General features: G+C 37.5%; 6 protein-coding genes across 8 annotated transcripts; 5 read left to right on the top strand and 1 right to left on the bottom strand.

The window, feature by feature from the left end:
- Positions 1–36,396: 36,396 nt before the first annotated feature.
- On the top strand, positions 36,397–42,361 carry LOC107788958 (uncharacterized). Its single transcript, XM_016610704.2, has 7 exons — positions 36,397–36,816; positions 36,936–37,346; positions 37,436–37,488; positions 38,777–38,814; positions 39,352–39,670; positions 39,976–40,292; positions 41,416–42,361. Exons 1-7 carry the CDS (start codon positions 36,804–36,806, stop codon positions 42,044–42,046), a joined length of 1,782 nt encoding a protein of 593 aa, XP_016466190.1. The 5' UTR covers positions 36,397–36,803; the 3' UTR covers positions 42,047–42,361.
- A 1,361-nt stretch (positions 42,362–43,722) lies between these two features.
- On the top strand, positions 43,723–47,805 carry LOC107788959 (O-fucosyltransferase 36). Its single transcript, XM_016610706.2, has 3 exons — positions 43,723–45,196; positions 45,294–45,543; positions 47,239–47,805. Exons 1-3 carry the CDS (start codon positions 43,965–43,967, stop codon positions 47,413–47,415), a joined length of 1,659 nt encoding a protein of 552 aa, XP_016466192.1. The 5' UTR covers positions 43,723–43,964; the 3' UTR covers positions 47,416–47,805.
- Positions 47,806–49,451: 1,646 nt separating this feature from the next.
- On the top strand, positions 49,452–55,923 carry LOC107788960 (26S proteasome regulatory subunit 7 homolog A). The gene is made up of 10 exons (XM_016610707.2): positions 49,452–49,646; positions 51,440–51,521; positions 51,778–51,869; positions 51,947–52,024; positions 52,464–52,525; positions 52,687–52,831; positions 52,958–53,176; positions 53,493–53,674; positions 54,061–54,236; positions 55,446–55,923. The coding sequence occupies exons 1-10, from the start codon at positions 49,458–49,460 to the stop codon at positions 55,601–55,603; spliced, it is 1,383 nt and encodes a 460-aa protein (XP_016466193.2). The 5' UTR covers positions 49,452–49,457; the 3' UTR covers positions 55,604–55,923.
- Positions 55,924–56,979: 1,056 nt separating this feature from the next.
- LOC107788961 (protein STRUBBELIG-RECEPTOR FAMILY 6-like) lies at positions 56,980–64,296 on the bottom strand. The gene is given in 17 exon segments (XM_075251214.1): positions 56,980–57,303; positions 57,414–57,570; positions 57,679–57,815; positions 58,391–58,523; positions 59,090–59,355; positions 59,876–60,162; positions 61,005–61,122; positions 61,124–61,340; positions 61,436–61,495; positions 61,610–61,675; positions 61,760–61,831; positions 62,176–62,247; positions 62,354–62,425; positions 62,503–62,568; positions 62,661–62,732; positions 62,882–63,017; positions 63,749–64,296. Coding segments are annotated over 17 exon segments (2,178 nt in total). The 5' UTR covers positions 63,849–64,296; the 3' UTR covers positions 56,980–57,156.
- Positions 64,297–82,708: 18,412 nt separating this feature from the next.
- OBL1 (triacylglycerol lipase OBL1) lies at positions 82,709–86,566 on the top strand. The gene is made up of 5 exons (NM_001425860.1): positions 82,709–83,370; positions 84,295–84,530; positions 84,636–84,669; positions 84,961–85,745; positions 86,192–86,566. Exons 1-5 carry the CDS (start codon positions 82,965–82,967, stop codon positions 86,447–86,449), a joined length of 1,719 nt encoding a protein of 572 aa, NP_001412789.1. The 5' UTR covers positions 82,709–82,964; the 3' UTR covers positions 86,450–86,566.
- A 660-nt stretch (positions 86,567–87,226) lies between these two features.
- Positions 87,227–94,893, top strand: LOC107788963 (15-cis-phytoene desaturase, chloroplastic/chromoplastic). 3 transcript variants are annotated; one of them, XM_075251213.1, is made up of 16 exons: positions 87,245–87,466; positions 87,633–87,676; positions 88,043–88,294; positions 88,383–88,515; positions 89,308–89,396; positions 90,033–90,090; positions 90,315–90,470; positions 90,773–90,921; positions 91,086–91,205; positions 91,370–91,583; positions 91,678–91,780; positions 92,051–92,098; positions 93,001–93,046; positions 93,807–93,994; positions 94,099–94,261; positions 94,703–94,893. In XM_075251213.1, exons 3-16 carry the CDS (start codon positions 88,073–88,075, stop codon positions 94,760–94,762), a joined length of 1,749 nt encoding a protein of 582 aa, XP_075107314.1. In that variant the 5' UTR covers positions 87,245–87,466; positions 87,633–87,676; positions 88,043–88,072; the 3' UTR covers positions 94,763–94,893. The 3 variants fall into 3 exon arrangements, 2 of the variants coding, with proteins under 2 accessions (XP_075107313.1, XP_075107314.1); XR_012708425.1 differs by having other exon boundaries at positions 87,227–87,676; positions 93,209–93,994; XM_075251212.1 differs by having other exon boundaries at positions 87,227–87,676.
- The last annotated feature ends 23,507 nt before the right edge of the window (positions 94,894–118,400 follow it).

Below are 118,400 nucleotides of genomic sequence, written 5' to 3'. Positions count from 1 at the left end.
GGTAATGTACGATTTCTCTTGGTTTTAACTAATTATCTTTCTAAATAGGTTAAAGCAGGAGCATTTGCCCAGATACGCGAACAAGAAGTAATAGCCTTCATATGGAAAAACATCATATGCCGCTTCGGTCTCCCCAAAGAAATTAGTTGCGACAACGGACCTCAATTTGCAGGAAAAAAAGTCGCCGAATTTTTTGAAAAATGGCACATCAAAAGAATACTGTCAATGCCTTACCACCCCGCAGGTAACGGGCAAGCAGAATCCTCCAACAATTCAATACTGGACATCATGAAAAAGAAACTCAAAGACGTCAAGGGACTGTGGCCGGAGATATTACCAGAAGTACTCTGGGCCTACCGAACAACGCCAAAAGCGAGCACCGGGGAAAGGCCATACTCATTAATTTATGGGACTGATGCAGTAATACCAATCGAGGTCGGGGAGCCTAGTTTAAGGTACTTCCACGAAAGCGGATCCCAGAACGATGACAGTAGAAGGCAAGAACTCGAGTCAAGGAACTAAGAGATATGGTTTACGTAAGAATGGTCGCCCAAAGCAACAAGAAGAACACTACTATAACAAGAGGGCAAATATCAAGCCACTTAATGTCGGGGACTACGTGCTTAAAGCCAAAACACAAGCAAGCAAAGACCCGCGAGAAGGCAAAGTGGGAACAAACTGGGACGGTCCCTATAAAATCACGGCAACAGCAAGCAAAAGGTCATTCACATTATAAATAATGGAAGGAAAGCGACTACCAAACAACTGGAACATTACGCACCTCAAGTACTTCAACTTTTAAATGGACGAGGTCCCCAAAGTCGCACCCTTTTTCCCTCACTCGGGTTTTGTCCCAATTGGGTTTTCTCGAGGAGGTTTTTAACGAGGCGATGACGGGGATACTTCAGAATTGAAGTGCACAGATGAAAAGCACCGGGGGGATCAGTTCATTGCTCAATCTCTCACTATCTCTCCAGCTCGACCAATGAAGGGACTAGATAGACCGGGACTAGGACTGAACTACCAGCTATCACCCGAAAAATATGTAAATCTCTCCAAAAGTATGAATAAAGCACGAGTACATGAAAGTTTATCTCTACTTTCCAAGTAAAGGTTACATTCGACGTCGTTCGAATTAACACCTATTCGGCCCACGACCTCAATTAATTAAAGGTTATATTTGATCTCGTTCGAATTAACACATATTCGGCCCACGACCTCAATTAATTAAAGGTTACATTCGACCTCATTCGAATTACCACCTATTCGGCCCACTAGCTCAATTAATTAAAGGTTACATTCGACCTCATTCGAATTAGCACTTATTCAGCCCACGACCTCAATTAATTAAAGGTTACGTTCGACTTCATTCGAATTAACACCTATTCGGCCCACGACCTCAATTAATTAAAGGTTATATTCGATGTCGTTCGAATTAACACCTATTCGGCCCACGACCTAAATTAATTAAAGGTTACATTCGACCTCGTTCGAATTAACACATATTCAGCCCACTGCCCCAATTAATTAAAGGTTACATTCGACCTTGTTCGAGTTAACACCTATTCGGCACACGGCCTCTATTAACTAAAGGTTACATTCGACCTCGTTCGAATTAACACATATTCGGCCCACGGCCTCAATTAATTAAAGTACATTTGACCTCTTTTCGAATTACTACCTACTCGGACCACGGCCTTAACCAAATAAAGGCTACTTTCAACACCGTTCAACCCACTCAAGTCTGTTACAACAAAGACAATCAAGTAATAAAATCAGAAAAGCGCACAAATCCGAACAAAGAAAAGAAGTCAGGTACGTACAACAAAACTAACACTTCATTAAGAATATTTTTTACAAAGGTTGCACGCCTACAAAAAGTTCACATGTCTGCGGCTAAGACAAAAAAAGAACTAATCACCACCCGGCTTAGCAGCATCACCCGCTTGATCATTAAGACCGTCTTCACCCACCTCATCGCCACCACCAACGGGATATTCATCCTCGTACCAGGCATCCTGGTCAATCCGGTCCACGCTCGCACCCTTCTCGTCATCGCCAACTTCCGGTGTAGCGGGGTCATAACCACAAGCAAACCGAGCTTTACGTGCCTTAGCACGTGCATTCTCAAAGTCAGCTTCTAAAACAGCCCCCGCCCCCATCAAATCCCTGAATATATCCAGCTGGTCCTCAGCATGAATCCATTCCTTGTATAGATCCCGAGGAACATCAGGAAAAGCAAAAGTGCGGGATGAGGACGACTAAGCCAATAACTGTGCCTTTTCGACCTCGAAGGCAGAAACTCGATCACTAAGGCCCGCCGCCTCATTTTATAACTCCCCTATCCGCTCATCAAGCCTCTCCTCTATGAGCCTAGCCGTCTCCAAAGCGCAATCCTGCTCTGAACGGAGAATGCGGATCGTGTCCTCTAATGCGAACTCGGTCCCATCTATCGTGCACCTTTATGCTTAGTATCTAGAGTCATTATCCTTAACTAGATTTGACCTCTCATTATATAAATTTAATAGTTTAACCGGAGATTATATTTCTTAGTCAAACAGTAGCAAACTAGAATTTTGGGTTCCGCTATTTAGCTAAGGGTTAGTCCACACGCACTGTCTTGGTAAACAGTGAACATAGTCGGCTATTTGCGTAAAATATCATATTTCCTACATTCACGTCCGGACTAAAATTTTCAAGTAGGCCAGCCCTGACTAAGATTATCCCGCTCTAAATCTGGCCCTTAGTATATGTTCTGAGCCGGTACCCTTCATAGGGAGTGGTACTGGGCCAGGTAATTTACCAGGAGGGAGTCCCCGACCTAATCTACACATCTACGGTGGGCATACTGTTAGGTTTTATATAATAAGAGGTGTGAATGGAAAATAGAGGGAAAAGATTTGGAGGGAAACAAAAAGTTTGAAGTTGTTTCCTTTACTAATGCACTTTGTCCCTCATCGAAAAAAAGGAAAGAAAATCTGTGTGCCTATATAGAGAAGCACATCTTCTAACTCTTAAAAAGTTGAGAAGAAGTAGTGCCTCGCGCTGTCGTCATCGTCGTCGTCGTCGCTCGCTCGGCTTCGGCTTCAATTTTTGGACCAAATTTATTTCCTGTTTTCCGTTATCTATTTTTCTTTTTCATGATATTTTCACGGATAATTTTCTAACGCCTAACGGTCATTTTTGAAATTGAAATTTGCCTCCAAACAGAAAGGTTTTCTGCCGAAACAGTACCTTATGTGAACAGGTACTTTCACACCTATTCAACTGTCATGCCCCAACCTCGGGGAGCTCGACCGGTCAAGCCTATTAAACCTTTCCTACCCGACTAATTCATAATCCAAAAAGGGAATGCATCACCATTTATTAAACATGGGAGAGATCAGTTATATAAATATATAAACGTTGCTAGTTCATTTTTCCTTATATACATTATGTCATAGTTAAGTTTCCAAAAGCACATACGGTTTACAATTTAGTGGAAAAGAGTTTCAAAATACAACTTGATTCAATGACCACCCCGACATTCATACATGACCCTAATAAATGTCTACGGAGCCTCTAAAGGTACAAGAGACCAACATGACAATGCCGGTAACATGGCCTCAGCTATACCTCAAAATGTGATAACTTATACAAAAGAAGAACTGCATGACCCCTGAAAGAAATGGGGCTCACCAAGACTGCTGTGAGGAGAGAAGGAGAGCACCACTATCTGCGATCGGCGCTATCTGTGATGGAACCACCTACATCCATTCAAAGATGTAGCGTCCCTCGGCAAAAAGGGACGTTAGCACTATCGAATAGTACTAGTATGTAAGGCAAATACCAATCTTAGTAGAATGAACAGTGAAACAAAGAGAAGACAGTCATAATAATCAAAAAGTGCTTCGCAAAATACAAAGAAAACACCAAGTAAGGATCACATACTTTCCGAGTTAATCTTTCCGTCTTTTTAGGTTAATAATCTTTAGTGCCAAGTGCCACAACTCACAATGCCACCGTGTTTTACATGGAGTCCGGTCTCGGCCTGACCGGCTAAGCTATCTCAAGTGAGACATATCCATATCCACAATGTAAATCAATAATTCCAACACAAATGCCATCATGTGTACAGCATGGCATCCGATCTCGGCCCGATCGGCTAAGCCATCTGACTTGAGACATAACCTCTTTCAATTGTTTACTCAATTCACATTCTTTCTCATCTTTCATTACATGGCACAAACAACCTCATTTATTAAGTAGTTCTTGGCACTTGGGCACATTTTACAATTCAAGTCTTTCCCTTTTTATTCGTTCAAATAACATCATCATTCATGTCGATAAGTACCATCACATAAGGCATTGCACACATAAGGGAAGGAGCTTGAAAAATCATAATTACGTTCTCAAATAGCATGATGACATGGTAAACATCTAGAACAATTAAGAAGTATGAATCTTTCAACCCAACATACTAAGGCAAACAATTCTAGTATGATCAAATCGGAACTTACACCAATTATTCGGACACCAGGAGTTCGATTCTAAGAAGAAGAGAGTTAGCCATGCATACCTCAATCGAGCTTCTTTGATTCTACAATTATTCGTAACTCTTAGCAACCTCAATTTATTTTTTAGCAATATAACAAGTTGAACTAATTAGGAAGACATTCATGGTTTTAGCCCACTTGAACATTTTATCAAATACTAAGTGTGTATTAAGGTTTCAAGGTTCTTTTCATGGGAGGTTTCATCTTTCATAACCCATTCATCTCCATTCTTAGCTTACATTCTCTATACACCATTTTATCTTACATGCATGCAATGTAATCAGCCCCCATCCCCATGAAGTATCACACTAGTACCTCATTATAGCTATGTTTGGAATTAAGAGCTGGGTGATGAAGTCTTACCTTTTAGGATGAAGAATTTGGTGCCCAACTTGAATATTTCCAAAGCTTTAAGTGATGATTGAAGATCAATTTGATGAAAATTAGGCCCTCCCTCTAGAACTCTCTCTCTCTCTCTCTCTCTCTCTCTCTCTCTCTCTCTCTCTCTCTCTCACTCACTCTAGAAAATATCAGAAAATGGGCTCAAACTGGTCTAAAGGGATGTTTTAACGGAATGGGGGTCAGGTTTTAAATTAAGAAAATGGGTGCTCCGACACAGGTCTGCGGTCGCATATGCGACCGCATAATGGTTATGCGGTCCGCAAAGTGACCGCAAAAATAACCCTCAGGGGCTTGAATTTTCTGACTGTGTATGCGACCAGTATGTGGTCCGCATACCTGTTCTGCGGTCGCATAATGCACTACAGAACTCCCCTTCGCAAAGGTTCATGGCAGATATACGATCAGTATGCGGCCCGCAAAGCGATTATGTGATCGCACAATTGGGCCGCATAACTGACCTCAAAATTGGCTAATTTTCTGCTTCACTCTGCGGCCATTATGCGGTCCACAGAGTGGTTATGCGGCCACATAATGGGCCGCAGAAACGCGTTCTTCTATGAAATATTTTCCTCCAAGTCCGTAAGGTACCGTTCTACTATGATAAATTCAGAGGTTTGGTCTCACTTTCAGACTACCGAAATTTGCATATTCCCCCCTCTCTTCTGCATTTCTGCATTGTTTTTCAAAAGTAAAAACATAAGCATCAATGTAGTTTACTGTCGTTTGTTGAGTTCGACGAAGTTCTGTAATTTCTATTAGCGGTATTACAGAATAGTTCTTTCGTTCTATCCTGGGAGGAATTAATCCAACAACCTTGGGCAACAACGAGGGGATTAAATTTCTTAAGGAAACACAGTTTTCTATTGGGCTCGGAACGTTATTCATCTAATTCTATTTCTGTCTTTTGTTTCTGGTTTCGTTTTATTTTGCAGAAATTATATTTTTGAATACAGAGACTAATAAGCTTAAGGAATTTAATTTTTTATATTCTGTATCCATCTTACTTTCTGCTTTGGGAGACTAAAATCCAAGCAATTTTCTACTCCCGTTTTGGAGATTAAAATCTTCGAATTTTCTATTCCAGTGAGATTAAAGTCTTTGTGGCATTCTACTCAATCCGAGATTAAAATCCTAGTGATTTTCTACTCCGTTGTTTGTATTAGATTTGAAGATATAAAAACTTCACCGACTTACTAATTCTGGTTATATCAATTTCTTTTACAAAAATATGACAACAAGTACGGAACAACGGATTGCTGCAATGGATGCGTCTTCAAGTCGCACAACGTCTGCACCTGCGATGGCACCGACAAAAAATCTCGGAAAGTTTATCGGTGTGGACTTCAAGCGCTGGCAGCAGAAAATGTTCTTTTACCTGACCACACTCAGTTTGCAGCGCTTTATCAGCGAGGACGTTCTAGTTTTAGGAGAAGAAACTCCCGAAAATGAACGATTTGTGGTCACGGAGGCATGAAAGCATTCTGACTTCTTATGCAAAAACTATATTTTAAGTTGCTTGGAAGACGGCTTGTACAATATTTATAGCGTCATGAAAACATCAAGAAAGTTGTGGAATGCTCTTGAAAAGAAGTACAAAACTGAAGATGCTGGACTTAAGAAGTTTGTGGCTGCCAAATTTCTGGATTTCAAAATGATTGACGGAAAATCTGTCATAACGCAAGTCCAAGAATTGCAAGTTATTGTTCATGACCTCCTTGCTAAAGGTATAAATTGAGTCAATATTTTTATTCAAGATATTGATTATTTTACTAATTATAAATTTATGATTAAAGGTATGGTCATAAATGAAGCGTTTCAAGTTGTGGCATTTATTGAAAAGATGTCTCCGCTGTGGAAGGACTTTAAGAATTACTTGAAACATAAGCGCAAGGAGATGACACTTGAAGACCTTATTGTTCATCTACGGATTGAAGAGGACAACAAGGCTGCTGAAAAGAAGTCCCGTGGTAACTCAACATTAATGAGAGCAAATATTGTTGAGGAAGCTTCTACAAGAAACAGAAAGAGAAAAAAGTCATCTGGTCCAAAGAATTACCCGAGCAAGAAGAAGTTCAAAGGTAATTTCCACAACTGTGGAAAGGTTTAGACATAAAGATGTGGACTGTCGTGCACCGAAGAAGGACAAGAAGAAGAGTCAAGCAAACATAGTTGAAAAGAATGATGAAATTGAGGACTTATGTGCCATGCTATCTGAATACAGCTTGGTAGGAAATCCCAAGGAGTGGTGGATTGATTTTGGAGCCACTCGCCATGTTTGTGCTAACAAAGAGATATTTGCCTATTATGTTCCCGCAGGGCCCGACGAGACTATTTGTATGGGAAACTCCGCAACATCAAAAATTGAAGGAGTTGGGAAGATAGCTTTGAAGATGACTACGGGCAAAGTTGTGACTCTAAACAATGTTCTCATGTTCCTAAATTTCGCAAGAATTTGGTCTCTGTTGGACTTCTTATCAAAAATAGATTTAAGTGTGTGTTTGTTTCTGAAAAAGTTGTAATAAGTAAGAATGATGTGTATGTAGGAAAATGTTACCTAACTGAATGCATTTTCAAGTTGAATGTAATAACTATTGATATCAATAAAGTTCAAGCTTCTTCTTACTTACTTGAGTCTATGGCATGCATGTTTAGGTCACGTCAACTTCAAAACTATACAAAAAATGATTAACTTGGAAGTATTGCCTAAATTTGAATGCGATAATTTGAAATGTCAAATATATGTGGAATCTAAGTTTGTTAAACATCCTTATAAGTCGGTTGAACGAAATTCAAATCCTTTAGACTCAATTCACACAGATATTTGCGACATGAAGTCAATACCATCTCGCGGTGAAAAAAGGTATTTCATAACTTTTATTGACGACAGTACTAGATATTGCTATATTTATTTACTTAATAGTAAAGATGAAGCAATTGAGGCATTCAAGCAATACAAAAATAAAATTGAAACGCAACTAAACCAAAAGATTAAAATAATAAGAAGTGATAGGGGTGGCGAATATGAATCTCCTTTTGAAGAAATATGTTTGGAATATGGCATTATTCACCAAACAACTGCCCCTTACTCACCGCAATCTAATGGAATTGCGGAAAGAAAAAATTGAACATTAAAAGAGATGATAAATGCCTCGTTGATAAATTCGGGTTTACCCCAAAACGGGGGGGGGGGGAGCTATTCTTACAGCTAATCAAATACTCAATCGAGTTCCCCATAGCAAAACATAATCTATTCCATATAAAAAATATAAAGGTAGGAAACCCAACTTAAAATATTTTAAAGTGTGGGGGTGTTTGGCTAAAGTGAAAGTTCCTAAACCCAAAAGGGTGAAGATTGGACCAAAAATGGTTGATTGCGTTTTCATAGGATATGCAAGAAATAATAAGGCATATCGTTTTCTGGTTCATAAATCAGAAAATCCAGACATTCATATTAATACGGTAATCGAATTTGATAATGCTGAATTCTTTGAGAATATTTATCCGTATAAAAATGAATGCGAGTCGTCTAGTGAAAATTCTAAGTGACCTCGAGAAAAAGCAAAGTAAAGTACGTTTAATGAGGAAAATCCAAGACGTAGTAAACGTCAAAGGAAAACTACTTTCTTTGGACTATACTTTCTGACATTTTTGTTGGAAAATGAGCCTCAAACATTTAAAGAAGCAATATCTTCCTCAGAAGCACAATATTGGAAAGAGGCAGTCAATAGTGAGATAGAATCCATATTAAGTAATCATACTTGGAAACTGGTTGATTTTCCTCGAGGAAATAAACCTTTGGGTTCTAAGTAGATTTTCAAAAGGAAAATGAAAGCTGATGGTACTATTGACAAATATAAGGCAAGATTAGTTGTCAAAGGGTTTAGACAACGAGAAAGTATTGATTATTTTGATACATCCTCACCGGTAACGAGGATTACATCTATTCGGGTGTTAATAGCGCTAGCCGCCATGTATGGTCTTGAAATCCATCAGATGGATGTGAAGACAACCTTCTTAAATGGAGATTTGGAGGAAGAAATTTATATGGAACAACCTGAAGGGTTCATGGTTCCCGGAAAAGAAAAGAAGGTGTGCTGACTTGTTAAGTCACTTTACGGTTTGAAACAAGCACCCAAACAATGGCATGCAAAATTTGACCAAACAATGTTGGCAAATAGATTTAAGATTAATGAGTTTGATAAATGTGTTTACATTAAAAACAGTCCAAATCATATAGTCATTGTATGTTTATATGTTGATGATATGTTAATAATGAGCAAAGACATTGCGGATATAAATGCTACTAAGCGTATGCTTGCTAGCAAGTTTGATATGAAAGACTAAGGAGTTACTGATTTAATTCTAGGAATTAAAATCTATAGGACTCCTCAAGGACTAGCATTGTCTCAATCTCATTACATTAGAATAGTACTGGAAAAATTCATGTATTTGGATTTCAAAGTCGCAAAGACCCCGATTGATGTAAATATGGCTCTTACAAAAAATCTAGGTTAAAGCAAATCTCAATTGGATTATGCTCGAGTGTTGAGAAGTTTAATGTATATCATGAATTGTACACGACCTGATATAGCTTGTACAGTAAGTAAACTGAGTTGTTACACAAGTAATGCAACCAAACTCATTGGATGGCAATAAAATGAATTTTGGGGTATCTAAAGCATACCCAAGAATATGCTTTGCATTACAGTAAGTATCATGCGGTAATTGAAGGATATAGTGATGCAAATTGGATCACGAGGTCATCAGAAATAAAGTCCACAAGTGGATATGTTCTTACAATTGGTGGACGAGCAGTTTTTTGGAAATCATCCAAACAAACATGTATCGCTCGCTCTACAATGGAGTATGAGTTTATAACTTTAGATAAGGCTAGAGAAGAAGCTGAATGGCTCCGGAATTTCTTGGAAGATATTCCGTTTTGGCCCAAACCAGTGGCTCCTATATACATACATTGCGATAGTCAAGCGGCAATAGGAAGGGCTGGAAGCGTTATGTATAACGGAAAATCTTGTCACATACGATGAAGACATAATACCGTTAGACAACTATCTAATGGAATTATCATAATTGACTATGTAAAGTCAAAAGATAATGTGTCGGATCCACTTACAAAAGGCCTAAATAGAGAGGCGGTTGATAAATCATCGAATGGAATAAGACTATAGCCGAGTACAAGTCACTGTGCTGGTAACTCTACCTAGAAGACTGGAGATCCCAAGATCTAGGTTCAAGAAGATCAAACAAAGTCATTAGTGATGGTTCAACATTGTCAAATAAAATTTTAGTCTATTCTCAAGATGAGACAATGTTCAGTACCAAGGATAAAGCGTTAAGATTTTTCAATGGTTTCTAAGTTTGATACGGAGTATATCAAATAATGTATCTATGGGATAACACGTTTAGGAATCATCTATATAAGTGTGAAATGTAAGCCGCTTCAAGGAGAATTCTGTAATGCCAGTTCTCTATGCACTTATGAACCAGGCGGTGTTTATGGCTGAAACGAACACAACAATGAGAACCAAAGGCGGTTAAAGGGTTGATTGTGTGACTTATAGCTGTCTAGGTATACACCAAAGTTCAACGGTTCAAAGATATCAAATCTACCGATTGACCGAGTATATCTCACATAAGTTCACTATGAAAAGTTCAAAGGGAAACCTACTTATCCAAATGCAATTAATCTTTGCTTGTAAATCACACAGTTTTTCATGCATGCATATTTTTAGATAGACATTCCCCATTCATGTGAGAGATTGTTGGATTTTATATAATAAGAGGTGTGAATGGAAAATGGAGGAAAAAGATTTGGAGGAAAACAGAAAGTTTGAAGTTGTTTCCTTTACTAATGCACTTTGTCCCTCATCGGAAAAAAGAAAGAAAATCTTTGTGCTTATATAGAGAAGCACATCTTCTAGCTCTTAAAGTGTTGAGAAGAAGTGGTGCCTCGCGCCGTCGTTGTCGTCGCTCGACTTCGGCTTCGGCTTCGGTTTTTGGACCAAATTTATTTCCCGTTTTCTGTTATCTATTTTTCTTTTTCCTGATATTTTCGCGGATAATTTCCTAACGCCTACATTCGTTTTTGAAATTAAAATTCGCGACCAAACAGAAAAGTTTTATACCGAAACAGTACCTCATGTGAATATGTACTTTCACACCTATTCAACCCAAACTGTTTGGTTATAAATTCAGAGGTTTGGTCTCACTTTCAGACTACCGAAATTTGCATATTCTCCCCCCTCTTCTGCATTTCTGCACTATTTTTCAAAAGCAAAAACGTAAGCATCAGTGTGGTTTACTGTCGTTTGTTGAGTTCGACAAAATTCTGTAATTTTCATTGTTGGTATTACATAATAGTTGTTCCGTTCTATCCTGGGAGGAACTAATCCAACAACATTGGGCAACAGTGAGGGGATTAAATTCCTTAAGGAAACATAGTTTTCTGTTGGGCTCAGAACGTTATTCATCTGATTCTATTTCTGTCTTTTGTTTCTAGTTTCGTTTTATTTTGCAAAAATTATATTTTCGAATACAGAGACTAACACATACAAATGGGTCGGTCTTATTCGTGTATAATCTATATATACCGATTAAGAAAAGTAAACAGTGAACCCAACCGGTTATTTACGTAAAGTATCATGTTTCCTACACTCACACTAAACTTTTCAAGTAGGCCAAACCTGACTAAGATCAGCCCGCTCTAAATCTGGCCGTTAGCACATGTTCTGAGCCGGTCCCCTTCATAGGGAGCGGTACTGGGCCGGGTAATTTACCAGGAGGGAGGCCCCGGCCCAATCTACACAACGGCGGTGGGCATACAAATGGGTCGGTCTTTATCATCTTCAATAAACTTGCAAATATATACGAACTATAATTTCAAATTGTATTGACATTCGAAACCTACATAAAGGTCAAGTGAGTTGATTAAATTTTGGTGGGTGAGAATGAAGTGAAGCAGTAAATGGATGGATAGTTCCTGCAATTACCTTTCAAATGATGTGATAGAGGTAAAAAAAAAAAGTTGCATCATTTAAAAATAGCATACATCAGCTTAAGACATTAGTAGAGTATTTCTTAGTAAGGTAGTTCCAACTTCCAACCAATATCAAGATTCAAACATCATATGTTAAACCTTCATAGTAACAATTAAGAAAGCAGAATATCTTTGTGTAAAGATAGCAGCAGTCCAAATTCATAACAAAAACTGTATATACACATTCTGGTAAATAAAATTAAAACTACTGGAAAAACAATTGTGGTTCTCTAATTTCCTCTGTTCCGCCTTAGTGATCCCTTCTTGGTTCTTCTCGTTTCTAGCAGTGCTCAGACTGCAAGGAAACACTATTGGCTCAACGAAAATCGCATTCCTCGTTAGAAAGGGAAGCTATGACCCCAGAGCTAAGCGGATCGAGAAACCAAGTCCAGATGTTATTTATAGCAGATATCAAAGACGAAACGAAGCGGTTGTTGGTACAACGTACAGAAATGGCAATAGGCACATGACTTCTGCAAAGAGGGCACATGGAATTGATCTTTAGCCAAGTTTCAATGCAGTGAGTATGAAACCCATGTCCACATTTGGGAAGCACCCGCCGCGACTCATCACCCAAAGAATCATCCTCGCCAAGACATATTACACAGACCGAGTCCACACATTTATCTTCTGTTTGTTTTTTTGCCGCGGTAAACTTAGACCAGCAAAACGTTAGCACAAGCGACCACAATGCTACAATTACTGCAACGGCAATCATTTCACTGCTGCGACATACTATTTCCTTCAATCTATTCACTTCTTGGAATATAACCTGGGAGATATTCTGGTCTAGGCCTGCCATTTGTTCAGTGTTAAATGGTGATAGCTGATGTCTTCAGTGTTTGCCCTTCACAGTTCTATATAAATATTGCATGGGTATAGGTTTGGTTTACCTGTAAAAAGGTTGTTGAACTAAATGACTGCTAATTAAACACAAAGGTAATCTCGTAATTAAAAAAAAAATTGAACTGAAGTCGCCCTTATTTCGACTTTCGTAAAGTCACTGTTACCATTAGCATTCAAATGAAGTGGTGGCTTTGAACCGATGGACGTGCATTGCTGGTCAAACAGAAGGAAAAAGGGAAAGATAACCACGAGACAAACTAGTGGTTGTCAATTCCTTCTAAAAATGCATAGGACCTAAAAATTGTTATAAATATATTATATTATGGATGTTCATTTAGTACTCCGTTATAAATAAGCTTCCTGAAGAAGCTTATCTATATGAGACTCCGCCGTAAATATGTTTATTTATTTAATACTCTATTGGAAATAAACTTCCTCGAGAAGTTTATCCTTTCGGCACCCCGTTATGGATAAACATCACCCCCGGTAGAAGACTATCTATATCTGGTACAATGAGCTTATCCTTTCGGTACTCCGTTATGGATAAACATCACCCACGGTAGAAGATTATCTATATCTGGTACAATGCACTTATCCTTTCGGTACTCCGTTATGGATAAACATCACCCCCGGTAGAAGATTATCTATATCTAGTACAGTAGCAGCTTACGCAACAGCTTCCTTTCTTCTATAAATAGAGGAGATTTCACTTCATTGTGCACATAAGTTTGAAGTTTGAATAATATATCAGTTTCTCTCTATACTTGTCTTTACTTTATAGTCTTTATTTCATAACACGTTATCAGCACGAGACTCTACCATCTCGAGCAAATACTTTGAAAGTATCAGAGGTACGAACTTTCTTTTTCTAAATAATGTCAAATCTTTCTAAACTTGAATTTGTAGCCCTGGATATATCGAGCAAAAACTACATGTCTTGGGTAATTGATGCTGAAATTTATCTTAATGCGATGGGTCTCGCAAACACCATCAAGGACAAAAATCAAGTATCAAACCAAGACTGTGCCAAAGCAATGATATTCATACGCCATCACCTTGATGAAGGCTTGAAACTGGAATATCTCACTATCAAAGATCCAGTCATACTGTGAAATAATTTGAAAGATAGATATGACCATCTGAAAATGGTCGTTCTTCCACATGCACATTATGATTGGACTCATCTAATCTATCAGTGAGTATAATTCTGCTATGTTCAGAATTATTTCCCAATTGAAGTTATGTGGTGATAATATTGCTGATCATGATATGTTGGAGAAAACTTTCACCACTTTTCATGCCTCGAATATGCTCCTGCAGCAGCAATATCGAGAGATGGGATTTAAAAAATATTCTGAACTTATCTCACATCTTCTTATAGCCGAGCAACATAATGAGCTATTAATGAAAAATCATGAAAGCCGACCTACTAGTTCTTGTCCATTCCCTGAAGTGAATGAGACGAACTTGCACCAAGCTAAGCGTGAAAGAGGACGTGGCCCCAGTCGTGGTCATGGCCGTGGTCGGGGAAGAAACTCTAATCATGGTAATAATAATTCACCAAAGAACCATCCTCACCACCAGTAGTGGAAAAGGAAGGAACAAAAGCATGAATCGGTGCAAGCAACAAAGGCGGAAAATGCATGATATAGATATGGAGGAAAAAGGCACTGGTCACGTACATGTCATACGCCAAAGCACCTGGTTGAGCTTTATCAAGCCTCCCTGAAGAATACAGAAAAATATTGAAGCAAATTTTAATTCTGAAGATAATTTAGACTTCATGCATTTGGATGTAGTTGATTACTTTGCACTCCGAGAAGGAGAAACAAGTCATGTGATCAGTGATGAATCTGTAGAAATATAAATATTTTAATTTTTGTTGTTTGTAGTAGATAGTATGGTTATGTAATTGTTGTACATAAATAAAAAGTTATGTTTTGATAATGATGTTTACTATCATATTTGTTTATGTCATTTTGAGGAATATGGATAATTCTCAAATTATGTTTGGATCAAAGACCAATCATGAAGATATTTGTGTAATTGATAGTGAAATAACTCATGTCATATTCAAATATCAGAAATACTTTTCTTATTTGCATAAGGAAAAAGCAAATGTTTCAACAATTTCTGATAATATAAGTTTGATTGAAGGCTCCGGAAGAGCTACTATATTTATGTCTAAGGGAACAAAATTGATAATAGACAATGCATTATTCTCCTCCAAGTTCCGAAGAAACTTGTTGAGTTTTATAGATATCCGCCGAAATGAATATCATGTTGAGACGATAGATGAAATGATTATGGAATATCTTTGTATTACAAAGAATGTTTCTCACCAGAAGTGCATTGTAGAAAAGTTACCAACTTTATCTTCTGGCTTATACTATTCAAAGATTAGTACAGTTGAAGCACACTCTATCGTAAACCAGAAGTTTACTGATTCAAATATTTTTGTGCTTTGGCATGGCCGTTTGGGCCATCCTGGATCAATAATGATGAGACGAATTACTGAAAATTCGAGTGGGCATCCATTAAAGAACCTGAAGATTCTTACAAATAATGAATTTTCTTGTGATGCTTGTTATCAAGGCAAAATGATCACTAGACCATCACCAATGAAGGTTGGCATTGAGTCCCCTACCTTTTTAGAACGTATACATGGGGATATATGTGGACCTATTCACCCACCAAGTGGGTTGTTTAGATATTTTATGGTCCTAATAGATGCATCTTCAAGATGGTCTCATGTATGCCTATTATCATCTCGCAACGTGGTGTTTGCAAAGCTATTAGCCCAAATAATTCGATTAAGGGCACAATTCCCAGATTATCCTATAAAGGTTATTCGCCTTGATAATGCTAGAGAATTCTCATCTCAAGCTTTTGATGATTATTGTCTATCAGTTATGATAAAAGTTGAATATCATGTAGCTTATGTTCATACTCAAAATGGTCTTGAAGAGTCATTTATTAAACGCCTGTAATTGATAGCAAGACCACTACTTATGCAAACAAAATTACCCACTACTGTTTGGGGCCATGCTATCTTGCATGCAACACCACTTATCCGTGTCAGACCGACATATTATAATAAATATTCTCTGTCATAATTAGTTTTTGGTCATGAACCAGATATTACCCATTTACAAATTTTTGGATGTGCTGTATATGTGCCACTAGCACCACCACAACGCAGTAAGATGGGCCCATAGATAAGATTAGGAATATATGTTGGGTATGAATCACCCTCTATTATTCGCTATCTTGAACCATTGACAGGAGATTTATTTACTTCTCGATTTGCAAATTTTCGGTTTGATGAAACGAATTTTCCACTATTAGGGGGGAGAGAAAAAGGAAATCAAAAGAGAAATTGTGTGAAAAGTTTCATCATTATCTCATTTTGATCCACGCACCCCTATATGTAATCAGGAGGTCCAGAAGATCATCCATTTATAAAATATAGCAAATCAAATGCCAGACGCTTTTACTGATTTGAAAAGGATAACTAAGTGACATATCCCTGTGGAGAATGTGCCTATCCGAATTGATGTCTCAACAGGACCATCTATTAGCATGGGAGCTAGTGAACCTAAAGCACGCCTGAAGCATGGTAGGCCTTTGGGTTCTAAGGATCGAAATCCTCGCAAAAGAAAATTGACAAATGATCAAAACGATACTATGAAGGGATCCCATGAAGAGACCCAAGATGTGATTAGTTCTGAGATTCCTGAAGAAATCAATGAACCCGAGACTCAAGTGAGTGAGAAGCTTTTTAATAAGTTCTACTGGTGAAGGGATTAATTTAAATCGATCTGAAATAGTGGTGGGTAATATTTTTGCATATAATGTTTCATTTAACATTATGCAAGATAGTGAGGATCTTGAACCCCGATCTGTCTAAGAATATCGACGATTGGCCAAAATGGAAATAGGCAATTCAATTAGAATTAAACACACTTGCTAAAAGAGAGGTCTTTAGACCAGTAGTTCAAACACCTGCTGGTATAAAACCAGTTGGTCATAAATAAGTTTTTGTGCGAAAAAGGAATGATAAAAATGAAATTGAAAGATACAAAGCTCGCCTTGTCGCACAAGGATTCTCACAACGACATGGATTCGATTTTGATGAGACATATTCACATGTTATGTATGCCATAACATTTCGATATCTCATCAGTTTAGCACTACATGAAAAGCTAGAAATACATCAAATAAATGTAGTTACAGCTTATCTGTACGGTTCACTTGATAATGAAATTTATATGAAAATCCTCGAAGGACTTAAAATGCCTGAAGCAAATCCAAAATCTCGAAAAATGTATTCAATTAGATTACAAAGATTTTTGTATGGTTTAAAGCAATTTGGGCGTATGTGGTATAATCGCCTTAGTGAATATTTGCTGAAAGAGGGTTACATAAATGATGTTATTTGTCCATGTATTTTCATAAAGAAAAATGGCATCAGAATTTGTTATACTTGCTGTTTATGTTGATGACATAAATCTTGTTGGAACTCCAGAAGAGCTCCAAAAGGCAATTGAATATCTTAAGAAAAAATTTGAGATGAAAGATCTTGGAAAGACAAAACTTTGTCTTGGTCTGCAAATTGAACATTTAGCAGACGGGATCTTTATCCATCAATCTGCCTATACAAAAAGGGTCTTAAAACGCTTTTACATAGACAAAGCGCACCCATTGAGTACATCAATGGTTGTTCGATCACTTGAAGTGAATAAGGATTTGTTCCGACCTCTAGAAGAGGATGAGGAACTCATTGGTCCCGAAATACCTTATCTTAGTGCAATTAGTACACTTATGTATCTTGCTAATGCTACAAGGCATGACATAGCATTTTCTCTTAATTTACTAGCAAGATATAGATCTTCCCCTACACAAACACATTGGAATGGGATTAAGCATGTATTGTGATATTTAAATGGAATACTTGATATGGATTTATTTTATTTTAACAAAGGTAGTGCAGATCTTATTGGTTATGCAGATGCAAGTTATTTATCTGATCCACATAAAGCTCGATCTCAAATCGGGTACGTGTTTATATGTAGAGGTACTGTCATATTATGGCGCTCCACAAAGCAATCTATTGTTACTACTTCTTCAAATCATGCTGAGATAATAGTTATTCATTAAGCAAGTAGGGAATGTGTATGGTTGAGATCAGTGATTCATTTTATTCAAGGAAAATATAGTTTGGAATGTGATAAAAGATCCATAATTTTATACGAAGACAATGCTGCATGCATAGCCCAATTAAAGGGAGGATTTATAAAAAGAGATAGAATGAAGCACATTTCACCAAAATTATTCTACATACATGATCTTCAGAAAAATGGTGACAATAATGTGCAACAAATCCGTTCAAGTGACAATCCGGTAGATTTATTCATTAATCTTTGCCAACTTCAACTTTTGAGAAGATGGTATACAAGATTGGAATGCGAAGACTCAAATATTTGAAACAAGGTTTTTATCAGGGAGAGTAAAATACGCAATATACTCTTTTTCCCTTACTAAGGTTTTTTCCATAGGATTTTTCTTATAAGATTTTTAATGAGACAACTAGTTATGCGTATTACTAAATATGTGTATTCTTTTTCCTTCACTAGGATTTTTCCCCATCAATCTCAAAATCAATCTCTCTGAACAGTGGTGTCCGTAATAAATGGTACAGATTCAAGGATAGGCACCTCAGCAGTGGTGTCCGTAACTCGGACCAAATAATAAATATACCCCTTCCTGATCATCTTTGTGGCCTTAAAATAAGAAATAAACATACCTTTTGGCATAATATTATTCCCTTCCCACTCAATAGCTGGCTCATTAGGGAACTCAAGCCTCATGATTCTGGCTCGACAATCGAGTTTGGCAAAACATGAATAGAGCCAGTCCATTCCCATTATTATATCAAAATCAATCATCCCCAGCCCAATGAGATCAGCCATGGTATCCCGACCACGCACCGTGACAACATAATCTCTATAAACCCGCACGGCCGTAATAGACTCGCCAACTGGGGTAGATGCAGAGAACGACTTATGAAGTTGTTCCGGTTCTATCCCGAAGCTCGTAGCAACATAAGGAGCAACATAGGACAAAGAAGATCCAGGATCAATAAGGGCATACACATCATGAGATTGAACATTCAATATACCTGTAACGACATCTGGGGAAGCCTCTGCACTCTGTCGACCACTCATAGCATAGAATCAGTTGGGTCCTCCCGAACTTTGTGCACCACCCCTAGTTGTACCATGCCCTACGGGTGCTGAAGAGTCTCGAGTTGGAGGGTGTGCTGAAGATGTGACAGCTGTAGGACTGGATGACCGAGTTGTGCCCCTGCCTGCACCCTGACGGGATGCACGACACTCCCTCTGAATATGACCTCTCATTCCGCATCCGTAACATATTGGCATGTCCAGGTAGCAGACTCCCGAATGTATCCTCCCACACTTAGGGCATGGGGCCCTCTGCTGCTGCTGTAATCTCCCTCCTGATCGGCCCTGATGGTGGGACCCCCTGCTGCCCTGACCGGGTCTAAAGCGACTCCCATGCTGCTGACCGTGCCCTGATGGTGGGGCACTAGCTGAAGACTGAGCATAAGACTGGGACGGCCCTGATGATCCTCCCCAAAAAGCTTATCTCCTACCTTCGAATGAATCCCTAAGGTTGCCTGCTGATTGGGCCCTACTACTACCTTCTCGTTCCATACTGAACTTTAATTTTCGAGCTTCTGTAGCTTGGGCAAATGCCACTATCTTTTCATAGTTCATGTCAGAATTTAGAGCAGTTGTGGCAGCCTCATTAATAACCAAAGGGCTAAGGCCCTGCACAAATCGAAGCACCCTAGCCTCCATAGTCGGCATCATATGAACAACATACTTTGACAGGCGCACGAACTCCATGTGATACTCCCACACATTCTTACTACCCTGTTTAAGTGTTTCAAACTCTACGGCACGGGTTGCCTTAGTCTCAGCAGGCAAGAAATGGTCTATGAAGGCATCCACGAACTCACTCCATCTCGCCGGAGGGCTCCCTTCCTCACGGGAATCCTCTTACATTTCAAACCAGGAATATGCCACCCCTTTTAGACGATAGGAGGCCAACTCTACTCCCTCCGTCTCAGTAGCACGCATAACTCGGAGGGTCTTATGCATCTCATCAATGAAATCCTGAGGGTCTGCCCCGAGATGAGTACATGTGAACACTGGAGGGTCTAACTGAAGGAACTTGTTTACCCTGGAACCAGAAGAATTCCCTTGCAAGCTAAATGAGGTGGGTGCAACTTTTGACCTATGGGCCTGAGAAGCTACTAACTGAGTCAGCATCTGAATAGCTCCCCTAAGATCCCCATCAGAAATACTGGGACCTGGAGCTGAGGCTGGAAGTGGAACATGTATATCGACGGGAGGGATTGCGGCACCCTCCGCGGGCGTAAGAACTGGGGTAGTCTGTTCTGGAGTAGACGAATCAGGCAGTGTGACAGTAGGAGGATTATCCTCACCCGCATTATCAAGTAAGGGATCAACAGCCACTCCTGGTGTGGCATTGGCTTCTTGGCCAATTCTAGCTCTCTTCTTAGTTTCCATTTACTGAAAGTTAGAACAATGCACGAGTTAGAGGAGAACAACCTCACATTCCGCTCTATCGCACGATATAGAACAACAATGAAGGGTATTATTCCTAAATGTCCAAGTATCCCCCTAATTATAGATGTGCTCGACAACACACCGATAAGAAGGGCTCTACTAGACACGGCTCCGAGACATCCTAGGACACTTTAAAATCTTAGGCTCTGATACCAAGTTTGTCACGCCCCAACCTCGGGGAGCGCGACCGGCGCTCGACCGAGTTCAAGCCTATTAGACCTTCCCTACCCGACTCATTCATAATCCAAAAAAGGAACGCATCACCATTTGTTAAACAGGGGAGAGATCAGTTATATAAATAAATAAACGTTGCTAGTCCATTTTTCATTATATACATTATGCCATAGTTAAGTTTCCAAAATACAACTTAGTCCATTGACCACTCCTATACCCATACACGACCCACATAAACGTATACGGAGTCAATAAGGATATAAAAGAGCAACATGACGATGCCGGTAACAAGGCACCGGCTATACCTCAAAATATTAAAACTTATACAAAAGAAGGACTACATAACCCCTGGGAGAAATGGGGCTCACCAAGACTGCTGTGAGGAGAGAAAGTGAGCACCACTATCTGCGAGCAGCATTATCTGTGATGGAACCACCTACATCCATTCAAAGATGTAGCGCCCCCGATAAAAGGGACGTTAGTACTGTCAAATAGTACTAGTATGTAAGGCAAACACCAATCTTAGTAGAATGAACAGTGAAACCAAGAGAATGCAGTCATAATAATCAATAAGTACTTCACATAAATACAACACCAAGCAAGGATCACATAGTTTCCAATTCAATTCTCCATCTTTTTAGGTTAATAATCTTTAGTGCCAAAGCCACAACTCACAATGCCACCGTATTTTTACACGGAGTCCGGTTTCGGCCCGACCGGCTAAGCCATCCCAAGTGAGACATATCCATATCCACAATGTAAATCAATAATTCCAACACAAATGCCACCATGTGTACAACATGGCATCCGATCTCGGTCCGATCGGCTAAGCCATCTCACTTGAGACATAACCTCTTTCAATTGCTCACTCTATTCACATTTCTTTCCCATCTTTTGTTACATGGCACAAACAGCCTCATTTATTAAGTAGTTCTTGTCACTTGGGAACATTTTACAATTCGAGTCTTTCCCTTTTTATCCGTTCAAATAACATCATCATTCATGTCGATAAGTATCATCACATAAGGCATTACACATATAAGGGAAGGAACTTGGAAAATCATACTAACGTTCTCAAGTAGCATGATGATATGGTAAACATCTAAAACAATTAGGGAACATGAATCTTCCAACCCAACACACTAAGGCAAACAATTCTGGTATGATCAACTTATACCAATTATTCGGATACCAGGAGTTCGATTCTAGGAAGAAGAGAGTTAGCCATACATACCTCAATTTTGCTTCTTTAGACTCTACAATTATCTGGAACCCTTAGCAACCTCAATCTATTTTAGCAATATACAAATTGAACCCAGAATTAGGAAAACGTTCATGGTTCTAACTCACTTTTTTCCCACACTCTTTATCACACATGCATGCAAGATAAACCACCCTCATACCCATGAAGTATCACACTAGTACCCCATTATAGCTATGTTTGAAATTAAGAGCTGGGGTGATGAAGCCTTACCTTTTAGGGTGAAGAATTTTGGTGCTCTACTTGAATATTTCTAAGGCTTTGAGTGATGGGTGAAGATCAAATTGATGAAAAATTAGGCCCTCCCTCTAGAATCCTCTCTCTCTCTCACTCTAGAAATATCAAAAATGAGCTTCAAAATAGACTAAATGGGTGTTTTAACAGAATGAGGGTCGGGTTTTAAATTAATAAAATGGCTGCCCCGACACAGGTCTGCGGTCGCATATGCGACCGCATAATGGTTATACGGTCCGCAAAGTGACCGCAGAAATGGCCCTCAGGGGCCTGAACTTTCGGCCCAAGTATGCGACCAGTATGCGGTCTGCATACTTGTTCAGCGGTAGCATAATGCACCGCAGAACTCCCTCCGCAAAAACCCAAGAGGGATTGTGCGACCGATATGCGATCCGCATATCAATTATGCGGTCGTATAATCGATCACAAAACTGACCTCAAATTGGCCAAACTTTCTGCTTCACTCTGTGGCCATTATGCGGTCCGCAGAGTGATTATGCGGCCGCATAATGGGCCGCAGAAACGCTTTCTTCTGCGAAACATTTTCCTCTAAGACCAAAACCCCGAGTTTTTGGTTAAAAATTTTACGGGTCCTTACATAAACGTGGATCTTCAAAATACGGATAATATGGGGCTGATCCAGTGGGGGATTAATAATATCGTGCATTAAATATTCCAAAAGTATGAGCAATAATAGAGGAGTAACTAGCAATAAATAACAATAAATGATATTTATGTAAATAAAAGGAATGATTCACCCAATAATGAATGAGTTAGATGATTGTTCCTCCTAACAATGATACGTGACAGATAAATCCTAGAATGTTCGAACTATTCTCGGATCTCATGGAAAAGTATGGAATAATATGAGCAAGAATGTTGATAAAAAGGTAATATTTGTATCTTTGTTAGAGAGAGAGAGAGAGAGAGAGAGAGAGAGAGAGAGAGAGAGAGAGAGAGAGAGAATCTTCTTCTGAAAAGTGTTCTTATCAAGTGAATATCGCCTGCCTCAATTCCTTATCTTTTTTCCAATTTATTTGGGACATACCCCCCAATAAACCCTAATAGTACAAGTACCAAGAATATCTAACGGAATATTCTCATTAATATCCTGCCCTAATAAACTAGTCGTTACATCTCTTTCTGTAATGCACAATATCGACCATCTTTTGCTTCTCGCCCACGGGCTTTTCCATCTCCTGGTCGACCTCGGCTGACTCTTTTCTCGATGTTAGTCCCAAGTAATGAGACAAATTTCGACCTATACAAATCCCACGAAAACAATAAGGCGAACCTTGAAGTACTAGGATCAATACACCTTGTTCAGGTGTTCTTGGGAGATAAAAAACTAGTTGGATCCCCAAGTACACACAAGTATACGTGGCCGTCAAGTAATAAAGTGACTCGAAAGTCAGATGTCGAACCCACAAAGACTTAGATTAATCGTTAACTAAGCAAAATAAAATCAATTAATTGTCCAAGATAATCAAAAGTTTGGTTTCCTATTACAACTACTATTGCAAATTTTAAACACGTGACCAAGGGAGATATAGATTTCAGGGTTGTGGTTGGTTTGTCAATCCTATTGGGTTCGTAATTACATATGTTAATCCACATTATCTATGATTGCTAGTTGACCGGATCGTTTATATAAATAGCATGTTACTACAATACTATCTGTCTATCCATAATATATAAACCATATATTCCTATGGTCTTGAATCTATCATGAACGAATATAATATGTTATTCAACTAAGCAAGACTATTAGGTATATTCCTATCCTAACCGCGAAATCTTTCCCCGTGCCACGGGTTCAGAAACAAGCTCTCTCTAATTCTAGTCTAATCTAAATACAACTTTCCCAAGTATAGCTATAGATAGTAAATAGAACTCAACTGCTCGCAAAAAAATTAAGCAATTATGCACATAATTAGAGAAACAACCAAAGACGATAACTCGAATTAACGGTAATGTAATTAATAAACTTCAATATTCATGACAACCACAATCCTAGAACGCGAAGTTTAGCTCCACATAGACATGGTAGCAAAACAATAATTCATCCAAAGAAACGTAAAGATTACTAAGTGAGCGTTTGGACATAAGAATTGTAAAATTCCAAAATAGGGGGGAAAATTTTTTTAAGTGAAAATGGTATTTGAAATTTAATTTTGTGTTTGGACATGAATATAATTTTGGGTTATTTTTGAAATTTTGTAAGTGATTTGAGTGAAAATTTTGAAAAACAGCTTTTGGAGTTTTTAAAATTTTCGAAAATTTTCAAAATGCATCTTCAAGTGAAAATTGAAAATTTTATAAACAAACGCAGATTTCGAAAAAAAGTAAATTTTTTTTGGAAAAAAGGAAAAAATTTCTTATGTCCAAATGGGCTCTAAGTTTGATAGAAGAAAGATGGAATCTGATGAATTCCGGCCTCCACGGCTGCTCCGTACTCTCCCTTTCATCTAATAAATTCCGTAAAATAGTGTTTAAAGACTATTTATAGGTGTAGGAAAAATGCCTAGACGAAATAACCAAGTCCAAAACTAAAAAAGAGACAAAATATGCTTGAAATTCGGACCACGCGTCGCCTCGCGGAACGCGTGAAGCACCTCACGTCAAACCGCGTCTCGCGAGCTCAAACGCGATAAGAAAGTCTCGCTTCGCATGCTTATCCAATTTGTTGTTGCCTAACATTTTCTCTCGAAGCTCGTTGCTTTTGAGTGCTGCCAGGTAATCTCCAAACCTTCATTCTTTAATTCTTGTGTCTACAATTGCATGCAATCATTTAAATACATATAATATACTTCCAGAATATTTGCTTTGCTCACAATTTTTACCCCAAAATACCTACACATAAAATAAACTCAATTAAACACAAATATAATACACTTTAGTATTAAAGCACCAAAATGTAAGGTAGGTAACGCACTAAAAATATATAATTATAGCCAAACATCAATAACTTATTGATGTTTTATACTTCAATGTCATATAAGAGGGGGTGATTTATGTGGTGTCCAATTTTCGCGTGCACTGATTATAAAAGGACCTGGTTCTTCTAAGTGTTCCTCATACTACTGTTGCGGAAATAGTAAATGCGGAAAGTAAAAAAATAAGTATTTTTACGTGAAAAATACCTGGCTCAAGAGGTGAAAAAATTACGACCTACTACTCAGTAGAATTTTTCCCAACACTTCACTAAATCAATGAGCTAAACCAGCATTTACAAAACTCTTTGTAAACCTAAGGATTAACTCTAATCCCGTTGTACCAACCAGCCTCTAACTGTTGCGACAACTTCAAATTAAATCTAACTTGAATACTCAGAGTACCTAATACAATTGCTTCTAGAAAAAGCTGAAAGGTACAACTTGAAAACACCTACTACAATTGAACTAGAATAAAAGACAGACGCTTGGAATTGGTTCTTCTATTTAGTCCATGTAGCTTCAGGTTCGCACACTTGAATCACACAGGAATTGTTTGCAAAATGCCTTGCTATTTTGCTCTCAACTCATATTTAACTTCAGCTTTTGTGTGTGCCTGTAGAATGAGAACATCCTACAATTTATAAAGTAAAATAAGAAATAACTAGAATTCTAATGCTACTCTTCCTTGGTGGAAGAGTTCTAGTTATCCTCAACTTCTAACTCCTCCGTTATCTTGAATAGTGTTATCTTTGAGTAAGGAGTCCTTCTCCTTATCAATTATGTAACCTTTTCGACCAGGAGATATCAGATATAACAAGTTAAGCTTGTCTCTTTCACGTGCATCCCTTATGCTCGAATCTGCCCGTGTCTGTGTACACATGGGATGGACCTGATTCATGCCTGAGTTTTTTTGACAATCTTCAAAACAAACTTCACTTGGGCCAACACTTATCCTAACTAGGGGTGATTAGATACAAAGACGAGCAACACCATTTTTCAATCCGAAGGGGAGTAATGAACATGAATGATATTGTGTAATCCAGTGCTCGAGGGAAAAGCATACGTCCAGCTAAGATATTAGCATGTTGGTAGTGTAAAAATTGTTTACCACAGTAGATATAAGGCTGAATATACATATGTAGCCCTTTAAACTTGCTCATTATTTTCATTTAGACACTTCAAAAGATGTATCTATTGGGTACTTGAACTCAAATTATATTGTCAATTGAACACAGTTTTTGCAGCAAGCCAAAATACTTCATGCATGAGGTTCAAATGCTGCTGACATGGCTGTGTTACGAATGAGAAAATGACAAATCAACAAAAAAGATACCCTTTTCTTCCACCTTCCCTTTGGCCTCCTTTATTAAACGCCACCTGAAAATACCGTGCCACAGTGACACCACCAGCAACAAACCACTCCATTTTTTGATTAAACAACTACCCCGTTGCAGTCCAACTTCATCATTCCAATATACTCTATTTCAAATTCTTTTATACATTTTACATTGTTATTTTAAGCTTAATTTCTAAAAAATTTATACCATAAAATTTCAGTAAAATGAGATATATGAATCTTGTTGATTCATGGGATCAAACTTGTTCAACTTTTACTCATTCCATACCCAATAAAAGCTTCAAAGGATTCATGAATAGGTATGTCAATGGCTATAGAAGTAGGTTATCTGAAAGAAATGGGTTTTATATATATGAGGAAGAAAGAAGAAGTCAGATGCTGGTGTTTTTAGGGAGATGTGAGGAGATGGTGTCGACAATGACGGTGGGCGTAACGGCAGCGTCACAAATTTAAAAACAAGATGTACGGGAAGTAATGGATGGTTTTTGAGTTAATTAGAAGGACAGAACAATTTGTCAGGTGCCTAGCTTTTTTCGTTTTCATGTATGAAATTAATTAGCTTTATCTAATGCAATGTTGATAAAAGGGAGTGAGACGAATTTTATATGATGAAGAGGAGAAGTAACCGTGGAACCAAAAAAAAAAAAAAAAAAAACTAAAACAATTTAAGGAAAAAATAATTTTTTTGGAGGTGGTGGAGATGGTGGTGGATGAATTGGAGATGGTGGTGGCAAATAAAGGTTGAAGAAGACAAAAGAAAAAAATATATTAAAAAAAAGCTTAGGGCTTTTCTCTCTCTGAAAGGAGAGTGTATTACACGCCATATCAGCAATATGTGTTTAATTGCCCAATATAATTTGAGTTGAGGTGTCCAATAGGGACGCCTTTTAGTTCAAATGTAAAAAATGGACAAGTTTAAGGGGGTGGAGATGCATTCAGCCTAGATATAACTTAAACTCTACTATGTCTTTTGGTTAATTCAATAATCTGAACATTATCTTTGGCGAACTCAAAATTGTAAATACACAGCTTTTCCTGCTAAAGAAATTTAAAACTACAGTGAATTAAAGCAAATAATTCTTTAATATCTCCTGTTCTATTTCTATTTTGTTAATTTGGGTTGATCCTCTTCTTGGTTCTTTTCGTTTTTAAGGGACTGCAGGGGAACTCTGTCTCAAAGAAAATCGCATTCCTCATTGGAAAGAGAAGCTATGACCCCAGAGCTAAGCGGATCTAGAAACCAAGTCCAGATGTTATCCAGAGCAGATATCAAAGACGAAACAAAGCGATTGCTGGTACAGCACACAGAAATGGTAGTAGGCACAGGATTTCTGCAAAGAGGGCAAATGGAATTCATCTTTAGCCAAGGCTCAATGCATTTAGTATGAAATCCATGTCCACATATAGGAAGAAATCGCCGTGGCTCGCCTAAAGAAACGTCGCCAAGACAAATTACGCAGACCGTGTCCACGCATTTGTCTTCTTGTTTTCTTGCCTTGCTATATTTAGAGCTGCAAAAGGCAAACAAAAGCGACCACAATGACTTGATTGCACCTGCATATGTATTTAGTATGGACATCACAGGAAATGCTACAATCACTGCAATGGCTATCATCTCACTATTTGATGTGATTTTTTGTACTAGGCCTGCCATTTGCTCTCCTGATGTTAATCAAAATGGTGATGTCTCAATTCCCTCTTTCCCCTGCATGTTTATATATATAGTGCATGGTTTGGGATTTTTCTTTAGATGGTTTATTGAAGTAATTGACTGATAATTAAGCACCAACCTAGCTATAAGAAGAGAAAAGAAATTTCTTAAGGAACTGAATTGGCTCTTATTTAGTAGTAGTAATCAATTTTACAATTGACAGTCAAAAGAAAATGGTGGGTTTGAATCAATAGACGTAAAGGGCACGTGAACTTACCTACTAAGGTGGATAAGGTTTGGAAAAAGCGAAACAAAACATGGTTCATGTTCCAGCGGGCAGTCAGCACTCTGGTCAAAGACTCAAATAGCAGGAAAAGGAGGGGGAAAAAACACGAGACAAAATAGAGGTTGTGGAATGCCCTTTAACATTGATATGTTGCAAAAACTGTTGGGCAGTATGATTTGAATTTTATGAATTTCTACACTAACCTAAAGTTAATACAATATATATTTAATAATTTTTTTTATACAAATAATATAAAATAGGGATAAAAATTATTGAATTCACAAATTACATGTTAGCTCCGCCTTCGCTGCTGGTATTACTATTACTAAGTCCTATGTCAGTGACTCAGTGGCATACTTCACCGTTTGGGTCTTAGGACCTGTTTGGCCATTATGAAAAAATAAACTTGGGTTTTATTTGGCAAACACATGTTTGGTCATAGATTTTGCCTACATTTTGGCCAAATCTCAAATCCCAAAATCAGCTCAATAGTTGGTTGAGCTGATTTTGGGCCAAAATACCACTATTATATTTTTTTAAAATTACCTCAAACTTTTGTATTTTATAAAAGAGCTCACTATTTATTATTTTGTAACGATGTTGCTTCGTTTTCTCGGTCATCTGATGGTGTATCATGTAGTTCATTATAAAAATGATAATTTTGTATCAAATTTATTTATGTTCAGGACTATGGTTTGCGATTATATAATGAATGTTATTGATAATGGTACTGTTGGGTATTTGTGATAGTTTTTAGAGCTTGTGGGTATAAGTCATGTTTCATATTTTTTCAAACCAAACTTCACCCAAAATAGATGTCCAAACGCATTTTCATCTTCAAACCAAACTTCACCCAAATCAAATTTTTAGAATAAATTTGAGAATCTATGGCCAAACGCTAACTAAATTATCATCTTGTTGGTTTGTTTTCAACCTAAGGCTCTTGTAGGCCGGACGAACATCTTCTTAAGGTTATAGTATCATTTAATTAGTTTTTGGAAGTACAACAAATAATTAGGGGTCTTACAAATAAACTAATTTTCAAATTTGAATGGTTACACATTTGAAAGGTGATATGTTTGCAAAGTACAAAGAAAAAAAAGGAACTTATACTAACCAAAGGCTACTTAACAATAGGAAGATCATAACTAAATAATGAATTTAAGGTATACTGACTAAAAATATAAAGGTTTTCTCTCTCTAAATTATCGGTAAATTTTAACCTATGATAAAAATATCAATTAATATTTATCAAGAGATTATTTGTAATCACCTAATGTATAAAGTGATTGTGTTTTTTTTTCTTCATAGGTGCATAAAACTTAAACTCTTAATTCTTAAATAATATGATCAAATTAAGAAATTGATTTTTTCTTAAATAATATGATCAAATTAAGAAATTGATTTTTCGTCATAGTGTCAAGAATATTGTTCATACCATCGAGCTACCAAAATTTATTGAAGGAAAATAGCGTGACATCTCAAAAGTTATTGTTGGTACGTTGATATGATATAAGAGAATGCTCCCTCGTATTATTTTATTCTTGATATGCACTAAGTTTAGAAATAAAAACAAATATTTAAAATCAGTGATTTTATCCATTAACCTTAGAATCTTTTCAAGAGCCGATGTTTAAAGTTTAAACCGACATAACTTGTAAACAATTTGTATAAGTTATGCTTGTAGTTATAACAAGTTTTGTCCGTCCGTCAAAACTTTATAAATATTATAAAATAAAGACCGTAAAGTAAAGACAAGTATAGAGAGAAACTGATATATTATTCAAACTTTAAATTTATGTACATAATGAACTGAAATTTCTTCTATTTATAGAAGAAAGCAAGCCGATGTGTAAGTTGCTTCTGCAAGCTCATGTGTAAGCTGCTACTGTACCAGATATAGATAATCTTCTAGCGGGGGTAATATTTATTCATAACGGGGTACCGAAAGGATAAGCTCATTATACCAGATATAGATAATCTTCTACTAGGGGTAATGTTTATCCATAACGGGGTATCGAAAGGATAAGCTCATTATAACATATATGGATAATCTTCTACCGGGGGTAATGTTTATCCATAACGGGGTACCGAAAGGATAAGCTCATTATACCAGATATGGATAATCTTCTACCGGAGGTTATATCGGATATGGATAATCTTCTACCGGGAGTAATGTTTATCCACAACGGGGTACCGAAAGGATAAGCTCATTATACCAGATATAGATAATCTTCTACTAGGGGTAATGTTTATCCATAACGGAGTACCGAAAGGATAAGCTCATTGTACCATATATAGATAATCTTCTACCGGGTGTGATGTTTATCCATAATTGGGTACTGAAATGATAAGCATATTCAGGAGACTTATTTCCAATAAAGTACTAAATAGATAAACATATTTACAGCAGAGTCTCATATAGATAATCTTCTTCAGGAAGCTTATTTACAACATAGTACTAAATGAACATCCATAATATAATATATTTATAACACTCCCCATTGGATGTTCATTAAAAGATAATGTGCCTCATTAAAACCTTACTAGAAAAAAGCTCGTGGAAAAAATCCTAGTGAAGGAAAAAGAGTACACATATTTAGTAATATGCATAACTAGTTATCTAAAAAAAAATTTATAAGGAAAACCATGTGGAAAAAACCTTAGTAAGGGAAAAAGAGTATAGCGCGTATTTTACTCCCCCTAATAAAAACCTTATTTCAAATATTTGAGTACCCGCATTCTAATCTTGTATACCATCTTCTCAAAAGTTGAAGTTGGCAAAGATTTAGTGAATAAATCTGCCGGATTGTCACTTGAACAGATTTGTTGCACATCAATATCACCATTTATCTCCTTTTATAACTCCCCCATTTAATTGGGCTATGTATGCAGCATTGTCTTCGTATAAAATTGTGGATCTTTTATCACATTCCAAACCATATTTTCCTTGAATAAAATGAATCATTGATCCCGACCATATGCATTCCCTACTTGCTTTATGAATAGCTATTATCTCATCATGATTTGAAGAAGTAGCAATAACAGATTATTTTATACAGCGCCATGATATGACAGTACCTTCACATGTAAACATGTACCTGGTTTGAGATCGAGCTTTATGTGGATCAGATAAATAACCTGCATCTGCATAACCAACAAGATCTACACTACCTTTGTTAGAATAAAATAAACCCATATCAAGTGTTCCCTTTAAATATCGCAATATATACTTAATCCCGTTCCAATGTCTTAGTGTAGGGGAATAATTATATCTTGCTAGTAAATTAACATAAAATGCTATGTCAAGTCTTGTAGCAATAGCAAGATACATAAGTGCACCAATTGCACTAAGATAAGGTATTTCAGGATCAAGGAGTTCCTCATCCTCTTTTGGAGGTCGGAACAAATCCTTATTCACTTCAAGTGATCGAACAAATATTGGTGTACTCAACGGGTGCGCTTTGTCCATATAAAAGCGTTTTAAGACCCTTTATGTATAGGCAGATTGATGGATAAAGATCCCGTCTGCTAAATGTTCAATTTGGAGACCAAGACAAAGTTTTGTCTTTCTAAGATCTTTCTTCTCAAATTATTTCTTAAGATATTCATTTGCCTTTTGGAGCTCTTCTAGAGTTCCCGCAAGATTTATGTCATCAACATAAACAACAAGTCTAACAAATTCTGATGTCATTTTCTTTATAAAAATGCATGGACAAACAACATCATTTATGTAACCCTCTTTCAGCAAATATTCACTAAGGCGATTATACCACATACGCCCAGGTTGCTTTAAACCATACAAAGATCTTTGTAATCTGATTGAATACATTTCTCGAGATTTTGGATTTTCTTCAGGCATTTTAAATCCTTCTGGGATTTTCATATAGACTTAATCAAATGAGGCATATAGGTTATGACTTGCATTTAGATGGCATGACTTCTTTAGGTGTCTGGACTACAGGTTTGATCCTCACAATCTTTTACAATATTGTGAACTATATTGTATCAAATATATCGTCGACGATCATTTTGTATCGGTTCCTAAGCGACATAACTTGTTAAGATCTCATCACTTTCTTTATTTTCAGGTACATGAACTTCTTCTCGAGTTTCATGAAATGTTATACCGTGGGCTCTTCTAGAGCTCATTTCATCCTCATTATGATCATTTTGATCATTTGCTCCTATTATTTTTCAAGGATTGTTACCTTTGGAACCGATCGGTTTACTACGCTTCATGCGTGCAATAATCTTTATCCTTAAAGAACTTTAATTTTAATAGGAGCATTTGCAGCTGAAATATGATATTTGATTTTGGATCAGCAAATGCTTCTGGCATTTGACTTGAATTATATTCTAAGTGAGGATCATATTAATGATAATTCGATTCATATAGCATATTTTTCAGCTGTTTATTCCACCCCCCCAAATGTTAGAAAAACTAACATATGTCTCTAATTTTCTTTGGGAAACCTATCTTTGTGCATTGTGGTATAGAACTTAATCATATACCACACATCAAAAGTTATTAGATAGTAAAAAAAATTGGTTTCTGATCCTAAACCAATTGTGAGGGGAGGACTTATCATATATTGTTGGTCTAATGCATACAAGTGTTATTGTATGCAATTTAGAAAATCTTAGACCAATACATGAGGCCTTGTTCTCATAAGCAATAGTTTAGCCATTAATTGGAGGTATTCAATGCTAAACTAGCTTGGATATAAACCAGCATCATCAAAATGAACTATCTTGATTTCATAATCTTAAAATTATGCTCTTAATTGAGAAAAGCAATTTCAAATGCCAAACTGTAGGTTGACAATAAACACACATGTAACCATCTCATATATGCATCTATAAGTGGTTCACATGATAGGTGAATGGACCCATATTCACCTTTTATATATTCCATAATTCAGGGGTCTTAATCTCAACTTTAGCTGGTATAATCAATTTATTATGAGAATAAGCAACACAAGAGAATTCTTGAAGAATATTCTAGTTCTTCAGTATATGCTTATCTGAATTCTCAAATAGCTCATTTAAAAATGGCAAATAAAAATCTCAAGTTTATCATGGCATGTGCTATCTCTTAGTAAGCTTCTGGTTTACTATGGCATAAACTTTTGCATTAGTAAACTTCTGATTTACTGTGATTGCTTTTGCATTAGTAAACTTCTGGTTTACTGTGATACATGATATAGTACAAATTGAATAATAAGACGGGTAACTTCTCACATACATATTATTTTACCCCCTATGATTGTGGAAACATGAAGATTTTCAATCTTCCAATTATTTAGTCTCAGTATGATAAATATTCGTATTAGTAAACTTCTGGTTTATTACAACATATGTTTTGACCACATTCATATAATATGAATTACAAATTTGCATATAAGCTCTTCGGGAGCCTTCAATTTATTGTCCACAATCAAATATTATTCAGGCACTACTTGTGTCATGTGTCTTCTAGACAAAAAGTTACCTCTTCGGGAGTTGTTGATACATTTTGTACTATCAAATATTGCCCACACACTTATGGTATCATGAGAGAAAATTTCTTCATAAACAAAATAAATATGATAGTAAACATCATTATCAAAGCATAACTTTTATTTATGTACAATAATTATATAACCATACTATCTACTATAAACAATAAAAATTAAAATAATTACATTTTTACAGATTTATCACCGATCACATGACTTGTTTCTCCTTCCGGGAGTGCAAAGTAATCAACTACATCCAAATGCACGAAGTCTAAATTATCTTCAGAAATAAAATTTGCTTCAGCATTTTTCTCTGTCTTCTTCAGGGAGGCTTGATATAGCTCAACCAGTTGCTTTGGCGTACGACAGGTACGTGACAAGTGCCTTTTTCCTCCACATCTATAACATGCATTTTCTGCCTTTGCTGTTTGCACCGTTTCATGCTTTTGTTCCTTTCTTTTTCACTGCTGGGGATGAGGAGGGTTCTTTGGTACATTATTATTATCATGATTAGTGTTTTTTCTCCGATCACGGCCATGACCATGACTAGGCCCACATCCTCTTCCACGCTTAGCTTGGTGGAAGTTCATTCATTCACTTCAGGGAATGCACAAGAACCCGTAGGTCGGCTTTCATGATTTTTCATTAATAACTCATTATGTTGCTCGACTACAAGAAGATGTGAGATAAGTTCAGAATACTTTTTGAATCGCATCTCTCGATATTGCTGCTGCAGGAGCATATTCGAGGCATGAAAAGTGGTAAAAAAAAAATCCAACATATCATGATCAATAATATTATCACCACATAGTTTTAATTGGGAATTAATTCTGAACATAACAGAATTATACTCACTGATAGATTTAAAATCTTGTAGCCTTAGATGAGTCCAATCATAATGTGCATGTGGAAGAACGACCATCTTTAGGTGGTCATATCTATCTTTCAAATCATCTCACAGTATGACTGGATCTTTAACAATAAGATATTCCATTTTCAGGCCCTCATCAAGGTGATGGCATAGGAATATCATTGCTTTTGCACGGTCTTGGTTTGATGCATGATTTTTGTCCTTGATGGTGTCTGCCAGACCCATCGCATCAAGATGAATTTCGGCATCAAGCACCCAAGACATGTAGCTTTTGCCCGATATATCTAGGGCTACAAATTCAAGTTTAGAAATATTTGACATTATTTAGAAAAAGAAAGTTCGTACCTGTGATACTTTCAAAGTATTTGCTCGAGATGGCAGAATCTCGTGCTGATAACATGTTATAAAATAAAAAATGTAAAGTAAAGACAAGTATAGAGAGAAACTGATATATTATTCAACTTTCAAACTTATGTACATAATGAACTGGAATTTCCTCTATTTATAGAAGAAAGCAAGTTGTTGTGTAAGCTGCTTCAGCAAGCTCCTGTGTAAAATATTACTGTACCAGATATAGATAATCTTCTATCGGGGGTAATGTTTATCCATAACGGAGTACCGAAAAGATAAGCTCATTATACCAGATATAGCTAATCTTCTACCGGGGGTAATGTTTTATCCATAATGGGGTACCAAAAGGATAAGCTCATTATACTAGATAAAGATAATCTTCTACCGGGGGTAATGTTTATCCATAACGGGGTACGGAAAGGATAAGCTCATTATATCAGATATGGATAATCTTTTATAGTGGTAATATTTATTCATAATGGGGTACCGAAAAGATAAGATTATTATACCAAATATGGATAATCTTCTACCGGGGGTAATGTTTATCCATAACAGGTACCGAAATGATAAGCTCATTATACCAGATATGGATAATCTTCTATCAGGTACCGAAAGGATAAGCTCATTGTACCAGATATAAATAATCTTCTACCGAGTGTGATGTTTATCCATAACGGGGTACTGAAAGGATAAACTTCTTTAGGAGACTTATTTCCAATAGAGTACTAAATAGATAAACATATTTACGGTAGAGTCTCATATAGATAATCTTTTTCAGGAACCTTATTTATAACATAATACTAAATGAACATCCATAATATAATATATTTATAATAGGAGTAACAAATTAGATACAATAACGAGGGTAATTTACTTCTCATTGAGAAAAGTAGGAAGAATATGAGATTGTTGACAAATATTTCAACTTCACTCCGAATTTATGTGTCAAATTTAAAATCCTCGAAAATATCATAGATAATCTTCTATCAGGTACCAAAAGGATAAGTTCATTATAATAGATATAGATAATCTTCTATCGGGTGTGATATTTATTCATAACGGGGTGCTGAAAGGATAAACTTATTCAGGACACTTATTAGATAAATATATTTACGGCAGAGTCTCATATAGATAATCTTTTTCAGAAAGCTTATTTATAACATAGTACTAAATGAACATCCATAATATAATATATTTATAATAGTAATAACAAATTAGATACAATAATAAGGGTAGTTTACTTCTCATTGAGAAAAGTAGGAAGAAGATGAAATTGTTGACAGATATTTCAACTTCACTCGGAATTTATGTGTCAAATTTAAAATCCTCGAAAATATCATAGCTATATTATCCAGCGCTTGTGACCCTTTTCGGACAAACTGAAAGTTGTGTGGCTATCGCTGTGTGACCAAAACCCAAACCTCCCGCTTCGTTCCTCACTTCCCCTAATCAACAGTCCCTTTGCCTTCCTGCAACCGCCTTTGTGTTTTTTCCCAGCATTATCTTCTTCACTCCAAGAACTAACCCCAAAATATATAAAAAGAGTATTTCAGTTCAATCCCTGGCATGTTAACAACTAGTCGGTGTATGGAATCTGAAAATTGTATTGCATTGGGTTTCTCTTCTTAATTTGTGCGACTTGGACTTAGACTGGATGAGCTCCCCATGCCTTTATTAGGTTAACGCCTTTAGTTTTCATTCTCTGTTTTCTGTTCAAAGGGTCAATCTCATAACCTGTCGCCTATTTGAGATATATGTACTGAATTAACTATATTTTCTTAATTCTTTATTGTGCAGATATTGCTACAGCACAGCCTTGTTTTCAGAACAATGTCTGTTCAGTTAGTTCTAGAACCTTCTTTAGTACTAGGTTTGTACACAACAAGGAGTATAGGTTGTGGAATTCTTTCTGCATACCACAAAAAGCTCCAAATTCAAAAATTAAGCTATTTCGGGGTGGATTGATGATAAGGGCAGTAGCCACCCTCGAAAAAGGACCCACCAAAAACACACACAGCAATGAGGAACAAAACAATTTTGGTGGTGTGAGGATGGGCAAATATTCAGGAAGCTCGAATTCTGCTGTTGCCGAGCAACCAAGTGAGGATGATATGGAGTTGAATGACAGAGAGAAATTGAGGAGGATGAGGATATCTAAAGCTAATAAAGGGAACATACCTTGGAATAAAGGCAGGAAACACAGTCCAGGTACTTATAAGCATGCCCCAGTAGTTCTTTTGAGCTGTTTGTTGTGGATAAGGTTTTAATATTTTCAAGCATGTTTGAACCATTTGCAGAAACTTTACAACTGATTCGAGAGCGTACCAGACTTGCAATGCAGGATCCTAAGGTGATGTCATGTAAGCATAATTTTATGAATAAAGGAACAACAGATGAGGATCTGATTAAGAAGAGGAGACCCTTAAATAGCTCCAGAAACAGTAGAAGATATAGCACAATGACTTTTATAAATTTGTTTAACATTTATCGGCATGTGAAGTTATACCGTCTTATGGTCGTTTGGTGAAGGTGTAATGCTAAATGTGGGGAACCAAAGAAAAGATTATAGAACAGAAGTTGGAACTAAAACTAAGTTGGATGTGAGCAGGATGTACAGATTAACGTTTACGACTAGGGAAAAAGTTCGATCTTACTTCAGCTGACAGATGTGTTTTGTGGTCATTATGTTAGGCTCAAACCTGTTTAAGAGTGCACGGTGTGGGACTAGAGAATCAATACTCCTGAATCCTGATTACATTGTAGGCACATGCTGCCCGGGTATCTTGGAGACGTTTGTGATAATCGCATTTTCTATTTTTCATACTCTCAGTATTTAGTGACTTTCTCTGGATGTTACTAATCTCAGTAAACTTCATTATGCATTTCTGGGAAAATAACTTAAGAGTCTCGGATATTGTGTCATCTGAGCATATGTGTTCATCTGAATATGCATGGCTTAGTCCTGCCCAGCAAAGCTATATATATACCTTTAGGTGGCTTATCTGTATAGGGACATGTAAAAGTGATTTGCAAAGTCCACAACGAGGAGCAGCATAGGAGATTCCAGCAATGTGGGACTGATATGTGCCATTCCAAATCTATGTCGGATAATCTTTGTGTTCCTTTGTGTGTTTTTGTATGAGTGTTTTGAATATCCTTATTGTATTTTTTTCTCTTTGTGAATTTGTCAAGTTTGAATTCGGTTGTGAACTAACCATTTTATACTTGAAGAGCTCAATTCGCATTCAAAATGTTCTGTATCGAGGTAGAGTTCCTCTCTCCTAAATAGGAAAGATGTGGTTAGGTGATGATTCAAGAAAAATCTTAAACTTGTATATTAGACAACTTTCTACTCATGCACAACAGGTAGTCTGATCTTCACTACCTATGTTGATGATCTTCCTGCAACATATTTGCCTAGGCAGGATGTAACTTTTTCTTTCCCTTCATTTTGGCATCTGAAATAACCATTGTTTGATTTAGTGAACATCATAAGATATTGTTCATTTCTTTTCAGATTGTGCTAACGATGTAGTGAAATCTGAGATAACCAATTTTTAGTCAGCTACATTATCCATTTAACTCCAGACTTAAGTGTTTTTGTTTGTCAATATCACTAATAAGCTCTGATTTCACAGGTCAAAATGAAGTTAGTTAATCTGGGGCACGCTCAAAGGTGTGTTTTGCAAAGTATTTTCGAAATTTTTGTTTTCCCTCTTTTGATAGCATTGTGGAGTCCAATAATCAAGCTGTGGGCGAAAAATGACCAGCCCACGACAAAATTCAGTACAAGTATATGGAGTTTGTCTATTCTAATACTGAAATAGCATAGCAATGATGTAAAAAAAAATAATAGACAGTATTGGACAAACCGGTGCTTCCTGTTTCATGTAACTTGTGCTTCAATATATGAACCTCAAGCTTCAGTAAAGTCACTGTGCCTAATGAGTGTGAAACAGAGATGTTGAGAGGCATTGCCTTTTGTTGATATGCATGGAATGTGCAAGTTTTAATTTCTTTATTACTTAATTCTTGCTTAGGAATTCAGTTGAACCTAGTAACTTCATACTAATTCATATCCTTGTGAAAAAGAAAAAAAAAATCTTATCCCTAGTTAATAAAATTACCACTTTACCTAGAACCTTAAAGTAAATGAAGATTTGGTGTTTCAAAGTTCAAACTACTAAAGCAGATCATTTTTTCTTAATTGCAGTGAGGAAACAAGGATCAAAATTGGTGTTGCTGTAAGGATGGGGTGGGAGAGGCGCCGTGGGAAGTTGATGCTCCAGGAAACTTGCCACTATGAGTGGCAAAATTTAATTGCAGAAGCTTCTAGGAGAGGCCTTCAAGGTGAGGAAGAGTTGCAGTGGGACTCTTACGAGATATTGAACGAACAGCTTGAGCAGGAGTGGATAAAGAGTGTTGAAGAAAGAAAAAATATGCCCAGGCAGAAGGGTAACAAGAGAGCTCCCAAATCTGCCGAACAGAGGAGGAAGATTTCAGAGGCCATTGCAGCCAAATGGGCTGATCCCGTAAGTGCTTATTTTTGTTGGACTAGACTTCTTTGTGTTTGGGAATAACTCAATCTTCTATAGATCTGCTGACATTTTTGTCATATATGCCAAGTATGAAAGTCCATGATCCGAGTTTACTTATAAAAGTACTGCTTCAGCTTGAAATTGACGTGCTATAATCATATCTGTCTTCCTCACCCCCCCCCCCCTTTTTTTTTTGTTATTTTAACTTAGGTCATAGTATAGTTTCATGGCTGTCAATTTGAACTTCCTCACATTTTTCCATACCCGAATTTTAACCAAATCTACCTTCTTCCAACTAGGAATACCGTACTCGGGTCCGTTCTGCTCTGAATAAATATCATGGCATAGCTGATGGGGTTGAAAGAAAACCAAGTCGAAGGCCTGTTAGTGATGGACAGACCAGAAAAAGAAGCCCTCCGAAAAAGAAAGCTGATGAAGTGGATAATTTAGTAAAGCTGGAGCCCAAGAGCCAAGTTCAACGTGTTCGATTGAGGAGAAAACACACACCAATGTATAAGGATCCTTTGGCTAGTTCCAAGTTAGAAATGTTAAAGAATATAAGGGCACAGAGAGCAGCTATTGACCAGAAGAAGATTGAAGCCATTTCGAGAGCAAAGTAAGTTATAAAATCTTTGCTCTTAAATGACTTATCAATTTGACTCCTTTAGTCTTATTTGCTTCTTTACTCTGCCTGGTTCCATATGAGGTCTGTTCGTCACCTTGTTTTCATGAACCTTAGCAAACCTGATAGAATTGCTTGCTAAATTGTGAATGTATATCCTGTCTGAATGAAGAAGTGTCTATTTTAATGCATAAGACTAATCTGACCCCAAAAATTCATTGACTAGAGTTATTAGTACATGATTAATAGGAGTTGGTCCATATGTTGACAGGAATCTTTATTTAGTACAATGTTCCATCTACTTTAATTAGATCTGCAAATGATACTCCTGTTTCCCTTTAGGAAGTTTGAGTTTCTTGTCCTGTTTATTTCTTACGAGTAATGTCATTATGCTTTGGTCTCTGTATTCAGTACAGGACGTGAGGGAAGAATAATTTCCTTCGTCCCAGCTCCTATCTCCCCTCTGGCCCTGAAAATGAAAATAGCTTACTGAGAGAAAAGTGCAACTGTTGGATATGATTGTAGTGTATACTCATGTAGGTTAAATGAGAGATTAACGATAAAAACTTTTGCTAGACTTGTGGTAAAATGAACAATTTATTCGCGGGGTTGGGGGGTTGTGAAGGGAGAGAAATGGCAAAGATGCTTTTTATCACTCTCAGTTGAAGTCCACGAAAGGTGTTCGAATAAATATTTTTTGACTGGTGACCCTTGTATTCATAAAAAATAATGAACAAACATGTCAAATTTGTTTCTGATCAGGGAATGCTAAAATGGAAATTGCCGCCTCTTCCAACTTTTTTCAATGTCGTTAACCAAATTAACGAGGAAATGTGGTTAGTGCAAACAACTTTATAACAAAGTGAATGATTTAAATGTTGTTACATCTGCTAGATGGATAGTTAGTATACTGTAAGAGCGAAGATGTCACTTGTCAGACATTACTTTTTTGGTCGGAGGTGAAATGTAATAGTGGAGGAAACCATAAGTTAAATGTCAACACGTCAAAACGGAGGTCTAAATTATTAGAACAATTTTGATCTCCACCCACTGCTATCTTTGGTATCAATCTGCTCGGTAGTACTTATAAGTTCTTGGTGTGTTGACAACGTTGCAGAGAATTGATAGCTGAGGCTGAGAAGGCTGCAGAGGCCCTGGAAATAGCTGCCCAGAAGAGCCCTGTTGCTCATGCATCGCTCATTGAAACACGGAAGCTCATTTCTGAAGCAATCCAGTCCATTGAATCTATAGAGAAAGAGGTGGCTTTTACAGATGGAAATCTTTCACCACCTTCAACTGAGCTGATAAGCCACACTGCAGCTGAGATTGGAGCTCTAGATGATGCTGGTGAAAGAATAAATGGTTGGCATGCTGTGATGCCTCTGGAAAGTGGTATCAATGATTTAGAAAATGGACAACATGCCTTGCAAGGTTTACTGAATGGTAAAAGCAGTGCTCTCTTGTCAAGCTCGGGTGAATATGACTCACTGGGTGACAGGGACGAAGTCTATCAATTGATTTCCAGTGTGATTTCTCCCGAAAAAGGAGCCAATATCACACAGCCCTCCACCTCCACTCAGAAACTTGACGGAGATGAAGCTAATGAAAGCCCAGGAGATGAAAAGAAACCACTTCCAAACGGATTGATATCTGAGTCAAAGATTGAGGAGGCGCCAAGTCTGCCCCCGACAACCACCACCAAGAAATGGGTACGTGGGAAGCTGGTTGAAGTAGGTGAAGGATCTTAGATTAGAAGAAGGAAAATATGGAGTATCTGATTTACACACTTGGATTGCATCTCATGGGTGCAATATAGAGTAATAATTTATGGTTACAACAAATTTTTGACGAACACTTTTCTCTGCAAATCGCAGTCGAAGCTTCGCGCTGCTTGATAGTTGCAATAGGCTTTTCGTTCTCTAGTTTCATGCTTAGATACATATTCTCTTGTAATATAAATATCTTTTCCATGACCATTTCTGTAAAGTTTCAGCATAGAACTGGCCGCATTGTAATTTTAATTTTTATTCCAATTTTGGTGACATTTGATTCGTTTCTATAAATCTTAAAGCAAAACATGAGCAACTTAGATAACATGACCGACAAATAGATATAGATAGATGTTTTGACTATTACATCCGAATGCAGCGAGTACAAAGTGATGGACATGTAACAGCTGCTAGCATCTGGATTTTGGGGGTTAAGGCTTTATGGGTTGCTCGAGTTGGAAATAACATTCCAGTTCTTGAGTTGAGAGTCGATAGCATTCTCCAATTCTCGTCTCTTCTTTTCTTTCTCTTCCCTGGCTGGATTGATCTCCGCCTCAACTTGTTCCTTCTGCAAAATAACATTCTGAATTACTACATGCTTCTCTAATTAAGCTTGCATTTTAGGCCTTAAAATTTCATTTGCAGCAATTGAGATTAGAAGAAAAATGCGGGCACTTACGTCGACAACGTCAGGGATAGGAAGCTTGGTGCCGTGGACGGCGGAGCGGTTCGCTGCTTTACCGACGAGCCGCAGTGTATTATGACGGAAAACGATTCCAGTAGTCCGCCACGTGTGTGGTACTTTCATCACTCCGTTCATTTCTTCTATTAACCCAACTTATTATTCTTCAGAGTAGCTCAACCTGTGAAATCAACGGCGATCTCAAATCACTTTTTTGCGCTTTGCATATGATCTGTAGCTATGTTCTTTTTAGTCAGAGCAAGTGAGAACAGGGAGAGTGTTCTGGACACTGACATTATGGTTATGCAGCCACGTGGCGTCTTCTTCTTATGTCTCGCTCTTTCTCGAGCTGTCGGTCCAGATGTCTCTAGCTGATTCTCACACGGTGGACACATTTGAAGAAGTCACAAGTTTAGTCGTAGTAATGGTTCCAATTAGACCTTATTTATTCCCCCTACTTAATAGTACTAAGTACCATCTTTTTTCTTTTACGTCATTTTTATCGATCATTATTTATTATTTATTTTTTCTAGTCGATATACAGAGATATATTATACATCAGCCGAGATTGGATGGACATCTATTCTAATTCTTCATTTAAATTAACGTCCTTCGAAATTAATTGATTTCTAACTTAAAAATAATATATATATATATATATATATATATATATATGCATTTAGAGGGCCCCGCACATTTATATTATATATATCACACATATATATATATATATACGAAAATATATACATTTAGTGGCTGTGGCCTTTTTCACTAGTTGGTCCGACCATGTTATCTTTTGGAGTGTGACCCTTCAAATAGCCCAGGCCCAACAATTGAATCTGGTTATGAAAAAAGAACTGGACTTAACCATTATACCAACCATGTAGCTATGCGCATCCCAAGACTTTTGAGGGGCCAGGCAGATTGATGGCGGGTCATTTTCTTCTACCGACAAACGATGATTTACTATTACTATGATTAATTTGGTAGTACTTCCTTCGGCCACACCCTTCCCTCTTAGAAATCCTTTACAAATCACAGGTAGCAGTTGTTAACTTTACGGGACCACGCACCAAACAGATCTTATCAGTGTTCTTAGCTCACTGTTAACAAAAACACGCACTCCCCTCTGTTTACAGTGACAGCGTAGAGTATAAGAAATAATCCACACTAGTCATCAAAATTACCAAATGCGTATTCGAAATCCGTAACAACATGATGAGGGACAGAGAATCCTCTGACGAAGAAGATGATCGAGAGAACTTGATCCAGCAAAACGAACGTGTAAATGACCATCCCAAATCTCCACTTCGCTCCACATTCCAAATCGACGATGTTAAGGACCGATTTGCCTTTAATCGTCGCTTTAATTTTACCTTCAGTAAGAGGTATTTCTTAGCAATTATTCTCCCAGTCTTAGTACTCATTCTTTATTTCACTACCGATATCAAAAACCTCTTCCAAACAACCGTTACTAACATCAAGTATGATGGTTCCATCAATTCCATGCGCGAGTCCGAATTGCGGGCTCTTTATTTGCTTAGACAACAGCAATTAGGGCTTTTTAAGCTGTGGAACCACACATTAGTTAATGATAGTTCTATTTCAAAGTCTTCTGCTGTTGAAGATTTCAAATCCGACTTGCTGAGTCAGATTTCACTAAATAAACAAATTCAACAGGCTCTTTTGTCCTCTCATCAATTAGGTAACTTGTTAATTACACCGGATAATTCTACAGATCCTAGCCTCGGTGGTTTAGGCAGGTGTAGGAAGGTGGATCACAACTTGTCACAGAGGAAAAATGTTGAGTGGAAACCGAGATCCGATAAGTACTTGTTTGCAATTTGTGTGTCCGGTCAAATGTCAAACCATTTGATTTGTTTGGAAAAGCATATGTTCTTCGCGGCTCTGCTCAACCGCATTTTGGTTATTCCGAGCTCAAAGGTTGACTATGAATTTAATCGAGTGTTAGATGTTGATCATATAAATAAATGCTTGGGGAGAGAAGTAGTTGTAACCTACGAGGAATTTGCAGAGAGGCGAAAGAGCCATGTGCACATAGATAAGTTCATTTGTTATTTCTCTCAGCCACAACCTTGTTTTTTGGACGATGAACGAGTTAAGAAGTTAAAGTCGTTAGGAGTTTCTATGAATAAGCTCGAAGTTGCTTGGAGTGAAGATGTTAAGAAGCCAAAGAAAAGGACTGTCCAAGATATAGAGGCAAAGTTTTCTACGGATGATGATGTTATTGCAATTGGTGATGTGTTCTTTGCTGATGTGGAGAAGGACTGGGTGATGCAGCCTGGTGGCCCCATTTCCCACAAATGCAAGACTCTCATTGAGCCAAGTCGTCTTATTATGCTTACAGCCCAGCGTTTCGTCCAAACATTCTTGGGAGATAATTTTGTCGCTCTACATTTCCGCAGACATGGTTTTCTGAAGTTCTGGTATGTTTTTGTTTGATGCTGCATCTAATGTTTAATATATTTTTCTTTTGCCTCTGGCATCTGCTGTATCTAATTTGTGTGTTTTTCTTCTTCTTAGCAATGCCAAGAAGCCAAGTTGCTTCTATCCCGTTCCTCAAGCTGCAGATTGTATCAATCGTGTGATTGAGAGGGCCAGTTCTCCAGTAATATATCTTTCCACAGATGCTGCAGATAGTGAAACTGGTTTACTTCAGTCACTTGTTGTATTCAATGGGAAGACTGTACCCCTTGTTAAAAGGCCTGCTCGAAACTCAGCTGAAAAATGGGATGCTTTATTGTACAGACATGGCCTTGAGGGAGATTCTCAGGTGAGTTGAAGTTTAAACCTTAGAGATGCATTTGCCCATATTCATGTGTAGAATATTAAGACCTGGTAGTTTGTCTATCACTACCATATTGGTCACTTCGGTACTGGAACTGGTAGGCACTATCATCCTGGACCCAGCCTCTGGTTTCTAATCATGGTCTATGGAATAGCAAATCTTGAATTCTTTGTATCTTGGTCTGTAGTGGAAGTAAAATTTGAATTTCAATTCTATTTGGGGAAAGGTAGACTGGTATAGTAGATCTGGTCTAGTTTTATCTTGGATAATTTTGATCATCACCCCATTTCACTTGCACTGTATTCAAGATTAACTACTCTAACATTGAGTTGATTCCAGCTGCAATTTAGTCTTAGCTAATAAGAATCAACTGAAAATAAGTGCAACAAAGTCATGTGTATCCAAATTAAATTTTTTGGAATAGACCTAATGTGATCTAGTTCTGTAGATTCCTTGACAAATCCATTTGTTAATGTGCACATGGCTCAGTACTGGAAAATGGGTTGTATTACATAATATCGTTATGAAATTCTGTGTCTTATGAAATTAGGAAATTCTTGGATTGAATTTCGGCAAGGACAATCGAAACATAAGGCATAAGAAACATTTTTAGTTTGTATTTACGTCCTATAGGTCCTCTAGACTGAGAGATCTAATATGTGATTGAAGGGTAGTAAAGTAGCCTGGTTGGTAGCCAGAGTGATGGCTGTTAGAATTGTGTTACTGGGTTGTGGCTATTGTGGCTTATAAGGAAAGGAAGAGGTGGCCTTGTTATGCATTTATAGGTGTTCATAGTGTTTGAGGATTGGGAGGGTGGTGGGGGTGTTTGAGTCAGGAGGGGAAGGAGGTTATGCAAAGCGGAGAAAGTTTGAGCCACTTTTCAGATGGATAACGTGTGTTGTAAAAGTCTTTTTGTGGTAAGCAGTTACTATTTGGTTCTTGGTTTGTTATAGATGTCCTTTAATTCTGCATTGGCTTAGGTCGGATTTTGAAATTCTATTCCATTTAGAGCGAGTGTGTTAAAATGCAATAAAAGGCATTGTTCATTGTTAAAAGAAAGTTCTTTTCCCCTCTTTTTTGAAGATGAACAGAATTTAAGGATGACAAAATAGGAAACTAGGATGCTTTTTGTCGGTCTCTCATGAAGCATTACATAAACAGGTAAAGTTATTTTTTGACTCAGATGTGTATTTTTGCCCTTACCTGAAATCTTTTTACTGGACCAAATGTGTGTAAAAAGGCTCGATGGTACCTCCAATTCTGGATTATTGGTAAAAAATACTATCTTCTCAAATCTGTGGATCCTACCGGAATTCTTATGTTCTATAGAAAATCATATATCCATACTGTCTCATGTTTCACATTTTAGATTGTACAGTTTTCACCATCGAGCAGTATGTAGGATCTTAGAGAACTTACTGATAGAAAAGCAAGGGTCGTGTAATGTATGCACAATCATTCTCTCGATAGCTCATGGGTTGAAGAAGCAGGGCAGTCTAATGTATGCATCTAGCTCATGTTATTATCACTCACATGGCACAGGCAGTGAGCATAACTCTTTCGTGAAGTCTGTGTTGCTTTCTCCTTCAGTTTTTCGTGCATTCTCTTTTTGAATTTTGTGTTTTTTTTTTCTCTTGGTCTTGCATACTCAGTTGTTGTCTGTTTATTTCCTTCATCAAGGTGGATGCTATGCTGGACAAGACAATTTGTGCTATGTCTAGTGTGTTCATTGGATCATCAGGGTCTACTTTTACCGATGATATTTTGCGGCTTCGGAAGGATTGGGGATCTGCATCGCTTTGTGATGAGTATCTATGTCAGGGTGAACTGCCAAATTTCATCGCCGATGATGAGTGAAACAGATAATGATTGATCATATTTCTTTTAGTACTCCGCAAGCACATTCTGCTACTGAAGCTGGTAGGAGCAAGAGACTTTGCTAAACAAGTTACTATGTCTGAAGCAATTGCTCTAATTATAGACAAATCAAAGATTGCGATGGTGTCAGACTGATATCTGTTGTTCTAATGTTTGTTCCATACTTCTTTTCTCGATTCTTTGGCACAGTTGGCCTATTGGGCCGATTCTTTTGGTCTGTATCCTATTGTATTATATTTGCTTAGCAGAGAGACTTGTCTTGTTCTGTGTACCTGTTTTGTCTCTTGCCACTAGTTTTAGCTTGTAGGCTTGCAAATACACATCTCAATAGTTGAGTATTTTCTGACTTCACTTTCTGTTCTGGTAGAACATAATCTTTCCCTTTTCTCTAGTTCGTTTTTCTTTTTTGGCTCTTTACGATTTTCTGTTTTACATACTGAGGAAAATCGTAAGTGCGTATATTCAGCTTAAGATAAAATGGACCGTTCAAATATTGATAATGGTTAAAACAAGCGGCTATGTTTGCAAATTTCATGCATCAACTCTTCATACATTATTTCATCCCTAATTAACAATTACGTCTATTTAAAGGGGATGCGTTACCTAACAAGATTTTTTCTATACCCACCTTATACATCAACTCGAAGGTGGACCTTGGTTCAACTTCTGCCCACCAAAATTTACTCTCCAGTATGTCATGCACTTGTAATTAAAATGAAAATATACTAGAAAATATTGAAATCTCTTATTTTATAATGAATAAATTTAAGCGATCATGAATAATACATGAGCTATTATGAGCGATCTCCGCATAATACATAGGCGATATGTGATTTTATTATATCTCTCATTTTATAAAATAAAAATAAAAAAACATTTAGGAGATCCACCGTATCAAATTTCAGAAAATCAAACCCTCATGTTCTTGTTTTTATCCATCGAAACAAAAAAAAAATCAACTAATCAAATGCTCTCACCCAATAAAGCAGCCATGAATCAATGTTAAGTTATATACAGTCAAATTTGGAAGGAATTTTGCTTGACCCAATTGTTGCAAGGTGCACCTAATTACTGCAAACACCAAAAGATATGTTGGCGAAAAGAATTACGGCAATCAAGCAGTTACACAACCATCGAACTCAAGAAATCAAAGATCAGTGTAATAATATTTTGAAAAATCTGCTCAAAGTTGGCAGCAAGTAACAACGCTGAAGAAGAGCAAACAACGATAGGTGATGCAAAGTAAAATTTGATTTTTGCAAAGTTACCCTTCTTTTCATCTTAATTTTTAAAAAAATCACATATGGAGATTCATAAGCTTGTAGTCATAAACTTCTATTACTCTTTGTGGGAGGCCATTTAACCAATTCTAAGTGCTATTAACTAACTACTACTTCAGAAGAATTGAATAAAAGTGCATCACTTATCAAATGCGTATATGTACGATAAGTTATCAACACAAAACCATTTAATGCCCTTAACTGTTATAAATATATTATATTGTGGATGTTCATTTAGTACTTTGTTATAAATAAACTTCCTTAAGAAGCATTACCATATTGGACTCTACCGTGAATATGTTTAGTACTCTATTGGAAATATCGACACTCCGTTGTGAATAAATATTACTCTTGTAGAAGACTATCTATAGCTGGTACAATAACAACTTACGAGAAGCTTACGCAACAACTTGCAGTAGGAGCAACTTACAAGCAGCTTACACAATAGCTTGCGGTAGCAGCTTACACAACTTCTTTTCTTCTATAAATAGAAGAGATTTCAGCTCATTATATACATTAGTTTGAAGTTGAATAATATATCACACACTCTCTATACTTGTCATTGATTTATTTACTTTACAGTTTTTATAACATATAACAAATTACCGTAACAATTTTTTTCTTTTCTTTTCAATTAGTAGTAGTTTTTAGTTGAAACCTTTAATTGTCGGACTGGGCTTAAAACATGACTCGGGTCTTATAGGCCGTAATGGGTCGTCAAAGTAAACCGCCCCGTTTTATATGAAGGACTATTCTTATTCGCAATTTTCTGATACTTCTTTTATTCTCTGCTTGTTTCTCAAGAAAACAAAGAAACTTTTGCTTCTGAACCAGAAGATGGCACCCGCAGCAGATATCGAGGATGAGATCAAGGACGAGAAGAACCCTCCGCCTCTTGATGAAGATGATATTGCTCTTCTCAAGACTTATGTACGGACTATTCTTCCTCTATATATAAAGCCTATTTTTATGTATCTTGAAATGTACTATCTTTTTTTAGTCATAATTATTGTCAGTCTGTTGTTACTGATTTGGAACCTCTAGAGAACTTGGAGATATATTAATACAATCATGTTTCTGAATTTAGGATTGGGCTTGTATATGAAGCTTCTGAAGGGCTTGGACCCCTTCACCTCTGAAAAGCTATTGAGCATCAGCAGAATATCTGTAGCTAGAAAGCGATTTTTTGGTCCTTGTTTGATGTTTTCAGATTTATAACAGTTCTGAGCCATTGTATTACTTCCTTCGTTCCATCAATTGTAGCTAATGTGGCACTTATTCTGCTTGTTTCTGGGAGCTGGGACAGGAAGGAAAGTGGAAAGTTTATGTATCTGTGATCTGTGTTAGCGGTCTTTTGTTGAGTGCAAATAAGTTTCGTTTTGACAGGAAGCTGGGGGTGAACTGTGGCGGATCTAAGTAGGGTCAAGGGGTACTGAACCCCCTTTGTCTAGAAATTACACTGTGCAAATGGGGTAAAAATGATTTTTTTTGGTTATCTGTGAGCCGTTGCATCCCCTTGACATGAAGAAAATTTCAAGTATAACATTTAAGGGGGTTCAAAAGTTGTTTTAGATCATATGTTTTAAATCCCAACTGCAACATCCTAGAATTTTTTCGAATCCCCTTGTATAAATTTTTGGTTATCCAGGATGACTGCCCATGCACCTCTTTTCAATGAATTTAACTTCTCAGAAATAATAGAGGTATCAGTCGCAACCGGTGGCAGTTAACTAAGTTGCCTTGGGTGAAATGATGCTTGTTAGAACTAGGAGGAACATTTTGACTGTCTCCGTCTTAATTTGTGATTACGGGTCATGTATGAATGCATACATTTTGGGACTTCGTTTTCCATTAGAGGATGTATTCTTGGTATAAGTAGAAAAGAGCTGGCAGTGGTGTATGATACACATATATTCGTAAAAGCTAGCCTATGTCCCTTATATGTTGGGGCTATCTTTGATTCTATGAATACTCCATTACCTAAACTAAATTATCTTACATCTTGGAGGGTTATTTACACGAGGATATGGCGTAATCAGGTGATAGGGTTATACAGTTCTTGCGGTAAAATGTCATTCGTTTGGATAGACATGTGCATGAAAGCTATTCATGTAATAAGTGTGTGATCTCATTTCTATATATATTTGTGTTATGCCAGAGTTGACTAATTTTTTTCCCATTCCAATTATAGTTTGGTGCCTTTTCTCTATAGGTTCACCTTTGATCTTGTAACAACAGTCTCACTACAATATTATATACACTCCATAAGAGAGTGGCACCTATCGTGGCTAATGAACCGGAAGTAAAAATCAAAAGTAATATTTGAGATCATATGAGTTGCATGAAATTCCAATAGGTGTGGGCACTAGGTTAAGCCAAGTATTCATGCAATAAGTGGTTGAACGACCAGGAGAAGTAATTGCGCACTTTTAAAGAAAACTGAGAAGGCACGAAAGGAATTATTAAATCAATGACCCAGAGTTAGTTATGTTATGACCACACTTAACATTTCAGAGTATTATCCATGCAGCATATATGTTGACATTCCTACAACTATAGGAGACGCCGATATAAAGTTAAAAGAAAGAATTGAGTCCACCTCACAGACAAAGGCTTGAATTGTTAGAATCCCCTTTATTCATTTAAAAAAAATACAATAGTTAGTTTCTGTTCATTTTATTAAGATCGTATCTTTTATTAAATTATTAAAATGATTTTTGTAGGGTTTGGGGCCTTATTCTACAAGCATAAAGAAGGCTGAGAAGGAAATCAAGGAAATGGCAAAAAAGATAAATGATTTATGTGGTATGTATGTCCTACTTTTGTTCTTTGTTGTTGAAATAATGGTACCTCTAATTGCATAATACTGCTCATTTGCCTCGAATTTGGTCTTCATTGTTTGGGGGCTAGCAAGAAGGAATAGGGAAAAAAGAGAACTTTTCTTATCCTTTGTTTTTGGGATTTTATTTGATTCTGTTAAAATGTGTGATGGGTTCTCCTACTTTTTCTTTTGCACATTTCCTATAAATGTATGGTGAATTCTAATTTAGAATATGTGCAGGTATTAAGGAATCTGACACTGGGCTAGCTGCACCAAGTCAATGGGATCTAGTTTCTGATAAACAGATGATGCAGGAGGAGCAACCTCTTCAGGTTTGTTCTCTGGGAAGGAAAAATGCATAATTTTTGTTAGTCAGATACGCTGAAGCTGTAACTATTCTTTGGAGCAGGTGGCGAGGTGTACAAAGATAATTAGCCCCAACACTGAAGATGCAAAATATGTTATAAATGTCAAGCAAATTGCGAAGGTCTGTTATCTTGTTTTTTAAATATTGTATTGGCTGTATTACCTTCATTTCTAACCGTAATTCAATTTGTGTTGGTGTTTGGAGACAGTTTGTCTAAGAAGCTCTTTGCAAACTGATCGTGAGATATAGAACTGTGCTTAAGCTGTAGTAAGCAGCATATTTTAGTTAGCAGCAAGGCTTATATAAGAAGTTTGATGCTTCATGATTGGATAACTCAGTCATCTTCCTATTCGTCTAAGAAACTGCACTGAATTTATTAACAGGATATTTCCCCTTGTTTTTGTCTTTAGCCTGAAGGCTTTGTGCTCTGTAGTTTCCTTTATTTTTTTGAGTATGTGATGTATTGCCATGAGAGAAGTGTTGCAGTACTGCTAGTTGGATCTATTTTTGCAATGAATCGTAATTACCTCGTTTGACTGTGCTTATTTCGTAACTGCAGTTTGTTGTTGGATTGGGTGATAAAGTTTCACCAACTGATATAGAAGAAGGCATGCGAGTCGGGTATTTCTTCTTCTTCTTTTGTTTAGATGTTCTTTAGCTCTTAGGTGGAACAAAGAACTTTAGGGGGAATATCTGTTTCTGTGTAACAATATTAAACTCGAGTCTTCTGCTCCTTTAAAAGTTAATTGACTCTTAGCTTGGCCATTTTGTTAATTTTGCAGTGTTGATCGGAATAAATATCAAATTCAGATTCCGTTGCCCCCCAAAATTGATCCTAGTGTCACAATGATGACTGTCGAGGAAAAACCTGATGTGACATATAATGATGTTGGAGGATGCAAGGAGCAAATTGAAAAGATGCGAGAGGTGATGATGATTGTACAGTATTTTGTTGTATTTCAGAGTGGTGTTCCTTTTCTTTTCCCTTTTTCCTCGTTGGTTGACGTTTGACAAAATGGTTTGTGTTCATTTGCTTGCTTAAATTAACAACAGGTTGTTGAGCTTCCCATGCTTCACCCTGAAAAATTTGTCAAACTTGGAATTGATCCCCCTAAGGGTGTTCTCTGCTATGGTCCTCCTGGTACTGGGAAGACACTGCTTGCCAGAGCAGTTGCCAATCGTACTGATGCATGCTTCATTCGCGTCATTGGTAGTGAGCTTGTTCAGAAATATGTTGGTGAGGGGGCTAGAATGGTTCGTGAATTGTTCCAGGTTAGATGCACTCTCATTATATTATTTTTTCGATAAATGGGGAATTCCTTGTTGAGTTAGCTGGACCAATCCAATTGGCCCACTGTGCAAAACTTGGGAGAGTAATGGCCTGCCACTCTGCCTTGTTCCCACTTAAATACCAAAAGTCGTGTCTCTGACAGCGTTCAAACTCGTGACATACACCCAATCCACACGACTTGGGCTACGTCTTCACCATTGAACCAAATCCTTCGGGCAAGATATACTTTTATTGTCGAACTCTTTTAAGCAATGTGTAATGTAGCATTGATTCTTGACTAGTGCTTTGATATGATAGATGGCACGCTCCAAGAAGGCCTGCATTGTGTTTTTCGATGAAGTAGATGCCATTGGAGGTGCACGATTTGATGATGGTGTGGGGGGAGACAATGAGGTTCAACGAACCATGCTCGAAATTGTGAACCAGCTTGATGGTTTTGATGCTCGAGGGAATATTAAAGTTCTCATGGCAACCAATAGGTAAGTTTGCCTATATGTTGCAATTGTATTTTCCAGTACATACATCTGCTTTTTCTCGTTGGTTTGTTTATGTTATTTCAAGTTTTGGTGATTAAATATTGCAGCTATTGGTCCAATAAGTGTTGCACAGAGACGTATGAATTGCTTTCCTCTGCATGTTTTTAAGTTGACTTCCTATATGTTTGCTACTGAAAAGGCACATCTGGCTGGAACATCTGAAGTCCCTTGTGGCCCTCCTGATGTATTTTTTTCATTGACTCTATGTTGTTCCTTCTCTTGTGCTCTATTGGTTGTCGGAATTATTTCATCTTTTAATATGATGATCTCTATGTTTCACAGCTTGCTATCATTGTGCTCAAGCTCTAACCCCGTCCTGTTGTTTGCAGACCTGATACACTTGATCCAGCTTTATTACGTCCTGGACGATTGGATCGCAAAGTTGAATTTGGTCTGCCTGATCTGGAGAGTAGGACACAGATATTTAAGATTCATACACGCACAATGAACTGTGAGCGGGATATTCGGTTTGAACTGTTGGCCCGTCTCTGTCCTAACTCTACAGGTAATGTCTCATAAATATGAGTAGTATGTTAGACTTCTTGTTTATACAATAATACAGCTGACATTTTGATTATGGGCCTTAACGTGTCTCTGATTGTAATGTCTGCCTCTCTTATTTTGCTAGCATAAAGACTATTCTATTAGAACGGATGTTTGTGTTATATCATACTATTGTCGTACTAGCTTATTCAAGCCAACTTTCTATTTTAGGTTTTGTCGGAAAATTTACAGGATTAACCATTAGAAGTTAAAAGAAATCAAATTCTCCTAATAATATACTTAAACCAGGTTGGATATTTGTTCCCTTTTCTCCCAAAGGTTGGATATTTTCTTTATTAGACCTAGTTATTAACTAGTATATTAATGTTCTTTTTTACCTCCACTACTATGATGTGTAATGAACTTCAAATTTTCTTGAACTCTTCAATATAATTTTTTGGAAGACACTCTTATTCTTCCTCATGTTTCTTTAATGAGCATCATAATACACGTGTGCAATGTTCATTGCCATTTTTCCCAGTATCATTTGGTCCTATAACTTTTAATATTCTCAATCCTAGTCTTCTGTCATTCTGTGACATGGCTGCCGTCTTTCTTGATAACTGATTCTGATATCTCTATTTGTTCTATGGCAATTAACTATTGTTATTCACAAATCAGATGTTCTCATTACTTTATTGTGAGTTTGAAGGGCTTTAATGTTGTGGGAGAACTTAGATTAATTGCCATGTAGGCACAATGTGGGATGCGTCATATCATCAGCCATCACATTGCGAGTAACATAGATCTCTGTGAGCTACTGATGCACTACTTAGTTGAGGTTGCAGCATCAAAGGGGAAATGTGCGGTAGGCAGTGATTTATTGGTTGAATATAGTGTATTTGAAGCATAAGGGTAACTTTGTCAGGCAAAAAACATCATTACTAACTTCATGGCTCTCTAATAATGCAAGGAATATGACACAATGACAAATGGAGGTCTGGATATCAATTACATTATTAGTGGAATTTCAAAAACAAGAGGGATTACTAACTTGTGGTATTACACTGGGTTTTTTTTTTTTTTTGGTTGTAAGAGGGATTGTTGATAACTTAGAGAAGAGGGGTTTACTTTAGTTATCACATTGGATAAAGTCTCTTATCAGTAAGCAGGTATACATGTATAGGCAGACGGAGATACACCGTAATATTCTATGGTTCTTTTGTTCCAGGAGCTGACATTAGAAGCGTGTGCACGGAGGCTGGAATGTATGCTATTCGAGCGAGAAGGAAAACTGTTACGGAGAAAGACTTTTTAGATGCTGTCAATAAGGTCATTAAAGGGTATCAGAAGTTCAGTGCAACACCGAAGTACATGGTCTATAATTGATTGAGCCTCGTTTTGGCTCTTGAAGAAGGAAACATGGGCAATGAACAGGAACAAGGAGCTTTCATTTGACCATGAAAATTATGAATTTCTGGCTGCTCGTTTTTTACTGCCTGGAAGATGCAGGATTTGCTGCTCTTGTGCAATGTAATGTCTGATGATCTGTTGTCGGTACCAAAACTAGTAACTCAATTTCTCTGTTAATTCTTTGTTTCAGCTTCTCAATTTCAGTTCCTGCTTGCATTCCTAGATTTGTAATGTGCTATATTCTGTTTCGGTTCCCGATTTTACACGTTTTAAAGAGGTCCATTCAGTTTTTGTTCTACGCATGCTTACTGGTAGATGTACCGGCAGATTGATTTTTTTGTTGAGTAGGTTATTCTGACAACCTTGTAGTATGACTCAGCGATAATATTGTATTTTAAAATTCTGTACTTAAAACTTTTTATATAGAGGATTAAACCCTCCACATATAATGAATGTAAAAGTATAAACAATACTCCTTATATTTCAAAATCCCAGTGCTTCTTATACTAATGGTAATCTTGTAAAATTTAAATTAGTGATTGTAAAATTTAAAGGGAATTCCACAGCTTAGCATTATTTCGATTAATTGCTCGTTGAATATTAGACGCTTGTTAGCGTGTTCCACACTTACATGACTTTAATAACACACCATATTATAGAAGTGTTTCAATCTATGAATGTACAAACTCAATTTGTACTGGCAGCAAACCGAAATAGAAACACAAGTGGGAGATTGACCGTTCTTGGGTGCCTCAGATCTCGCTTCACCAATGGGCCAATTTGTTCAGTCTCCATCAGGAGGAAGAGGCCGAAACCAATGTTTTCGGCTTACATTTGTTGGAGTTGATGTTGATTAGTACATTTTTATGACTTTTAAAGTTGAACACTACTAAACTGGGGATGCTAGTTCTGAGCGATAAAAGGCCCCAGTGGATTTGGAACCCGTCCTTATTTTTCTTCAGATCTCATAACCCTGACTACAATATAAAATAATTTAATGCAAGTCCTTAAGTGGAGCCATAATAGACGTGATCAATTGATTTAGAAGTATCAAGTTCACATGTTGAGGAAGCTGTGGACAATTATTGTTAGATTTTGTCAAGCAGGCAAAAGGAAAAAGTCATACTTGCTTGTCCTCCGTTTCTAGAGTGATACTGCTGCAATAAGTAACTCATTTCTTGATCAGCAAATAACCACTGATTACAGCTATTAACTTTGACAGTATGTCCGTGAATAAGCTATCAGATCATAGTTTCTAAAGTGATGATCAAAGTTATGAAAATGATATTATTTCTTTAATCTCGCTGTGGAACAATTAGAAGGAAGAAGAAGTTCAAGTAGAAGAAAAGAACTGAAAAAAATAAATTATGCACTATGAACAGATTTTAGCATCATGTATTGGTACAATGCACTCCGAGTCTGCAAAACAACAGTATCAGTTGTTTCTCATAAACGCAAAGAATAGAAAAAAGACACCTCCACGTGTGTTAGAATAGGCATCATGTTGAGTACTCAACGTTGCATGGAAACTATGGTTCATAGTCCTGAGCATCTGCTTCACCCCTTGGACTAGCCTGATCAACACCAAATGTCCTCTTGCTCATGTTTGCTCGTTGCACTAGCCTAACTAATGCTTCAACCACTTCCGACATAGGTGGCCTGAACTCAGGCTCGGGCTGCCACATAAAAAAGAGGTACATTGAGATAATGTGGAGTGACTCGACTAGATTAATGAAAACTAAAAGCAGATCTATGAAGCTCACTCACTTCCAGTTCGAAATAATACCTGGACACAGAGAGCTATTACATCAGCAAAGCGTGATAGGGATTTAACAGGATAGAGCCCCTCGAGTGCTGGATCAACCATCTTAGCCAGGGCATCAATGTCATGCAGCTGAGGTGTTGCCCATCTAACTAGAGATTGTTCAGATCTTGTTCTACCGCTGCATTAAAAGAACAAAACACATGATGAAAATTTTGAAAAGCTCTATATTTTCATCTTGCTTCTTCAAGAAATTTGGATAATACCATGGAGTGCTAAATAACATTACCCATCAAAAGGTTTTCGTCCGGTAAGAAGTTCTAACATAACCACTCCAAAGCTGTACACATCACTCTTTATGGTAAACTGCCCAGACATAGCAACCTCGGGTGCGCCATATCCAGATCCTGTATTATGGTTCAGTGCCTGCGAGAAGCGATCGATATAAGATTTCAGGAAACTGGTTTTATGATGAAAAATCTATTCCAACTGAAAGGATAGAGGCAGGAAATAAGACACCTGCTAAAGACTAGTGGATACTTATCAGCTTATGAATCAAATCTTATTTTTAACATGGTAAAGAGTATTCCTTATATTTTGATATTCGATAGTTCATTGTAAAGAGTATTCCTTCTATAGAAATGTTACCGTGGATAAATTATATTTAAGATCTGAATAGAATTTCTGTTTTCTTTTCTCCAAGGACAGATGAATATCCAAAGAGGATGCAAATACAGGCATAGAGGCATGTGCATGAGCTATGTTGCAGGGACTTTCCAAAATGTTGTCGTACCCGTCTCGAATCCTCCAAAAATGCACTACTTTTGGAGGATCCGATACGCACCCGACGATGTCTTCGGAGAGTCTGAGCAACATAGTGCATGAGTACCCTTATGCATGTGCATTAGTCAATCAGAATCCACATTCTTACATTAGAAGATATTGCAACATCCAACAAAAAACACCTAGCAAGGAATCCTAAAGCAAGGAGCTCAAGCTACCTGATCCACATCAGCGATAAGACTTGCCAATCCACAGTCTGATAGATGAGGATTGAGTTCTGCATCAAGTAAAATATTTGCAGATTTGATATTCTTGTGAACCACAGACGGTGAACAAACTTCATGCAGATACCTGCGAAGGATGCGTATTTTAGCTAGTCAAGAAACTTGAGAAGAAGAAGACAGAAAGATTAGCATATTCAACATGGTGGCTAAATAATGGCTGGCGACATACATTCTATTTTCTAATGTTCAGATGATGAATCTTCTTGATGCGATGTTCAGATGATGAATCTTCTTCATGCGCGCCTACTGATGTTTAAGATTTTTTATTTTTTTTTTGGTTGATAAATATCATGTTTAAGAAATATGAATTCTAGTGGCCTTCATAATAAGGCACCAAGTCTGATTAAAACCCAGGGACAATGGGTTGCTCTGTACATGTTTTCACATGCAACTCCCAACCCCCCAAAGAAAATAACTACGTTTTAATTAACATTTCATAACATGGTCTTTTCTATTTTATCTCCCCCCTCCACCAAAAAAGAAACTTCATAATTGTCGACTACACATACCAGAAGATCTATGATAGAGACTAACACTTCAACCAAAGATACAAGGAAAAATGAAACTTAGCTACAAGCTCCGTGAACATTATAAAATGGCATCAGATATTTTTTGTAGATCATGAAAACTCACTCTAATGCTCTTGCTGTGCCTAGTGCAATCTTGACTCGGCTATTCCACGTTAGTGGCTTGCTTTCCTCATCTGACAGATGCAGGAAATCATGGAGAGCACCATTTTTGTGGAATTCATAAACCAGCAGGTGCTGCCCATGCTCTGAACAATATCCGACCAGCTCAGTTACATTTGGATGATGCAGCCCGGATATCTCAGAAACTATATCGAGAAAATCTTCAGGATTCTGGAGTGCAGAAGAGTTGATTTTCTTGACAGCAAGAACCTGTGGCATTTCAAAATTAGAAAGGAACTTATGAAGATGGTTCAGTTACACAGGCATAGATGATAGTATCTTTAAAACAAAAGTTTTGAGCAAACATAACTCTTCAACTAAATATTTTTTTTTTGTTATCAAACTGCTCTTCTTTTTTTTCTATTCATAGGTATTTTTCTCTAATGGAGAGCACCCTCCACTTCCAACAAAGAGGTTGTGAGTTCGAGTCACCCCAAGAGTAAGGTGGGGAGTTCTTGGAGGGAGGGAGCCGAGGGTCTATCGGAAATAGCCTCTCTACCCCAGGGTAGGGGTAAGGTCTGCGTACACACTACCCTCCCCAGACCCCACTAGTGGGATTATACTGGGTTGTTGTTGTTGTATAGGTATTTTTCTAATCGAACATTTATCTGCCATTTCAACTGTCTTGCTTCATTACCAGCACAAAATCAATTCATGATATGACATCCATATTCTTTTAAAGACAACATTTTCTTTTCATAGGTAGTCAGTCATAAGGGAGAAAACATACCTTTCCATCATCGAATTGAGCCCGATAAACACGCCCAAAGGATCCCTCACCAATAAGGTTATCAACACTGAAGCTATCAGTAGCCATCTGTAGGTCCGCAATTGAATATTGTCTAGCATTTATTTTAGCTGTATTGACTTTCTTGGGTGGAACAATTGGTTTTGCTGCTATGTCATCTTCATCAAATGACTTGTGACGTTCAATAGGTGGAGGTCTTAGATTTACTACAGCAGGAGCTTCAAATGTTTTCACACTTGGTGCAGAGGAAGCTTGATTAGTTTTCATCTCTGCAGCCAAAGGAGGACAATGAACCAAAAATCCAGACAGCAAAGGAAACACTAGACTGTAAGTACTACAAACACGCAAATGCATGACCAGATTCAGATTAATGAGATACGGAAATGAGATGAGGCTTAAAAGACATAATTATGAACCCACCAACTGACTGATAAAATTGAGAAACGCAAAGAATTAGAATTTGCAAAGAGATGAATTTGGTTGTTGGCACACAATGGGTTAGAATGGGAAAAACGATTTTTCCAGCTATGCACATGAATATGATTCTTCAATTTGCTGAGAGTTGCATTTGAATCAATAGTTGTTCTATGAAGGTCAACTAGATTTCTGAAGAGTGTTAGTTTCATAGGAAGTCAAACCATCAAGGGGACTGACTTATAAATCTTGAGAACAGGCGTATGACCAGATCCACTGAAAGAGAACATAAAACTGAAGTTTTCTTTTTATCCCACTGTCAGCTTCAACAGGTAAAATCAGAATCTAAACATCAGTTTGGATTCTACAATTAAGTTCTTGGAATTTTTCAGTAACTACAAAGTTTTGTTTCCTCGGAAGATAGGACCTGCCACATCTGTGCAGTTTTACATTTTGATGGTAAAGTTTGTTCCTGTGTTTGGTTTTTTTCTTCTATATCAACAGCAGTAGCTGGCTAAGTTTCTTCTATGAACACTAAATAGGTAGTGATCAAGCACAATGTTAAGGTTGATTCCCCAAATTCACTACAGAAAGAGTTCTTTTTATGCAGCAGGTACACCTTCTCAAGCAGTTGAAAGAGGCTAATGATACTATGATTGATTGTTATGTTTCATGATTAAATAACAATCACAGAGACCATAACAGGGTCTAATAGGAGTGAGTTGTACTTCCTGTGAAGCAAGAGGAGCAAATGGCTGATTATCATGTTTTTCGATGTCCGCCGATGACCGTCTCGATCTCTTCTTGATAACAAAAGAATGCTACAATTGCCCCAACAACTAGAATGGATATCACTATGCCTGCAATGGCTCCACCCCCTATCCCTGATTTACCACCACCATCACCACTGCCACCACTACCAGAAGGACTATTGTTGTCTCCAGATTTGTGGTGCCGATCGGGCCTGCTCGCAGGGGGTGTGCCAGGTGGAGGAGGGGGTGCAGGTCCTGAGTTCCATGAATTACCATTTGATCTGTTACAAAAGTGATAAAGGCCTGAATAATCCAGAAACTACTTTCGAAATAAATTTGAAGAATAAAACCAATTACTCCAACATTAGATACTTACTTCACGAACCCTTTCAACTGATCAGGAACCCAGCCCGTAAAACGGTTGTTTTCGACATTCCTAAAGCATAAAGGAATAAGCATGACTGTCAACTGATGCTTTCAACTGAAACTCTATAAATAAGATAAAACATCAGAGATAATATCCAGAAAGAAGCACGGACTCAAAACTCACAGATCGTCAAGAGGAAGATTGGCTAGGACATCAATAGTTCCTGTGAACTGGTTGTTCTGCAAATACCTGCATAATTCAACATGTAAACTTCAATCATTGAAGGACTCAACCAATTGTCTACAAGGATGAAGCAGAAAAATATTATCTCACATTTTGTTCATACTAGTCAGTGCCTTGAAGCTTTGAGGAAGATTATCTGTCATCGCATTGAATGAGAAATCCCTGAAGCATAAAGATTAATCAATCAAAAACTATGCAACAAAGAATGATTAGCTAGTCATATTGGGTTTCTAATACTTGGCTTAATAATACATCAAAATGTATTCAGCCACATTGCTCAGCTCAATCCGTACAACCACATAACTTTACAGATCAGAACAAAGATCAGATACTATTTTCATGATATTGACTTTCTATAACTAGGCAACAAATAACTCAGATGGGGAAAAAGAGTTTGTGTTAATGAGCTAAGAATAGCATGTTTTACCCACGACACCTCATATAAGGCCCCAAAATGGTAATGTTAAAACACTCAAGAAATGGCATGAGAAGAAGATAGGCCTTACAATGTGTTGAGAGAAGACAGAGAGTCGAATGCAACAGTCACTTGTCCTTGAATTTGATTATGACTGACATTTCTACAGCCAGATGCAAATATTGCAGAAAGTCATTGACAAGCTTAACCTCAGATAAAAAGCTTACTGCTGGAAATAAATCGCACTCAAATTCAAACATTTTACATACAAGTATCGGAGGGAAGTCATCTGTGAAATTGAATATGGCAGGCCACCATTAAAACCATTGCCAGCAAGATTCCTGCATTGCACGGCACGTTTAAGAAAGATAAGTGGAAAAAACAGTCAGGAATGACAATAATATACTATAAGACATACAATCTTTGCACATTCGGAGGCAGCTGATAAGGTAACTGGTTTCCCAAATTGTTATTGCTTATGTCACTGCAAAATCCACAAAGAATAAACATGTGTAAGGATTAGATATAAATCGAAGAGACATCTACAAGAACATTATTGAAGGCCATTTATCTTACAAATTAGTCACAGATGTAAGACTTGCTAGCTGGTAACCCAGTGAACCAGAGAGTTGAAGACCTGATAACTTGCTGAAGGAAAACGAAAAGTAAGTAGCCATCAGAAATCACCAAGCAAACAATTCCAAGAGGCTGTAAAAACATGATGAAGAAGATAAAGAAGGAAAACAGAAACCACTTATCAAAAACAAAAAAAGGCAATAAGGAAGACAGAAACTCACATTTCAGTAACTCTATTATTGCCTGAGCAAGTAATGCCTTTCCAGGACTCTCCGCAAGGATCACCACCATTGGCTGTCCATTTTGTTAGCTGACCAGGTGAATTTAGGGCGCCATACATAACTCTCAGGGCAGAAGCTGAAAATCAAAGAGCTACCAGCAAAGTTAGACTGAAATACATGGCATATTTGTCTGTCAACAGAATTCTTATAATGATCAAAATAAATTGTATATTTTGATTAACGAAAGGAAACTGTTGGACAAACTGTTATGAATGGTGTATCTACAAAGACACATCAACAAGCATGGTAGAAAGCAGTATGTGCCTTAATCAAGCCGTTAAGAAGTGAAACATATTGTATTATCATCGGAACAACAGTCTTTTTAATGTTTCATTAAGTTCTCGATCAACTTTAATCTCCCTGTTTCGTTGCGGCCCACCCCCACTACCCTGTCCTTTCCAAGCAGCAGAAAGAAAATCTTCTGGAGTAATGCTTAGCCGAAAAAAGCAAGTCAGTCAATCCAGAATGAATGAAGGTAATAATGCAAATATTCAACAATATAACAAGTCCACCGACAAGACCACAATGCATACAATAAGGAAACACAATAAGAATCCAAGAAAGCTTCCTCTAACTGATTTAAGCCTTGATCGACAAGAAACTTTTCAGTTTTACGCATCTAAGACATTAGACAATATATTCAGGTTAAAAAAGTAACGACTTTGCAACGGTTGCTGATTTCAGTCTTAGCTATTACTTTCCAAATCAATCAGTCTTTATTACTGATGCATCAGCTGAGTAAGAATATACACAAACAGATAGAGATAATAAATAAAAATGATTAAAAGCAATGAGAGAATAGCTGACCGTCATTCGGATCTGTGTCGGCAATGGCATAGCTAGGACCATAGAACAGAATGCCGATGAGTAGCGGCAGCGCCACCACCGGCAGTAGCTGTAACCTCATATTTACGGCGGCGTTTTCTCCTCCTCCGCCTCCTCAGTCACAGTCCTCAAAGAGTCTCTCTACCACCACTACCAAGGCACCCAGTCACACAAAAACCCAAGTTTCAGCTCGGGAACAGAAAGGCTTGGCTTTGTCAGAACTTTCCTATTTTTCTTTCGGCTAATCTCCTTTATAATATTAGTAGTTAAGTAGTTTATAAATAAATAATAATAATAATAATAATAATAATAATAATTAAAAAAAAAAAAAAGAGTTTGTAAGAATAGGAAAAAAATATATAGTGAAAAAAGAGATGACGTGGTTGGGTGGGGAGAGGTCGTAGCCATTCAAGAGAAAGCTGGCAGGCACGATCTGCTAGAAGAATCCAAAGCCACAGAACTCTGCCTTTTCCTATTATTATTATTATTATTTCATTTTTAGAATTTAATTGGAATTTCTTTCTGTATACAGCTACAGACCTACAGTCAGAGATTAACATACCCATAGAGTTAACCAGGTGTTTTTGACTTTCTTCAAAAATCAGCTCTTTTGGATTTAATCTAACACTCGAATTAATCGATTTCAATTTAATTGTTTTTTAGACTATTAAATAATTTCAAAACACTAATCAATTTTGTTTTCCAAACCAATTTTATTTGAGAGTAATGCTATAGTTTCTATACTTGGCATTTATTTAAGGGTACCGCAGTAGCCAGTAAATAAAGACATATGATTGCTTCATAAAGTGAGCAGCTCTAACTTTCCATTAAATATTGGAGTGACAGTCTTTTTGTTTCAAGTATCGGTAAATAAATACTACAGTAGATTTTTATTAGATTTTTATAGACACATACATAACCTATTTGGCCGAGCTTATTTTTGGGCCAAAAGTATTTTTTTTATTTTTTGCCAAAATCATTTTTGACCAAAAATTGAGATGTTTGGCCAAACTTTTGGAAGGAAAAAAGTATTTTTGACGAGATGCAGAAGCAGTTTTTTAGAAACAGAAAAAAATAGTTTCTCTCCAAAAGCGCTTTTCTGAGAAGCACTTTTGAGAAAAATACACTTAGAAGCATTTTTTAAAAGTTTGGCCAAATACTAATTACTGTTCAAAAGTGCTTGTCAAATTAATTAGTCAAACACAAACTGTTTCTCACCAAAAATATTTTTTTAAAAGTACTTTTGAGAAAATCAATTCTCAAAATAAACTGATTTTAGAAGTTTGGCCAAACAGGCTAACAGTCGTAGTCCTTGGACATAAATTCCAAGAAATTTTTTTTCAAATTTGAAATTCCATTAAAATTTGATTTGAAGATGAATTTGTGTTTGTTTATAATTTTTGTAACATATTTGGATGTACTTTTTTCAAAACCTCAAACATGATTTATACCCCATAATTTGTAGAAAATATCAAAACCGCCCCGACTTGATTATCCTACTTGAAACAAACAATCGAACATGTTGATTGTTTAACTTGTACGAACAATCTTTAATAGAACTTGTAGTGACTTCTTCACGTAAAAGTAGGGCTGCTTATCGGGCGGATTGAGCGGGAGCGGTTAATTACTCTTAACGGTTTGGCTTAACGGTTATCAGCTTTTAAATATATTAATCTGCTAGCCACCTGATAAGATATCGGGTGGATTGGTATCGGTTTAGCTCTTATCGGGCGGTTATCGGCCTAATTCAATCTATATTGCGTGCATTAATTGTTTGCTGACCGCCTAGCATACAAATTCAGAATAGAAAATTACACATTGAGTCCATACATACATGTCTGTTAATACCTACAAAAGAATGAGGTAGTGTGTCATGTGTTGTAGAGTGAAAAAAATTGTAGCACAGCACTATTGTTCTTCTATTAAACATAGACAGCAGGCATTAGTTTTAAAAAATAAAAGCAGAGGTGAACCATAGACAGCAGCTTAAACAATCTTGATGTAAGGTGGGAGAATAAGCTAAGCTAAGCCAAGCCTCGGATCTTCTGATGCATAGTACATAAGGGTACTCATTATTTAGGAATTAGGCGTTAGAACTTAGAGATAGAGTACGGGAAGAAGTGGAAGGGTTTTTGATATTTAATATATATATATATATATATATATTCTTAACGGGTTAACGGATTATCATTATTTAGGAATTAGGCGTTAGAACTTAGAGATAGAGTACGGGAAGAAGTGGAAGGGTTTTTGATATTTAATATATATATATATATATATATATATATATTCTTAACGGGTTAACGGATTATCCATTACGAAAATTGAATAATTCGCCCCCAAATCGATAAGCCGTTAATAAAAAAATTTCAATCCGTTCCTCGTCCGTTAAACTGTTAACCCGATACCAATAAGCCATTAAGCTTCGGTTTCGGTTCGATTTTGAACACCCCTACGTAAAAGTATAAATTATAGATCTCAACAGTGGATATCAAAATATTGTCCAAGGCTACTCAATCAGATGGTGGGTAGTTGTAGGTGTTACATAAGTTTAATAACTGATTGGGGCCCTTTTATAAATTTTAAAATTATAGGGTAATTTTGTAAAACTTAAAAATACCAACTTTCCAATTTTTCAATTGAAAAACTAGTTCTCAGTAGTTTTTCAAATTCGAAAATGCATTTTCAAGTTTGATTTGAAAAAATATATAATATTCATAACAAACATTATTTTGAAAATTTTTGTTTGGAAAAAAGGAAAAATTTCTTATGTCCAAACGGGCTTATGATACTGTAGACATCGAAATTTTAACGGATCAGTCTAAATTCTAAACTCAAGATACTACAAAGACGACTCTTAATATTCTAGGAGTCTATTAGGGTTGCTTGGAGGCTACTCTACCAAAACCCTAGCTTGGAGGCTACTCCACCTCAACCCTAGGTCACTCCTATAAAATGGTTACATATTCCCTTAAAGAATATCTTGAAAAGGGGGATCATCTGAGCAATTTCATAAACTCCTGGAATATGCACGAAGAGATCAAACATTCGATCATGTCAAATATGTCTTGCTCAAAGTTTTAACAACATTTAAGATCCAAATGGAGTGATGTTATATGTTTTTTGATCATCAAATGCATCAAGAAGATGCATATCATCCTATGTTCAAGAAATACGCCGCTAAAGCCCTCGAATTACGGAATCAAGGGATAAACAGAGTTGTAACCTACAATGTTTATCAATAAAATCTTTTTTTCTTTATAGTTGTTTGTGATTGTAGATTTATTTTTCTGTATAATTTTATTGCAAATAAATTGGCACGCCCAGCGGGACTAGTTTTGCCCTTCATCTCTTGCTCATGCAAATCGAAAATTATAAATTTCAAAAATATTTGTTGCGATAATCGAGTACTTCAAGTTTCGGCAAGCCTACACCCCGACAAACCCTGAAGTAAGGGGCATTTGTAGACATCAAAATTTTAACAGATCAGCCTAAATCCTAAATTCAAGCTACTACAAGACGACTCTTAATATTCTAGGAGTCTATTAGGGTTGCTTGAAGGCTACTCTACCAAAATCCTAGATTGGAAGCTACTCTACCTCAACCCTAGGTCACTCCTATAAAAAGGGTTACATATTCCCTTAAAAAATATCTCGGAAAGGAATATCATCTCAGCAATTTCATAACTCTCGGAATATGTACAAGGAGATCAAATATGTATTGCTCAAAATTTTAGCAACATTCAAGATCCAAATGGAGTGCTACTACATGCTACTTGATCATAAAATACATCAAGAAGATGCATATCATCCTACGTTCGAGAAATACGCCGCTAAGGCCCTCGAATTACGGATAATAAATTAGAGGGAAGAATCAAGGGATAAATAGAATTGTAACCTGCAATGTTTATCAATAGAATCTTTTTTTCTTTATAGTTGTTTGTGATTGAAGATTTATTTTTCGGCACAAATTTATTGAAAGCATATACGAAGTGAAAAAAGAAAAAGGAAAAAAGGAAAAACAAAAGGGAGCAAGTCACGGGCAATCCGTTAAAGTAGGATTTGGTTGTATCTCTTTGAGCTTTCGTCTTTAGCAACTAGACATTCATCTTCAAGCTTTCGCTAGTTTCGAGTTTGTCCGAGTAAATTTTGCAGATGGTCAATAAATCTTAAATCGCATTATTTATATCAAATAAATAAATATATGTTATGTATTTATAATTTTGCATATATATTTTTTAATTTAGCTATAGTTAATTAATGCATATTTTTACCTCATTAAATTACTTAACTATAATAGGTTAATTGGTATAAACACTTAAAACGATTAAATTTTTACATATTCTAGTGTACAAGTATGCTAAAAATGGAGTATATCTTTTTTGAGAAGATGAAAGTAGAATATGACAAATAAAGTAGTGGTGTGGAGTATTATCTTTTTTGTCAAGAGAAACAATATTATTTTCTATTTTGTTCAAGAAACGCGTTCATCTGACTTAGTGATTTATTCAACGTTGAAAAATTCACTCTAAATTTGGTGAAATGGCAATTATATTGATTAGAGTACCAATAGATAACAGCTGATAGATGTGCTTGTTTTCCAACAAACAAAATCATACGACCGACTTACTATTTCCCCAAAATCATCTGTTGAATGTGACGTGTATTCATATCTATGTAGTCATTTTTCTTGTTGGGAGATAGACTGAATTGCAAGTTTTTCTCAAGTGAGTTTCAAGTTTAAAGCATTTGAAGTGAGGTTCTCGTTTTTTATCTTTTTAGCAAAGAAAAAAGAAACAATATAGCTAGAGTTGAAGTCAGGATTTGAAGTTTATGAATTCAAAATTTTAATTATTTTGAGTTATTGAGTTCTAGATCAATAATTTATAAATATTTAATTAATTTTTTTAAAACAAATACAAAGTTTGAACCAAAGTTATTGGGTTCGACCGAACTCATAACTTATACATTCGCTCCGCGCCCCATGAAATATGGCCGTTTGGCATTAAAAGGAGAACATTTTTCACATCAAATTAGGTAGACGTGATTCCTTCAAGAAATGGTCTCTTTGTTTGCAACCAAAAACCTGCAATCACTCATATATCCTCTTCTTCTTCTTTTTTTGTGTGCGCGTGTGTTTCTTTCAAGTTCAATGTTCAATCTCTGGCCAACATGATTTAATACTCCTTCCAATCCCAAATATTGGCCGTTTCGATAAGTTGAATTCGTACAAAAATATATTTGACATCTTAAAAAAACATTTTTTTTTTTTTTTGCGATTTCACTCTTATTATTTCAATTAGTGAAGTTTTTGTCACGACCCAAAATTCACTAGTCGTGATGGCACATAACCCCATTAGGTAAGCCAATTTACAATTATCTGATTAAAATAATATTTAACTAACTCTAATACACTTCCCAAAGACTGGTAGTACAAATCATGAGCTTCTAAGATTAGAAATTTACAAAGTTGTTATGAAATAAATACACCATCTGTTCGAAATGTACATAAACAGATTTTTATAAATCTAAGGCTACCATGAACAAGAGGCAGCTACGACCGGAACACAGGTACCTCTTCAAATCCAGCTTTCGTTGATCACAGCAACATCAACATCCAATATCTGCACGCAAGGTGCAGAAGTATAGTATGAATACAACCGACCCCATGTACGCAATAAGTAACAAACCTAACCTTAGGTTTAAAGTAGTGACGAGCTGGAACAAAGGTCGGGTCCAACACCAATAGCCAACAACAGTCCATAACAACGTAAAGCAAGTAATAAAAGAAGTAACTCAGAGATAAAATGCTCAACTTAATCAAGATTTCTGAAAATAGTTCTGCCTCTCAAGTGTATTAGTGAAAACTCAAGTCTTTTACCGAAGTTGCCAAAAATACAAGTAAGTTTGAAGACTGTAATTTTTTCAAGAATCCTTTCAACAATAAATAAGATGTTTCATTTTCTTTCCAGATAGCTAGTGAAAAATGCATCACTATTCCCATATGCCAATACGTGTGAGAAATCATGAATGACGCAACATCGTACATCATAAGGAAAAATGCACCTCTATGCTTGTATGTCAAGTGTGCATTCTAATGCGATGCAATTTAGAAATAAAACCATATGCATACTCTTAGAGTATCATTTCACTCAGTCCTCACAGTCACTCAATCCTCCCAATCGCTCGGCACGCACACTCAGTAGGTACCTGCGTTCATTGGGGGTGTGTACAGACTCCGGAGGGGCTCCTTTAGCCCAAGCTCTATAACAAGCCAATCATGGCATAAATCAGTCAACCATGATGCGGCGTGCAGCCCGATCCCATAAATAATAATAATAATAATAATAATAATAATAATAATAATAATAATAATAATAATAATAATAATAATAATAATAATAATAATAATAATAATATATATATATATATATATATATCCAATATGGCATGTTGCGGCGTGCAGCCCGATCCCATAATCATCCTCACAATCAGGCCCTCGGCCTCACTCAGTCATCAATCTCTCCAGTCTCTTGGGCTCTCAGTGTCATAAAAAGAATCAGCCCAAAAATAATGATGTGATGTATCAATAAATGGTAACAGAGACTAAGATATGATATGCATATGAATGCGTATGACTGAGTATGTAAATGCAATGTAAGCAGATAACTCGACAGTAGAAATGACCTCAGCGAGTCTCAACAGAATAGGCATGTCGTCTAGACATGATTTATAATATGGATCGCAGCTCAATAGCTCTAGTACGTAAATATTTCATGGTTACAGATAAGATCAGGTAATTACACAGTACTAAAGAAGTAATAGAGTTACAATTCACACGGTGTACGCCCCACACGCCCGTCACCTAGCAATTTTAAGATACCATTTATTTCTCTTTTAAATATCTTACATAATTAAAACTGTAACGATCCGGCCAGTCGTTTTGAGTATTACAATCATGTTTCCCCATTTACTGCTCAATTTAAGCTTTACAATTGTTATGTGACTCGCCGGGGTGATTGGTTCGGGTCCGATGAGGTTTTGGAATGAATTGGAACACTTAGTTCCAAGGTTTAAAGCTTAGGTTAAAATAGTGACTGGATATCGACTTATATGTAAACGACCCCGGAATAGAGTTTTGATGATTTCAATAGCTCTGTATGGTGATTTTGGACTTAGAAACGTGTCCGAAAAAATTATTTGGAAGCTCGTATCTAAATTATGCTTGAAATGGCTAAAATATAAATTTAAGTTGAAAGTTTAACCGGAGAGTTGAATAGCTTTGTTATCTCATTTATGACTTGTGTGCAAAATTTGAGGTCAATCAGACTTGATTTGATAGGTTTCGGCATTGAATGTAGAAGTTGAAAATTGTTAGTTTTCATTAGACATGAATTGGAGTGTGATTTGTGTTTTTGATATTGTTTGATGTGATTTGAGGGCTCGACTAAGTTTGTATCATGTTTTAGGACTTGTTGATATATTCGGACGGGGTCCCGAGTGGCTCGAATGAGTTCCGGGGTAAGTTTTGAGCGAGTTTGTGCATTTCGGCACACTCACGATGTTATGGAACAATTGAAGTATGGAGGGTACATTTTAGAGTGCAAAAGTGCGGCCGCAAACTCCCAAAGTACTGTAGCAGTAGGAATTGTGCGGACCGCACTTGAAGATGTGCGGACCGCAGTTGAAATTGTGTGATCCACATAATTCTTCTCGCGGCCGCAGAAAGGTGATTTTGCCGGTTCGCTGGTCCGACTTCAGAGGCTTATATCTTTTAATCTACAAGGCATTTGGAGAAGATTCAAAAATGAAAGTTGTAGTCTTTTGAATTTAGTTTTCAGAAAGGTAAAGTATTAATCATTTGAATATTTATACAGAAAGTTATGGGTATTTAATGAAGCCTAGTAGAGAAGTCAATGTGAAGTGCGGCCGCAGAGCTTGGAAATGTGCGGACATCACTTGAAAATGTGCGTACCGCACATTAGAAGATCAGACGTGGTACTATATAACTGAGGGTTAAGGTATTATTTCACATTTGTACGTTGGGAGCTCAGTTTGTGATAATTTTTCTTGGATTTTTCAAGAAATTCATCGGGGTAAGTGATTCTAACTCAAATTTGGTTAATATACATGAATATATCATTATTTTCATCATTCAATTAGTAGTTTGAGATGAAAATTTGGGAAAAATTGTAGAAATTTCATAAAATAAATTTTTGGGATATGAATATCGATTCGAAGTCGAATTTGAGTAAAACCAGTATGGTTGGACTCGTAATTGAATGGGTTATCGAATTTTGTGATTTCGTCGGATTCCGAGACGGGGCCCACAGGCGACTTTTGGGTATAATTTCAGATTTTTATTGGAAAATTAGTACTTTTATATGGAATTAATTCTTATAATTTGTATTGACTGAAACGAATTATTTGTAACTAGATTCGAGGCATTCAGAGGCCGATTTGCGAGGCAAAGACATAGCAGAGTAAATAATTTTACGGTTTGAGGTAAGTAACATCTCTAATCTTGGAGCTGAGTGTATGAACACTATTATACGTGTTATGTAAATTGTTTGGAGATGACGCACATGCTAGGTGACGGGCGTGTGGGCGTGCACCGTGTGAATTATAACTCTATTACTTCTGTGGTACTGTGTAATTACCTAATGTTATCTGTAACCATGAAATCTTTACGTACTAGAGCTATTGAGTTGCGATCCATATTAGAAATCATGTATAGACGACATGCTTATTCTGTTGAGACCCACTGAGGTCATTTCTACTGTTGAGTTATCTGCTTACATTGCATTTACATACTCAGTCATACACATTCATATGTATATCATATTTCAGTCTCTGTTACCATTTATTGATACATCACATCATTATTTTTGGGCTGATTTTTTTTATGACACTGAGAGCCTGAGAGACTGGAGAGATTGATGACTGAGTAAGGTCGAGAGCCTGATTGTGATGATGATTATGGGATCGGACTGCACGCCGCAACAAACAATATTGACTTTATATATATTATTATTTATTGGATATGGCTGCACGCCGCAGCATTGTTGACTGATTTATGTCATGATTGGCTTGTTATAGAGCTTGGGCTAAAGGAGCCCCTCCGAAGTTTGTACACACCCCCAATGAACGCAGGTACCTACTGAGTGTGAGTACCGAGCGATTGGGAGGATTGAGTGACTGTGAGGACTGAGTGAAATGATACTCTGAGAGTATGCATATGGTTTTATTTCTAAGTTGCATCGCATTGGAATGCACACTTGACATACAAGCATAGAGGTGCATTTTTCCTTATGATGTACGATGTTGCGTCATTCATGACTTCTCACACGTATTGGCATATGGGAATAGTGATGCATTTTTCACTAGCTATCTGGAAAGAAAATGAAACATCTTATTTATTGTTGAAAGGATTCTTGAAAAAATTACTGTCTTCAAACTTACTTGTATTTTTGGCAACTTCGGTAAAAGACTTGAGTTTTCACAAATACACTTGAGAGGCAGAACTATTTTCAGAAATCTTGATTAAGCCGAGCATTTTATCTCTGAGTTATTTCTTTTATTACTTGCTTTACATTGTTATGGACTGTTGTTGGCTATTGGTGTTGGACTCGACCTTTGTTCCAACTCGTCACTACTTTAAACCTAAGGTTAGGTTTGTTACTTATTGCGTACATAGGGTCGGTTGTATTCATACTATATTTCTGCACCTTACGTGCAGATATTGGATATTGATGTTGCTGTGATCGACGAGAGCTGGATTTGAAGACGTACATGTGTTCCGGTCGTAGCTGCCTCTTGTTCATGGTAGCCTTAGATTTATCAAAATCTATTTATGTACATTTCGAACAGATGATGTATTTATTTCATACCAGATTTATAAATTTTTAATCTTAGAAATTCATGATTTGTACTACTAGACCTTGGGAGTGTATTAGAGTCAGTTAAATATTATTTTAATCAGATATTTGTAAAGTGGATTACCTAATGGGTCGGGTTAGGTGCCATCACGACTGGTAAATTTTGGGTCGTGACAAGTTAGTATCAGAGCCCTAGATTCATAGGTTTTACAAGTTAGGAGCAAATGTCTAGTAGAGTCTTGCGGATTGGTATGATGACGTCCATACTTATCTTCGAGAGGCTACATGACATTTAGGATAAACTTCTCATCTTTCTTTCCTTTCGTGCGTTATTGATTCAGCTTGAAGCATAAATTTTTTTGAATTACTTCCACCAATTCGTGTGCGCATGTGAGCGCTCAATATCAGTTGTGCATCGCTGGCTTGTGATTCCATGAACGAGGTTTGAGATGTGTATTCCGTGTTTTGGCGATGAACCAGTCCAGAGGACTTGAGTCCAGGATTAGACCGCAACTTAGACTCGGCAGTTTCGGTTGTGAGAACTTGTACATTTGGACTCATATGTCCGATAATATCCCTACGAGAAGAATTTGTGGCTCGATGAGCGGTTAAATGGCTATAAGATCTGATTGCGGGATGTGTTAAGATGATTTGAATGTGACGAGAAGTATTTTCCTTTTTATGGGGAAAAAAGGGGTGCTTGGTGTTTGTTTTGATTTGACGTATAGTTTCGAGTATGGATGTGTTGAAGGATATTTCACGTTGTTAAATTGTGGGACAAATTAAATTCTCATGTCTTGTTAATGAGTTTGGACTGAGAAAGATTAAGTGATTGTGTAGTAATTGTGGCTACGAAAGGGTATAACAACATGTCAATAAGACTAAGCAGGTGGGTTATCTCGTACAGAGTAATCTACGTAGGTGTGTTCCTTATAATATTGAGTGGAGAGTTTCTTTTCTACCAGTGGAGGGTATACGTTAAGATTTGAATTCAAATCTGGGTGAGAAGTTGACTCGACTATCAAGAGAATAAATGTGAGCTTAGCAGATAATTTGAGGTATTTTATGGTTTGTGTTACTTGAGCTTGTGAAGATTTTTCGTTGAAATGACTGCATTATTATGGTAGTAATAGATTTTGGATATTGTGAGGTATGGACTGTTTTGTTCTATGGCTTTGAGACAAGTGGGGGAGCCTGTTGTTGACGATTTGATTTTATGGTTATGTGTTGTACTGGTTTCGGTTGGAGGCATACATGTGAATCGGTCATGACTTGCAGAGATTGAGATCAAGGATGACTCGAGTAAGAAAATTCCTGGATACAGGTTATATTGCACTTTATAAGTATATGAAAAATATGGGATGATCGAGTTGTTATTGTTGGATGTAGTACGCACGGAGTATGAATTGATTCTTGGTGTTAAGGTAGAGTTACCTCTTTGAGTGTTGTTAAGCTAAGGGAGCACGTGTCTTTCGACCCGTTTGGGTGGTGCAATTTAGATTTGAGCAGAGTGGATGACTATCTAGAAGGTTCTAATGGATTCGAGATTTATATATAGCAATCGAGATTTTTTTCGGATTTGTGTATAGATAGAATCTGAGATTTACATTTGATGGTGCCGGGACTTGCGGTAATTCTGTATGACTATGGATTCTACATTCTTGTTTAAGAAAGGTAAAAGAACAATTTTAAATTCACATAAGGTATTTTCAGAGTGGGCGTTTCAGTTGTGGTACTTATGGGGTGTTTAAGAAGAATACAATGGCTTATGGGTCTTAGGGTGGTGTAGTTTTATGTTAGGATGTCTTCTAGTGAGCTTTGGGTAAGGATAGTAGTGTTCTGACAAGGAGAAATGTCAACTTGAGGGTAATTCATAAGAAACTCGAAGAAAATAGGACAAATGGGTAACATGTTGGATCAGTATGGTAGTGGTATGCTCGGTTCTTTTGATTCTTATGATGATGTGGGGCTTTACGGGTATTTTGTGGCAGTACTCTCGGATTTGGCAACATGTGTGGCTTGGTCGAGTTAGAGGTATTCAGTTTTGATAGCTTGGTTATGTGCAAATTAGTTTCAAAGTGTTCTTGATGGTTTCTACCATGGTTTGTGCCAGATATTTTCTATCGGTGTGGTGAACGTGTTGTGTATTGTGATTTTCTCCTCGAAAGAAGCAAGAGAAAGGTTTCTAACTAATAGGGTATGTAATTTGCTGGTGACTAAGAGTTTATAATGAGATTGTCGTGCTTTTTACATGATGGATGTGGTGTGTTGTGCGGGATTTAGATTTACATATACAAGGTGGCAGTTCATTCTTGAAAGGAAGATCACGAATTTTGGACAGAATAGTCAGTTTCAGATATTTAGATGAATGTTATAACTGCTCGGTAATCCCTGAGAAGGGTGTGCATTTCAAAAGACGTATTGTGTTTTGACTTACAGATATTCATTGGTATTGCGGTACTCACCTGGTTGATAAACTGCTGATATTCAAATTATTGCTATGTGACACGAAAGAATTATGAAAGTATTCCTCGTGGGATGATCGTGCATGAAAGATGTGTTAGGTCATTCGAGTGCTGGAGTTGGGATCAGTTACGGTGGTTCATGTATTCTATGAATTTGGAGATTGGGAGTTCTCCGAAGCATATTGTTTCAGGGCTGCAGCCTGTTTGAGGTGAGTGTTTTATTTAAACTCAATGGAGGCACTAGTTGCGCTAATAATTTATGATAGCTACGCGCTATGAGTACGCATATATGTGAGGTTTGATCCCATGTGCGGGCATCAGAGCAAGTATTCATACTCGGAAGAATACTTAGGCCATGATATGCCTAGAGTTGACTATTAATCATAAAGTTATAGCGTTTCTCATGTTCGTACCTTTATGGAGAACTATTTGGGCTATACTTGAGGTTACAAAGAGGCTAATTCCCTCAGTAAACTGGGTAGTTACTATTTATGCGTTAAATTGCCGATTTGAGTTGTGATAGCACACTTTGCACATGCTTACTCTATGGTGTGTTAATTATACCAGTCCAGGAGCATGTGAATCTTATTTCATGTATCATATACATGTGTACTTAATTGATTGCTTTTGTATGATATGTTGGGACTGGAGGCCTGTGACCATGCTAGACGATTTTTATTATTGGCACGTGAGTTGTCTGTGCAGATCTACATATTGGTATCATTGACACGTGAGTTGTCCGTGTCGCACGTGAGTTGTCCGTACAGAGTGTGAGAATTTTATTTCTTTGATAATTTATCTTATTTCATTGCTTTTCTTCCTCTATGATAAAAAAATTACTTGAGCAACATATTTGAGAAATGGTGCACATGCGCCTACAGTTATCCTCTTCACGAAATTTGAGGAGTTGGTTGTAGATATTAGGTTGTGGTGGTGCTAACTGAACTTGCGAAACGGTTCTCTTCTTTGAGATATTTTCCATTTTGGGTGCACTGATTGCACAGTCTTTGGCTTGAGATATATTGGTGTGACATGTATGTGGAATAGTTGTGTTTGATAATATAAGGTCATCGTACCTAGAATGTGTACTATCTGATTTGATAATGGTATATTTGGGAGGATGATATTTAAAGTCGGCTTGGAAAGTGATTATGGTTCTGGCTGGGGCGAGAGAGCTCCATGACTAGTTGATATGATAAGTGGTTATGAGATTCCACACGTTTCTTTAATTATCAGCAGTGTACGAAGGATTTGGGAATTGGTTTTATTTGATATGAGGTTTAATACTAGTATCAGGTTGGTTTTGAATAGTTACTGTGATCGAAAATGGTGCTGCGAGTATGCGAGTTGTGTAGTATGTTATGTGATTATATATGGGGTACGGTTAAGGCCTAATACAACTTATTAAGACTCATACAGTGTGTAGATGTGAGATTCGGGCCTTAAAAAAAAAATTGGATGTTGAAAAATTGGATTCCAAGGTTAATGGGCTAAGGCTAAATTAGTGATTTTCAGTTATGTGGTGTTGTCAGGCCTATATGGTATAGGTTGATGTGGGATCACCCCCGGGGATATGCGTGGTAAGATGGAATAGTGATGTGATGGCTTGAAAACAACTCTTGGCACGTTCGAGGATGAACGTATGTTTAATTGGGGGAGAATGTAATGACCCGGCGGGTCGTTTTGAGTATTACAACCTTGTTTTCCCATTTACTGCTTAATTTATGCTTTACAATTATTATGTGACTCGCCGGGGTGATTAGTTCGAGTCCATTTACTCCATATAGTGATTTCGGACCTAGGAACATGTCCGAAAAAATTATTTGGAAGCCCGTATTTAAATTAGGCTTGAAATGGCTAAAATAGAAATTTAAGTTGAAAGTTTGACCGAGGAGTTGACTTTTTGATATCGGGATGGGAATCCAATTCTGAAAATTAGAATAGCTTCGTTATCTCATTTATGACTTGTGTGCAAAATTTGAGGTCAATCGGATTTGATTTGACAGGTTTCGGCATTGAATGTAGAAGTTGAAAATTATTAGCTTTCATTAGGCTTGAATTGGAGTGCGATTTGTATTTTTGATGTTGTTTGATGTGATTTGAGGGCTCGACTAAATTCGTATCATGTTTTAGGACTTGTTTGTATATTCGGACAGGGTCCCGAGTGGCTCGAATGACTTCTCGGTGAGTTTTGAGTGATCCCGTGCATTTCGGCACTCTAACGATATTATGAAACAGTTGAAGTGCGGATGGCACATTTTAGAGTGCAGAAGTGCGGCCGCAAATTCCCAAAGTGCTGTAGCAGTAGGAATTATGCGGACCGCACTTGAAGATGTGCGGACCGCAGTTGAAATTGTGCGGTCCGTATAATTCTTCTCACGGCAGCAGAAAGGTGATTTCGCTGGTTCGCTGGTCCGACTTCGGAGGCTTATATCTTTTAATATACAAGGCATTTGGAGATGATTCAAAAATAAAAATTGTAGCCCTTTGAATGTAGTTTCCATAAGGTGTAACATTAATCATTTGGACATTTGTACAGAAAGTTATGGACATTTTACTGAAGCCTAGTAGAGAAGTCATTGTGAAGTGCGGACGCAGAGATTGGAAATGTGCGGACATCACTTGAAAATGTGCGGACCGCACATTGGGAGATCAAACGTGGTACTATATAACCAAGAGTTAAGGTTTATTTCACATTTGGATGTTGGGAGCTCGGTTTGTGACGATTTTTCTTGAGTTTTTCAAGAAATTCATCGGAGTAAGTGATTCTTCTAACTCAGATTTGGTTAATGTACATGAATATATCATTGTTTTCATCATTCAATTGGTAGTTTGAGATGAAAATTTGTAGAAATTTTATAAAATGAATTTTTGGGATTTGAATGTCGATTCGAAGTCAGATTTGAGTGAAACTAGTATGATTGGACTCGTAATTGAATAGATTATCGGATTTTGTGAGTTTCGTCGGATTCCGAGACGTGGGCCCCGCACGCGACTTTTGGGTGTAATTTCGAATTTTTATTGAAAAATTAGTATTTTCATATGGAATTAATTCCTATAATTTATATTGACTGAAACGAATTATTTGTGACTAGATTCGAGGTATTTAGAGGCCGATTTGTGAGGCAAAGGCATAGTAGAGTAAAGAATTTTACGGTTTAAGGTAAGTAACATCTCTAATATTGGAACCGAGGGTACGAACCCTGATTATACGTGTTATGTGAATTGTTTGGAGGTGACGCACATGCTAGACCTAAATACATACTTTTATGATTGAGGTTGCTCTCTCCTTTCTCTTTCAATTACTTGTCACTCTTTTGCTTTTTACACATCTTTAAGAAAATATTAGTTAAAAAAATTAACCAAATTTTCCTTATTTATTTTTTAATCTTAATTTATTATTACTTTCCGCTTTCATACATTAATATTCCCTCTCTCCACATTTATTAGATTAATAGTAAATTAGAAAAATTGAATATTTTCTCTCGTGTATATAAAACCACAAGTACTCCAGAAGAACGAATTTTCCTAGCATGACAGGTAAAACAAAATGGAAGGGGTGTTAAATTTCTTTCTAAAAGGGTGTGTGAAATTTTTAAAAACAAAATAATATGTACAAAAATACTAATTAAACTTTGAAGAATTGCATGCCGACGTAATAAATGGTTAAATTGGAAGTTACCATCTTAATTAATGAATGATTAGGAAGAGTAAAAAGGTTTAAATATATACATAAAACACGTGTGCCACACGGTATCCTCTTGTTGGAGCATGAACTTTACCAAATTAAATTTTTAGGCTTGCCATTAGCTTAAAACCACGTTTCCACAATTATTTGTTGTGTGGTATGATATTTCCTCTGCCATCAGTTAAATAACAAGAGACAAATTAACAAATTTACTTAAGCACATCGATTGATACACTGTCTTTACTTAATCATATTACCAATCAAATCAAATGTCGTAACATTGAGATTTGGAGGAAAATAGTGTTTCTTTATCTTATTTTACATGTCATTTTTTATTTAAGTATAAGCCAATATCTTAATGTGGTCTTTAGCATTTAATATCTTCATAAATTTTAGTCATCTTAGCAAATTTACTTTTGGTTAACTGTTTGGTCTTTAAGTTTTGTTATGAGCCGAGAATCTCTCGCAAACAATTTGTTTACTTTCACAAGGTAGGGATACTGTCTGCATACACAAAATTCTCCCTGTTCCCCACTTGTGAGATCATTATACTGGGATTATTATTGTTGTTGTAGAAACTATAAATAAATTGTATCACAATAAAAACTTTAGAAACTATAAATACTGCTAGTGATTGGGACATAATAATAATAATAATAGTTGTTTGTTGAAATTAATAAGAAATCCTGAGAAATATGGAATCATTAGATATTGATAGAGATGGTCAATTGCGTTAATTTGGACAATGTATGGCCCCATTGAAAAAGCATCACCGAAACGCGCATTGACAAATATAATAGCAAGCACAGGAACTGGTGGCATGTCTTCAAGCAAATCCAAATATTATTATTTTACACCCTAAAAACAAATTAAGATTGGTACTTGGTAGATGAATTATATGTGCCGATATATAACAAAGTAGAGAAGGCAAGACAGACGTACAATGCAGGTACTTAATGGAGGGCCACAAATTAAGAGGCTGTCTTTGATTATGAAAAAGTAGAGACCACCCACCATATACTTCTAGGCTCTATTTGCAGTGACAATCAGAGAAAAGGGACAACATTGTCACTATTACAAGCAAATGTAGTAATGTAATACCAATTCATATAATCCATTGTCAAGTGTTTTCTTGATATATTAGTATATGGTATTCATATTATACGTTGCTCAACTTGTTTTTGTCCTGTATTAAATATGAACGGATCAAATAATTATCCGTTCTTTGCTTAATCTTTTTTTACTCGTTTATATTCAATCGTACCATTTACCCCAGTTAATTTTATGTGGAACTTTGAAGCATGGACAGTTGAAATTTTGTTATTACTATAGTAGTGCGTGTGGCAGGAGTTTGAAGAGGACCAATGGGTTTGATTGTCGGTGGAGATTGTCCTTTTGATTTGACTCAACAATTTTATGCTTCCCACGTATTTCTCCAAGTTCTTTAAAGTCTCAACTTTAGACTATCCATTTCAATAGCAGTGCTTAACTGTAGAATGCAATTACTAGCATCTTAATTCAATTGCTTCTCTTATAAGCATTGACGTTCACCTTCATTAATTTTGTTAGATGTCGATAAAATTAGGATCTCGTATTTATGACAAAGCAAGAACAGATGCCACTTTTAAAACAATAATCACCAAGGGTATTTGAAAAATAAAGCCACTTTTATAATCGTTTAACAAACTTAGAATTGGTTAATTGAATCCCAGTTTGGTGTAAAAATATCTGATCCGCAATCTGGACAACCTTAAGTCAAAGCTTATCAGGTCTACTAGTTTTATTTCTTCTTCTTTGTATGATCCATTGTCGCCGGTGCATAAAGGGTAATACTATATTTTAATGAAACATATTGTTATTTAAATGAAACCAAAGAATTAGATGTTCTCTTCTTGCTAAAAACTTATAATCATGTGCGTTGTGCGGTACATAGGAATGCAAATTAGAAAAGAATACATTATAGACAGCGCAGAACTCTCAAGTCCAACTATAGTACTCGTTTTTGCCCCAACTAAAGTTGGGCTGGGCCTAATCTCCAGTTGATATCCAGTGGACTCCAAATGGATCCCTTTTTTTTTTTTCTTGGAATGATATTTGGGAATGGATTAGTGGAATCTTTATGAAAAGGAAAAAGTGCTTTTCTTTGCCTTTGGGAACTCGCAATCATGAAGCAGGCCAATATTGGGATGTTTTAAACAAACTTTGCGGCTCTGTTTTACGTTTTTGACACTTTTTTCCAGTTTTCATAGCCTTAATCCTTTGCCATGCTAGCTGATGAAATCACTTAAACCCATACGTTTCAATTTACTCCTGACGACTAACTAAGAGAAGCCACCCATCATTTCACCTTCAGCTTGCACTTTGTCTTTTTTTCAACTTCATAATACTAATCATGCTTAATATTTTACTTAATGGTTATGTATGTGATCCTCATTTTTTAATTTGATACCTTGAACCACCCATTTACACTTGGACGGGTTAAAAAAATTACCCCGAAAAATTTCCAAGGAAACCCGCAACCGCTACCCTTCGGATACGAAATCTGCTCACTATGCAATAACTCGCAAACTACATAACAAAATATAAATCGTACTAGGCAAGCTCGGTGCGTCGAGCTGTGACAGAGACCGCTACTTCTAAGTTTAATATTTAATATTAAATCTATAGTTGGTAATTCTAGAAATTAGAATGGGACATGGCGTCACGTTTACCCGCCGGTGTGGGTCAAAAGTTGCAAATGTGGGTTGCTACGAAATGTTAGCCCAAAAAAGTTTTATAGCCCAAATATTGAAAGATTCTTTTTGGATAAATTTATGGTCCACAATCTAGGACGGACAAACAATTTTAGATAGGAATTTTGACAAGTGTGACGGTTGAGAATGACGATAGGGACCTCAACCACAATCTGGTACTCCATTCCTGACATAGCCATATGTATCAACATTCGTTCCCATGCTTTGGTACACGTGACACCTGACTTTTTCTTTGTTCTCAGAAACTTGTTATAAATTCAAACTTATCCTAACCAAGCACTAATTAATTCAATACTGGCTTTACATATATCCAAGCCATTCATTAATTAATCTTTAAGGTAGTACAAAATTCCAATAAGTAGTTCCAAACAGTACTAAAAGGGAGGTGAGTGGGACTAAGGTTATTATTATAGAAATGGCCAGTACTAAAATTGATGACAAAGTCAGTATTCCTGGTCCAGTTACTGGGACTGGGAATTCACGCTTCTTAATTGTGAGCCACGAAAATGGAGGAATTTGGGACCTCGTACGCTTCGGCGTATGGGGCAACAAAGAAAGCGGTGATAAATTTCTTCATTATTCCGCCGGCGGTGGACTCCTTGAGGAACATTTAGTGCGTTCCGACGATAGTGGCGGCGGCGACGACAGAGGTGGCGAGGTGCCTGATCATAGATGGGTTATATTTGTGTCCATTATAGTGAGGAAATTAATCGCCATTTTCGGTAAACCAATGGAGTGGACTGGCTATCTCGTGGAGTTCTTCCTCAACCTTTTCTCTCTCAATGGCAATTTTCTTGGTCTTCTTTACAATATCTTGCATGGTAATACTAACAGTTTCTTACTTTTTTTAAAACTTTTATATGTATATATATATATGTGCACATTCATGTATGCATGTATATTTTGTATTATTATACTCGGAACGGTTTTGGTTGTATGAGTTAGTTGGGAATTAAGGATGTTGATTCATAAGTTATATATCAGTCACATGTTCCATAAGGTGCTGATTTTGCTGTGGATGATTTAAAAGTAGCTCTTTTGTTCCGCATTTTGGAAAGGCATTCTTATAAAAGTGATATTCTTGCCATTTGGAAGATGCTCATGATTGATTTGAATATTCACTTTCGAAATTAAGGAACAAAAGTATATTTCCTGTAACAATCTGCCGTTATTTCAATGCTTCCATATTTCCCCCTGCTATGCACTACCCTCTAGTTACCATCACTTGACACTTCAGCTACTAAATGATGATTGAAAGTGAGGTAAAACTGAGGACAGACTTATATTTAAGTTAAATTTTTTCCAACAGAATACGTGAGAGCAGTTCTAAAAAGTGAAAAACGTGAGTCTCATGACTTTTCTGAGTTTGTTAATCTAGATCAGAGTTCTCCTTTCAAGAAAGTGAACATCTATTTTGAACTAACATAAAGTTTGAGTAATTTGGTACGGCAAGGATTTAGCCAAAAGTTGCTGCTCTAAAAATTTCTGTCATTTGCGTGGAAAATGATTATGAATTGTCTGTATATGAGCATGGTGAGTATCATAGAAATGTTTATTTCGCATCAAATGCTTGTGTTTCTACATTTGCATTACTGAATATGATTATATGCCTACTGAGTGCTGACTCAAAACATTGTTTGGTGTTTCCGGTACTGGGAAGACGAATTGTGTCCATTGCCATTAAGACCTGAGTTTTGTATTTTCTATATTTATCGATTCATGAATGAAATGTTTCGTGGAAACAGGTAAGGTAGTGATGCCACATAGAGGCTCTGAAACGTTTATAAGTGCTATTGGGCATCTAGATGGGCGAATAAACCTATACAAGAGCGAGACATTGACCAAGGAAATTGGAGAACCTGATTTCTGGCAGAAAATTGGAATAGGACACCGAGACCTTATGGACCTCTGTATGATGGCTTCAAAGTTGGCTTACGAGAATGAAAAGGTCGTCCGGAATGTTGTAAATCTTCACTGGAAGGTTATGTTATAATTCGTTTTTTCCTTTTCTTTTCATTTTGATTGTTCTTTTACTCTAACTGATGGGCTGCAATAAGCTTAATACTTTCACTGCTTTCCATAACAGATGCATTTTGTGGATTTCTACAATTGCTGGAATGGTGAGAATTCTACCTTTAGCTTGCCTTTCAGTCATATAAACTTACACATCCTCTTCCAGGGGGTACTTAATCGATTACGACTGGCAAGTTGCCAGCTTTCAAGGGGAAAATAAAATTCCATTGCAAACTCGCCTTCCTTCCCTTTTATTTGTGCATCACTTTTAGTGATTTATTTTCTGCATATATCAAAGCAAATTTTGACTCCTTTGCTTCGTCTTTGTTGTCAATAGTTATGGCATTTTCTGATTGGCTGGACTATTTGCTTTTGTTCCTCTGTACTTTCTGAAACAGATTTCGAGAAAGAGATGTCCACCCAGGTTTTTCTATTATGCGATAAGCCAAAAGATGCAAACTTGATATTAGTTAGCTTCAGGGGCACAGAGCCATTTGATGCTGATGACTGGATCACCGATTTTGACTACTCTTGGTACGAGATTCCAAAACTGGGGAAAGTACACATGGGATTCTTGGAAGCCTTAGGTTTAGGGAACAGAACAAATGCCTCCACATTTCATGAACAACTGTTTGTGAATAATCTAAAGTTCGCCAATTTAGAAAATGTTCATGCAACTATTCCTCCTTCAGAAAGTTCTAAATCTTCTACCTCATTCAGTGATTCTGATGCACACACGGGGTCAGATCTGTCCTCTGACTCAGAACGGCCTACTGATACTCGCAAAAAGAAATTCAGGCTAGAAATTCCAGAGAGGACTGCATACTATGTTGTTAGAAGTAAACTGAAAAGGCTACTCAAAGAGCACAAGAATGCAAAGTTTGTTGTTACAGGCCATAGCTTGGGTGGAGCATTAGCTATATTATTCCCGGCAGTCCTAGTACTGCATGAAGAGGTGGATGTCATGGAACGATTATTGGGAATATACACATATGGGCAGCCAAGGGTTGGGAATAGGCAGTTAGGAAGGTTTATGGAAGCCCATTTGGAACATCCAGTACCGAAGTACTTCAGGGTTGTTTATTGCAATGATCTTGTTCCAAGATTACCTTATGATAATAAAACATTCCTTTTTAAACACTTCGGGATTTGCCAGTACTACAACAGCTTATACATTGAGCAGGTAATGTTTCGATGCCCTATTCTTCCTGCATTTATCTTTTCTCGATATTTCTCTTCAAAGCTCTGTTGTTCTTTTAGAAATGTCAATAGGCATGCAATGTTGAAGAGACTAAGTAAATTTAAGTGTGTTCTCTCTAAAAGTGGTCACACACTTCGACGTTGTATTATAGCAGGCAGAGGTCTCACCGCCTCCCATTATAAAAATTGATTGTACAGGGGCGCGCTGAAGAGACTAAGTAAACAAAATGTGTTCTCTCTAACAACTTAAACTTTTAGATGAGGTGGTAACACTCTTCAACATGCAACATAGTTTCCTCTAATATGCATTCAAACTTCTCAGATGATGCAAGTTTTCTCTAATATGCAGTCAGCTTCATTAATCATAGTGTTCATTGTGAAGATGAATGTGTGTGCTGTGTATTGATATCTTTTCCTTGTTATGCATAGAATATCAATGAAGAACCAAACCCGAACTATTTTGGGATGAGATTTCTGGTACCACTGTATCTGAATGCTGGTTGGGAGTTAATCAGAAGCTTTACAATGGGTTACATGTATGGATCCGAGTATGAAGAATGTTGGGAATCAGTGATGCTTCGCGCGTTAGGACTTTTTCTTCCTGGTATTTCTGCCCACAGCCCAGTTGATTATGTGAACTCCATCAGACTTGGAAAGGCGAGAAGTACACAGATGTCATCCTTTTAGAAAGCTTTTTGTCGCAAATAGTGGTTTTATAGCTGGACAATATCATGCATTCCTTATGAGGCTTATGCAGTATGTGTCCTGTTTGATTTTTGAAGGTTTGCTTTTAGTGTTTATGTATTGACAATAAACTTATTTCAGTTCTTTTATTAAGAGATGGATTTGCATAAAAGATATTGTTCCTCTGGTAATCGTATTAAACTTGTTATGTCTTCAGTGAGGCGAATAGATATAAGATTGTTAGATGGTGTTAATAATTTGGTGACATTGCAATTTGCAAAACTGTAAAAGGATTTTTGCTTTACTATTTTGTCTATGTTGACTATATCCCGTGAACTATGAAAATGAAACAAGCAAGTAACACTCTATATATTGTTTCCTTGCTAGAACACTCATTCAACTTTTCTTTTTCACCCGAGAGAAAAAAATATTCACTATATTTAAAGTCGGTATTATTCGTAAGAACAAATTATAATCTCGAAAAGAGTAAATTGCACGTGGTAAAAAAATTGTAAGATTTTAAATAGTCTCTATAAATTAGGTACAAACTTAGGCATAAAAAAAAGGTTGATATAAATTACCTTTTATATAAAAAATGTAATTTACAGAAGAAACAATTACTACTACTACTACTAAAAAACATGGGTCAGGTTGGATTACGTGGATCCTCTATGACCCAGTAACCCATGTGGGAGATGGGAGCAAAGTGGTCAAATATTTTAGAAGGAATAAGCAAAGCGAAAAAGACATAAAAAGAGATTTTATCCACCAAGTGTGGCTATGGTAGGAATAGCCAATGGGGGGACATTTTTGGAGTCTAGCCAAAACATAAAGGCCAAAACATAAAGAGTTACTACGGCAAATTGAGTTGGAGTAAGAATTAAAAGAAGATACTACTGTAGTAACATATTTCCAGCTAATAGCAAACAAATGACCCATTAACGGAAGTGGCCAAACCACCAAAAGCAGGCATCTCCACCAAATATTAGTTTTTTATATACAAAAGATTCAACACAAACAGTTGAGTACTTCTTTAATCCTTCCTAATTCTTTGTCAGGGGTATCTTTTTGTGGGTAACGGCCAAACCACCACAAATTTCCAGTTCCCACTTTTAACTCTTTAACTTCAATTCAACTAGTTTATTTCCTTTTGCTTCCTACAACTATAACATAGTCTTGGTTTCAGAATCCACAACTTGAAATACAACTCCTAGGCGGTTTCATTCCGAGGTAAGAAATGATTTTGCTTTTCTTTGGTTACATCAGCTGAATGCTTTACTTGAGAAAAGCTTTCTCTTTTTTTCCTTTCTTTGATGTGTACCGCCCGTTTATGATCTTGGTATTTGCTCTTTTTTGTACTCGTCCGGACTTTAACTTGATTTTGTGGGTGAAGTATTAAAACAAGTTTTATATGGACTGTAAAAGCTAGAATCTTTTTTACTTTTGCATATAAATTTGTATAATAAATGCTTATGAACCTGCATATAAATTTGTATAATAAATGCATATGGCCATTTGAAAAAGAAAAGGAATTCCACATAGTATTTAGATTCACAAGTGGGACAATCTTCTTACACTGAAATATCTTTATGTCAGGCTTAATTTACCGCTATTTTGCTCAGTAAAATGCCCCAAATTGGACTTGTTTCTGCCGTTAATTTGAGAGTCCAAGGTAATTCAGCTTATCTTTGGAGCTCGAGGTCTTCGTTGGGAACTGAAAGTCAAGATGGTCGCTTGCAAAGGAATTTGTTATGTTTTGGTAGTAGCGACTCCATGGGGCATAAGTTAAGGATTCGTACTCCCAGTGCCACGACCAGAAGATTGACAAAGGACTTTAATCCTTTAAAGGTTTGTTTTGAATGCGAAAGTGTGATGATGAATTTATGATCTTGGGCATATATTCTCTAAAATAAGAGAAGTATATCTTGCCATTCAGGTAGTCTGCATTGATTATCCAAGACCAGAGCTAGACAATACAGTTAACTATTTGGAGGCGGCGTTATTATCATCATCATTTCGTACTTCCTCACGCCCAACTAAACCATTGGAGATTGTTATTGCTGGTGCAGGTGATTTTTTCCGGTCATCTATATTTGTAGTCTTCATTTCTCTTTCTTCGGAAGGAAGATCATTCTATTAGTTGTATTATCACTAGAATATTTACCTGGGCATTCTTTTCTGATTAACTGTTTTGGACCGCAAAATTTTAGGTTCTTACTTCTTCGCCATTTTGCAACTAATCAACAAGTCCCAGCTGATTAGATTAGGAGCGGTTTGAAAATTCGTTTGTTTTGATCTATTTTTGCCGTCACTCCATTTATATACATATCTATTCTCTCTTATCATCTGAGCCATGATAAGCAGGTGAACGTGCTGTCTATTGGGTGGCATGTCCAAAGGATCATTCTGAAATATTGGAGGCTAATGAATCAATATCTTGTGCAAGATTGATCTCACTATACCTATAATCAGAGTACTTAGAGTTCCAAAAATTTCAAAACCAATTGAAAAGTCAAACGAGTTACATATAGGGGTTGCACTCTTCTAAGGCTTGCAATCTGTGAGAAAAAGATGAGAAGGAGATCTTCATATTTCATCTTTACTAGTCTGGACCACTGACCGGTTAGCAGTTTTCAACGTGTTCTTCAACTTGGCTTGCAAAATACTGTGCCGGTCATTTCTCTTGTATTGTCATCAACTGGTTGATTATCTGAGTACCTAAAGAAAGAATGTTATATGCATGATTCATTCTGCTGTACTATAAAAGATATAATAAAGAATGCTAGCCGAGGTACTACATAGCCTTTTCCAATAAATAGAAGCTGTAACATGATTCTAATTCATTTTTTTTGCAATATCAGGTTTGGGTGGTTTGTCTACAGCAAAATATCTGGCAGATGCTGGTCACAAACCGATATTGCTGGAGGCAAGAGATGTCCTAGGTGGAAAGGTGAAGAAGATCCAGTCTTTCCTTTAATTTTATTCCTTTTTCTTTTGTGTCCTTCCCTATTGATAGTCCCTTTTCAGGAAGGCTTCTATTTGTTTTGTTTAAAATCATTTTTCATACTCTTTAAACATTCAGTTGCTCAAACAATTGCAAGGGTGTTCACTATTCCTATTTTTGACTGTCTTCCTTTCTCTCAGTTTAGTTTTATTCCTCTCTCTCTCTCTCTCTCTATTTTTGGAGGAAATAGATATATATATATATATATATATATATATATATATATTTTTGGAGGAAATAGATCTGTCCTAAAAATTTCCAGCTTTACTACTAATAGTGTTAATTGTCGAGAAAATAGTACAGCATATTAGGTAAAAGATATGGAAAGTATATTATTATCATTCTCTATTATTTTATGATTCAGTCAATTTTACCCGTCCTGTTGGGTGTATTTCTCGTATAAATACAGTCTTATCTGTGAGATGCTATGTGAATTAGCTGTTGTTTTCAGTATAGAACACTATCTTAGTCTGTTTTATCTTACTGAAGCAGTCACCAAGAATCTAGCTGTATAGGCTAAAATATTGAATTAGCATTAATCTTTATCTGTTCTGCACCTGAATACTTATACCTCCCTTTTAGGTAGCTGCATGGAAAGATGATGATGGAGATTGGTATGAGACTGGGTTGCATATATTCTGTAAGTTTGACTCCTCAAGAATGCGTACTTTAATCTTCTAATACAGTCATAGCAATTTCTTTCAAGATCTTTTTTGTCCATTAATCAGATAGCAATCCCTGTTTGTCTTTTGTTTTTTGCAAATAACCAATTTTTGTCAGTCGATCTGTATTCTGCCTTGCCTCTCTTTTTTCATCTGTTAATTTCGTATGGTGACTCATACAAGTTGGTGCATCTCCTTTAAGTTGGGGCTTACCCAAATATGCAGAACCTGTTTGGAGAACTAGGGATTAACGATCGATTGCAGTGGAAGGAACATTCAATGATATTTGCGATGCCTAACAAGCCAGGGGAATTCAGCCGCTTTGATTTTCCTGAAGCTCTTCCTGCGCCATTAAATGGTAAGTACTTAATCATGAGTAAATTTTTTCCCTTCTGTATTGAATATTGATTATGCAAACTTCCCCAGTAAGGTATGAAATTGATTAGTCCATTAATACCTCTGGCGCATTGCTAACATTAAAAGAACATAAAGGTTCATTACGTCTTGATCAGAATTTCTGCATGTAGCTAAAGTGATTGAGTGTATGTACAAATTTTTACACATTGCAAGCATAAGCCAGTTATTGTTATCTCTTATTTTCATTTCTCTAGCTGTATCTCTTATTCTCATTTCTCTATCTATGTGTTATTACTTCTACAGGAATTTTGGCCATACTAAAGAACAATGAAATGCTTACATGGCCCGAAAAAGTCAAATTTGCTATTGGACTCTTGCCAGCAATGCTTGGAGGGCAATCTTATGTTGAAGCTCAAGACGGTTTAAGTGTTAAGGACTGGATGAGAAAGCAAGTGCGTGATCATTTTATCTTACTCTTTTAGCTCATAACCTTGAAGACATAGTTGACTTGCAAGTTGTTGATTTAACATGTTAGAAATGTCTACCTGCCTTTCCTTTTCTAACAACATACATCTTGCAAAACTCATCAGCAGCTATTTGCTTAATTGCTTTTCAGGGTGTGCCTGATAGGGTGACAGATGAGGTGTTCATTGCCATGTCAAAGGCACTTAACTTCATAAACCCTGACGAGCTTTCGATGCAGTGCATTTTGATTGCTTTGAACAGATTTCTTCAGGTTAGAATCCTGATCCACCCTCAAAACAAAAAGAGAGAAAGGGATATAGTCCTACCAAAGCTGTAAATCATGTTTGGGACCTGACATATTGGTGCAGGAAACTTATGAGTGAACTTGTCCACTCAGTTTAACTTTTCTGATATATTTGAATTATCAATTTGCAGGAGAAACATGGTTCAAAAATGGCCTTTTTAGATGGTAACCCTCCTGAGAGACTTTGCATGCCGATTGTTGAACATATTGAGTCAAAAGGTGGCCAAGTCAGACTAAACTCACGAATAAAAAAGATTGAGCTCAATGAGGATGGAAGTGTCAAATGTTTTATACTGAATAATGGCAGTACAATTAAAGGAGATGCTTTTGTGTTTGCCACTCCAGGTATAATATCCATTATACTAGTATCGATGCTTCCAGTTTTCACATTTTTAATATGAATTTATAAATTTTTGCTGGCTTTTGATTATCCGATTAGTGGATATCTTCAAGCTTCTTTTGCCTGAAGACTGGAAAGAGATCCCATATTTCCAAAAGTTGGAGAAGCTAGTGGGAGTTCCTGTGATAAATGTCCATATATGGTTAGTGATGAAAATTTTACTTGTCAGTGTTTGTTCTTCCTCTAGCATATCTATGTATGTGCGTGTAAATGTCTATACGTACATAAACATGTAGTCCTCTGTTTTTGTGTTAACTTCCATTGAATGAGGAACTTATGGATGTACGCTTTTCCAAAACTTTGATTGGACACATTGCTTTGTGTTTTCAACTTTGATGAGCAGAACTACCATTGTTTAGCTATTAGTGGTTGAGATTCCTATTGAAAAGATTTGTATAAATTTAATTTGCAGGTTTGACAGAAAACTGAAGAACACATCTGATAATCTGCTCTTCAGCAGGTTCATTTTTGATCAATTTTATTGTTCCAGAGCAGTTTCTGCGTGTCCATGACTACATTCTCATATTAGCTCCTCCCCCTCTCCCCCCTTCCCCGGTCTCTTATTAAATACAACATCGGGTAAATTGTGGCTCTTCCTCCTCTCGTGAACATTTGAAAGGAATTTTTTTTGCCAATTCTGGTAGGTAGTAGTTTTCAAAATCTTTTATGAGCCCTTACAATGTGTTTAGTACTCTACCGTAGTGTTTTAATCAATGAGCCAAAGGGGAAAAACTAATAAAAGTGTATAAAATTTCTTCCTGTATTAGTCCAATTCTTTTTCAACTTATATTATTAATATTATTTATCTTTTGGATTGAAATGGATTTTGTATATCTAATATAAACGAAGATGTTCTCTTCCGCTTACATGATTTTTCACCATAGATAAATGCTCCTATAAGGTCAGTTATTCTGTCTAAATATCACACACTTCAACTGCTGAGATATTTTGTTCTTTGCATCCAGGAATACATTTGGCATCATTAGACAGGAATCCAATGAAGATATATTATCAATTTCCTGCAAGTTTCCTTGTCACTAGAAACATTAGATCCATATCATGTAAATAGCCTTTGTTAAATAGAAGGTCGATGAAATTTGGGAACCCCATCTCTAATCGTTTGTTCAGTCAAGGACAGAGCTGACATGTTATGATGACCATTTCTCCAAGGCATTTATAATGGACTGGAGTATCCATGCCATTTTTCATCAGCTATATGTTGATTATGCTCCCCTACTTTTTAAATGGCACCATTGATGGTGGAGCAAGATTATAGATCTCCTTTTTTTATCTCAAGAAATTGTGTTGTTCCTGATACTTGTATGGGTTCCCTTGCTCAATCTCTCTTTTATTTTCATGCAGAAGTCCACTGCTCAGTGTGTATGCTGACATGTCTGTTACATGTAAGGTATTGACTCATCTGTAGCATTCATATTGTTCTATTCTGTTGTGTATGAGTTGCTGGTAAATTGCATAATGCTTCTTGAATTTATGTACGAGTTGCTGCTATTGTAATCCTCATTTAGGGATGCATAATGATATAGGCTTTGTATGTTTGGACTATGAATAGTCAGGACACTGCTCCTGTTTGTGCACAAGGGTCCTACACGAAGCAACTTTCGAAGGAGAAGTAAAGGAAGTTTGATGAAACTTAGGCGGGGAAAGTAGTTTCTTTTAGCTACTTTTTGAAAAATTTGAAGGAAGAAAATTCATATATTAGACATTTGGATTTCTTTTGGTGGAAGGAGAAAAAGGGTAGGGCCCTCTAAGTCTGCCCCTCGTTGCATTTCTTACTTGCCCCAAAAGAGGGGGGGGGGGGCGCTTACTTCAGTGGTACCTGCAGTGTTTGGGGAGAGCCGATAAGCCTACGTCTCAATTTTATTGGTATGAAAATGCAAAATATAAAGCAGTGGTTACCAAAAAGTTAGAGAAGTTGACATGGAATGTTTGGTTCATGATAGAACATCGGATCAATTGTCTATAGAAATGAGAACATCAAGAAAGGTGCAGAAGTGGGGAAAGAGTGGCTGAATGATATGCATATGGGAGTGAGTGGGGAGTAAAATTATTTCCTCTGTTGGGTACAGTCAAGAATGGATGACAACTTAGCCCGCTATATCCGTTCATGTGTTCTTTAGGGCCCTCTGATATAACTGGTCTCTCTGCAGGAATATTACAACCCCAATCAGTCTATGTTGGAATTGGTATTTGCACCTGCAGAAGAGTGGATAAATCGCAGTGACTCAGAAATTATTGATGCTACAATGAAGGAACTAGCAAAACTTTTCCCTGATGAAATTTCGGCAGATCAGAGCAAAGCAAAAATATTGAAGTATCATGTTGTCAAAACTCCAAGGTCAGTAATCATTTTGCTTCCATAGTTGTGTAATAAGCGAGAATTACAGTCCACATGAATCTATTCCTATTCTGAATCCTGATTAATCTGCTTTTTTCTCTCAGGTCTGTTTATAAAACTGTGCCAGGTTGTGAACTCTGTCGGCCCTTGCAAAGATCTCCTATTGAGGGGTTTTATTTAGCTGGTGACTACACGAAACAGAAGTACTTGGCTTCAATGGAAGGTGCTGTCTTATCAGGAAAGCTTTGTGCCCAAGCTATTGTACAGGTTAGCTCTCACTTTTTTTTTCTTTCCATTGATAGTGTATTTGATTATATTTTGTCATCTTTGCTGCGGTAGAGAATTTTAGAAGCATTTCTCAGACATTAGTTGGCAGTATATGTTTCTGCAAGCCTGTTTCGATGAATTTGGTGAGAGGACCGGGGTTGTCAAGTAGTACAGCTTTACTTCTGGCAGACTTTCCTTCTCTCAACTTATACCTGCGAGAGAAATGGACGTCAAGTATGCCTTTTACTTATAATTGCTTATTCTGTGTCAACTTATAGTTCTCCAACCAATATAATGTTGAACCAAAAAACAAAATTGTGCACACAGATTGCAGAGTTACTCAGGATATCTGCACTTTTGGAGCCTCAGTAGTAGCATGATAAAATGCAGAGGGTTGTGTTTTTTCATTCTTTATTAAACCTTTATCTCTATATTTTGCAGGATTACGAGTTACTTCTTGGCCGGAGCCAGAAGAAGTTGGCAGAAGCAAGCGTAGTTTAGCATAGTGAACTAAAGTGTTGCTTCTGAATACTAAATTTAAGATGAAGGCGGCCACACTGAATTAGCGTTGTACACAACATATACAAGCACAGTACAACATTGAACCCAAATACGAGAAATGTTACACAAAATATGTGCTGCTTTCCCTCCGATTTAGTTGGCAAGTTACTAATTATAGGTATACTAGCAATACCTATAAGACATTAAGCTTCACGTCTTAAAACATCAAAAACCGCTTTTAGAGTAAGTATCCAACTGAGAACCATGCAAAATACAAAACTGAAACAAAGAACCAAATGGAACTACTAAATTTTAAATGGGAAGAGTCAATGAATTTTTTTTTAATTTGGTCAACTATTAAATAGTGCTCATCGAATGTGTTTGCAAGTATGGGATGCATATGAATTTGCAAAAAGTGTAAATGCTGATTTTGAAGCGATGGCTGAATGCATTGAAATTACTTAAAAATAATAATTAGATTTTCTATGTACAACTTAATATCTAAGCAAACTAGATCATATAATATGTACTACTATGTATCATTAGTCAACAGCTGCTCACTTACAACGATAGGATCAGGTAGCTTTTGTTATACTCTTTTGCACATACACTGTATTCAGATAAAAAATGCAAATAGATGTACGAAACAATCTACGAAAAGGAATGTTCTTGGAAGAAAGGCTCTCCCCAATACTTATCGTATCTTCACTCTGTTGGTTCACTGAATGTGTACTGTGGTTTTACTATACCCTTTTTCCTATTGCAGCATCACTTTCTTCTCAAAAAATTCCTCCAATTTCTAGGGAATTGCTACTTTTCCCCTACCAATAAGTTATGTACATTGTCAAGGCTCAAAGAGCAAGAGATTAGCATATCTACATAGCTTCTCATATGTCCAATACATTTGTATTTCTGCTTCTTAGTCCTACTTGGCAGCTCCGTGCACGAAAGCATTTCGTGTGCATGCAGGGTCGGGAGAAGGGTCGCACTTAAGGAGGTTTGATGTAGGCAGCCTACCGAACGCAAGCCATTGATGACCGATTCCACGACTCCAACATATGACCTATAGGTCACACGAAAATAAATTTACCGTTGCTCTAAATTAGTAATTACTTATCCAATCAAAATAAAGAGGAATATATCATTCTTTTGTTTGAGTTTATAACGAAGCTATTGGACCGACCTATTTTCTAAAATATAACCATGGGCATTGAGGGTTTCCCAGAAGTTGTATAGGCTCCAAAATCAAAGTGGAGGCACATGACTTTTGATTGGTGAAACTTGTGCATTGTCCTTGAAAATTAGAAGCTTTTAATGTATAAAAGACCCAAAAAAGGGACAGCAAATTATGTAAAAATGAAAAATAGATATGATGTATAACAGTATAAGTTAGGCTAGTAATGGTAGGGTTTGAATGCAAGAGTCAGTTGGCACTCCTCATTAAGCTAATCTTATAAGCTACTACAGGAAAATCTTATATGTTGGTGATGATTGATACAGCTGTATCATATCTTCTAATAAACTTCGAGATAATGATTTCTGACAAGAGTATAAACAAGTGGATCTATGGAGATTTGAGGTTGTCCAAAAAAGTGACAATTTTGGGTTCCTACAAACTGTATTTGCAATATTGTTATTTGCAACTATTAAAATATTAGATAAAAATATCCAAGCTCAGTTTCTTCAACTTAAATGAAGGTAGCATTTGAATTTCATCAACAAGTACATAAAGCCACTCAGCCACTCTACTTGGAGAGTACTTATTTGGGATTTAATATAAAAAAGAGGAAAATGGTCAAATTTACTTGAGATTGAGCAATTTGTCTTGTATTATCTTTTGGTCAAATAGTATTGTATACCGTCGAAATAGATTTCGGCCTTCCTACGTTCGATCGAGTTCGAGTGGCAAGAAACCGGAGTGGAATTTTGGGAATGAGCTCCGAAGACAGTACAAACGAGCCTCGAGTCCGAAGGCTGCTCGAGGATTCAGCTCGATAATCTTATCGAGCCCGTGACCAAATCGATCCGCAAGGCATTGCTTCGAGCTCGGAAATGAGCCACGCCCATCCCGAAGGTCGAACTCAAGCCAAGACCGAAGGGCTCGACCCAGTAACGAGTTCGAGCCAGTATCGAGCTCACAGACAAGAGTCGTTACAACCGCACCAAGAGAGAGAATCTTGGCGGGAATCGAGGAAGAGACAAATCATCATGAGTCCTCCACTATATGCGTTATTTTATTATTTTTTATTGTAAATAAAGTAATGACCCTCTATTATAAAACAGGGGATCCTTGTAAGCTATGGATATACTGAATAGACTAGAACAAAAAATCTTTTCTCATATACAAAGATATCTCCTTGTGCTTGTTTTACTTCATCTTACTCATTCTTTCTATTCATTTATTCCCATTCTCATAGTCAAGAATACTCGTATTGCTATCTTTGTATCAAAGGGTATCACGTATCCTTAGAACCATACATAAATTTAACGTTATCTGACTTTTCGGGTAAACAGTTTGGCGCCCACCGTGGGGCTAAGGATAACAGTGATTGTTTGATATAAAACTGCAGTACACACCAGTTTACAATTTCATATCAACAATGGCTTTACCTATCGACCACGAAGTCGGCCTTCAAGATGAAACTAACAACTTGGCACCCAGGGGCGGAAGGCCACTTGACGATGGCACTGAGGCTCGAATCAAAGTACCTAAAATTCGAGGCGAATCAGCGTTTCGAACCGAAAAAAAGCATTCAGAGCGGTACTCGATCCGTAGCCTGAGACTATGGCTGTCCAACGGGACGGGAGGGGACAAAATTAACGGGACGGGATGGGACGACATTTAGCCAGGACAGTGGCGGGACGGGACGAAATGGGACGGGACAAACGGGACGAAACGGTAGGCCCATCCCGTCCCGCTAACAAACGGGACAGGACAAAATGGGACGGGACGGACGGTAGGCCCATCCCGTCCCGCTAACAAACGAGATGGGACGGGACGGGACGGGACGGGTTCGCGGGCCTTAAGTGCCATTTTTAAAAAAATTATTTAAGCATTGAGTTTGACAACGAATATTCTTTTGGCAATGACTAAGTTTTTAAAGTTTGCAACATCTAGTTTTTTGACTTATTCAATAAATTTAAAAATTAAACAAAAATTAGGAAACTAAGTAAAGAATTATAAAATATTAAAACAAAAGACTTGTAATAAAATATTCTAGCAATTATAAATATATAATAGAGTTATAATTTATTTAATATAATTTCAATCCATTAAGTAACTAAGTAAGAGTGTAAGAGAATTCATAAAACAAATTCAACGCTTAGAGCCTTTTATTTTATTAATAGAACTTTCAAATCTCACATACAAATATAATTCTTTTGAAGAGCACCTAATCTATGCAGCCACCTTCTAGGAAGGGTTCTGTTTGAACTTTGAACTAGGCCTCTTAGTAGCCAATAAAAAATTATCATACTAATATTTGTAAGCTCCTATATAACTTCGTTGTAACTTATCTATAATTTCTCTCGGACATTGTTCTGGAATTGGCAATGTTGATTGATGTTCCATGAGTTCCATGCTGTCATCGCTCCCAGTGCTAAGTATCTCATTGTATTCTTCTTCTTCCCTAGTGGTTAATTTTTCAAAACCAAGATTTCTTCTTTCTGAATTAATCCAATCTCTGAATAATACAGAAATCTCTAGGCTGTCCTCCGCTAATGAATGTCTATGATCTCCGATTTGAAATCTTGCCGCGCTAAAAGCACTCTCCGATGCTACTGATGATGCTTGAATAGCAAGGATATCTCGGTTCATTATGAAAAGTGTTGAAAAAGCCTTGCCACGCTCCCTCCAACATGCCAAAAGTTGTTCGTTGCCTTCTTCGTCTTTAATACTTTCCAATCCTTGATTAAGATAAGAATCAAGTTCATCATTAATAGAGGAATCAAAACCTGTTATATCATCCATATCTTCCCATAGAACTTCTACTCTAGACTTAGAAGTAGAAGGAGCAGTTTCACCACCTGTTGTTTCCATAGATTTATATTTATCAAACATTGATCTAACATAAGAATATATGTTTGCTTGGCATTCTTCGAGAGATGGTTGTTCATTTTCTTGAATTGCTAAATTCTCATAAATTTTACGAACAAGTCCCTTTGCACCTCTTAATTTTAAAGATGGGTTAAGTATAGTAGAAATTAAATAAACTTGGGGAATAGGGAAAAAATACTTTTTAAATTTTGTAATCATTTCATTAATGGCCGGTGCATAAGTTGGATTAGTTTTATACTTACCAAATACAATAGAAATTTCACAAATATACCATAATATTTGTGTAATAGTAGGATAATATATACCAGAAAATTATTTTGTAGCATAATAAAATTTTTCTAAAAATTTAGTAAGCTCTTTGATCTGATCCCAATCAGAATCAACAATTTGATCAGCGGAGATACCATTATGCATATTAAATACCTTTTGTATAGGCACCCGATAATCATAAGCAAATTTAAGCATTTGATAAGTAGAATTCCACCTAGTACAAACATCTTTTGGAACTTTTCTATATGGAAGGTTAGCACTAGCACATTGTTGAGCAAATTCACGAATTCTACTCGCTTTATTAGCCCGAAAAATATAGCCGCAAGCATGTTGTACTTTACTACAAGCATCAGAAAATAAATTAATACCATCTTTTACAACCAAGTTAAAAATATGGCATGCACATCTAACATGAAAAATTGCTGGATTAATTGGACAAAATCTAGTTCTTAAGCTAGTTGCTGTAGTTGTGTTAGCAGAAGCATTATCTAAGGTGATAGTTAAAACTTTATCAATGAGTCCATAAAAATCAAGTATTTATAGAACAGTAGTTGCAATATATGCTCCAGTGTGTTTTGAATCAATAAATTTATAACCAATAATACGTTTTTGCATGTTCAAGTGATGATCAACCCAATGACATGTAACAATTAAATAATCACAACCATTAGGACTACGACCTATATCAGATATGATAGACACTTTACAATCTAAGTGAAAAAATACACAACGAATATACTGAAGATATTCGGTTTGAAATTTAAAAACATCATTTCTAACTGTAGTCTTAGGAAAATCTTGAAAAGAAGGATTATAAGTTTCTTGTATATAATGAACAAAAGCAGGGTGAGAAGGAAAAGTAAAAGGTAAGCCACATACAGCTACTATTTTTGCTAAGTTCTCACGATCTCTATCTTTGTTATATGGGCGTAAAATCGTACCAGAAGCAGGGTCAAGCTGTTGTTGTAAAAAATTAGAATCCCCGCCAGATATACTAGGAGTGCTAGTACCAGTGATACGATCCGGTATTTGCCCGGCTTCTATTTTAGCTTGTATCCATAAAGCTTTGTGGTCCCTACCTAAATGCCTAGATAAACCCCCCGTCCCACCACTTTTGGTGTGCACAAATCGTTGCTTACATACTTCACATATAGCACGTTGATTGACTTTATCATGTTTAAAAAATTTCCATACAAGTGATGTTTTGGGACGTTCACCCTTAGGCTTACCCCTTACAGGAGGTACAAGGGGTAAAGCTCCAGATCGAGATTGACTCTGAGTTGGAGCTTGTGTTGCGGGACTAGTGGGTGTTTCATTAATTCTTCTTCCTCATTTTCTTCGTCCTCAATAAATTTATCCTTGCCAAATTGTCTTTGTAAAGTTTCATGATCTAGTTTTTCTCCGAAATTAATATTATAACATGCGGGGGGTTGAGAAAATAAAGTTTCATCAACATGAGTCATTTCATCTATATGTTTTCTAATTATAGGAGAAGGGCTAGGATTAGGACTAGGATTAGGATTACTACTACTTTCACCTTTACTACTTTTTTTTTACTAGTTTTTTTAAATACGCCAAATATATTTTTAGGTGCCATAATTTAAATACGAAATTAAATTTAAAAAGTTAACACAAAAATTAAAAACACAAATGAAATACGAAAATAGAACACGTAAAGTAAACACAAAAATTAAGCACTAAAATAATGCACAAAAAATATATATTAAAATTAGGAGATGGAACGAGTGCACCGTGATTAAATATTGAAACTTGAAGAAATTGCCCAAACTATTGCTCCAAATACTTGATAAATTAATTTGAAGCTTGAAAGTTAGTCCAAATATTTGTCCAAATACTTGAAACTTATTACTTGATTGCGAAAAAATTGAGAGAATAATACAGATAGAATGAAAGGGATTTGAGAGAGAATAATTTATTTTTGTGGGAAGAAATGAAGAAGGATTGGGGTATTTATAGTAGAAAATAGGGCCAAAGTATAATTTAATAAACTTAGGGATTATATTAAAAGTTTGGGGGTAGGGGGATGTTTTGGTGGGAGTGGGGGCCAAATATGGTCGTTTTTGGCCGTTGGGAACGACTATTTTTGCAATTATAGCCGTTGCCCAACGGCTATAATTATAAAAAAAGGGATGCGGGACGGGACGGGACAGGTGGGACGGGACGGACGGGACGGGCGGGACGGGACAGACGGGATGGGCGGGACGGGACGGGACGAAACAGGACGAAATGGGACGGGATAAACGGGACGAAATGGCCATCCTGTCTCATCCCGTGTCCCGTTTAACATGGGGCCATCCTGTTTAAAATTAAGTGGGACGGGACATCCCGTCCCGTTGGACAGCCATACCCGAGACACCCATAATGCGGGGAAATCGGAGCCAGCTTACGTATGATCTTCGAGATGCTACAAGCCCAACAAGTAGCGATAGCCCAGTTACCGAGCCAAACTCATATACAAAGCAGGCCGGATCCCAATCCGCTTTGAGAAATCACCCCCAGAACGGAGCCCGCCATAGTGAAATCAAACGAGCAGGAATCGGGGACCACTCCCGAAATTACTAAATTGCTCGAGGAACTCACAAAACGAGTTGAAGCCAATGACAAGAGAGTGGAAACATACAATGCCAGGGCCGATCAAATCCCGGGGGCTCCACCAATGATAAAAGTGCTTGATTCGAAAAACTTCATACAAAAGCCTTTTCCCTCGAGCGCGGCCCCAAAACCAATCCCCAAAAAATTCCGTATGCCCTAAATTCCCAAATATAACGGTACGACCGATCCTAACGAACATGTTACCTCTTACACATGTGCCATCAAAGGTAACGATTTGGAGGACGATGAGATCGAATCCGTGTTGTTAAAAAGGTTCGGGGAGACCCTCTCGAATGGAGCAATGATCTGGTATCACAATTTACTGCCAAATTCCATCGATTCATTTGCCATGTTAGTAGATTCGTTCGTAAAGGTACAAGCTGGTGCCATAAAGGTTGCAACAAGGAAATCAGACCTCTTCAAAGTAAAGCAAAGGGGTAATGAAATGCTGAGGGAATTCGTATCCCGATTTCAAATGGAACGCATGGAATTGCCACCGGTCACAGAGGATTGGGCCGTACAAGCTTTCACCCAAGGGTTGAACGAGCTAAGTTCGACAGCATCATGTCGGCTGAAGCAAAATTTGATCGAGTATCCAGCAATAAGTTGGGCAGATATACACAACCGATATAAATCAAAAATTAGGGTTGAAGATAACCAGTTGGGAGCTCCGATCAATAGAAAACAAAGGTCGAACAGAGAACGATATCAACCGTATGTCGCAGATCAGATGAACAACGGTTCAACACGCAATACAGTTCGGAACAATCGAAGGATTGATCGAGGGCAAAATTCTCGGGGACTTATGAGCAAGAGCGGCTTTGATAAATATGCCGATCCTATAGAAACACCTTGGTTATCAGAGTATAATTTCAGCATTGATGCATCCGCCATCGTGTCGGCTATCGGACGCATCAAAGACACTAAATGGCCTCGACCCATGCAGATCGATCCTGCCTAAAGGAATCCCAATCAAATGTGCGAATATCATGGCACCCATGGCCACAGAACGGAACATTGCAGACAACTAAGAGAGGAAGTAGCCTGCTTATTTAACAAAGGGCACCTTTGGGAATTTCTGAGTGATAGGGCGAATAACCATTTTAAAAACAGGGATTTTGGCAAGAAAAACGAGCAAGAAGAACCGCAGTACGTCATTCACATGAATATCGGCGACGTCGATACCCCTCAGGGACCAGTGCTTAAACGCACTAAAACATCGATTGTGAGGGAAAAACGATCTCGGACTTAAGATTACACACCCATATGGACTTTGTCCTTCGATGAAGAAGATGCAGAAGGAGTCATCCAACCTCATAACGATGCACTTGTAATATCCGTACTCATGAATAAAACTAAAATTAAGCATGTGTTAATCGATCCAGGTAGCTCAGCCAACATCATCGGATTGAAGGTCGTAGAACAACTCGGCCTGCAGGACCAGATCGTACCCGCAACTCTGGTTCTAAACGGATTCAATATGGCATGTGAAACCACGAAAGGCAAGATAATCCTACCAATAAACGTGGCCGGAACCATCCAGTAAACAAAGTTTCACGTGATCGAAGGGGATATGAGGTACAACGCCCTTTTCGGAAGGCCATGGATCTACAACATGAGAGCTGTACCTTCGATCCTACACCAGGTCCTCAAATTCCCAACATCGAGAGGTGTCAAAATAGTGTACGGAGAACAATCAGCCTCTAAAGAAATGTTCGCCGTCGAGGAAGCGAAATCAATATCCTCGCCTTAGCCGATAAAGGGATCGGGCTCAGAAGGAGAACGGGACACCAAATAGCAATCACAGATGCCGGCTTTGGCCCAGCCAGATAACCAGAAGATCGAAGAAGATGATGATCAAAGGGTCCCTCAATCTTCCATGATTCCCGATGACTCCGACGCCACCAAATCAATAATTGAGGAACTAGAGCAAGTCACACTAATCGAGCGCTGGCCCGAGCGAAAGGTATACTTAGGAACGGGGTTGAGCCCCGAACTCAGGAAGAAACTTGTTCAATTTCTTATCGATAACATTGATTGTTTTGCTTGGTCCCATTTAGATATAACAGGGATCCCAACGGACATAACGACGCATCGGCTAAGCTTGGACCCTAGGTTCAGACCGGTGAAGCAAAAGAGAAGACACCAGTTCGAGGAAAAGCACGCATTCATAAAGGACGAGGTAACCAAACTTCTCAAGATAGGGTCCATTCGGGAGGTGAAATATCCCGAATGGTTAGCCAATGTAGTTGTAGTGCCTAAAAAAGGGAACAAACTTAGAATGTGTGTGGACTATAAGGATTTGAACAAAGCATGCCCCAAAGATTCCTTTCCGCTGCCCAACATTGATCGCATGATCGATGCCACGACCGGCCACGAGATCCTCACTTTTCTCGATGCCTATTCCGGGTATAATCAAATCCAGATGAACCTGGAGGACCAGGAAAAGACTTCATTTGTCACCAAATATGGAACATATTGTTATAATGTGATGTCCTTCGGGCTAAAAAATACGGGGGCTACTTACCAACGCTTAGTAAATAAATTATTCGAAGAACAAATAGGTAAATCAATGGAAGTTTATATTGATGACATGCTAGTTAAGTCCTTGCACGCAGAGGACCATTTGACTCATTTGCAGGAAACATTCGAGATTTTGAGGAAACATAACATGAAGCTCAACCCCGAAAAATATGCTTTCGGGGTTGGTTCGGGCAAGTTCCTCGGCTTCATGGTGTAAAATTGAGGAATCGAGATTAACCCCGATAAAATCAAGGCCATCGAAGACATCACCATCGTGGACAACGTGAAAGCTGTACAAAGGCTAACGAGACGGATTGCAGCCTTAGGCCGATTCATTTCGAGATCATCAGATCAAAGTCACAAATTTTTCTCTCTACTAAAAAAGAAGAACGATTTCGCTTGGACCCCGGAATGCCGACAAGCATTAGAGGAACTAAAACGATATCTATCGAGCCCACCACTACTTCACACTCCAAAAATAGACGAAAAACATTGCTTGCACTTGGCAGTATCGGAAATTGCCGTAAGCGGTGTCCTAGTTCGAGAAGAGCAAGGTACGCAATTTCCCATTTATTATATAAGTCGGACCTTAGGAGAAGTAGAAACTAGATATTCACACCTAGAAAAATTAGCACTTGCACTGATAAGCGCCTCTAGAAAGTTAAGACTGTACTTTCAATGTCACCCCATATGCGTATTAGCCACTTACCTGCTTCGTAATATTTTGCACAAGCCTGAACTATAAGGCCGATTGGCCAAATGGGCCGTCGAACTTAGTGGGTACGATATCGAATATCAACCTCGTACGGCCATCAAGTCTCAAATTTTAGCAGACTTCGTGGCCGATTTCACGCCAACCCTCATACCCGAAGTCGAAAAAGAACTCCTTTTGAAATCGGGTACATCATCGGGGGTATGGATCCTTTTTACGGACGGGGCTTCGAACGTGAAGGGGTCCGGGCTAGGCATAGTTTTGAAACCATCCACGGGTAACACTATTAGGCAATCTATTAAAACTACCAGGTTGACTAACAACGAGGTCGAGTATGAAGTCATGATTGCAGGTCTCGAGCTAGCTAAAACCTTGGGAGCAGAAGTCATTGAAGCCAAATGTGACTCTTTGGTGGTGGTGAATCAAGTAAACAAAACCTTCGAAGTTCGAGAAGGTAGAATGCAAAGGTATTTAGACAAACTGCTTGTCACTTTGCACCATTTCAAATAATGGACTTTATGGCATGTTCCACGAGAACAAAATAATGAGGCCGATGCACTTGCGAATTTGGGATCGTAGGTCGAGGAAGATGACTTGAGCTCGGGGACTGTCATTCAACTTTCGAGATCGATAATCGAAGAAAGTCACGCCGAGATAAATTCTACAAGCTTAACCTGGGATTGGAGAAATAAGTATATTGAAAACTTAAAGAGCGGAAAGCTCCCATCGGACCCTAAAGATTCTAGGGCCCTACGGACTAAAGCTGCTTGATTCGCGTTGGCGTCGGATGGAACGCTATATCGAAGGACATTCGATGGACCGTTGGCAGTATGCTTGGGTCCGGGAGGTACCGATTACATCCTACGGGAAGTGCACGAGGACACTTGTGGGAATCACTCCGGTGCCGATACATTAGTTCAAAAAATAATCAGAGCAGGGTATAATTGGATCGATATGGGAAAAGATGCGAAGGAATTTGTTCGTAAATGTGACAAATTTCAAAGATTTGCGCCAATAATCCATCAACCCGGAGAGCAACTTCACTCCGTCCTATCCCCATGGCCATTCATGAAATGGAGAATGGATATCGTCGGCCCTTTGCCATCGACCCCAGGTAAAGCCAAATTCATTTTATTTATGACTGACTATTTTTCTAAATGGGTTGAAGCGCAGGCGTTCGAGAAAATAAGAGAGAAAGAAGTTATAGACTTTATTTGGGATCATATCGTATGCCGATTCAAGATACCCGCCGAAATAGTATGTGACAATGGGAAACAATTCGTTGGCAGCAAAGTAACAAAATTCTTCAAAGATCACAAAATAAGAAGGATACTATCAACACCATACCACCCCAGTGGGAACGGACAGGCCGAATCAACGAACAAAACTATCATTCAAAACCTAAAAAAGAGGTTGAACGACGCTAAAGGAAAATGGAGAGAAATCCTGCCCGAAGTCCTTTGGGCATATCGGACAACGTCAAAATCCAGTACGGGGGGACCCCATTCTCCTTAGTATATGGGTCCGAAGCGTTGATACCAGTCGAAGTCGGTGAACCCAGTACCAGATTTCGATTCACGATGGAAGAATCAAGTAACGAGGCTATGAATACCAGCCTCGAATTATCTGACGAAAGACGAGGAGCTGCTCTCGTCCAATTGGCCGCCCAAAAATAGCGAATCGAAAGATATTATAATTGAAGAACCAAGCTCCTCCATTTCAAGCCCGGGGACTTAGTGTTAAGAAAAATCACTATCAATACCCGAAATACGAACGAAGGAAAACTAGGACCAAATTTGGAAGGACCATATCAGGTTCTCGAGAATGTCGGAAAGGGATCGTACATGCTCGGCATTAGAAACGGCAAACAACTATCAAGCAGTTGGAATGTGTCACATCTAAAACGATACTACTGCTAAGGTACGACCCTTCCATATTCATTTACATTTCAAAACTGACCCCTGCAGAAGTCCGAACAAGAGCTAAGATGGATCCTTTGCTTGAAAGCATGCGTTGCACTCTTTTTCCCTTAGACCGATTTTATCCCAAATGGATTTTTCGGCAAGGTTTTTAATGAGGCAACCAATGATCGTGTTGCACTTACAATAGTATCCGAGGCCTTTGTACAATCGACCTCGAATACTGGGGTCATTAGCCCTCAAATATATCAAGTTCTGATGCAAAAAAGTTATTTCGCAACAACGGGGTTCCAGTAGGAAAAGTTGTAAGAGCCAAAATGGTCAAAACGAACCATGCTCATGTAGTTGGCCCGAACCCAGACGCGAAACATGAACATATGTATAATGACTTGCAAAGAAAGTCCTCCTCTTTACCGATATCTTATATCCAAGAAAAATTCCTCTATTTGGAGATTTATTATGCAATCAGAATTAAGATAAACTCGACAACTAAGCCTACGGCTACCTTCATTTCAAGTTCGAGCCGACACTCACTCGACGGGCTACATTACTTCTAGTTCGAATCATTCACTCGATGACTAAGCCTACGGGCTACTTTTATTTTGAGTTCGAGCAAGCACTCACTCGACCATTACGCCTACGGGCTACATTACTTCGAGTTCGAATCAATCACTCGACAACTAAGCCTACGAGCTACCTTCATTTCGAGTTCGAGCAGGCACTCACTCGACCATTATGCCTACGGGATACCGAGTTCGAATCAATCACTCGACAACTAAGCCTACGGGCTACCTTCATTTCGAGTTCGAGCAGGCACTCACTCGACCATTACGCCTACGGGCTACATTACTTCGAGTTCGAATCATTCACTTGACGACTAAGCCTACGGGCTACTTTTATTTCAAGTACGAGCAAGCACTCACTCGACCATTACGCCTACGGGCTACTTTACTTCGAGTTCGAATCATTCACTCAACGACTAATAAGCCTACATGCTACTTGCATTTCGAGTTCGAGCGAGCACTCACTCGACCATTATGCCTACGGGCTACATTACTTCGAGTTCGAATCAATCACTCGACAACTAAGCCTACGGGCTACCTTCATTTCAAGTTCGAATCATTGACTCAACTAGTAAGCATAAGGGTTACGTCACTTCGAGTCTGAAAAAATAATCAATCATAGAGACTACGAAGTCCAAATTTGATTAAATTGTTAAAATCCTTATAAAAACATTTGTAAGGCACGTATAAAGTCTTCACGAAACAGAAGCAAGCCGGCCAAGTTGTCTATATACAAAATTGTCTACATGATTGATTACAAACGTAAAACATTAAGAACTAAGCTTCCTGGTCATCCTCAGGGGCGTTTGCTTTGCTGTCAGGCTCTTCCCCGTCCTCGGATCCGCTCTTGCTACCGTCATCATCATCATCATCGCCATCAGAAGCCAAGACTTCAGCTTCAGCTTTGAGCTCTTTAGCCTTTTTTATCTCTTCAGTAAGGTCGAAACCTCGAGCGTGTATCTCCTCGAGGGTCTCCCTCCGAGACCTATATTTAGCAAGTTCGGCAACCCAATACGCTCGAGTGTCGGCAGTATCCGCCGCCTCTCGTGCCTCCATATGAGCAGCCTCGGCATCAGACCGATACACGGTAATGGACTTATCCGCCATGAATTTCGACGACTCAACCTCCGCCTTGGCCTCAGCAAGCCGTGTTTCAAGCTCCCTGATCCTCTTAGCTTGAGCAGAACCCTTGTGCTTGACGTTTCGAAGCGGAACATCGACCAATGATAATTTGGTCAAAATGGTTTCTTTTTCCACAGCGAGGCGGTCGATAGTCTCCTTCGACCGATTAAATTCAGCTTTGATTTGATCAACTTCTTCCCGAAGTAACCCGATCTTTTTAACCTTTTGCTGCAGCTGAGACAACGAAGGGTTAACTTCCACAGTTGAGTCAAACCCATACTTTAACAGAACGAGGCTCACCTGTTTATCGAGTTCGGCCTCTTCTTCACGAACCTTAGCCAAATCTGCTTAGAGGTCCTTTATAGCCTCATCCTTTTGGCTGCAAAGAAACCGCAGGGCATCTCTCTCCCCCGAGACCTTCTGAAGCTCGACCTCACACTGGCTAAGGTCGACTCGAAACCTACTAATGGCCTGCACAGTAGGGAAAGAACACAAGTCAAGTTTGGAAAAGAACAAAGAAACCAAGTATAGTAAAATCATTACACGAGTAATGAAATGTTGGGCCTCTTCTAGTAGAAGAGAAGCGTCACTAATATCGGAAGCATCATCGACTCCAGTAAAGCAATCCCAAAAAGGGTCCCCTACACTAGAGCCTCCGCCCATATCGGGGGTCTTCAATTCTCGAGCTTCCTTTAATGCCTCCTCAGAAAAGGTTGGAAGGGAAGGCGAATGACCCACTGTCATAGCCCCAAGCGAATCCCTCGGGGCACTCCGATCAAGACTCGGGATTCTAGGACCGACCCTGACCGGTACAACCGCCAACGGCTTAGGAGCTCTGGTGACCTCGATAGCTTTCGCAGATAGGATCACCAAAGCCGAGGCATCGTCTTCTTCTTCTTCTTCTTCTTCTTCTTCTTCTTCTTCTTCTTCTTTTTCTTCTTCTTCTCTCAGTCATTGGACCGAGTCAATTGGAAGAGCAATTGCCTTCCTCCTCACCCTTCGAGTTTTGGGATTGGGGTCCTCTGACCGAGAGGCGGCTTTTCGCTTCTTATCTTTCCCCGATTTCGGGACCGGGGACTTGGTTACTTCTTCACCGCTCGAAGGCCTCAAAGCGGCATCCTTGGTTACACCTTCATGAAAGGAAATCGGTAACGAATGGAGCACAAAGAACACTTCTAAGGAAATGAGAAGTAAAACCTTACCATGATTCTTGGCCTCCCATCTTCCTTTTGCCAAATCACGCCAAGCGCGTTCGGCATAAGAGAAAGTCGAGGCTAACTTCAGAACCCAATCCTCGAGGTCGGGTACCGCTTGTGGCATCCAAGGGGCAGCTGTATATCAGAGAAAGACATCAGAAAAAATCGAAAAAAGATACGAAAAGCAACGTCTTATGAGAACTACTTACGGTCGAAATTCCATTCCTCGGGGAACGACACTTCTCTTCCAGAATAAGGTCACGGGTCCTCACCCGAATATAACGGCCCATCCAACCCCGATCCTTATCTTTGTCGATGCTCGACATCAAAGCCTTCGATGCCCGACGATGAAGTCTGATTAGTCCTCGAAAGATTTGAGGCTGATACAATCGTATGAGGTGATTCAGGGAAAAATCCAGCCCCCCGGCTTTGATGGAGAAGAAGCGAAGTAGGATTACTATACGCCATAGAGAGGGATGAATTTGACCGAGGGTGACCTGATATCTTTTACAAAAATCAATGATCACCGGGTCGACGGGACCCAACATGAAGGGATAAGTGTAAACACTTAAAAACCCCTCCACATGAGTGATGACGCTCTCTTCGGGGGATGGAATTTGCAACACAACCTCGGAACCCCAGTTGCAGTCTTTCCTAACGGCCTCGAGATGACCCTCCGTTATAGAGCACCTATACATCGACATGTGTTCGCATCGACCCGGAACAGATGAAGGATTCTCAACCTTAAAATCGATCTTCAGAGTACACGGGCAGGGAACATAGTCATAAGTGGACGGCTCCACCGGCACCTTGTCGTTGAACGGCCGTGAAGAAGAAGCTTTCTCCTTCTGAGGTACAGTTTTTGAAGTTTTGGCCATTGATGTGAGAGGAAGAAAGGTAAAGGAAAGTGAAAAATTGACGACACCAAAACTCTGGTGTAGATGGCTCTGCAAGCGACAAAATAGAGAGAAATGATAAGAAAATTTGGAAGAGTGAAGGCGTAAAAGTGGTAAATGTTAGATGGAAGGGTTATTTATAGGCACGCATCACCGCCATCTGACAAGCATTAAATACCTTGAAAGACTAAATCGATGGGACAACTATCACATACGTCGTAATCGATCCCTGTTAAAACGTGAGCTTATAACCCGATTGAACCGTCGAAAATTATATCGATTCTCACCGCATCCTTCATGAGAAACGAGGGGATTATCTGTATACGGTCGAAATAGATTTCGGCCTTCCTACGTTCGATCGATTTCGAGTGGCAAGAAACCGGAGTGGGATTTTGGGAGTGAGCTCCAAAGACAGTACAAACGAGCCTCGAGTCCGAAGGCTGGTCGAGGAGTCGGCTCGATAATCTTATCGAGCCCGTGACCAAATCGATCCATAAGGCATTGCTTCAAGGTCGGAAATGCGCCACGCCCATCCCGAAGGTCGAACTCAAGCCAAGACCGAAGGGCTCGACCCAGTAACGAGTTCGAGCCAGTATCGAGCTCACAGACAAGAGCCGTTACAACCGCACCAAGAGAGAGAATCTTGGCGGGAATCGAGGAAGAGACAAATCATCATGGGTCCTCAACTATATGCTTTATTTTATTATTTTTTGTTGTAAATAAAGTAATGACCCTCTATTATAAAACACGGGATCCTTGTAAGCTATGGATATACTGAATAGACTGGAACAAAAGATCTTTTCTCATATACAAAGATATCTCCTTGTGCTTGTTTTACTTCATCTTACTCATTCTTTCTGTTCATTATTCTCATTCTCATAGCCAAGAATACTCGTATTGCTATCTTTGTATCAAATGGTATCACGTATCCTTAGAACCATACATAAATTTAATGTTGTCTGATTTTTCGGGTAAACAAGTATCTTTGTTCGAAAAAAGTTTCGTTTTGCCCTTGATTCCTAAAGGAGACACAGTGCGGCACCCATTTCATGCTGGAGTTGCGTTAATGACAAAGATAAATACAAGACAATTTGCTACCAATAGAATAAATGGATCAAAAGCATAACAAACGATAAACTTTAACAAATTTTGGATAATACAAATGTAAATTTGAACCTTTCTTCCTAGAAATAATAAATGTAACCTTATTAGGAGTTTTAGACATTACAATCGAGAGGTTTGAGATTTGAGTCCCATGACTAAAAAACCTCTTGAACTGAGGGAGTATTGTACTAGTCTCCTCAATAAGTCTACATAGGGAGAAATATGAATTAATTGGGCCAATATTTTTGAATATTGAATTTCTACAAGAAAAACAAAAAGAGTAATAAACGTTGGAGCCATGGAACCAAACCAAGGAAATCTGGACCCAAAACCCAAAAGCTACAGTGAAATAGCCGACATTGTGTTCCCAAATCCCATAGGATTGCCTTGTCCAGATTATGCAACCCTCCTTTTCTCACGCATACTTTATTACTTTACCCCTTTTCTAATCTAAACACACACACCCAAAACACACGTAACTACAACTAAAAATTTAACAATCATCCCTTGTATTCCAATTTACTATGCCTGAATCTGATCAAAGAATACATACCCCCACGTTCACTCCTCTTTTTTAGCAGCCAAAAAACTCAACTACTCCTTCTTTCCATGCAAATCCCCCTCTTTTCCAAGTGACCATGTTCATTGTTTACCCCCACTTGATCTCTTAGTATAAATACTAGTTTCCTTCACAGTTTTAGAATCAGGGTCCAGCTCCAATTGAGCTTTTTTCCCCCCTTTTTACTCATTCCTCAATCTTTCATTCTTCTCCATCACAAAAACTAAAGTTATCATCTTTGCTAGTAAAACCAAGAATCATGGCTGATCAACAGGTAAAGCAAGTGTCAAAAAGAAAAAGCAACATTTCAAGAAAGTGTGCTTCCCTTATTAAGGAACAACGAGCCCGGCTTTACATTGTACGTCAATGTGCAACTATGCTTCTCTGCTGGTATATTCAAGGGGATGATTAACTTCATCCTCAATCCCAAAGTCTAAACTCCACAATTACTACTACTACTACTACTACAATTAAACACACTACCAAAATGACCGTACTCTACTATACGTCTATGGCCTAAACTTACCTTGTTTCTACTTGTAATACATGTCTTGCCGTGTGCTTTCCCCTTTTTGGCTCCATCCATCACTGAGTGTTAAGCAATCCATCATTTTCACGTGCTTGATCCAGGCTTGCACGTTAGGGGGCGTGTTGAAGATACTTTTAAGTAAATAAAAGTGTACATTCTCTCATAGTTGAGATAGTCACACGCTTCAACACGTACAATAGCTGATCCTGTTCGTCTTCCGTAGTTTCTGAAGGGTCTGTCCAGTTATTCTGTCTTTTTTGATCATGTGCCACTTTTTTCACTCTTTTTTATCCAATGGGTGCAAATGCTCCATTTGGGTTTTTGGGCACATGAACAAATTAACAGGAGAGACATGTAGATGGGCACTTTGAAACAGAGGTTTTTGGGCAAACAGAGGAAGCTGACAAAGAGGGAACTTCCAAGCATATGGACACAAAGTTTAAACTGGCGGCACAGCAATAACTCGTTATATATCTATCTGAAAAGGCTGTTTTTATGTTTTATGTAACAAGTGTATATGTTATTGTAATGTAATCCACTATGTTTTTACCTCACTTATGTGTTGGAGCAAATATAGAAGCTCATGTAATGAAGTCCAGAAAAACAGGGGATGTTACCTTTACTACTTGTAATTCAATAAGTTAAACTCAGTATGATGCATCCCCGTTATAAATAAAAAGGGCTGTGTTGGCAGCCCTTAATGGAATAAAATAACGGTTTTATGTTTAATCGTCCTCTCTGATGGAATTGACTAATTGGGCTAGCATAGTTTTTCCCTTTTTTCGTTTTTTAGGTCAACTTTTAGTGAAAACATGCAAACACAGTCCATCGTAACGAAACCCAATTCTGAGTCAGAATTTCTCCAGTGGGATCTTTACGCAATGAATACTGTTTACATAGATTATACACTAATTATAAATAATTTTACACATATTTTATATACATGATTACCCATACATATATTACATATTTGTCGGTTATTTTTAATTTAAACGATTGGGTGAGAGAATTTTGATTAATTCTTGTTTTTACGTAATTTGTAAGTCGATAGGATCCAAATGAAAAAAGAAAATATAATTATAGGTCTTATTAAATAATTAAAAATCAATTGATTGGCAAAGGTGTTCTTCACGGTTGTAAACGAGGGGAGATTGAGTAAAAGGATATAATACCACAAGAAATTGCAAATGATGGATAGAATTTAAGTTCAATGTACTTTAAAATGTTTTTACGGTCAGCTCACTTTGAAAGTAATTGTAAGTAAAATTTTATTAAAAGCATTAATCAGTATAGGGGAGGGTGTGGAAGTGAGATTAGATTAGAGTGTCGTTGGATTCGGAAACCAGCTTTCTCATCAACATTGGGCCATTGCAAATGACAGTTGAGATGCTCGCTTGAGCCAACCTGGTCCTGCTTCTTATATCAAAAAATAAATCTATACATGAGGCCCCCTTCTTCCATTGGTTTATTGTTGCAAAATATTTTATAAACAACAAAAAGAGCAATTGCAACATTAGAACACAGAAAATTGGTGACAGTTGCTAATGGCGGCTGATTTCTGGTCTTGTCTTATTACTGCTAACTAGGAGGTGGCTAACCAAAACCAGCATTACTTGTTTTAATGCAAATTGGTAGAAAGTTGAGATTTTAACAACTAATATGCGTCAATTACGAGTATTTATGTTTACCCTTAAAAATGGATAATAATTAAATTTATACGCAGTTTTAAGGATATGTGGACTAATTCAATACAAGTGATTAATAACGTGAAATAAGTGAATTGAAGATAGAATAAATAACCAAACCATTTGTGATGTTAGGCCCGAGCTTGGGTCTAAGCTTAGTGACTGTTCTGCCCTCGATTCGAAGCCAAATACTTATAAGAACCATGAGCAAATATAAGAACTTTCAATAACTCTTAGAAGTTTAGAAAACAAATGTATATTGTTTTGATATGCGTGTTACAGTGTGTTTTTTTGAATAAAAATCACCCTCTTTATATAGTAGTAGAGTTTCATCCCTAGTATAACTCTAAAAAAGGTAAAAATCTTCTTTTTCGTTAATCACCGATCTGCTGTCGATCCGGACCGTGATCTATGCCGTGATATCCGGTTGGGCACGGATATCACGGCCCTTTGTTCATCGTGTGCGGACGTTTGGTAATGCTTTCCGAGGTCTTGGAACTCGAACGGGATCCGGGGGTGTGATCTCGATGGCTCCGGTGGCAGGTGCTTTGTTCGGACCTTGGTACGAGAGGTTCCTTGCTTCGTTTGCCCCACCGGAAAATTGAGGTGCTCATTGGCCCGTTTTTTCCCGCATACAAGTTACATTATAGTTGACATATGAAGCCTACCCGTTCATTTTACTCTATTTAAACCCGTTCCTAACATTCAAATTATTTGGAGGTTTGAGAGATTTTTACATGCATAGATACTGTTATTCCCGGTCAATATTGCTGTATTTGTAAATATTAATTCTGCAAAATATAAGTTAACGTAATGAAACAATAATAATAAATTCGAGCCCACTGAATTCACAGTGTTTCCTTAAGGAATTTAATCCCCTCCTAGTACCCAAGGTAATGGATTATTTCCTCCCAGGATAGAACGAATAACACACTGGTGTAGCGGTACTTCAAACCCCAGTGTTTCGGCGAACACAAAGTTCGGTAGCAAATCACACTTACAGTTGCTTTGTTTGAAGTTAAAAAACAATGCAGAACGAAGGAGTATATACTCAGAAAAACGTATGGAAGTTCTGAGAGGAAGGAATGCAATGTATAGCCAATTTGTTGAGCGAATTGTATGTTGAGTATTTCTTCAACATTTGCTGCTCATATATATAGCAGCCAAGAAGGAGTGCAAGACCAAACGTCCACCCTTCATGGTGGATCAAGTGGAGCAAGCACTTCATATTTGTGGAGCAAGCACTTCATGGTGGGAAGACCATTATCCGGCTGCCAAATTATCAATACACGGATTGGAAAATATCCGTTTACAAATACGGATAATCTTACGTTAATATTTACTATTAACAAATAAATTTGGTCCAAAAAATTAATCAATCAATCGATCATTTGACCAAATCCAAATCCAAATCCAAAGCCGAAGCCGAAGCCGTAGCCGAAGCCGAGCCGAGCGAGCGAGCGACGACGACGGCGCGAGGCTTGCTTTCTTCTTAACTCTTTAAGAGCTACAAGAAGAGCAATTATATATATACCCACCAAAAATATCTTCCACTTCCAATATGGGACAATGTCTCATTGTTAAGAGGGGGAAACTTAAAATTTTACTCAAAATTTCATTTTTCCTCCATTTCCCATTCACCCTCATTTTAAGAATATTACATCTTAAAAAATAAAACCTCAACAATCCCCCACATGAATAGGGAATGGCTATATCACGGAAGTATGCATGAAAAAACTGTGTGATTTACAAGCAAGGATTAATTGCATCTGGATAAGTAGGTTTCCCTTTGAACTTTCCGTAGTAAACTTATGTCGGATATACTCGGTCAATCGGTAGATTTGATATCTTTGAACCGTCGATCTTTGGTGTATACCTAGACAACCATAAGTCACACAATCAACCCTTAACCGTCTTTGGTTCTCATTGTTGTGTTCGTTTCAGCCATGAACACCGCCTGGTTTCATAAGTGCGTAGAGAACTGGCCTTACAAAGTTCTCCTTGAAGCGGCTCACACTTCACACTTAAATAGGTGATTCCTAAACGTGTCATCCTGTAGATACACTATTTGATATACCCCGTATCAAATTTAGAAATCATTAAAAAGCCTTAATGCTTTATCCTTGGTACTGAACATTGTCTCATCACGAGAATGGACTAAAATTTTATTTGACAATGTTGAACCGTCATTAATGACTTTGTTTGATCTCTTTGAACCTAGATCTTGGGATCTCCAGTCTTCTAGGTAGAGTTACCGCCACAATGACTTGTTCTCGGCCATAGCCCCATTCCCCTTGATGATTTCTCAACTACCTCTCTAGTTAGGCCTTTTGTAAGTGGATCCGACACATTATCACTTGACTTTACATAGTCAATTGTGATAATTCCTCTAGAGAGTAATTGCCTAACGGTTTTATGTCTTCGTCGTATATGACGAGATTTACCGTTATACATGACGCTCCCAGCCCTTCCAATTGCCGCTTGACTATCACAATGTATGCATATTGGTGCCAACGGTTTGGGCCAAAATGGAATGTCTTCCAAGAAATTCCGGAGCCATTCAGCTTCTTCACCGGCTTTATCTAAGGCTATGAATTCAGCCTCCATTGTAGAGCGGGCAATACATGTTTGTTTGGACGACTTCCAAGATACCGCTCCTCCACCAATAGTGAATACATATCCACTCGTGGACTTAGAATCAGTTGAACCGGTGATCCAATTTGCATCACAGTATCCCTCAATCACCGCAGGGAAATTACTGTAGTGCAATTCAAAGTTCTGGGTATGTTCTAAATATCCCAAAACTCGTTTCATTGCCATCCAATGAGATTGGCCTGGATTGCTCGTATATCGACTCAGTTTACTTATAGCACAAGCTATGTCTGGTCGTGTACAATTCATGATATACATTAAGCATCCCAATACACGAGTATAATCCAATTGTGATATGCTTTGGCCTTTGTTCTTTGCTAATGCAAGATTCACGTCAATTGGAGTCTTTGCAACTTTAAAGCCCAAGTGCTTGAATTTTTCAAGTACTGTCTTAATATAATGAGATTGTGACAATGCCAGACCTTGAGGAGTCTTATTGATCTTAATTCCCAGAATTAAATCAGCAACTCCCAAGTCTTTCATATCAAACTTGCTATTGAGCATACGCTTAGTAGCATTTATGTTGGCAATGTCATTACTCATTATCAACATATCATCCACGTATAGGCAAACAATGACTATGTGATTTGGAACATTTTTAATGTACACGCATTTATCACATTCATTTATCTTAAAACCATTTGACAACATTGTTTGGTCAAATTTCGCATGCCATTGTTTGGGTGCTTGTTTTAGTCCGTAAAGAGACTTAACAAGTCTACATACCTTCTTTTCTTTACCTGGAACCACAAACCCTTCAGGTTGTTCCATGCAAATTTCTTCCTCCAACTCTCCATTTAAGAAGGCCGTCTTAACATCCATTTGATGAATTTCAAGACCATACACTGCAGCTAATGCTACTAACATCCGTATGGACGTAATTCTTGTAACTGGAGAGTATGTATCAAAGTAGTCTAGACCTTCTCGTTGTCTATACCCTTTGACTACGAGCCTTGCCTTGAATTTATCAATAGTGCCATCATCTTTGATTTTTCTCTTAAAAATCCATTTAGAACCCAAAGGTTTATTTCCAGGAGGAAGATCAACCAATTCCCATGTATGGTTGTTCAATATGGATTCTATTTCACTATTGACTGCCTCTTTCCAAAACAATGATTCCGAAGAAGTCATAGCTTCTTTAAATGTTTGAGGCTCATTCTCCAATAAGAAAGTCACAAAATCTGGTCCAAATGAAGTAGACGTTCTTTGACGTTTACTACGTCTTGGATTCTCCTGAT

This window comes from Nicotiana tabacum, chromosome 4, assembly GCF_000715075.1.
Source record: "Nicotiana tabacum cultivar K326 chromosome 4, ASM71507v2, whole genome shotgun sequence".
NCBI lineage: Eukaryota > Viridiplantae > Streptophyta > Magnoliopsida > Solanales > Solanaceae > Nicotiana > Nicotiana tabacum.
This window is presented reverse-complemented; position numbering and strand designations above follow the sequence as displayed.

Coding starts and splice junctions, on each gene's coding strand:
- OBL1 (NM_001425860.1), top strand. CDS start 82,965: ATGGCCAGTACTAAAATTGATGACAAAGTCAGTATTCCTGGTCCAGTT. Junction 84,670..84,960: donor TTTCTACAATTGCTGGAATG/GTGAGAATTCTA, acceptor TTTCTGAAACAG/ATTTCGAGAAAGAGATGTCC. Junction 85,746..86,191: donor ACAGCTTATACATTGAGCAG/GTAATGTTTCGA, acceptor TGTTATGCATAG/AATATCAATGAAGAACCAAA.
- LOC107788959 (XM_016610706.2), top strand. CDS start 43,965: ATGATGAGGGACAGAGAATCCTCTGACGAAGAAGATGATCGAGAGAAC. Junction 45,197..45,293: donor CATGGTTTTCTGAAGTTCTG/GTATGTTTTTGT, acceptor TCTTCTTCTTAG/CAATGCCAAGAAGCCAAGTT. Junction 45,544..47,238: donor GCCTTGAGGGAGATTCTCAG/GTGAGTTGAAGT, acceptor TCCTTCATCAAG/GTGGATGCTATGCTGGACAA.
- LOC107788958 (XM_016610704.2), top strand. Junction 37,489..38,776: donor TTGCAATGCAGGATCCTAAG/GTGATGTCATGT, acceptor CTGATTTCACAG/GTCAAAATGAAGTTAGTTAA. Junction 39,671..39,975: donor CAGCCAAATGGGCTGATCCC/GTAAGTGCTTAT, acceptor TCTTCCAACTAG/GAATACCGTACTCGGGTCCG.
- LOC107788960 (XM_016610707.2), top strand. CDS start 49,458: ATGAAGGACTATTCTTATTCGCAATTTTCTGATACTTCTTTTATTCTC. Junction 51,870..51,946: donor AGGAGGAGCAACCTCTTCAG/GTTTGTTCTCTG, acceptor TCTTTGGAGCAG/GTGGCGAGGTGTACAAAGAT. Junction 52,025..52,463: donor ATGTCAAGCAAATTGCGAAG/GTCTGTTATCTT, acceptor TCGTAACTGCAG/TTTGTTGTTGGATTGGGTGA.
- LOC107788963 (XM_075251212.1), top strand. CDS start 88,073: ATGCCCCAAATTGGACTTGTTTCTGCCGTTAATTTGAGAGTCCAAGGT. Junction 92,099..93,000: donor GATAATCTGCTCTTCAGCAG/GTTCATTTTTGA, acceptor ATTTTCATGCAG/AAGTCCACTGCTCAGTGTGT. Junction 94,262..94,702: donor GTGCCCAAGCTATTGTACAG/GTTAGCTCTCAC, acceptor TATATTTTGCAG/GATTACGAGTTACTTCTTGG.